This window comes from Lemur catta, chromosome 19 (assembly GCF_020740605.2).
Source record: "Lemur catta isolate mLemCat1 chromosome 19, mLemCat1.pri, whole genome shotgun sequence".
In the NCBI taxonomy this organism is placed as follows: Eukaryota; Metazoa; Chordata; class Mammalia; order Primates; family Lemuridae; genus Lemur; species Lemur catta.
In genome coordinates this window covers 24696231-24836462 of record NC_059146.1, presented here as the reverse complement: position 1 = coordinate 24836462, position 140232 = coordinate 24696231, and the positions used below count along the sequence as shown (strand labels likewise).

General features: G+C 52.2%; 3 protein-coding genes and 1 non-coding gene across 6 annotated transcripts; all 4 read left to right on the top strand.

Annotated features, from left to right (window-relative positions):
- Positions 1 to 24215: 24215 nt before the first annotated feature.
- Positions 24216 to 104473, top strand: BICRA (BRD4 interacting chromatin remodeling complex associated protein). Of its 2 annotated transcripts, none has more exons than XM_045531298.1 (15): positions 24216 to 24347; positions 77613 to 77713; positions 79699 to 79744; positions 79835 to 79877; positions 83515 to 83580; positions 85577 to 87538; positions 87987 to 88163; positions 97487 to 98122; positions 98268 to 98448; positions 98711 to 98820; positions 99693 to 99754; positions 100436 to 100584; positions 100708 to 100802; positions 101016 to 101118; positions 102494 to 104473. In XM_045531298.1, exons 3-15 carry the CDS (start codon positions 79704 to 79706, stop codon positions 103594 to 103596), a joined length of 4728 nt encoding a protein of 1575 aa, XP_045387254.1. In that variant the 5' UTR covers positions 24216 to 24347; positions 77613 to 77713; positions 79699 to 79703; the 3' UTR covers positions 103597 to 104473. The 2 variants fall into 2 exon arrangements, with proteins under 2 accessions (XP_045387254.1, XP_045387255.1); XM_045531299.1 differs by lacking the exon at positions 24216 to 24347 and adding an exon at positions 72245 to 72527.
- A 6134-nt stretch (positions 104474 to 110607) lies between these two features.
- On the top strand, positions 110608 to 127569 carry EHD2 (EH domain containing 2). Of its 2 annotated transcripts, none has more exons than XM_045531296.1 (6): positions 110608 to 110698; positions 112944 to 113404; positions 113918 to 114015; positions 118321 to 118733; positions 123690 to 123854; positions 125960 to 127569. In XM_045531296.1, the coding sequence occupies exons 2-6, from the start codon at positions 113001 to 113003 to the stop codon at positions 126509 to 126511; spliced, it is 1632 nt and encodes a 543-aa protein (XP_045387252.1). In that variant the 5' UTR covers positions 110608 to 110698; positions 112944 to 113000; the 3' UTR covers positions 126512 to 127569. The 2 variants fall into 2 exon arrangements, with proteins under 2 accessions (XP_045387252.1, XP_045387251.1); XM_045531295.1 differs by having other exon boundaries at positions 112805 to 113404.
- Positions 127570 to 129272: 1703 nt separating this feature from the next.
- Positions 129273 to 137344, top strand: NOP53 (NOP53 ribosome biogenesis factor). The gene is made up of 12 exons (XM_045531297.1): positions 129273 to 129546; positions 129916 to 129980; positions 131387 to 131495; positions 132135 to 132334; positions 132724 to 132794; positions 134062 to 134157; positions 135142 to 135246; positions 135328 to 135510; positions 135892 to 136067; positions 136289 to 136355; positions 137106 to 137182; positions 137284 to 137344. The coding sequence occupies exons 1-12, from the start codon at positions 129323 to 129325 to the stop codon at positions 137342 to 137344; spliced, it is 1434 nt and encodes a 477-aa protein (XP_045387253.1). The 5' UTR covers positions 129273 to 129322.
- Positions 136397 to 136508, top strand: LOC123624905. Its single transcript, XR_006730267.1, has one exon. It is a non-coding gene; the product is annotated as a small nucleolar RNA SNORD23 (small nucleolar RNA).
- Positions 137345 to 140232: the final 2888 nt, after the last annotated feature.

Below are 140232 nucleotides of genomic sequence, written 5' to 3'. Positions count from 1 at the left end.
TCAGATGGTGGCTGCGCTGGAGTCATCTCAAAGGCTCCTTCACTCCACATCCAGTCGTTGATGCTGGTTGTCAGCCAGGGGCTGTTGCCACAACATCAACAGGTGGCATTTCTGCGTGGCCTGGGCTCGCTCCCAGCATAGCAACCTCAGGGCACTGGGACGTCTTGCACAGGAGCTCAGGGATCCAAAGGTGAGTGTTCCAAGAGAGCTGAACAGAAACCATATTGCCTTTTTATGACCTTGCTTCAGAAGTCACATAGAGTTGTGTATTCTTTTCCTAGGGCTGGTGTAACAAAGTACAACAATTGGGTATTTTCTCACAATAAAGAAATTTATTTTCTCACAGTTTGGAGGTCAGAACTCCATGAATATGTCAGCTGGGTTTATTCCTTCTGACTGCTACGGCTACAAGGGAGAATCTAGAAGCTAGCCCTCAGGGCCGGGCGTGGCGGCTGGCGTCTGTAATCCTAGCACTCTGGGAGGCCGAGGTGGGAGGATCACTTGAGGTCAGGAGTTCGAGACCAGCCTGAGCAAGAGCGAGACTATATATGCATGGAAGCTAGGCCTGTCTCCTAGTTTCTGGTGATTTGCTAGCAATCTTTGGTTTTCCTTGACTTATAGAAACATCACCCTGATCTCATCTTCACACGGCACTCTCCCTGTGTGCATGTCTGTGTCCAAATTTCCCCTTTTTGTAAGGACACTAGTCCTATTGGACTAGGGGCCCACCCTACTCCTGTCTGTCTTCATCTTAACCTAACTAACTTAACTGCAACCACCTCATCTCCAGATCTTCAACATAGGAATGGAGAGGGGGGGACAAAATTTTCCCCATAACAAGTTGCTTCTGCTATAGTCACAAGCCTGCTGTAATTCAAGAGGAAAGAACACAGAACCCCAAATGTTAATAGATGTGTGAGCACCACATCGTACAAAGAGCATTTGAGATGGATGCTAGAGCTCTCGCTCCACTTGGAAAACGCCAATGTCAAGTACTGCAGTAGAGTCTGGGGAAGGGGGAGGCATTTCTGGACAAAGCACCTGCTCAATAACCCTGAAATTAAAGCATATCCTCAAGGATGAGTTCAGCTATGAGAAAAAAGGACATCCAGCTAACAGCGCTGGACGTGAGTGGGCTACGGCGGGTTCTGCAGTGTAGCCACGTCGTGGTGGCTTTTCTTATCCTGCTCTGCTGCTGCTGTTCCAAGGATCATGTGTTTGCTCCATTGTTCCAAGTGGGCAAACAGGAGCGCAGCAGCAAAAGGCTTTCTCTTCTTGAGAGTCTTGGTATCTTTATCTGGAAAGAAAAGTTTTCTGTGGCAGAATGCAAATGTTTCCCTTTTCTTTGGCCCTCCCTACATCCACTCAGCCTTTGCCTTATAATTGCTGTGGCCTCCCACTCTGACTCTGGGCTCAGCCACACGACCTGCCTCGGCCAATGGGATGTTAGCAGATGTGGCACCAGCAGATGCTTAGTGGGGCTTGTGCAACTGGGTTTACTCACTCCTGGGTTTCTGCCGACACCACGAGGACATGCCCAGGCTGGCCTAGAGGATGAGAGAGACACATGTAGAGCAGAGTCTAGTTGCTCTGGTCACCTAGGCCAGCCTAGGTCGCTCGACAGCCACTGACTGCCACCATGGGAGTGAGTCCCACCAAGATCAGTGGGGCAGCCTGGCCCACCCCTAGCTGACTCCAGATGCACAAGAGATAAATGCTTATTATTACACTCCCCTGGGCTCTGATGGCTGCTTGTGACACAGCATGACTGTGGTGGTAGATATCTGAGTCACTTTTTCTCAGAAATCCTCCACGCATTCCTGGCCAGAGCAAGGGGTCATATATCCAACCACAGTCGCAAGGGAGTCTGGGAAAGCGAGTAATTGGCAAGAGGAAAGGGTTGATACAATTGGCTTGGGCCAATCGTGATGAATCCCTGGGAATTGGTCATGGTACCACTGCCAGAAAACTGAGGTTCTGTAAGAAAGGACCAGGTGGGGGGTGGCTACAGGGTAGAAAGCCAGCAGTATATGTCACCTCAATGACTAAAGATACTATGTGCATAACAGATAACTCTCAGAAGACCCAGAAAAAAAGCGGGACCTTCTGGGGAGGGGACTAGGATGGGAGATGGGTCCAAGAAGACTTTAGCATTGTCAGTAAGGGATTTAACTGTGCACAGATTGAAATTTTTAGATCAAATGTATTCACTAAATGTAAGTGTATTAATTTGAATTAAATTTAAATGTATTTATTTAAAATTTTTTTATTTTAATTTTTATTTATTTATTTTTTCTTTGAGACAGAGTCTAACTCTGTCGCCCCGGCTAGAGTGCTGTGGCATCAGCCTAACTCACAGCAACCTCAAACTCCTGGGCTCAAGCGATCCTCCTGCCCCACCCTCCCTAGTAGCTGGTACTATAGGTGTGCACCACCATGCCTGGCTAATTTTTACTATTTTTAGTAGAGATGGGGTCTTGCTCTTGCTCAGGCTGGTCTCAGACTCCTGAACCCAAGCGATCCTTCTGCCTCGGCCTCCCAGAGTGCTAGGATTACAGGCGTGAGCCACAGTGCCCAGCCTAAAAGTATTTATTTTAATGGTAGAAAAAGCATCTGTCATCTTAGAGAATACATATATTATCATGAATAGAATGTTGGTAAAAAAAAATATGAATGTTTAAGAGAATTAAAAGACAAGTTGAAGACTGGGAGAAAATATTTGCAAAAAATATCGGATAAAGGACTATTATACAATATATATAAAGAAGTCTTAAAACTCAACAATAGGAAAACAGACAACCTGATTAAAAAATGGGCCAAAGACCTTAATAGACCCTCACCAAGGAAGATACACAGATGGCAAATAAGCATATAAAAGACACTCCAGGTCATATGTCATCAGGGAAATGCAAATTAAAACAACAATGAGGCCCGGCGCGGTGGCTCACGCCTGTAATCCTAGCACTCTGGGAGGTCAAGGCAGGTGGATCATTTGAGCTCAGGAGTTCAAGACCAGCCTGAGCAAGAGAGCAAGTCTCCGTCTCTACTAAAAGTAGAAAGAAATTATATGGACAACTAAAAATATATATATAGAAAAAATTAGCCGGGCATGGTGGCACATGCCTGTAGTCCCAGCTACTCGGGAGGCTGAGGCAGGAGGATCGCTTGAGCCCAGGAGTTTGAGGTTGCTGTGAGCTAGGCTGACGCCACGGCACTCTAGCCCGGGCAACAGAGTGAGACTCTGTCTCAAAAATAAAACAACAAAAAAAACGAACAAAAAAAAAATAATGAGATACCACTACCTACTTATTAGAATGGCCAAAAGCCAGAACACTGACAACAACAAATCCTGGTGAGGTGTGCAGCAACAGGAATCCTCATTCATTGCTGCTGGCAATGCAAAGTGGCACAGCCACTTTGGAAGACGGTTTGGCAGTTTCTTACGAAACTAAACATACTCCTACCATACAATCCAGCAATCTGCTCCTGGGTATTTACCCAAAGGATTGGAAAACTTCTGTCCACACAAACACCTGCACATGGATGTTTAGAGCAGCTTTATTAATAATGGCCAAAATTTGGAAGCAATCCAGATGTCCCTCAGTAGGTGAATGATAAATAAACTGTGGTACATTCAGACAATGGAATAGTATTCAGTGCTAAAAAGAGATGAGCTATCAGACCATGAAAAGACATGGAGGAACCTTAAATGCATATTACCAAGTGAAAGAAGCCAATCTGAAAAGGCTACATACTGGCTGGTGTGGTGGCTCCCACTTGTAATCCTAGCACTTTGGGAGGCCAAGGTGGGAGGATCAGTTGAGGCCATGGGTTCAAGACCAGCCTGGGCAACGTAGGTAGAACCCGTCTGTACAAAAAAAAATAATGGTGGCTTGCATTTGTAGTCCTAGCTACACAGGTGGCTGAGGCAGGAAGATTGCTGTAGCCCAGGGGTATGAGGCTGCAGTGAGCTGTAATCAGGCCGCTGCACTGCAGTCTGGGCAACAGAGCGAGACCCTGTCTCTTAAAAAAAGAATGAAAAGGTTACATACTGTGTGATTCCAACTATATGACATTCTGGAAAAGACATATCTACGGAGATAGGAAAAAGGTCAGTTGTTGCCAGAGGAGAGAGGGATGCGTAGTTGGAGCACAGGGGACTTTTAGGGCAGTGACACTACTCTCATACTATAATGGTGGATTCATGTCATTACACATTTGTCTAAACCCATAGAATGTACAACACCGAGAGTGGATCCTGATGCAAACCATGGACTTTGGGTGATAATGATGTTCATCAATTGTGACAAATGTGTCACCTTAGTACAAGATAATAACAGGGAGGCTATGCACGTGTGGGGGCAGAGGGCATAAGGGAAATCTCTGTACTTTCCTCCTAGATTTTTCTATGAACCTAAAACTGCTCTAAGAAATAAAGTCTTTCTTAAAAAGTACTGAGAGACAATTTAAAAAATGTATTCATTAAAATTAAATGAAGGCCCAGCACTTTAGGAGACTGAAGCAGGAATATCACTTGAGGTCAGGAGTTTGAGACCAGCCTGGGCAATGCAGTGAGACCCTGTCTCTACAAAAAAATAAAAATAAGAAATTAGCCAAGTGTGGTAGTGCATGCCTATAATCCTAGCTACTCTGGAGGCTGAGGCAGGAGGATCGCTGGAGCTCAGGAGTTTGAGGCTGTAGTGAGCTATGATGGCACCACTGCACTCCAGCCTGGCTAACAGAGCGAGACCCCCGTCTCTAAAAACCAAAATTTTTTTAATGAAATGAAAATGTATTCATTAAATAAAAACTTAGTGATTAAAATTAAATTAAAATGTGTTGATTATAATTAACTTAAGATATATTAATTTAAGTGTACTGATTAAAATTAATTTAAAATGTATTCATTAAATTAAATTTTTTCTGCAGATTATGTTCTACAATTATAATTCTACGATTAAAGGGACTCATGCACGTTGTATGTGAAAGTACCACACACAGTGCCTGGCATACAGGAGGTACCCGGATGGGTGAGTCACAAGGTAGGACCTGAGCTCATCAGCCTTAGAGCATGAAGGACGACCAGCCTCTTGCCAGAGCCCAGAGCTTGCCATGGAAAGAGGGGGCCTGAGATCTGAAGTCAGACATTGACCGACAGCAGCCTCAGCTCCTGAGTGCCAGGCACTGCTTTGGGAACTTTGTATTTGTTAACTCATGGAATCTTTATAAATGCCCTGTGAGGCAGATGCCACTCTTACCCCCATTTCCCAGATGAGTAGACTGAGGCATAGGGAGACTAAGCTAGTAAATGGAGGGATCAGGACCCCAAGACCTACATTTGAATCCTGGCTCCCAACTCATTAGCTGCATGGCCTCGGGTGAGTCAGTCGGTTTCTTCCAAATCTCCATTTCTACACCACAGATTGGGGACAATGACCCATCTGCCTGGGCGGCCACAAAGAAACAATGGGAAGACTTTCAAGAAAGCCCTCGCTGAAGAGTGAACTGCTGATCATATGCTAATGATTGAACAGCTGGGAGGGAGGCCAACAGTCCTGGCAGGGAGGACAGCTCGGGCAAAGGCCCTGAGGCCTCACGTGGTTGTGCTGGGAGTTACTGTGGGGGACGGGGAGAGTGTGGTGTGTTTGTGCCCTGAATCCTGGAAGCCTCCGGGAGCAGCCGTTTTCATTCGGGACAGTGGCAAATGTGCCCTGACTCGGTGGCCACATGGCAAGACACGCCTCTGGCAGTCCTGCTTGCTCCGATGAGGGCAGCAGACCCCGAGGGAGTCAGCTCCCTGGGTCAGGGCTCCCACCCTGAAGGCATGTCCCGTTGTCTCCAGCAGAGCCTCAGAAGCCCCCAAATCCCCCAGAGAAAACACCTCAATTTAGGAAAGTGGGTTGGGATGCTAGAACTGCGAAGGACCAGAGACATCACGTGATCCAACCCTTTCAACGTGTGCAGATTGGGAAATTGAGGCCCAGAGAGGTCAAGGGACTTGCTCGAATTCACACAGCACGTGAGTGGCAGAAACAGGGCCAGAGTCAACTCTCCTGACTCCCAGACCTGCGCTTTCCCTCTCCCCTGGGGTTTGCGCGTGGAGGGGTCTGTCGGGATGATTGTATGGGTTGGACAGGTTGGGGGGAAAGAGGGTTGCCAGCCAATTGCACTAAAAAGAGGATTAGGTGGTACTTACCTTGACAATGAACAACCACCACCATGCTAAATTTTTTTTTGACATTTGGCCCTTTTAATCAATAAATGCTACAAGCAAGTACGTGCTAAGTCGCCATTGTGTCTCCAGGGATGCTGTAGGCACCAAGAGAGATTACAGAAAAAGCCCCAAGAGATAGCTTCACCCTTACAGACTTTGGGATTGTTTGAGAGGCTGGAGAGATAAGAGACACATAAAATAATAAAGATCAACTGTTAAGGTTAGGAATTAGCCATCCTTAAAAACAAGGCACTGTGGGTAATTCTCCTGCCACACCTCCATTATCTTATCATAAGCTCGTGTTTGCGCTTCGGGTCCCCTTTAGACTGTCCCTTTTCATCTTGGAGTCTCTGGCAGTTAGAAGACAGGTTAACACGTGTTTATTTCACAAATACTGAGTGCTGCTCTGCGCCAGTGCCCAGAAGTGAACAAGCAGACACCTTCCCTGGTCTGGTGGGGTTTCCCTTCTCATGAGGGAGACGGACAGTAAACAGGGAAAGAAACAACAAGTTAATTTCAAAGTGAGACAAGGGCTATGAAAAAAAAGAAAGAAAGGCGGTGATGTGGTAGCGATCAGGGTGCTGTTCGAAGCTGGTTCCCCAGACGGCAGCATGGGCAGCTTGTTAGCGATGCAGCAGCTCTGGCCCCATTCCAGAACGCCTTAATCAGATCTGCATTTTAACAAGATCCCACGGGATTCTTGTGCACTGTCAGGGTTGAGAAACTATGCCTGAGATAGTGTGATCCAGGAAGCCTTCTTGGAGGAGGTGGCGTTTGGATTGAGACCTGAAGGTTGAGAGGTGCCAGTCACACAGGGGTCTGGCGTGATGATACCAGCAAAGGGAATTTCAAGTACAAAGGTCGTGATGCCAAAAAGAGGCCAGAGGAGCTCAAAGAGAGCTGGCATGGCCAGGGCAAATGAGCTGGAGGTTCTGGCTGAGGCTGGCGTGGCAGGTGAAGGCTACCCAGAGCCTGGTGGTCCCCAGGAAGGAGTCTGGATGGCATAGAAAGTGGATGAAATCCACAGAAGGGTCTTCCACAAGGAAGAGACAAGATCTGATTGACATCCACACGAAATGTCCTCTGGGCCTGTCATGGCGTTGTATTGTCACAGTGTAGGGAAGCTGGAACCACGGTTCTCAGAACCCCCTTTCCATGTGTGGGTTCCAGTTAGGTTTGGTGGGACGAGAAATCCGCATAACCTGAGGATCCATTCAGTGATGCTATCTAATATACAGTCCGGGTTCAGATTTCCCCAACTGTCCCTCAAATGTCTCACCTTAATAATATTTCAGGTGACAATTAGAGCTGTTTTGAGGTTGATTATATGAAATCGCAAAAAAAGAGACTCTGTTGGGAGGGCAGACTCACCGTCTTCCAATAGCTTCTCCCCTTGGTATGACCGAGTGTTACACAACTAGCTCCAAACATACTAGTGTAGGAAATGCACCATGCAGGGCCCGGCCAGCCCAGTCTCCAGCCCAGAGATCCTGAATTAATAGATCAGGCATGTGACCCGGACATCGTTCTGATTTAAAGCTCCCTTGGTGATGCTTGTGTGCGGTTGGGTTTGGGAATCATCGCTGTGGCCCTGGGGAAACCTGGCCCTTCAGAAGTGCAATCCCTACCTGCTCTCCCTGGGGCAGTGGTGGATGAAGCTGCCTAGGGGTCCTCTCTTCCTCCCACCCCCCTCCCCACACCTGCGTGCAGACCACCTGAGCTTCTCAACAGGTTGGGACACCACTGCTCATGCTGGGCTCACTTTCCTGGGAGCCTGGAATCTCTCTGAGCATTTTTTAACTGAGGTTTGGCAAGATCCCTGAACTGTAAAAAAGAGAATCAAAGAGGGCCCAGATTTGCACTCTGAGAAGTACAGGCATGATAGGAGAAGTCAATCAGTGAGGGCACGGAAAATGAGGAACCAGGGAACCTAGAAAGAAAACCAATAAGGAAAGCCCAAGCAAAGCTACAGGAGAAGATGTTTTTCAGAGAGGGGTCCACCCTGACCTCAGGCTTCTTTTCCTCTCCACCACCCCTTCTGGTCGTCTTCACCTATTTGCTTCGCTCAGCCCTACCTTCCATGATGTGATTCATCTTTGAATCACTTCCTTCGAGCACTCTCAAGCTCCTCACCCCTCTCATCCTCCACAGTACTCACCTGGCCAAACTCCTGCCATCTCTGTCTTCTCCGCCAGCTGAACGCAGCAGGAAGAAACCACCCAGCCAGCCCAACAGGTTTTACCTGAACTGGAGAAATCACAGACAATCTCTCCACATCTCTGGTGTGCTTGCATTTCCCCCGCCTGCCCTGCAGCCCATGAGCAGGTCCCACACTTCCCTGTGCAAACAGAAGCCATCAGACGGGAACTCCCTTGTCACCCATCCCCAGATCACAAGGCCCCCCATCTTTCTTTTCACTGTGCCCTCCCAGATGGATTCCCCAATCCCTGGGTCCTATCCCCTCTCTCACAGATTGAGGTTTTCCTTCCTTCCTTCCTTCCCTCCTTCCCTTCTATCTCCCTCCTTCTTTCCTCTTCATTGCTCCACCTCCTCCCCCTCTACCTCCTCCTTCTCCCTCTTATCTATATCATCCATCTCTTTCTCCCTCTACCACACCATGCCCATCATTATCCCCAAATGCTCTTGCACTTCCTTTTTTTTTTTTTTTTTTCTTTAAATGAATCCCTTCCTTGGAACCTGTAGATTAAAAGAAACTTTAGCAACAAGTCAACCAAATGCAACTCAAGGACTTTGGATGATGGCCGGGCGCGGTGGCTCACGCCTGTAATCCTAGCACTCTGGGAGGCTGAGGCGGGTGGATCCTCGAGGTCAGGAGTTCGAGACCAGCCTGAGCAAGAGTGAGACCCCGTCTCTACTAAAAATAGAAAGAAATTAGCTGGCCAACTAAAATATATATAGAAAAAATTACCTGGGCATGGTGGCACATGCCTGTAGTCCCAGCTACTCGGGAGGCTGAGGCAGGAGGATCGCTTAAGCCCAGGAGTTTGAGGTTGCTGTGAGCTAGGCTGACGCCACGGCACTCACTCTAGCCCGGGCAACACAGCAAGACTCTGTCCCAAAAAAAAAAAAAAAAAAAAAAAAAAAAGAAGGACTTTGGATGCTGATGCTAACAACGGAAGAGGAAGGAGGGAGGGAGAAAGGCAGAAGGAAGGAAGGAGGGAGGAGGGAAAGAAGGAAATCAATGTGTTTTTAAAAATCATGAGACATGAAGAGCAACCTGAACTCTAACTGCATATCCAAGGATGTGAAGGCATTATGGTACATTTTTTAGGTGGATCATGAGATTGTGGCTATGTTTTTAAAAACAGACTTTATCTTCAGAGATACAACATCAAGAATTTGTGAATGAAATGATAAGTCGTCCAAGACGTGTTCAAAATAACCCAGTGAGGTGAGGGTGGGTGGCAACAGGAGAGAGTAGAAACCAGGCAACATTGGCCATGAGTTGACAGTTGGTGAGGCCCAGCGACAGGTATGTAGAATTAACCTTACTCTTCTATTTTTACATATATTTGAAAATGTCCTTGTTTTAAAATGTCTTGAAAATCCCTCCCTTAACTCCACTCCACCTCCTCCTAGCTGCCATTGCATTTCCTATCCAAATTTCCAGAAAGAATTGTCTACACTCACTGTCTGTACTGCCTCACCTCTTGTTGATTCTTTTAGTTTTACCATGAAACCTGTCAAACTTACAGAGCAGTACAGAAAACAAGGACAGGCCGGGCGCGGTGGCTCACGCCTGTAATCCTAGCACTCTGGGAGGCCAAGGCGGGAGGATTGTTTGAGCTCAGGAGTTTGAGACCAGCCTGAGCAAGAGCAAGACCCCATCTCTACTAAAATTAAAAAAAAGGGAAATTAGCCAGACAACTAAAAATAGAAAAAATTAGCTGAGTGTGGTGGCCTACGCCTGTAGTCCCAGCTACTTGGGAGGCTGAGGCAGGAGGATCGCTTCAGCCCAGGAGTTTGAGGTTGCTGTGAGCTAGGCTGACGCCACGGCACTCACTCTAGCCCGGGCAACAGAGCAAGACTCTGTCTCAAAAAAAAAAAAAAAAAAGTAACTGCATTTGAAGCACTCAGGACTGTTCTGGGGCGTGGTAATTAACCAGAATAAATGGCAAGGATGGGATGGTGTTAGGAAATTGTTTCCATACGATGCTCAGGGTCTGTGCTTAGTACATCTGGCCTCACAGCAATCCTGGGGGTTAGTCTCATTTTTCTGATGAGACAACTGAGGCTGAGAGAGGTTCAGTCACCTGCCCAAGGCCACAGTTCCTGAATAATTGGGCCAAGATTTGAACTGAGATCCTTCCAACTCCTAAGTTTCTCCTTCTGATTGTGAGCACCAGCTTTCTCCCTGGTCCCCCTGCTTCCCCTCTTGTTCCCCTCCAATCTGTTCTTCCCGTGTCAGCCAAAGGGATTCCAGGAAAGCGTAAAGCCGATTAAGTTTCCCCTTCCTAAGATCCTTCGGCCATGTGACTCAATGCAATGTACCATCCTGGGTTGAATCCTGGACTGGGGAAAACATTGCTATAAAGAACTTTATTGAGACAAACAGACTTGAATTTGTGGATCAAACAATAGTATTATTGTTTCAGTGTTACATTTCCTGATTTTGGTACTTGTTCTGAGGTTTTTAAAGAGAATGTCTTTGTTCTTACTAGCGCTGAAGATTTAGCACTGAAGGATTTAGGAATCAAGGAACACTATGTCTTCGACTGCCCCTCAAATGTTCAGAAAAGAATGAGATACAGCAAGCGTGGCCAAATGTTACTGGCTGGTGAATCTAGTTCTTTTTACCCTTTTTGCTAGTTTTCTGTAAGTTTGAAATTACTGCTGGTAAAAACCAAAGCAATAATAAAACAAACCCTTCCTTCCACTCCTAGGTAGACACCTAAGAGAAATGAAAACATATGTTCACCCAAAAACCTGTAAACCACCCAAAAACCTCTAAATGCATGTTCGTAATAGTCAAAAAGTAGAAATAACCCAAATGTCCATCAGCGAATGAATGGATAAACAAAATGTGGTGTATCCATATAATAGAATATTATTCAGCCATAAAAAGGAACGAGTAGCCAGACACAGTGGGTCACACTTGTAATCCTAGCACTTTGGGAGGCTGAGGCGGGAGGATTAGCTTGAGGCCAGGAATTTGAGACCACCTTGAGCAAGAATGAGAACTTGCCTCTACAAAAAAATAGAAAAATCAGCCTCCCATGGTGGTGTGAGCCTGTAGTCCCAGCTACTCAGGAAGCTGAGATAGGAGGATCAACGGAGCCCAGGAGTTTGAGGTTGCAGTGAGCTATGATGACACCACTGCACCCTAGCCCAGGTGACAAAACAAGACCCTGTCTAAAAAAAAAAAAAAAAAGAAAGAAAGAAAGAAAGAAACCCCCAAAGAAGCAAGTAGGGATGCATACTACAGCATGGATCATGGGTGACCCTTGAAAACATTGTGGTAGGGGAAAGAAGCCAGACACAAAGAACCACATATTATATGACTCCATTTATACGAAATGTCTGAAACAGGCAAATCTGTAGAGACAGAAAGTAGTGGTTCCCTAGGGCTGGCAGGAGGCAAGATAGAAAGTGACCGCTAAAGGGTACAGGGTTTCTTGCTAGGGTGCTGAGAGTACATAGTGGTGATGGTTGCAGAGTACTGTGAATATGTGAAAAACCACTGAATTATATACTTTAAAATAGTGAGTTCTATGGTATGCAAATTATACAGAAATTAACAAACAACAATGACAATGACAACAGCAAACACTTTAATGACTGCATTGCCTTTGAGGTCAAACCCTAAATCCCTGTGAACCTGCAAAGATGGCCTGTCCCTCAGCCCGTCTCAGCCCAGCGGCCGATGTTCCAGCCACCGGGTCTTCCTTCCTTCCTTCCCTGATGCTGCCAAGCCCAGAATTTTGTACCTGCTCTGACTTCCACTCTTGCCCATTGATTCATCTTTGAAGTCTTAACTGACAATTGACTTCCTCCAGGAAGTTCCCCCACCAATCCCCAGTCTAGGCCACCAGTTCCCAAAGTTCCCAAAGTAGTAGTATTTGAGATGATTGAGGTGGCTTATTTTAATGGTTGTGCATTTATTTTAATGCATATTAGCAAAAAAAAAAAAAAAAGGAACGAGCCCATCACACCTGTGATTTCATGGCTATAGTTGATCAGGGTGAGTCTAAGGTAGCCCCGTAGGAACAAATTTAAGGAAAAAAAAATAAGTTGGTTGAAAGAACAAATTAAAGGTACAGACTGCAAAGGCAGCACTCTGCAAAAATTGTGAAATCCTAGCACTTTGGGAAGCCAAGGCTGGAGGATCCTTGGAGGCCAGGAGTCTGAGGTTGCAGTGAGCTATGATGACGCCACTGCAGTCTAGCCCAGGTGACAGAGCAAGATTCTGTCTCAAAAAAAAAAAAAAAACCAACTAAAAAAAACTGTGAAATAGTCATTTAGGAATAATAGAAGTTGGGTAGCCCTGGTGGTGGGGTTAACTCTGCCTGACCACCCGTAGCAGCCAATGGGCTTGTATCCATCACAGGGGAATGATTTGTTTTGTGTCCGTCTGCCCCACTGGGGTGTGAGCCCTGTCGGGCTAGGCCTGTCTCAGTCAGTGCCACGTCTCCATCACTGCCTTCACAGGGCGGGCTCAGAGCAGGTGCCCAGGAAGTATGTGTTGAACGAACAGATGCCAAGCTACCAAGTTTGGACTTTCCCCTGAGGGCACTGGGAGCCCTAGGAGGGTTTTAATCAGGGGAGTGTCAAGGTTCATCTGTGCTTTGGAAACTCCAGGCTCTCTCTCTATTCTGGGTCCAGAAAACCAACACCCCTCTTGTGATATTGTGAAATATATATTTGGTCTTCCCTGTTTCCTGGTATACGACTCCTAAAAGTCCCCGGCAACACCAAAGTGATAAGTGTCTTTGTATGCTAATGATTTGGCTAATGGCTGGCCACCCCTAGGTAGCTTCAAGATAGGGACTGGTCACAAGAAAGACAATGAGAGGGTTGGGACTTTCAGCCCCACCCCCTAACCTCCAGGGAGATAAGAGGGGCTGAAGGTCATAGTGGATCACCAGTCCAACGGTTTAATCAGTCATGCCTGCGTAATGAAGCCTCCATAAAAACCCAAAAGATCTCAGGAGAGTTGAACAAGTGGAGGTTCTTGGATGATGGTTCACCCAGAGAGGGCATGGATGCTCCGTGCCCCTTCCGCCATACCTGTCCTATGCATCTCTTCATCTGTATCCTTTGCAACATCCTTTATAATAAATTAGTAAACATGTATCTCTGAGTTCCTGGAGCTGCTCTAGCAAATTAATTGAACCCAAGGGGGAATTCGTGGGAAGCCCAACTAATAGTCGGTTGGTCTGAAGCACAGGTGAACCAACCTGGGGGTGGTGATGGGCATTGGAAATAGGGGACAGCCTTGTGGGACTGAGCCCTTCACCCTTGGGCTCTGACACTACCTCCAGGTATACAGTGTCCGATTGAACTGAATCAGGGGCCACGGAGCTGGTGCCCACTGCAGAATTGATTGCTGGCTTGCTGGTGTCAGAAGTGCGTTGTGAGAGTACAGTGGGAGAAACTGAGTTTGTTTATCCCTGTATTGCCAGATCTCCCCACACTACCTCTGCCTGTCAAACTCCCCTTTATATTTCTCCTCCTCCAGGAAGCTTTCCCAGACTCCAGGCTGGGTCAGGTGCTTGCTTTGGGCTCCCAGAGCCCCAGGGCTCCCCTATCCCAGCCCTGTCCGCTCTGGGGAGGGATCTGTAACCCCCACAGTCCTCCTCGAGGTAGGCCTTAGTAACCCCGACAGTGACCCTCACAGAGTAGGTGCAAACATTTATGTTGTTGACCATATTTCTTTCGACCCAGATCTCTCCATTCATGCCCTCCACCAGCCCCTTCCAGCTATTTTTGACTCCTCTCCTACCATATGTATCATTTTAAAAATCATATATAGGCCGGGCGCGGTGGCTCACGCCTGTAATCCTAGCACTCTGGGAGGCTGAGGAGGGAGGATCATTTGAGCTCAGGAGTTCGAGACCAGCCTGAGCAAGAGCAAGACCCCGTCTCTACTAAAAATAGAAAGAAATTATCTGGACTACTAAAAATATATATAGAAAAAATTAGCCGGGGATGGTGGCGCATGCCTGTAGTCCCAGCTGCTCGGGAGGCTGAGGCAGAAGGATTGCTCAAACCCAGGAGTTTGAGGTTGCTGTGAGCTAGGCTGAGGCCACAGCACTCTAGCCCAGGCAAAAGAGCGAGACTTTGTCTCAAAAAAGAAAAAAAAAATCATATATACGCAACACCTCTGCTTTCTCACCACCTTTGTAAAAATGTTTACTAAATTGTAAAATACACATAAAATTTACCATCTTAACTATTTTTATTTTTATTTTTTTATTTTTTGGAGATAGGGTCTCACTCTGTCGCCCTAAATAGAGTGCAGTGGCATCATCGTAGCTCACTGCAACCTCAAACTCTTGGGCTTGAACAATCCTCCTGCCTCAGCCTCCAGAGTAGCTAGGACTACAGGGTGAAGCCATGACGCCCGGCTAATTTTTTTATTTTTAGTAGAGATGGGGTCTTGCTCTTGCTCAGGCTGGTCTTGAACTCCTGAGCTCAAGCGATCCTCCTGCCTCAGCCTCCCAGAATGGTAGGATTACAGGTGTGAGCCACCACTTGCAGCCACCATCTTAACTATTTTTAAAGCGCACAATTCTGTGGCATTAAGTATATTCACAATGCTGTACAACCATCACCACTATCTAATTCCACAACTTTTCCATCACCCCAAAAGAAAACTGCCTATCCATGAAGCAGTCATCTCCCATTCCTCCCTCCCCACAGTGCCCGGCAACCACTCATCTGCTTTTCTGTTTCTGTGGATTTGCCTATTCTGGACATTTCATATAAATGGAATCATAAAATATGTGGCCTTTTGTGCCTGGCTTTGTTTGCTCAGCATAATGTTTTCAAGGTTCATGTATGTTTCAGCCAGTATCAATACTTCGTTCCTTTTTTTTTTTTTTTTGAGACAGAGTCTCACTCTGTTGCCCGGGCTAGAGTGCCGTGGCATCAGCCTAGCTCACAGCAACCTCAAACTCCTGGGCTCAAGCGATCCTCCTGCCTCAGCCTCCCCAGTAGCTGGGACTACAGGCATGCGCCACCATGCCCAGCTAATTTTCTTTCTATATATATTTTTAGCTGTCCATATAATTTCTTTCTGTTTTTAGTAGAGACAGGGTCTTGCTCTTGCTCAGGCTGGTCTTGAACTCCTGAGCTCAAATGATCCACCCACGTTGGCCTCCCAGAGTGATAGGATTACAGGCGTGAGCCACCGAGCCCAGCCCTTCATTCCTTTTCACGACTGAGTAATATTCCATTGTATGGATATGCCATGTTTCCTTTATTCAATAATCTGTTGATGGACATTTTGGTTGTTTTCCACCTTTTGGGTATTGTGAACAGTGTTGCTGCAAACATTTCTGTACAAGCTATTGTTTGAACACCTGATTTCAATTATCTGGGGTGTATACCTAGCAGTGGTCTTATGGTAATTTTCAGTGCAAATTATTGAGGAAACATCAAATTCTTTTCTGCTAGCATTGAATGAGGGATTCGATTTCTCCACACCCTGACCGACACTTGTTATTTTCCCCTTTTTTTGGTTATGGTCATCCTAGTGGGTGAGTAGTGGTATCTCATTGTGGTTTTGACTTGCATTTTCCTAATGACTAATGACTGGGAGCATCTTGTCTCTTGTGTAGTGGCCATTTTCTCACCACTTTCTGCAAGGTGACCTCAGCCTCTACCGCCTCACTGAACCATCATTGCCACGTTCACTAATGACATTCATTTCTCTCTCAGCAACTTAGGGCATGTGCCTCCCTCTCCCACCACTCTTGGTCTTCCTCTTCCTTTTCTGGAGAGAAATGTGGGACCTTGGGCCAGTTATTTAACTTCTCTGTGCCTCAGTTTCTTCCTCTGTGAATGAGGATGCTAACAGTTCCTGCTTCAAGGTTGCGAGGATTCACTGAGCTAACACACACAAAGGGCTTAGAAATGTGTCTGGCACACAGTAAATGTTTAGTGGGGGTAGCAGTAGGACTGCCAAGGTCAATACTTTTCCTCTATGAAGACTACTTTAAAAAATAAAAAAGTTTGCCCTGGTATAGAATTTTAGGGAAAAAAACACCAGAAATTCTTTTATTAAAAAAAAAAAAAAGAAAACCTGTTGCAGAAAGTGGATGTGAAATTGTTCACCTTCATTAAGAATCTGCCTTAAGGCCGGGCATGGTGGCTCACGCCTGTAATCCTAGCACTCTGGGAGGCCGAGGCAGGTGGATCGCTCAAGGTCAGGAGTTCGAGACCAGCCTGAGCAGGAATGAGACCCCGTCTCTACTAAAAAAATAGAAAGAAATTATCTGGCCAACTAAAATATATATAGAAAAAAATTAGCCGGGCATGGTGGCACATGCCTGTAGTCCCAGCTACCTGGGAGGCTGAGGCAGTAGGATCGCTGAAGCCCAGGAGTTTGAGGTTGCTGTGAGCTAGGCTGACGCCACGGCACTCACTCTAGCCTGGGCAACAAAGCGAGACTGTCTCAAAAAAAAAAAAGAATCTGCCTTAAGTTTCTTATCACTTAAGTTTTTATGGTGCAGTATAATGTGGTGGTTAAGAGCACGAATTTCAAGCTCACGCCTGTAATCCTAGCACTCTGGGAGGCTGAACGGGAGGATCGCTTGAGCAAGAGTGAGATCCCATCTCTAGTAGAAACAGAAAAATTAGCCAGGTGTGGTGGTGTGTGCCTGTAATCCCATCTACTCAGGAGGCTGAGGCAGGAGAATTGCCTGGGCCCAGGAGTTTGAGATTGTTGTGAGTTAGGCTGATGCCAAGGCACTCTAGCCCAGGTGACAGAGCAAGACTCCATCTCAAAAAACGAGAAAGGAGTATGAATTTCAGAGCAGGGCTGCAGGGCTGCCTGGGTTCAAATCCCTCTGGCACCTGTAATTGACAATTCTGTAACCTCTCTGTGACTCAGTTTCCACATCTGTAAACCAGAAATGGTATTGGCATCCCCCACCTGCTAGGATTGTTGGGGCATTCATGAGAGCATCCACCTATCTGGCCTGCAGCGCAAGCTCGGTTAAGCATTACTTATAACTACATCTTGTAGCCTGCCAAATGTTCACTCTAACCATAGGTGACTTTCACAGCCATCTCATGTTCACAAATCCTGTAGCCAACTCATAGGGGGTAGGGGAGAGTGGTGGAGCCTTTACAAGTGACATCTGTAACGCAAGCCTGACTTAAGTCTCATTGGCAGCAGGCAGTCTTCTCATTCTCTCCTGGAGATCTTCAGGAACAGAGTAATAAAAGTCAAAACTGGGCCAACTCTTCTCTCAGCCACTCGCGTTGAGCGGCTGAGGCCGGCTTCCCTTCTTAAAGGGGCCTCTCCTAGTTTTGACTTTCTCTTCTCTTTCCTAAGATGGCCTGGCATGTTTCTCCTCCTCACCCCCCCCAAGCATGGGAGGCAAGGAGCCCCTCCCATGCCGCTGGAATGACGCATACCGCAGTGATTACTAAATCCCTTAAAGCAACAAAATAAATAAAGCCACTCTAAGTCGGGTCAGGGTATTTATCTGGTAGTGCATAAGTAATAATACCCCGTAGATAAAGAAACTTACTCTCAGCCTGGCCCCCGACCTCCAATACCACTGTGGCGGTGTGCAGAGGGTGCAGGTCGGGGGTCCACGACCTCTATAGCAGGGTCAAGAGTGTTCCTAGGGGAAGCAGCAGCGAGGCACGTGGTTGAAAAGGGAAAGTTCTCAGAACGGAATTTTTAATTTACTTGTGTTTTTCTTTGAATAGGTGATACAAGGCTCAAACTTGACAAAGGTACAGAAAGATCTACCATCTACCCACCGATGTCTCGCTCTCCACAGGCAACTGTGTTATCAGTTTGTTTCTGCTTTTGAAAATATTCTGTGCCTTTAACAAGCAACAGCTTGTACTTTTTCCCCATCTCTTTCTACGACTGATTTTTAAAAATTTTTTATCTTTGTGGTTTTTTTTTTTTAAATTTCAGGATATTATGGGGAATAGCTTGTATTTTTTCATCCCCAACTTTTAAATTTTTATACACTCTGCTTCCTTCTTTGATTTCTCCCCCCTGCCTAAATAGATAGCTCATTCTCTGTCAGTTCATGTGTCCCTACCTTACTGGGCTACTTCCTGTCGCATTGTGGGCCAGACCACAGCTTATTTATGAGTCCCCCATCTATGGAAAACTAGGTTGTTTCCAGGCTTTTTGGTTTTCTTTACGAATTTTTATGAAAACAAACAAAAATGATGCTTGGTTAGCTTTTATCAAGAAACGGGCGAAAGCCCCAAGCTGCCTCCTCTCCCCGCGTCCGCCAAGGGTACCCCACCTCCAGGGTCGCAGAGCTCCGGGCGGTGCGTCCGCGAGAGCCCGGCCTACCCAAAGCTGTCAGGCTCCGGCCACAGCCCTCGGGAGCCCCGCCCCGCGGCCCGCCCGCAGTCGGCCCGATTCAAATTCAGCCAATGGTAGAGTGTAAACAAACCAAGGCCCCGCCCCTCAATGAATAATTCCCCGCGGGCCGGCGCAGGGCCCATTTAATCCGGCGGGGGGTTGGGGGCGGGACGCAGCTGGGGCCCCGCCCCCACGCTCGAGCCAATAGGCGGCCAGACTCCGTCCCCGCACTTGCCGCGTTGAGGACCCGAGGCCGGGCTGGGCGTGCAGCTGCCTGATTTCGTAGCTGCTCCGGGTCTTGGCGCTCCGGGCAGGCCGGCGGGTGCGGAGCTGGGGCAGAGCGCTCCGCTGTACCAGCCACATTCAGAGGGTGCGGTCAGAGGACAGAGATCGCCCCGAAATCAACGCCCTCTGATTCGCCCTTCCTTCCCCCGCCTGGCTGCTAAAACCCGGATCCCGGAAAGGTTTTGGTGGAAACTTTCTCTCCACACCCCGATTTAACGAAACCTGGAGGGAGATGCAGGAGCGTTTTAGGATTGGACAAGGCTTTTTATTTATTTCCCTTTGTTATTGAAATGTCACATGCCTATGGGAAAATGCACGCGTGATATGTGCTGCTCAACTGAAAACTAAAACTACCTGTGGTACCGGCATCCTCCCTGATGGAGAAACAAGTTGGCAAAGTTTTCAACTTTACAGCCGCCAGTGCAGGGAGGAGCCCGGGAGCCGCAGAGGACATTGTTTAGACTTTCAGAGGCACAGCCACTTATTTACAGAGAAAGGAAGAAAGGACGGAAAGAAGGAAGGAAGAAAAAAAAAAAACCCACCACTTTCAGTAGAGAGATGGCTATCGGGCCAGACATTGATCAGGGTCCTGCTGGGTAGGAGCTGGGCTGCTGGGCAGCCCGGAGATGCAGGGCTCCGGTAGGGGTGAGGGTAATCAGGACCTGGTTAGGAGAGCCTGAGCCGGAAAGGCGAGGGGACAGAAGATGCTGGGGTACTTAGCGGGAAGGGGAGCTCTCCGGGCTGGCTGGTTGGAAGGGGAAGAGGAACTTGGAGCCAGTGGGGCAGGATGTGGGAAGAGCGTTAGGCCCCTGGGAAAGGGCAGTTCTCCAATGTACTGGACCCTTCCACAAAAAGCAAGAGGGTTCCTGCCTTTCCCAAAGCACTCCATTCAACGTTGAGATGAGGGGCCCAGAAATCCAAGCTCATGTTGGGGCTGGGGCTGTGGGGTTTTCATAACCCAGGCCTAATGTGTAGGGCTACACCTAGGGTCGAGTGGCTGCATTGAAGCCATTTGCTTTACAGAAGTCCCTTTTGGACACCTTTATTCATTCAGCAAACATGTGTGAGGTGTCCTTCACCTGCCCAGCCCTGTGTTACAAGAGAGGAAATATGGTGACCCGTATGGGTTAAACCTCAAATTGGCAGGCAAGGACTCTCTGCCAGGAGCCCAGCTGAACACAGAGTGTAGCATCTTTGCTGGTGGAGAAAGGGTAGGGGTGTCTTCTCTAGTCCTAATTTTCTCACCTCTGTATGCTGCTTTGTCTCTATCTCAAAAGAGCTCCAATGTCCATTGTCCTGTTGCATCTTACCATAAAGTCTGGACTCTGGGGAGAGAGAGCTGGGTTTGAATCTCTGGCTTATGACCCTGATTTAGTTTTTTACTCTTTCTGAATGTAGGTTTCTTAGGTTTCTCCATCACAAATGGGGACAGGGATAGAATTGAGATTTAAATGAGAACCAGTGCCGGGCCCAGAGGTTTGTTATTACAGTCTTCAGAGCGTTTATCAGATTGAGGAGTTACAATTGCCTAGTTAATGATATGCACACACTGATGTGTTCAGGGGGACGTAAATGGATGTCTGCAACTTCCTTTGAAATGCATCAAAAAAATAAGATGGATTTGGTGGATGGATAGAAGCAAAGAGGTGTGACAAAGCAAATAGAGTTAACATGCTGATATTCCTTCTGCTTTTCCATGTTTGAAAATTTTCATAATAAAATTGGGGGAGCAGATTTTGGTGTCTAACAGTATATGCTTATTGAATAGATGAGAAAATGGTGGAGCTGGAGAAGTGACTTGCTCTAGGTTCATCTGGTGACTCAGCAACAGAACACCTGGGTGTACTGGATTAGTCCCCACCCTGTATGCATGGCGCTAAGACAAGTCGATGAACTTGTCTTGGTCTCACTGCCCAATTCAAGTCTTAAGCTGGGACTCACAAGTTGCATCTGATTCTCCAAGGGAAGGGGCATGTTGCCCACAAAAGACAGCAGGTCTCTTTCCATTGGGGCCCATATTGACCCCAGCACTGGCCTTTGGCCATCTCTTTTGCTGCCTCTGGCCAGAAGGCATTTCTCTGACCTTGCCCACTGATTCTAGAGCAATGGGGACAACACTCAGCATCAACTCTGAAGCTTGGACAGGACTTCCAGGGGCCAGAGGAGAGCAGGAAAGACACACTGTTTGGTCTCCCAGGGCTTTGTCAGCCATGGCTAGATTTGGGGTTGGCCTTTTTATAGTTTCCTCCACACCTAGCCAGGGCCATTTCAGTGGCAATGGCCTAGAGACCATCTCCCTGAGGTCAGGTGTGCACATGAAGGGGGTGAGTATTATTTCTGTCCAGCAAACCTTTCTTGAGCATTGACTAAGTGCCAGGCACTGTTCTAGGGGTGGGGGATATACTATAATGCACCAAAGAAACCTGGGACATGCCACAGAGGGCATGACCGAGGTGGTAAACTGAGGCTAAGTGACCTGCTTGCTTACTTGCTCATTGTCTGTATTGCCTAATAAACTGTGAGCTGTGTGGGAAGCAGGAACCACGCTGGTGTTGGTCATCACTGGATTCTTGGTGCATAGTGCATACTGGATACTTAAAAAATATTTCCTGTATAAATGAATAAAAACAAAGTCTCCAGTCAGTCCCCAGGGGCTGGCAGCTATGACAGATATACAAGTGGTAACTATCCTGGGGTCTCCCTTGTGCAGTGAAGCCTTTGGGGTTGGGGCCACTTCCTGGTCACATGACCTTGGGCAAAAACACCCTCTCAGAGCCAATTTAGTTTTCTATACTGTAGAAGTAGCTAATGGTGTCTCCCTTGTGGACAGCTCTGATTAGAAACACGGTGCTCACCATCAAGTTAATACTTTAAAAAGTGTAGCTCAGGGCCGGGCGCGGTGGCTCACGCCTGTAATCCTAGCACTCTGGGAGGCCGAGGCGGGTGGATCGCTCAAGGTCAGGAGTTCGAGACCAGCCTGAGCAAGAGTGAGACCCCGTTTCTACTAAAAATAGAAAGAAATTATCTGGCCAACTAAAATATATATAGAAAAAATTAGCCGGGCATGGTGGCGCATGCTTGTAGTCCCAGCTACTCGGGAGGCTGAGGCAGTAGGATCGCTTAAGCCTAGGAGTTTGAGGTTGCTGTGAGCTAGGCTGACGCCAGGGCACTCACTCTAGCCAGGGCAACAAAGTGACACTCTGTCTCAAAAAAAAAAAAAGTGTAGCTCAATCAGTTGTGGCAAATACAAGTGCAGAGTTGGGACGGGGCGGACTAGACAAAAATAGTCAACGTGTGTATACTGCTGTTTTTGAGAGGGGTCCACGTGCCTCCCACGGGCTGTGGATGAGCACTGTGTAAGTTTAGACATTTACTACACTCTCTCTCTCTTTTTTTTTTTTTCGGGACAGAGTCTCACTCTGTTGCCTGGGCTAGAGTGAGTGCCCTGGCGTCAGCCTAGCTCACAGCAACCTCAAACTCCTGGGCTCAAGCAATCCTCCTGCCTCACCCTCCCGGGTAGCTGGGACTACAGGCATGCGCCACCATGCCCGGCTAATTTTTCTATATATATTTTTAGCTGTCCATATAATTTCTTTCTGTTTTTAGTAAAGACGGTCTCGCTCTTGCTCAGGCTGGTCTCGAACTCCTGAGCTCAAACAATCTACCCGCCTCGGCCTCCCAGAGTCCTGGAATTATAGGCGTGAGCCACCGCCCCGGGCCCTACCGCACGCACTCTCATGTTTCAGGTAAACCATGTGTTCACTTCTGGAATTGATGTTTCCTTTTTACATAATAATCATCAATGATAGTAACAACCACCATTTATCTGGCACTTCTGGTCAGGTGCTGTCCCCAAAGCTCATTCCTCCTAATGATCCTATGCATTTTAGAGATGAGGAAACGGAAGCAGAGAGGTGAAGTAGTTTGCCCAGTCACACAGCAAGGAGGTGGCAAAGGCAGGATGTCAACCAGGGGTTGCCAAGAACAAAAATCCAAGAAGAAAAATCTACGTTGAAGTAAATATTATGGGTGGTACCGCCAAAGGAATAGGATAACTATTAAGGCTTAAAAAACAGATATGTCTCAATTGCTCATTTATTCAACACACATTTATTGGGCACCTACTGTGTGCATGAGCTTTTCTGAGCACTGGGGAGACAGAAGGGAACAAGAGACCAGAAAGTAAGTCCCCTTGGCGGGTGCGCCTCGGAGGGGCCCCCAGCCCGGCGCAGCGCACACAGTGGGCGCAAACCACATGTTCTCTGCATTAACGCCTGAATCCCAGTGTCCCGCCGGCAGGGCGTTCACGGCCTGGTGGGGCGGAAACGGAGCCAACACCACTGCGGCGTCCTGGGGCTTCTGGGAATCCCATCAGCGCGGCCGGAGAGGCCGCGAAGAGCCTCCGAGGCACGAGCGACCTGCCTAGCCAGCCGGGCCGCGGCCCGCCAGACACGGACTGGGGTGAGTGATCAACCACGCCCGGGGGCCCGGCCTGTCGCCCCAAAGTCCCCGCCGCCTTCCCCCCGGTCGGCTCCGACTCCGGGCTCCTTTGCGGTCCCACCTCCGGGGGACTTCCTCCTCTTCCATCCAGGACTCCCGCTATCTTTTCGAACCTTCGGCGCTCCCCCTGGGCGCGTCCTCCTGCTGGGCGACCGTTCCCCGCCTCGGGGGCGCGCCCAGGGCGCACGGCGCCCCCTCCTCGGGTGGGAAGGGCGCCGGGGGTCCGGGAGCGCGGCTCCCCCTGGCTTCGCCCTCCCCGACACCCGGAGCACGGCTCGAAGCCGTCGACAAACTACACCAGAGTGCGGGCGTGCGCACCCCCAAACCCCCGGGACTGGGGCTGGGGGAGGGGCGGCGCTGGAGCGGCGGGCGCCCTCCCCGACGTCCGTGGCCTCCCATTCGCTCCCGGGCCCGCCGCTCGGCCTGGCCGGGCCGGGGCTGGTTCGCTGAGACGCGGGGCGGGGCCTCCCCAAGCCCATCCCCCGGCGAGGGCGGAGGGAGGAGGAGGAGGAGGAGGAGGAAGGGGGGGCGGAACACAAAACCTGTAAGGTTTTTTTTTTTCTTTTGCATTTAATTAAAAAAAAAATTTTTTTTTTTTTTGCACACCCGAGGGGCGCTCCCCGGAGCGGGCGCGGGCCCGGGGCGCGCGGGCCGCGGCGCGGGGCGGCGGCGGGGCCCGGCGGCGGCTGCCGAGCGGCCGCCATGCGATCAGGCAGTGCGCTGACCGGCCCGGCCGGCCGGCCCCTTCTGGGTCCTCCCTTTGCAGCCCGTGCGGGGCCGTCTCGGAGACCCCGCGCCGACGGCTGCTCAAACATCAGGGTGAGTTTCTCACAATGTAGCAATTTCTCTTTAAATCTCTTAACTCTCTCTACCTGCGAGTCGGGGCTGTGACAGGGCGCAAAAGCGAGGGGGGAGTGGGGGTTGGCGGCGAGGGTGTGTGTGGGGGGAGCCGGAGCCGGGGCCGAACCCACCCCCCCGACACTCACATACTCAGCCCCCCAACCGGGGCGCAGCGCCCGCTGCCTTTTTTTTTCGCTCGGCGCCCACCACCACCGGCACCCCCCCCACCCGCGTCTCTCCCACCGTCACCGCCGCCCCGATCCTGTGGGGACCCCCCCCCCCTCGCTTCCCTGTCCAAACCCGGCTCCCGGTGCCTCCCTGGCCCTCCCGCCGGCTGCCGGGGATACAATGGAGCGGCGGAAAAACGAGACCTAACGTTCCACGGGGGGAGGGGCGGGGAGACCCCCCCCCGGCCGCTGGGCCCCCTCCCCTCGCCCTGCTCCCCGCCTTTCGGGGAAGACGAGGGCAATGGGGCAGCGGGTGGTGATTTCCCGGCTGGAGGCGGCGAGCCTTCATCTCCCCCTCTAGCGCGTCCCCTACGCCCCCTCCCCAAATCCTTCCCGTGGGTGCCGGGGAGATACGGGGCCTTGGCAAGCTGGGGAGGGATGGATGGGGAAGGAAGCCACTGGGTCTCCCCCTCCCCACCGCCCCTAAACAATGAAAGGAGTTGACTTGGCCCCCCACCCCCCAGCAGTGAAAGGAGTTGACCCCCTCCCCCACCCCCAGCTGGCTAATCCCGGAGGGGGCCGTTACGGGGGTGGGGTGGGGGGGAAGGTGAGCCACTCCTGTCACCTCCCGAGATTTGGGGCGGCCCCCCATCTCCACCCCCTCGGCCTGGGAATGGGAGGCACCAGGCCCAGCCCGGGCACCGCGCTCGGGTGGTGACCTTTAGACAAAGGCAACCCTTTCCCTGGGGTGAGCCCGGACGAGCTGGGCCGGCGGCCTCCCCGCGCCCCTGTGGAGGGCGGCCAGGCCGCGGGCACCCGGAGGGAGGGATGGAGGAGGAGGGAGGAGGGATGGAGCCATCTGGTTTTCCCATCCCTGGCTGCCCCTCGGCTGCTTCCCTGACTCCTGTCACGGGCGGCCGCGGGGAGACAAGGGACCAGGGGCTGCCCGGGCCCTGGGCCGCGGCCAGCCGGGAACCGGGCGAGGAGCCGCGGGAGGGCTCGGGCGCCAGCGGTGATTGGAAGGCACTGTGGCTCCTTCCTCTCCGCGCCCCTTTGTTTTGCTTTGTGGTTCTGAGCAGCTGAACTTCCCGGGAGGTGGGGTCAGAGGCTGCCGTGTCAGCTCTCTGGGGGAGGCCTGGGTGACAGGTCCCAGTCCTCTGGTGTCCCCAGCCTGTGGGCTGCAGTTTATTACCGTCGTGTCCAGACCATCATCCCCTTTTGTCACCCCCGCATAGTATAATAAAAATCTGGGGATGTATTGAGTGTTTGCATTTCCCTTGCACCTTCTTTCCGAGGTCACTTGTCAGGGAAACTGCAGAAACACCCAAGGCTCCAAGGCCTGAGATTTATGACAAACCCTCTGTGCTTTCAACCTCTCCCTGCACCTGGGGTGGGGGTGGGGGGCTTTGTCAGCTCTGACCTACCCTGGCTAATGGGACACAGGGGAGGCAGACAGCTCAGGAACCACCCTCTTCTCATGCACTGGTGGGACTTAGGGGGCATGTTTATCTCCCCTGCCTTCCCCCATACCCTCCCCCCCCAGGCGGAAATAACAGTATCTGCCTACCCAGGGAACATTGCTACTGCTAAGTGCATTACATACTGGCCACAATCCAAGGAGGAAGCAGAGTAGGGACAGTTATTATTCCCATTTTCCAGACAGGTTAATGGAGGCTCAGAGAGGTTAAGGGGCTTGCCCAGGATCACACAGCCCTGGGTCATACAGAGCCCCAATTTGTAACCACCTGGAGTTTCTCCAACTCAGCTCAAAATTGTTAGGCTCTTCGGTCCCCTCTTTTGGCACTTTGTCCCTTTGACTTCAGTTGACCTGGGTCTCAAATATAGATATTACCTGGAAGGAGCTGCCAGATTTTTTCTTCCCTCAGAGCTGATGTTGGGAAGGAGTGCCTGGGAACTGGGCTGAGGGCAGGATCGTTTCAGCTGTGGCTGGAACAGAGTATTGCCTGCTGGAACTGAGAGTTGGAGGCGTGTGAGTCAGGGGAGGGGTGCCCCAGGCCTGGCTGGGTGGCCCCTGGGAGCTGGCCCCACTGTCATCCTCCTCACTTCTACACCTGAGCCGGCCCCGCTTGGCCCCATTTGCTGCTGCTCTGCCCTGCCGGGAGAGAAACTGAACTGTTCAGGATTGTCCTTGTTGTTCCTCTGCCTTGTGACCTGCTGTCTCTTTGTGACCCTCTGTGGCTCTGATGCAGCTGGCAGAGAACTTTCTTGTTCCTCCCCTTGGCTGAATCCAGTCTGTAACCTTAGGCAGGTCACTTAGCTCTAATCCTCAGTTTCCTCATCTACAAATGGGGATAATTATAGTTCCTGTAAGTGACCTGGAGGTGAGTGGAAGTATTATCCAAACGGTTGTCATTCCAAACCCTTGGACAGGGTATAGAGTGAGCCCTGTAGGCACAGGGGAGGAATGTTGGGTGCTGAGCATTTCAATGTAAAGGTGAGCGGCAGCAGTTCTCTGCCCCAGAATTCCCAGTGTAGGGGGAAGGCAGACTGTAAACAAATAATTCCACTTGAGTGACACTTCCCCTTTGAGGATCCTGGGGACAGTACTGCTACCTCTTCAGCACCCACTGGTGCTGAATCAAAGTTTTGCTGTGGGGGGTGCGAGCTGAAGGAGAGGGGCTGGCGAGGGCCCAGCTCACCCTGCAAGGGAGGTGATACAGGTGATGTTGCCATTTTACACATGAGGAAACTGAGGCCAGGGGGAAGCATGTGCCAATCCAGACTGCAGGGGCCAGTGGGGCCGGGGTGGTGGTGGTGGTGGTCCAATTTGTCAACAGAGCTGGGGAGATGGTGGCTCATAGGGTCTGGTCTCAGGGGTTTTGGGGGGTCCTCTGCTCTCCTTCATGTGCAGATATCTCCTGTGGTGAGATGACAGGCACAAGGAATAGTAATTCTTGGGGGTAGAGGGAGGAGGAGAGGGGCTTCAGGGAACACACAGATCTCTCAAGGTTGAGCCTTCACTGAAAGTCAGAACTGATCTCTTTGGGGGGCAGGTGGGAGAAGCCTTAGTAAGGCCCAAGAAGGGCAGCCCTGTGCCTGCCCCCTCCCTGCTGACTTCCTCCCCCGAGGCCTCCAGGGCCTCCTCCAACCTTCCCTCAGCATGTGGGGTCTGCCCCAGGCAGTGGAAGGGCCAGGGGGTCAGCTGCCAGGAGGCCTATGATGGGGGAGGTCCTGGGGTGTGTGTGCTTCCCCCGTTCCTGTGGGCAGCCTTTTAGCCCCAGGTCCAGCCTCCAGGGTTCCCCCACCGGCTCCGCCCCCCAGGCTGCCTTGACTCCTGGTCTCAAGAATGCAGAGGGCTGCTGGTGGGGGAAGTTAATTGGAAACAGGAAAGCATGGCATTCCTTTCCAGCCGGCCTGGGCTTGGAAGGGAGCGAGGGGCTGCCATTTCCCCTCTCCCGCCCTGCAGGGGAGAGGGGTGGGGAGCATGGTTATCTTGCCCTGGTCTTTTCTGAGTCTCCCTGCCAATCTCCCAGGCACCCTCACTTAGTGGGAACAAGAACAGTCACCTGAGCTGTGTGTCCCTGGTGTAAATGGCTCCCTCCTCCCCAAGCAGAATGAATTGTGCCCCACTTGTCACCCCTTCATATCCCTCTCTTCTTTTGTCACCTCTCTTGCCCGAGTTATCTCCCTGGTAGGATGCACCTTCTGCCACACCAGAGATGCATGGGAAGTGTTTGCTTGAATGGTCCCCAGGGGTTGCCTCCGGGTTCCTTCCCCAGCACTGTCCCTGCCTGGAGTACCACCATTAGAGCTTGTCCCAGCTGACTGAAGCCTTTGTGTCTCAGTGACTTGCAAGTTCCCCCAGTGGAGAGGGAGAGTTTTCTAAGGCATTTCTAGTTTGGTGACAATTAGTTTTGTGTATGAGTGTATGTATCCATCTGGGGTGGGGGTCGAATGGCTGTTGGCAAAAGCAGAGGGTGCCTTTGTTTCTTTAATTGCTCCCAATTAAACTTCCTGAGGGCCTACTGTGTGCCCTCCTAACTGTGCCTGGGGATCAGTTAAGATATTGGGACCCGGTCCAGGAGGACGAAAGGGAGAAGTGGTGGATTAGCTGCTGTGGGATTTGATTAATTCTGTCTGGGTGGTCTGAAAAGGCCCCATGGAAGAAGCAACTTTTCTTTCTCTCTGCCTTTCCTTCTTTCTTTTTTTCTAAGTGATACATGCACATGGGACAAATTGAAAATACCCAGTATAATAAATCTGCCCCTCCAACCTCCCCAGCAACCCTGGTTCCCCAGGTCTCCTCTCCAGGGCCAAGTCCTGAGCTGTGATATTCTGTGTGCACACATTTATATACATATATACGTCTTTAAAGCTATGTATTTTACACGGATGGTAGCACGCTCTACTGTTGTTCTGCACGTCGATTTTTTCTACTTTGTCTCCCTGGAAGACCCTACACATGGGTCTTCCTCCATCTTTTTCTTAGCTGCGTAGTATTCCTCTGTGTGGGCGAATCCTCGTTCACTACAGTGGACACGGAGGTGTTTCCAGACGTTTCTACATGTAGAGCTGGAAGGCACGTGTCCACATGTCTTGCTGGGAACTGGTTATGCCTGTGGGAGGTGGGGTTGCCAGACTAAGGGCGCGTGATTTGTCTTTTGGTAGCTCGTAGGAGGCGCCTACGGTGCTGCGTCTTGAAGGAAGTTGCTCCCTCTCTCTCCCGTGCAATCTCATGCAACCTGGCCGCTGGGCTGCGTCTCCAGGCCACGTGTGTCTTTGCCTTTAGTGACCCCCTTTGCCTGTTCCTCCGCCTGTGGCCTGCATCACGTGCTTGCCACTTGGTGTGGAGGTCAGGAGCGTGAGCTCTGGAACCCGACTGTCGGTTCAAATTCTGGCTCTTGCTACTTGCTGGCTGGATGGCTGAGGATAAGGGGCTTACTGGGTCAGTGCCTCAGTTTCCCCTGCTATCAAATGGGTTCATCTCAGTACCCACTTTGTAAGCCTGGGGTGGGGGTTCAGTAACACCCATAAAGTGCATAGGTTGCCTTGTTAGTCAGTGTTAGGGTCATCTGTCGTTCTTAGGAGGTTGTTTCTTCTGGAGCCTTTTCAACCCAGCTGGGCTGCGAACCCCCTAATTGGCAGGCATCAGATGGAATGCCGCCTTTTCTGCTGAATTGCAGCGTGCTCCTGGGCAAGTGATCCCTTTTTAGGGTCTCAGTTTCCTTGTCTGTGAAATGGGCCCATGATGCTTCCCGTGTAGGGTCTGCTGTGAGGGCTGGGCAAAGCAATGCTCTCCCAAGCCGGGCAGGAGCTAGCAAACGCTGTTGCTGTTATTTTCACTATGATTACTGTTCTCCCAGGGGACCCATGCTGACTCCTCCACTCTGAAAGGTCCCCATTGTCTTCCTGAAAGGCACACGAGGAACAATGTTGGCATTCTAAACCGCATGGCAGCAGAGGGCGCGCAGCTGGCTGCTCTGGCATCGGGCACAGACGGGGCTTCCCTGTTCTGTGCCTCAGTTTCCTCAACTAGAAGAAAGATCATGAGGGAAACCCACCTTGGGCATGCTCACGGATATTCAGTGCTTGACACAAAGCCTGGTGTAGGGCAAGCACTCAAAAAATGTTAGTGGCTATGATTATAATTGTTATTGTTAATAAATAGCAGACTCTTCCATGAGATCAGATAGCCGTGTTCTTATTGCCTTCCTCTCAAACCCTGGACACTCATTGCTGGCATTTTATACAGAGGGTAACATCCAAAGCAATCGAATGCCCTTTGGGCCTCAGTTTCCTTTTTCCTCTTCTGTGACAGAACTTCCCTCCTTGGTTGGGGGTTTCTGAAGCTTCAGTGAGTGAAGGTGGGAAAGATTTTAGGACAGGACGTAGCTTGAAGGAGTGCTCAGTGAAGATTCTCTTGCTTATTAATTTTATTTTAACTTTTTAATATGGAAATTTTATTGTATTTATTTTTTATGTTTAGAGACAGAGTCTTGCTCTGTCGTCCAGGCTGGAGTGAAGTGGCGCAATCATAGCTCACTGTAACCTCGAGCTCCTGGGCTCAAGTAAGTGATCCTCTGAAGCAGCTGGGACTACAGGCATGAGCCACCATGCCCTGCTAATTTTTTAATTTTTAGTAGAGATTAGGGTCTTGCTATGTTGCCCAGGCTGGTCTCACACTCTTGGCCTCAAGCAGTCCTCCTGTCTTGGCCTCCCAGAATGCTGGGATTGTAGGCTTGAGCCACCACGCACGGCCTTATTATGGAAATTTTAAAGCACCACCAAGAGTTGAGAGGACAGCATAACCAACCCCTGTGTTAACCATCACCAACTTCTGCAACAATTTTTTTCTGCTCTTTTTTTGCCCATTATCCCCTCCGCTACGCTGCACGTATTTTTTTTTTTCTATTTTGCTGAAGTCTTTTAAAGCACATTCCAGACATCATATCGTTTCAACTTTATTATCATTGATGTTAATGGTGGTGTTATTTCTGGAATCTAGAATCTGTTTCACCATCTCCAGGGTCTGTCCTGTTCTGTGAGGGAGGTGACATTAAGCCCATTCACAGATTGGGGAAACTGAGGCAGCAGGGAGTGGGCTTTGGTCAGGTTGTTGTTTCTCTGCGTTCCCTTTTGGGACCTTGGCGAGTTCCCCTAGGCCTCGAACTCTGGGGGCTGTTTCTGATTACACAGGTTTGGGGGTCCACGCTTGGATGTCTAGAGCATGGGGCACAGGTTCTGTTCTGTGCAGAAATTGTCCCCGTGAAGAAGTCTGAGTGGGGCTGGCCGCAGGGGGATGGACCCACGGGGTGACACTAGAGGTGACAGGTAACTAGGTCGGCTGCCTGGGTTCTAGTGCCATTTCTACTCCTTCTAACCTTGTGACTTGGTGGCAAGTTGTATCCCTTCTGTAAGCCCAGGTTAGAGAGCTGGAAGTACAGGAGTAATAATGAACTCTCCTTTTGAGAACCTTAGTATGAAATGAGGTCTTGTGTAGAAAAATGTTCTGCAAGCGCCTGGCTCAGAGTAAGAGGTCGTTGTTGTTAATGTTGATTACTGCTTCTGGATGCACTCCTGAGATAGGGCACAAAAATGCTTTTTCTGGGGTTTAAGAGGGTCAGAGGAAGGGTTGATATCCCTGGAGCCCCCCAGCCAGGCTCAGCTGTCTTCGTCCCCTCCACACACTCCCTTTGAAGTGCTTCGGGGGCTGCTGACTTCCAGGTGACCCTTTTCAGCTTATGTGCCCTGTGGCCCAGCCTGGCAACCTTGGGAGCTGAGTGACCAGGAGTATCTGTCCGAGGCTGTGGGATCCTCGTTAATGACCCTTGAGGCCCTTTGAGGGAGCCCTTGGTGGCCTCCGCAGGCTGGAGGCGGAGGGTGGCCCAGTGTCCAGGGAAGTGGGTGAAGCCCCCTGGAACCACCTGTCCAGGGGACAGGACGCTGCCTCTCGTCCACTGTGTGAGGCAGGGCGGGAAGATGCCCACAGCCCCTGCATCAGGAGTGGCTGTGACAGTTCACGGCACTGTGACTTCCCTCCTGCCTGTCACCCAGCGTGCACGGCGACTCACTGTCCTCAGACACCCAGTGCCCAGCTTAGGCGAAGGAGGTCTCCCTGGGAGAGTTCTTAGCTGTCCGCGGCTTTGCAAGTCCTTGCCACAGTGGCCTTATTTCTCTCCCTAGAACGTGCCTGGTGACCTCTTGCTTTTGTGTGTAAACTTCCCTTTTCATGGAAAGTTTTATATGTATGTATTTTCCTCTCAACCCTTTCTCATCGGGGTGTGATTTATATACAGCGAAATGCACAGGGTTCAAGTGTGTCTTTCGATGAGTCGTGACCCCTATCAAGGTACAGCACGTTCACATCACTGCCAGAAAGTTCCCTTGTGTCCCTTCCCAGTCAGCACGCCCTCCCGGAAGCAGTCAGTGACCTGCTCTGTCATCGTGGGTCCGCATTGCCTCTTCTAGAAGGTCACAGACGAGGAACCCTCCTGTGTCATCTTTTGGGTGGAGCATCCTGGGCTCAGCGTCGTTCTTTTGAGGTGCAGTCACGTTGCGCGTATCAGGAGTGCCTTTAAGTTCTTCCCCGTAGCATTTCTTCAAGGCTGGCTTTCTCACGACACTGACCGCTGAAGATGAGTAACGCGGGGCACGCTCCCCCAGTTCTCAGCTCCTGGCGTGCGGCGGGAGCTCCGTAGATACTTGTTGAATGAATGAATGGATGAACGATAGACATGTCACAGGGATAGAGAAAGGGGGGCAGGGCACCTGTGTGTAGAGTCCCTTTCTGTTTCTCAAAAAGTGGGGCCGGGCGCGGTGGCTCACGCCTGTAATCCTAACACTCTGGGAGGCCGAGGCGGGAGGATCGCTCGAGGTCAGGAGTTCAAGACCAACCTGAGTAAGAGCAAGACCCCGTCTCTACTAAAAATAGAAAGAAATGATTTGGACAGCTAAAAACATATATAGAAAAAAATTAGCCGGGCATGGTGGCGCATGCCTGTAGTCCCAGCTACTCGGGAGGCTGAGGCAGTAGGATCGCTTGAGCCCAGGAGTCTGAGGTTGCTGTGAGCTAGGCTGACGCCACGGCACTCACTCTAGCCCGGGCAACAGAGTGAGACTCTGTCTCAAAAAAAAAAAAAAAAGTGACCCCCACCCCGCACCCCGCTTCCAAATGATCAGAGATGCTGGTGAAAAATGCCCATCCTGGGCCCCACCCAGACCTACCTGCTGGGAATCCCTGGGGTTGGGCCTAGGAGTCAGCTCTTTGTCAAGCCCCATCCCTGAGCAGTTCTTTCGCACAGGCAACCCTCCCCCCCCACCCCAAGTCCTGGCCTCTGCCTGCAGCAGCAAAGCGCCCCCGCAGGCCCAGCACCCTGAGAAGGCGGCTGAGGGTCTTGGAGTGGCACTTGGCCCTGTGTCTGTGGACATTGCCCGCTGTCACCCCTGCCTCCTCCCCAGTGCCTTGCTGTGAGCCTGGAGCCCAGCACCCGTTCTCTGAGTGCTGTGCAGAGAGGGAAGGAACCAGAACCCCTGAGGCGGATCAGGATTGTCGAGGCCACCACTGCTCAGCGGGGGAGCCGAGACTCACTGGGTGCAGGCGCTTGCCCTGCAGTTCAGCTGGGAGCGGAAGCCAGACAGGCTGTATTTCTTGCACTAAGCCATCAGAGATGGTAAAATGTGAAAAATGTGCATCTTGGGGTCTATACAATGCAGTAAAAGTCCTCACCCGCCCTGTGGGTTGCCACCTCAGTCTTAGGGCTGCTCTGTGCAGGGCGTTTTTTTTCATTGTCACATTTCGGTGTCCTTAGCTGAATGGACAGAATTCCTTGACATCTGCCCAGCCCTTTGTCCCTTCCCAAGCATGTCCTTTTCCGTGATCCTGTTTTTTTATTTATATTTTTAAGAAGCAAGAATCTGTGCCTCCATTTGTCACGGGAGGACACTGAGCCAACTTCTGGGACTAAAGGGCCCCTGGCCAGACTACAGCAGAATTGGGAGATTTATTGAATTCAGTTTCTAACAAAAGTCTACTTTAAAAAATTGGCCAGGCGCAGTGGCTCACGCCTGTAATCCTAGCACTTTGGGGGGCTGAGCTGGGAGGATCGCTTGAGGCCAGGAGTTTGAGACCAGCCTGAGCAAGAGTGAGATGCCATCTCTACTAAAAATAGAAAAATTAGCTGGGTATGATGGTGCGCGCCTATAGTCCCAGCTACTCAGGAGGCTGAGGCAGGAGGATCACTTGAGCCCAGGAGTTTAAGGCTGTAGTGAGTACCGCTGCACTCCAGCCTGGACAACAGAGCAAGACCCTGTCTCCAAAAAATATATGTGTGTGTGTGTGTGTGTGTGTGTGTGTAGGAATGTATATGTATATTTACTCATATAATAGTATATAATATATAATAAAACTATATATATGAAAATAGACATTTATATTTATAAAATTCCCTTTTACTCCCAGTCCCCTCCCCCTCCCCCCAACCCCAGCACCCCCCTGTCGTAGTTAGTGTGTATCTTTTTTGTCTACCTACATCCTGGCACATTGTGTGAGGGGGTTTTGCTTTATGTGAAGGGCGCTACTTTTGCCCAGTGCTGCGTTTGTAGGCACCACCCATGTTGCTATTTGTCTCTCTAGTCTGTTGCTTCTTTCTGTTTTGGTGTTTTGTGGGCTGCGGTCAGCACTGTTTACTTAAAATTCTCCCCAGGGCCAGACCCCCAGGTTGCCACCGGCTCCCTGTCATAGAGGCAGAGAAATAAAGTGACTTGCCCAAGGTCACACAGCCCGTTGCTGCGTGAACTGGGATTTGCGTCCTGCTTGTTAATGGTTAATGCAAACTCACACTGAGGCCTGCTTCGGCCTGGCCTGTGGCCTGTGCTTCCCCCTGGGGCATAAATAGCCAGCCAGAGCTCTGTCCTCGGGGACTGGGGAGAAGATAAGGCAGGAGCACACCCACCCTCCTGCAGAGTGAGATCATTGCCTTAGCATTGCCAGCTGGGCTGGTGGCCAGAGGAGGAGGCATCACTTTTGGGGTATGTTGGGGCATCAGGGCAGGCTTCTTGGAGGAGGGGGCTTCTGGGGGTGGGCTTTGGGCTCAAGGCCATTCCCAGCAGAGAGAAGTTGTGTAGAGTTTGAGATGCTTTCAAAGGCCAGTTGATGCTTCATGGGCCTGAGATGTTGGGACTGGGACAGGGATTACTGAGGTTTTGCTGATGGGGGTGATCAGGGAAAGGGAGTTGCATGATCCAAGGTCATTAGGGAGGTGCTCTTTCTTGAGACAGGGTAGAGGTGCCTGTGGTGTGGGGAACACAAACCCCAGAGAGTGAAGCTCTTACACCGCACGGACTGGCGGAGGGAGAGATGCAGAGAGGGGAGAGGACAAATGAATGGATTGTAGGGGTCCCCAGTGAGAGGACCCCTGGTGGTGCTGAGTGATAACCCAAGTCCCAGGGATGGGGACAAATCCCCAGGGAGGGATGTAGGAGGGTTAAGAATCCACCCAGGTGGCTGGCAGGAGTAAGTGGAGGAGGATCAGGGTCAGGCAAGGTCAGACTCTCAGGAGCAAAGGGGGCAGTTTCCAGAAAGATCTTAACATATATGGACTCGAGGTCAGGTTTCCTGGGCTGGATGCAGGTGTTCTGGAAGCAAAGATTACCTGGGTTTGATGGGTGGGTGGGGGTGGGAGCCAGCCTAGAGTGTGGTGAGGCGCGAGGACAAGGGATGGCTTGGGCCAGAGGTGGCCCAGGGTTTTTGAAAAACAGTCTTGTCACCCTCTGTGACTCCCTAGTGTCCTCGGTTTGATACAGCCCCAAAGTGAGCACATGCTGTTGGAAAAATGACTTGCAGCAGATAGACTTGCCGGATGCAGAGTGGACACAAACCTTCAATTTGTAAAACCCTGCAGTATCTTTGAACCCGCAAATGAGGTATGCTTGTACTTCCTGCCTCCGGGCCCCTCATCCTGCAGGTCTCTGCTTCCGTGTCCCCTCCTCCGGGAAGCCTTCCCTGACTCCCTTGCCCAGTTTCCTTCACTTCACTCCATTTAATTCTGTCTTAGGATACATCCCAGGATCTGACTCCGTATAAACCCATAGTCGATATTTAGTGAACGAATGAGGGGCCAGGTGGCCTTTACACAGGTTGTGAGGAGAGGAGCACTTCGGATTGGATTTTTAAGGATCTGAGCAGACTTCGAGGCTTAGAAGATAAAAGGAATGAGGGTGAGGGAAGGTTCTAGGAGAGACAGGAGGAGGTGGTACTGGGTCGGGCTCAGGAGTGAAATTTCCTCGCAGGTCAGGAGGTGAGGAGGAGAGGGTGTGAAGGCGGCAGAAAGGTGCTTGTGCGATCGGGAGCCCAGTGGGCGCCTGCTGGGGGCCGCGGGGGGCCTGTGGGGGCCGTGGCATTGGAGCCGGTGGACAGGGAGAGCTTTGGCGTCCTTCCCGGGCTTGGAGAGGCGCCTTGTGTCTTTTGGGTCCTGGGTCTTATGAGCAAGTGGTGGTTCTTAATTTGGGGGAAGGAAGAGCTCAGGTCCTTTTAGGAATCTGCTCAGAGGGCATAGACTTTTCCCCAGAGAAACGCATACTTGGCCCTACATCCCAGAATTCGGTGAAGAATTTCAGGAGGAGTGTGGATCCAGTTAAGAGCTTTCTGCAGACTGTGATGTGCCGGGGGCACCTGTGGTGACAGCAGCCAGCGCCTCTGTTGGCTCTCCGTGGCCCAGCCTCTGGTCCAGCCCCTTTGCAAGCATGGACCCATTCACTCACAGGAGGACTGTGGGAGGGATGCAGTGAGCATCCCCAGTTTACAGGTGAGGAAACTGAGGCACAGAGTGGTTAAGTGACTTGCCCAGAGTCCCACAGCAGCTGGGTGGCAGAGTGGGGGTTCCCCCAGGTGGTCTGGCCCCAGAGCCCGCGTTTATATTCATTAAGCCTCGCTGCCGCCTTGGTACAGGGACCAAGATGAGAAAGCCCGCAGCCCGCAGCTGGGACGCTGCCCTCCTTCCTGTCCTTGCCTCTTCCCCGGGAGCCCGCCGGGTTGCTGCTGAGCAACTGGGGGCTGAGGCTCCACTCCCTCCCCGTTCCCTTAGTACAACCGCGGCCACCCCAGCGTCCTGCAGACCAGGGATGTGTTCATGAGCTCGAGAGGGTGGGTGCCAAGCTGGGGTGAGTCAGCCAGGCCCGAGGGGTGCAGGCCCTGGACTCGGGAGGTCGATCTGCCTTGGATCAAGGACCCCACTTTGCTCAGCCTCAGTCTCCCCAGTCAGCTAGAGAAGCTTACTGCCTTCTTGGAGGTTAGATGACGTCCGTGTGCCAACGGCAGTGCTGCGTCTACCTCAGTAACCGGCCTCGCAGGCGGTTCAGAATTCAGCTGTTTCAGGCTGGAACATCCCCTGCAAGGTGGGGCGGCTTTTCATCCACAAACACACCAGCGTTTCTGCAGCAGATAACGTGTCTGTGGCTGTTGACACCGAGAGGGACAGGCATCGCTCTTCCGCTTTGCACCAGACTGAAGGATGGCTTTTTTTTATCAGAAGATTTTTGGAGGTTGGAATTACGGTTTGGGGGCCACAGACCTGAAACACCTACTTGGTAGGGATGGTTGTAGAGTTTGATTGAGATCGTGTATCGTTTAGTGACCAGCACACAGTGAGGACTTTGTAAATGGTGGGTTGCATTGCTGTCAGCTGTTTGCTGTTGTTGTCACTAACCAGCCCAGTCTGTGCTGTGTCTCGAACTTGAATGTGCACAGGAATCCCTCGGGGATGCTGTAAAATGCAGGTTCGGAGTCAGTGGGTGCCCGAGACTCCGCATTTCTAGCAAGTTCCCTGGTGAGGCTGCTGTGGTCCCGGGACCACATTTTGAGTGGCAAGGTGTGGAGTGGTTTTCCAGCAGTTTCTGAGTTCCTTCCAGGGTCCTGCATATGCGATGGGGGCATTGGATGCTGAGGCCAAAATGTGATTCCTTAGCTCTGTGCTTTGGGGGTTGGCAATTTGAGGGTAGGTCTGTATTAATGATTATACTCAGAGAGAGTCATGTAACACTGTGAACATCTTTTCACTGTCTCTCCTTCCGCCTCACTCTAAAGGTGATCTCTGTGAGGAGTTTGGGGTCTACTCCTCAGCCTCTCATTCCTATGACTACATTTTTTCCCTTTTTTTTAAATTAGGGACTGGGTCTCACTCTGTCGCAGTGGCATGGTTTTTTGATTGTAGTAAAAAATACGTAACATAAAATTTACCGTCTTAATCATTTTTAAGTGTATGATTTGGTAGTGTCAAACTCCTTCATGTAATTATGTAACAGAGCTCCAGAACTTTTTCACCTTGTAAAACTGAAACCCTATACCTATTAAACGCCCCATTCTTCTCTCCCCCTAACCTGAAGTAGCCACCGTTCTACTTTCTGTCTCTATGAATTTGACTACTTTAGATACTGCTAGTGGAATCATACAGTATTTGTCTTATTGTGACTGGTTTATTTCACTTAGCATAATAACGTCATCAAGATTCACCCATGGTGTAGTATATGATAGTATTTTTTCCTTTTTAAGGCTGCAAAATATTCCATGCATCCATTGATGAACACTTGGTTGCTTATGCTTCTTAGGTATTGTGAATAACGCTGCTGCTTTGAACATGAGTGTGCAAATATCTTTTTGAAATCGTGCTTTCAGTTCATTTGGATATATATCTAGAAGTGGGATTGCTAGATCATACGGTAATTCTATTTTTATTAAATTAAATTGTTTTTGAAATAGTGTCTTGCTGTCTTGCTGGGGCTAGAGTGCAGTGTCGTCATCATAGCTCACAGCAACCTCAAACTCTTGGGCTCAAGCAATCCTCCTGCCTCAGCCTCCCAAATAGCTGGGACCACAGGCATGAACCAACACGCCTAGCTAATTTTTCCAAAGTGGCTGTACCATTTTACATTCCCGGTAAGGCACAAGGGTTCCAGTTTCTCCACATCCTCACTGACACTTATAAATTTCTGTTTTTTTAAATTGTAGTGTATCTTTATATTTAAAGTGGACTTATACTTCAAGTGTACTTCAAGTGTGTTTCTTGTAGACAGCATATATCTTCCTGATAATTGGAATGTTGAGACCAGCACCGTCCAATAGAAATAAAATTTGAGCCACGTATATATTATTTAAATTTTTCTAGTAGCCACAGTAAAAGGAAACAGGGTAAATTAATGTTAATATATTTTATGTAACCCAGTATATCCAAAATATTGTCATTTCAACATGTAATCAATATAGAAGTCATTAATGAGATATTGTACAATCTTCTTTATTGCGTTTTCAAAAAACGTAAAACATACCATTTTAATGATTTTTAAGTGTGTAAGTCAGTGGCATTAAGTTTCTTAACAGTGTTGTTCAATCGTCACCACCATCCCTTCCCAAAACTTGTTCATCATTCCAGACAGAAATTCCATGTGTGTGAAACAGTAACTGTCTATCTTCCCTTTTCCCCTCATCCCCTGGGAGCCTCTGTTCTGCTCTCTGTGTGGATTGGTCTATTCCAGGTACCTCATATAAGTGGAATCCTGCACTCCCCTTTTGTGTCTGGCCGATTTCACTTAACATAATGTCTTCAAGGTTCATTCATGTTGTGGCCTGCATTAGAATTTCCTTCCTTTTTATGGCTAAGTAATACTTCATTGAATGGATAAACTAAGTGTGGACACTTGGGTTGTGTCTACTCTTTGGCTCTTGTGGACAGTGCTGCTCTGAACACTGGCGTTTGAGTGTCTGATTCCTTGGCCTCTGTTCATTGGGTATATGTCTCGGGTGGAATTGCTGGGTCATACGGTAATCACATGTTTAACTTTTTGAGGAACCATCATACTGTTTCCCACAGTGGCTGCCTCGTTGTATATTCCCACCTTCAGTGCACGTGGGTTCCAATTTCTCCACATCCTTGCCAACACTTGTTACATAGTCCTTCCCCCCCCCCACACTCAGTTTTCAAAATCTGGTGTGTATTTTACACCACAGCACATCTCAGTTTGGACTCTGTATTTGACGTGCTCACATGTCACGTGGGGCTGCTTGTAGTGGACAGCGTGGGTTTAGATGATTTGTGTTTACTGTAATTATTGATGTGGTTGCAGTTAAATATTCTCCCTTGCTATTTGTTTTCTGTTTATCTCCTATGTTGTTTGTTCCTTTTTTTTTTCTTCCTCTTTTCCTGCCTCCTTTACATTGAATATTTTAGTATTCCATTTTTTCTCTGCTTTTAGCTTGGTAGCACTAACACTTTATTGCTCTAGAGTTTCCCTTCTGTGCCTTTGTCTAGGAGTTCGGCTTTGATTCTGAGTGAGATGGGAGCCACAGGAGGGTTTAGAGCGGGGCAGTGACCCGACCTGACGTTTTTATATCCATATTTTGGGTCACTTATGCAAGAGTGTTTCTATCCAACAGATTCCTGAAAGAGGAATTGCTCAGGCAAAGGGAGCGTGCACTTAGGCTTGGGTAGGCCCTGCCAAGCTGCATTCCAGAAAGGCTTCGCCATTCTCACCCCTGGCACACGGCAGCCAGAGTTTTTGAGTGGCTGCTCAGTGCCAGGCCTGTGCTGGACTCCGGGGACACTGGCAAGAATCAGCTCGAGTCCAGATGCTTAATATCTCTCGGTTCTTGAGGCCTATCTCTGGTTTCAAAAAAAAGGAGAAGCAAGAGAATATTCTGGGTGGTGGCAGAGGAGGCTTGGCCCACCCTGAGTGGGGGGTGTGAGAGCTGGCTGGCTCCGATCGTGCCCCTGCAGGGAGCGTGATCAGGTGGTGGACATTATTGGTCTGGGGACCCGTGTGTGGGCCCCCATCACTGTGGGACATGCTGGGGTGCTGTTGAGTAAAATAACGTCACCTCCCTCGTCGGGCTTGTTTGAGAGGACTCTGTGAGAGGCAGAGGGCACACAGAACTTAGGGATCAGCCTTGTTGTCCGACTAACTTGTCAGGGTGGTAGGAGGGGACCACCTTCAGGATCGACCCAGCCTTAAGGGCAGCCTTGACCAAGTTTTAGACAGTGTTTGAGGCCTGTGTCAGCTAAACTGGAGCTTGGATCCCCAGCTCTCTCCTTCCTCAGGCAAGTTATCCTCTGACAGAGGAGGATAAATGCCAGCAGAATCTGCCTCCCAGCAGTGGTGTAAGGGTTCAGCTCAACGAGATGATGGCAGCACAGAGTTTAGCATCTTTCCTGGACCACAGTAAGTGCAGATAGAGGTTAGCTGCTGTTATTGTTGCTGCTGTTGCTTTTGTTGTTATTATTCATTTATAGGCAATAGCTGGGTTCTTCCTCATCCCCTAGGACTTTGCCCGAGAGGTCAGGGCCGTTGCCCCGGGTCAGGAAATAGCAGAGTAGCGATTTGAAGCCAGCGTGGCCTGACCCGGAGCTCATGGGCTTCCCCATCCCGGGTCTTTGGAGAGTATCCAGTTTAGTGAACAAAGACGGCCGGGGACAAGACACGGCATCAAAACACCAGCAGCGGCATCAATAATGATAACGACGGCTCACCCGCAGTGACTCATCGGGTAACAAGACCTGACCTGACGCCAGGCTATTTATGGTCTGTCTTTAGCCAGCACCACGTGAATATTCATATGTTTGGCTGCAGAAATATTAACGTTTGATCGCCGGGTGCCGCCTCAGAGCCTGCTGGGGGTGTTTTGTAATAGACATGAGCACACCCTGGCACCTTGCAAAGTTTGGAAAGGCTGCATCTCAGAACACATCTCACTTCAAGGGTTTTGAATAGAAGATCGCAGACCTGTACGAATATGAATTCTGTTTTCCCATCTTTGTACACCCCGGGTTGCATAGTGCACACACCCTTTGGCATCTCCCAGGCCTGTGTTTTATTTGTATTTACTACTCAGCTCTCTAGCCCTTGCCAGACAATTCAGAATGAGCAGTGGCACCAGGCCTCAGTCGGCTCTGCAGGCTGGGTGGTAGGAGGGGGCAGCGTGGCTTCTAGAAACCCATTCTCTGAAGGCTCAGAGCCTGGAGTCTGAGCCAGGCCCTGGCTGGTGATGGTGGGGGGCGGAGAGGAACATGATCGTGGGCTAGACAGGGCCTGCCCCGGACATGGGGTGCTCCTGTGGGCCCGGGAGGAAGCCCCGCTGGCCAGACCCAGTTTGGTGGGAACCAGGACAGAGGCCAGGCCTTGTCCGTGGCCCAGTGGAGGCATTCAGGAAAAGCGAGCCAGAGGGATTTTATCAGGTTCCCTTGGTCACTTGCATGTTGTCTCCAGGCTCTACTGCTTTGATGAACTCCTCAAACTTAACACGTTCAACCCTGAGCTCCCGATCTGCGCCTCCGCACCAAAAAAACTAAAAACCAAAACACAAACAAAAAACAAACAAAAAAACCCCACAAAAAACAAAAGCAAAGAAACAAACCCTGTCCCTTCCAGCTCATCTCCATCCTAGCTGCCTGGCCAGATTCTTTGGCACCATCCTCAACTCTACCTGTCTCTCTCGTTCTTTTTTTTCTTTTGAGACAGGGTCTCTGCTTTGTCACCCTGGCTAGAATGTAGTGGTGTCATCATTGTGGCTGCAACCTCAAACTCCTGGGCTCAAGCGATCCTCCTGCCTCAGCCTCCAGTCCCCTCACCCAGCTAAGTTTTGTATTTTTAGCCCAGACAGGATCTTACATGTGCTCAGGCTGGTCTCGAACTCCTGGCCTCAAGTGATCCTCCTGCCTTGGCCTCCCAGAGAGTGCTAGGATTATAGATGTGAGCCACCACCGGCCTATCTCTTACTCTTTTTAAATTTAAATTTTTTATTTTTTTTATTGTGGTAAAAAAAAACACTTAAAATGTACCATTGTAGCTATATTGAAATGTACAATTGAGTAGTGTAAAGTATGTTCATATCGTTGCATCAAAGGCCTCTTTTTCCCTTAACTAGTACAGCCAGTCATCCTGTCCGCTCTGCCTTCGGGATATTTCCGGAATCTCTCGTCTTCCCACCTCCACACCCCTGCCCTGGTCTGGTCACCGTCACCTCCTGCCTGGACAAACGCAGTGTCCTCACGGGCTCCCTTACTCTTTGCCCCCATAGTCTTCCCTTCGTGCAGCTGGAGGGACTCTGCTAGCACTGATGTCAGCTCACATCCCTCTGCTCAGAGGCCTCCCGTGGCTCCTGTCGCTCAGCGTCAAAGCCACAGACAGTCCTGATGGTGGCTAGACCTTTGCTGTCCGATGGGGTAGCCACTGGCCCCAGGTGGCGCTTGAGCCCTGGAACGTGGTGAGCCTGAATTGAGATGCACTCTGAGTGTTTCGAAGGCAGAGACTGGAAAAAAAAGCACATTATCTCATTAATAATATTTTTATGTTAATTACACATTGAAATGATGTTTTGTATCTATCAGGTAACATCAAACATATTATGAAGATTTAATCTCCCCTGTTTCGTTTCACTAGAAAAATTTAAATAACGTGTGGCTTGCATCCCATAGCAGCCCCCGCCTTAGCCACGGTTTCACTTTCTGTGGTTTCATTTACCCAAGGTCAATCACAGTCCTAAAATATTACAGGAAAAATTCCAGAAACAAACAGTTCATAAATTATAAATTGCATGCCATTCTGAGTTGCATGATGAAGTCTCATGCCATCCTGCCCAAGATGTGAATCATCCCTTTGTCCCGCGTACCCAGCTGTGCACGCTACCTGCCCCGTTAGTCACTTAGTAGCCGTCTGAGTGTGACAAGGAAAAAACATAGTGTTTATAGGATTCGGTACTATCCGTGGTTTCAGGCATCTACTGGGAGTCTTGGAAGGTACCTGCCGAGGACAGGCTGGGACTACTGTATTTCTGTCGAGCATTGAGGCTCTGGAAGATACTTCCTCGTAGGGTTGTTGGAGAAGCAAATGTGTTAACATTTGCAAAGCTTTTAGAACAATGCCTGATGCATCAAGCAGAACATAAATGTTAGCTGTTGTAAATGTATATAATGTAAAATTTAACTGTTTTTAAGTGTACAATTCAGTGGCCTTAGGTATGTTCATAATGCTGGGCAATCATCACCTCTCTCCATTTCCAGAATGTTTTCAAACAGAAACTCTATACTCATTAAACAGTGACTCCCCGTTCTCCCCTATCCCTAGCCCCTGTGTTCTACTCTATTTCTCTATGAATTTCCCTATTCTAGGCAGCTCATGTAAGTGGAAACATGCTGTTTGTTCTTTTGTGTCTGGTTTATTTTACTTAGCATACATAATGTTTTCAAGGCATATCAATGTTTTAGCACGCATCGGAATTCCTTCCTTTCTAAGGTTGAGTGATACTCCACTGTATGGATATACCACAGTTTGTTTATCCATTTTTCTGCTGATGGGCATTTGGATTGTTTCCACCTTTTTACTTTTGATTTTTGTAGAGACAGGGTCTTGCTATGTTGCCCACGCTGGTCTCAAACTCCTGGCTTCAAGCAATCCTTTCACCTTGTTCCCGGGTGTGAGCCACCATGCCCGGCCCTGTTTCCACCTTTTAGCTACAGGTTGAACATCCCTAATCCGAAAATCTGAAATCCGAAGGGCTCCAAAATCTGAATCATTTTGAGTGCTGACGTGACACCTTTTCCTTCTGATAGTTCAGTGTATAGAAACTTTGTTTCAGACACAAGATTAGTAAAAATATTGTCTAAAATTACTTTCAGGCTATGTGTATAAGTTGTGTCCGAAACATAAATGAATTTCATGTTTAGACTTGGGCTTCATCCCCAAGATATCTCATTATGTATGCAAATATTTCAAAATCTGAAATCTGAAACACCTCTGGTCCCAAGCATTTTGGATAAGGGATATTCAACCTATATTATTATTTTTAATGTACAATCTGGCTTCTGACTTTCCCTCTAACCTTACCTCCCTCTGAATCTTCTTCCCTTCCTCATCTGCTTCAGCCACACTGACCTTCCTCAAGCCAGACCCAGGTCCAACCCCAGGGCCTTTGCACTTGCTGTTTCCCTTTTCCATACTCCCTCCCTCCCTTCCTCAGCCAAGTCTGCTTCACCCTGTTTAAAACTGCAGGTCCCTTGGCCTTCTCTCTCACTGCTTATCCTTCCTAGCACTTAATAATTTCTGACATGCTATCTATTCTACATTTGTATTGATTTTACATATAACCATATTTTTAAATATTTATAAAATAATTTAACATAGCATATCGTGTGTATTTTCATATTTATAAATATAAATCACATAACATTTTTATTCAATAGATATAAATCAAATGGATGTAAATTAAATATTTGTAAATACTTAATATATATTATTATTGTTCTTTTCTGTCTCCGTCCTTAGCCTCCTCAAAAATGGAAGCTCAGAGAGAACAGGGATCTTCGTTTTGTTCACAGCTGTCCTGCCAGCTTTTAGAACAAAGTCTGGCACATAGCAGGGCCTCGGTCCTTAATTACTGAATGTATGAATATTTATTCACTGATGAACTTGGGAAGATTTGAGTGAGCCGAAGGAAGTATGTTGGGTGTGGAGGGGTGTTGGGACATCAGAAAACAGGCCCAGAGGCTTAAGAGCTGGGGCTAGTCTGCCGGCTTCGGGTGGGTGGGCTTCGGGTGGGTGTGAGGCGCTACAGGCTACAGGCAGGGCTGGCGGAGTAGGCAAGGTGAATGCTTGGGGGTCAAACTGGACTAAAACCCAGTTCTCTCACTCATTTCCTGGGTGACCTTGGGTCAGTGACTTACGCTCTCTGACCCTCATTGCCTCATCTGTAAAAAGGAAAAAAAGTGGCCGTTTGTTCATTTATTTGACAAATATTTATTGCATACCTACCATATGCAGATGCGGTGGGCATCGTTCCTGCTCTCATTGAGCTTCTAGTGTAGGCTCCCACGTCCTGGGGCTGAAGTGAATTAAGCATTTAAAAGCATGGTGGGCCTCTGGTGAACTGCAATTCTCTTTTTCAAGGCAGCTGCTATAGGCCTCAGTTGTCCTCATCTGTAAGATGGGAATAAAAGTAGGGTTGCCCTGAAAAGATTATTGAAGTGGCTGGCCCCAGTTCCTTGTTTGTGGTAATGGTGGTTCATAAATGGAGGCTGTTATTGTTGGTGCAGAATTGAGCTGGAGACACAGGTCAGGCCTTGATTATGGCACTTACATGTCTTTTCAAAACACGCATTTGATGTGGCCTAGGACATTTTGTGGACACTAAGCCTCTGGCCTTGGATGTGGCCCTGATGTTTCACCACAGGTTCCTCTGAGTTTGGCATCCTGTTGTACTTTGTACCTCGAGGTGTGCGGCAACTGTTTCCTTTCTCTTCCCGAAACTTCTGTAGAAAGTTCTCAGTACAGCCAGCTGCTGAGTCATCCAGTCTTCACGCGGGGACTCCTGTGAGCACAGGTCTTGCTAGCTGCTGTGATGAAAATGTCCTTTGTTCTCAGTGGCTTAGCACAGTGAAAGTTTTTTCTTGCACATGTCATTGATCAGTGCGGGGGCTTCTGTTTGGGTGGCTTCATGGGAGCTCGTTGAGGGAAGCAGATGGCTTCCTTTTAGTGGCTCTGCCATCCCCTAAGTCTGTGGAGTCCACTGTAGATGAGGAAAGAGCAGGGAGGAAGCAGGGGCGGAAGTCACTTCCACCTGCATTCCTTTGGCCAGAGCAGGCACGTTACCACCCCTCATTGCAAGGGATGCTGGGAATTGTAGTCCAGCTTTGTGCCTAGGACGACAAGAACATGGTCTTGGGGTAACACATAACAGTTCGCCACAGTGGGCACGCGTTAGTAAATGCTGATGTGGCCAGTGGGGTGGGTGGGAAGGACTCAGTTCTGGGAGGGGAGATCCGGATCAGCTGTTTTCCTGACTTTTTGACTTGCAGTCCCTGATAATACATACATTTTAAATAACGTGCATTTAAAATTGAATCCCCAATAATATGTACATTTTACACCATGACCCAGGCTGGATGGACACACACACACCTGAAACTAAAGTTTTGTGGGACGCTTAGCCTGATTGCCTTTGACTCATTCGGCAACACACTTTGCAAATTTTATTCTATTCTTTTTCCTTTGTTTGCTCAAATGATAGTTGAAACCCACTGCGTTGATTTCGCTGTTCCTCAAAGGTTGCGACCCGCAGTTTGCAGTTTGAAAAACACTGGGAATGGAAATGGAAATGTGAGAAAGTTTGTACTGTGTGAGCAACTTCTGGGCTCCCGAGAGTATGACCTTAATTCTTCAAGGGTCCCAGCCCCAGTTTGAGAAGCACATTGGGGTTATTGAGACAATACGGAAGGTTCAGCCACCAGGGTGGCTCACGTCTGTAATCCTAGCACTCTGGGAGGCCAAGGCGGGAGAATCACTTGAGGTCAGCAGTTTGAGACCAGCCTCAGCAAGAGCGACACTCTGTCTCTACTAAAAAAATAGAAAAAAAAATTAGCCGGGCAACTAAAAATAGAAAAAATTAGCTGGGCGTGGTCTGTAGTACCAGCTACTTGGGAGGCTGAGGCAGGAGGATCACTTGAGCCCAGGAGTTTGAGGCTGCTATGAGCTAGGCTGACACCATGGCACTCTAGCCCAGGCAAAAAAGTAAGGCCCTGTCTCAAAGATAAAAAAAAATACGGAAGGTTATAGAACAAGAAACAAAATCCATTCATCCTGCAGTGGTCTCTGCCCAGATGTGTCCCCCATCCCGCCCCAACACAGCCTCTGTGATATCACTTCCAACACTCTCTGCCCACATGGACTTCTGGTTGTAGTGATCTTCCGGTTGCTCTTAGAGCCATCAGGTACATTCCTGCCTCAGGGCCTTTGCACAGGCTGTTCCCACAGCCTGAGATTCTTTCTCCCACATATTTACGTGAGTCTCCCTCACTTCCTTCTGGTCTCTGTGTCAGTGTCACCTTTGTCGAGGGACCTTCCCTGACCACCCTATTTAAAGGACTCAGTTCTGGGTAGGGACATCTGGATCAGCCGTTTTCCTGACTTTTTGACTTGCAGTCCCTGATAATACATACATTTTAAATAACGTGCGTTTAAAATTAAAACCTCCCCTTACCTGTCATTCCCTTATCTTAGTCATGTTCTCCTAGCCACATGCCACTAGCTAGTATTAGTCGAGAGTAATTCGTTTCCTAATGTATGGTTTGCTCCTTTCAGGAGAATTTAGCTCCATGAGGGATCTCTCCTAAGGGCCTGCATCCTAGTAGGTGCCCACTAAATATTTGTTGAGTAAACGAATCAAGGTTTTTCGTTTTTTTTTTTTTCCCCTGCTCACCTGGAAAGCAGTTTCCACCAGTCAGCACCTGGGGAAGGTGAATTGTACACGAGGGGCAGGTGGGGTGGGAGGGGGAGAAACTGGAGCCGGAAAAGCCCTTCCCAGGAATTCTATGGACTCAGTAGCTTGGTTGCTTGAAAGTGAGAACGTATGTCTGTAGATTATTATTGCATAAAAGAATTGCTTAGGAACAGCATAGGTTTTTCTCTCCTCTCTGCTTAATACCAGCCCCAAATCTCACCTCACGATCCACTTAGCCTCCCGAGGGACCACAAAGCACATCCTTTCTCTCAGTCCCTCAGGGCTGAGTCTGGGTTTCTCTGTATGTGTTTACTTTTTATTAATGTGCAAAGATTTCTGGGTTTTTTTGAAGTACAAAGATACCTGTGCTTCTGAAGTCAGCACTTTACCGACTTAGGAAACTCTGCAAACCCAGCACGTTGTGTTTTCTACATCATCTTCTTGGGCCCATTTTTTGCTTGGGGTGGGGGGGGATGGAACGTGAGGCAGAAGCTTGCTACCCTCGCGTTGTTCTTAGCCAGTGGTGGGCGTGGAAGGGAGGCAACCCAGGATGAACTGGGGGACCCTCCCTGAATCATTAGGGGACACCCAGAAGGTACAGCCAGGATTGGGGGCTGGGGCCCTGGTTCTGCCTGGTGATCAGGCCTCTGTGTGTTGGGGGTGGGGGCCGTGCCCAGGGGAGATGCTCTGAGTGAACTCGCAGCCTGGGCAGTGCGGGTTGGACCTGAGAGGTGGGGGAGAGCTGGTGGAGAGGACCACGTGACACGTCCCCCCCCCCCCCGGCTTGCTTAAATTTTTTAAACAGCTTTATTGAGACATAATTCACATACCATAAAATCCACCCATCTAGAGAGTGTGCAATTCAGTGGTTTTTAGACTATCCACTGAGTTGTGCAACCATCACCTCTGTCCAGTTCTAGAACATTTCATCACCCTAAAAGGAAACCTGTACCTACTAAGCAGTCGCTCCCCCTTCTTTCCACCCCTCTAGCCCTGGCAGCCATTAGTCTGCTCTCTGTGGGTGTGCCCATTCTGGATGTTTCCCACAAATAGGATTGTACAGTATGTGACACTTTTTGTGTCTGGCGTCTTTGACGCTGCGTCGTATTTCCAGGTCTGTCCATGCTGTGTGTAGCCTGTGTCAGGGCTTCATTCCTTTTTATGGCTGAATAATATTCCACTGGACGGATGGACCAGATTGTGTTTATCCATTCATCGGTCCATGGACATCTGAGTTGTTTTCCCTGGGCCATTATGAACACAGCTGCTTGGTGGCCATGCCTTCAGCCAAGGTGGAAGAAGATGGCATTTCCGGCCTCCCCCTGCCCAGAGCTGTTCTTCCATTGTGTTCCTGCAGGCTCACCAGGCCTCCCTCTTCCCCTTCCTCCCTTCCTCCTCCTGCTCTTTCTTTGTGTATCTCCCCCTCCCCGAGCCTCAGCCAGCCCAGGGAATGTGAATCTGGAAGTTTCCAGGGAGCCCTGTGCAGGCCCATGGGATGCCTCTGCCCCACCCTACAGGGAGGCCTGAGCCTGCCCTGCCCACCCCGCCAGGGGAGGGAGAGAAGGGACAACCTGACCTTCTAATCCAGCCTCAGGGGAGGTGGGGGGATAGGGCCATGCTTAGGAAACACCTTTTCTTTGGGGCTTTTACAGTTGTATGCATCTGTTTTATTTTGGGGGAATAAGGAACACATGCCCAAGTACAAAACTCAAATGGTACCAAAGATTTATAGTGACAAGTCTTCTCCCTCCCAGAGGCAACATGGTTAGAATTTTTGGGCCTCCTTCCAAAGAGATGTTTTGTGCGTGTAGAAGCCTCTGTTCTCTCTCTCTCTCTCTCTCTCTTCCTCTCTCTCTTCCTCTCTCTCTCTCTCTCTGTCTCTCTGTCTCTCTCTCTCTCTCACACATACACACACACACACACACTCACACACTCTCACACTCTCTCTTCTTAAGGCACTGACTGAAGGATACTCTAACACTGTTTTTTCCTTTGCCTTTTCCTTTTGATAATTGAGTCTAGAAGGTTCTAATTGATCAAGCTCGGTCTCTTTCACAGTTGCATAGTATTCCATTGGGAGGCCCTAACCTATGCAACCAATCCCCCTTTGCTGGACACTTAGGTTAGCTCCAGTCTATTATAAACAAGGATGCATTATTGAGCATTTCTGCATTACACATCCAAAAATGAGAGTAACATATATCCCTTTGTCAACTTACTCAACAGTTATTTACTGAGTTCCTATTGTGGGTCAGGCCTGTTCTAGGAGTGGGGATATGTCACGAACAAGGCAAAGATCCCTGCCTTCAGGGAGCTGACCTGCTGAGGGGATCAGGATAGTGTTCATCAGATTGCTGAGTGCTGTGGAGGAAGAGGGGGAAGAGGGTGGAGAGGGCTGGCGGTGCCAGTGGTCATTTTAAGCAGCCCTTGCTAAAAAGGTGACATTTCAACAAAGACCTAAAGGAGCTAGCCCTGTCAGTATCAACAGGAAGAGTGTTTCTAGCAGAAAGGACAGCAAATGCAAAGGCCCTGAGGCAGCGTAGTGAAGACACTTGCCCAACATCACAGCCAGTAAGGAGTGGAGCCAGGATTTGAACTGGGAAGTCTGGAGTCATATTTTTTCTTAAGTGGTGAACTTTACTTAGGTATAATGTACTTAGAGCATGATGCATCCATTTAAAAAGTATTGTTGGATGCAATTTGATACATGTGTTCCATTGTGTAACCATCACCATAATCAAGATACAGAAATTTCCATCACCCAAAAGGACCCCTAATATCCTTTTGCAATCAATCTGGCCTGCCCCCTGGCTCAGGCAATAAAATCTGCTTTCTATAACTGTAGATTTAACTTGTCTTTTCTAATAAACTCAGTAAGTGTGATGCCTACAGTTTTGTTCTTTTTTCTGAAAATTGCTTCAGCTGTACATGGCCTTCTGTGGTTCCGTACGAATGTTAGGCTTTTTTTTTTTCTTATTTCTGTGAAAAATACCATTGGAATTTCGGTAGGGATTGCATTGACTCTGTGGATCACTTTGGGTGACATATACATTCTGACAGTATTAAGTATTCCAATCTGTGAACATGGGATATCTTTCCATTTATTTGTGTCTTTTACAATTTCTTTCATCAGTGTGTTATAGCTAGCTTTTGTTGTACAGATCTTTCACCTCCTTGGTTAAATTTCTTTCTTTCTTTTGGATGCTGTTGTAAATGGGATTTTTTTTTTTTTGTATACAGGATCTTGCTTTGTTACCTAGGCTAGAGTGCAGTGGTGTCATCATAGCTCACTGCAACCTCCAACTCCTGGGCTCAAGTGATCCTCCTGCCTCAGCCTCCCGAGTAGCTGGGACTACGTGGGTGTGTCATCATGCCTAGCTAAATTTTTTTTTTATTTTTTGTAGAGATGAGGTTTTGCTCATGCTCAGACTGGTCTTGGCCTCCGATGATCCTCTCGCCTTGGCCTCCCGAAGTGCTTGCATTACAGGCGTGAGCCACCACACCCGGCTGGAATTGTTTCTTAATTTCTTTTTTGTGTAGTTGATTGTTATAAGAGTTCATTTTCTATAAGTTTTATACACTTTTTAGTATATTAATTTTGTATACTGCAACTTTACTGAATTTTGATTTGTCTTTTCTAGAGTTTGTTGTAATGACACAGCATGTACTCTTTTTTGTCTAGCTTCTGTCACTCGGTATAATGATTTTAAGATTCATTCTTGTCGGGTGTACTAGTGATTCGATCCTTCTTATTGCTGAGCAATATTCCATTGTGCAGATGTGTCACAACTTGTTTATCTGTTTACCTGCTGATGGGTTTTTAGGTTATTTCCAGGGTTTGGCCGCTACAAATGGCACTGGTTGAATATTGTTGTCCACCTCTTTGTGCGGACATGTGCTGTCGTTTCTCTTGGGTAGATACCTAGGAGTAGACAGGGTTGGGTGCGAAGGGTGTGTTTAACTTTGTTAGGAACTGCCGAACTGGTTTCCAAAGTGGACGTAACATCTTGCGTTCCCTCCAGCAATGTATGATTATTCCGGCTGCTCCGCTTCCTCCCCGCCACTTGCTGTTGTCAGTCTTTTGAACTTCAGACATTCTAATGGGTATGCAGTAATATCTCATTATGATCTAATTTTGATTTCCCTGATCACTAAAGATGTCAAGCATCTCATTGGCTTAGGGGCCATTTGCATATCTTTTGTTCATTTGTAAATTGGGTTTTTTGTTGTTGTTTTATTGAGTTGTAGGATATCTTTATATATTCTGGATATATCTTTTGTCTGATATACATGTTGCAAACATTTTCTTCCAATCTGTGGTTTGCCAATAGTAGTCAATTCTCATTCTTCCCAGTACGCATGCTGGGACCTTTTTGGAGATCCTGCTGGTTTCCCCGAGTGGGACATATAAATGGCATCCAAAATATGTGGTCCTTGGCGACTGGCTTCCTTCACTTAGCATCCTGTTTCCAGCGGTCATTGATGTTGCATCATGTGTCAGTACTTCATTCCTTTCTATGGCCAAATAGTACTCCATTGTTTGGGTATACCTCATATTGTTTAAATATTCATCCATTGGTGGGCATCTGGTCACTCCCATGTTCTTGGGCTCCGATCTTATAAAGTGATATAAGACCCTTGGCCCCTTTTCTTTTTCTAAAAATAACTTTTGACTCCATACACAAGGGGTGGGGATTAGGGTTGACAGGGGCCACCTCTGCACCAGCTGCTTCCCATTGGATGGTCTGGTTTTCTCCTCACATTAACAACCACCCACACAAGGGTTCAGGTGCAACTGGCCCATTTTCCAGGGGAGAAAACTGAGGCTCTCAGACCGAAAACCACTGGCTCAAGATTCTGCAGCTGAGCAGAAAGCCGGGGCCACTGACCCAGTTGCCCCCGGGGGCCCAGACATGAATAGACCAGGCCGGGCATAGTGCGAACGCTTAGGCTCCGAGAGTGAGGGGCGCCGAGGGCAGCTGAAGAGCCCCCTCCCTGTCAAAAGGGATCAGTTGCTGCTCAATTCTAGGTAGATCAGATATTCTCGTTTTTCAAGAAAAGCGAGAAACCTGGATTCTTTTTAAAAAACATTTTTCCCTATCGCTAAACATTGGCCCACAGAAGTAACTCTGTGCAAACCCTCATACACCTGGGGCCTCTGGTTTGGGGCCGCTGGTTTGGGGCCGCTGGTTGGCTGCCTCTCACTGACAAAGTGATGGGTTTGAATGTGGCTCTTCTGCATCCTAGCTGCTCAGCCCAGGCCCTGAAGGGACATCCGTCCCCTGGGACATCTGGCCCCATCACAGTGTCCTGGCATCCAGCTATAACCCATCCGTCCGTCCTTGTGCCGGGGCCACTCACAGTGCTGTCACTGAGGTCCCTGGCATCACATGGGCTGTGATGAGGGACTGGGGAAACCGGCCTCCCACTGGGTGGCCGTGGACAGACAAGCTCAGGAGAAGCCACATTCTCTGGCTTTGAGCAGCCTGTGCATTAGCTGAGGAAACGAGGCATAAGTTTTCATGGTTTTGGTCTCTTTGCGGTGGTAATAACAGTTAACATCGATTGAGTGTGTTCCACGTCAGGCTCATGGACTCAGTAAATCCTGAAACAGCCCTGTAAGCAGGGGCGATGTTGAGGATATTTAAGTGCCCAGAGCCCGGGCAGAACTCGGGTCGACTGTGAAACACCCACAGGCGTGTTCAGCCGGAACACCTGGGGAGTTAAGTTTTATTCCGATGTCCGTTTTACAGACATGGAAACTGAGGCACAGAGAGGGAAAGTAACCCACTCAGGTTGCACAGCCAGCAGGCACAGGGCATAGTATAGAGAAACCTTTGTCGACATTCACCAACTTTTAACAGTTTGCCACATTTCCTTTTTCGTTCCATCTCTTTCTCTTTCTGCAGACAGCAGTGTGAAGGTTTGCTGTCTGCGAGTCTGCTTGTTCGTATAGAAAATGGACCAGTTACCTGAACTCTACACGTACTCTAATACTGTCCCTCAGAGCTATGTCCTCCCCCTCGCCCCAATATAGGACCCAGCTCGCGATCACACAAGTGGCCTTTAGTTGTCTTGTCTCTGTCATTCCCTTCATTCCGGAGTGTTTTCTCAGTCTCTGTGTGTTTCGTGGCATTGACATTTTAGAAGGGTCCAGGCCGGTTATTTTGTAGAACATCCCTCAATTTGGGTTTCCGCACAGTGAGATTCAGGCTCTGTGTCCCGGCTGGAATGTCCTGAGCCTGAATTCTTAACCACCCCGAGGTTCTTCCTCTAAAAGGAACATTCCGGCAGGCCGTCTTGTTCTGGTGGCCGGTGTGTTCTCTTTGACAGTCTGTCACACTGATGTGCATTTTGAGAGCATGTAATTTCAAGAAAAGGTTAAAGAAAATCGCAGTCTCTTGACATAAAATTAAAAAAAAAAAGTCACAGACGATCATTAGAAGGAATAAAAGAGGAAAGGGGGCCGGGCGCGGTGGCTCACGCCTGTAATCCTAGCCCTCTGGGAGGCCGAGGCAGGAGGATCGCTCAAGGTCAGGAGTTCGAGACCAGCCGGAGCGAGACCCTGTCTCTACTAAAAATAGAAATAAATTATCTGGACAACTAAAAATATATATAGAAAAAATTAACCGGGCATGGTGGCGCATGCCTGTAGTCCCAGGTACTCAGGAGGCTGAGGCAGTAGGATCGCTTAAGTCCAGGAGTTTGAGGTTGCTGTGAGCTAGGCTGACACCATGGCACTCTACCCAGGACAACAGAGCGAGACTCTGTCTCAAAAAAAAAAAAAAAAAAAGAGGAAAGGGGAGGGGACGAGAAAGAAACTGGAACATACAAAGTTCTGAAAATGCAGAGAACAGAAAGGCGACCTGTAATTCTATCACCCCTGGCTTCCTCCGGATTGATTTGCTCTTTCCCTCGCCCTCAGGCATTCGTTCATGCCCAGGCGACAAGAGAGACATAGTTTGAGGAGCCAGGGTTGAGGTGGGAGCTCAGGGGAGGCAGAGCCCAGCTGGGGGCGTTTGGAACTGGCCAGGCAGGTGTGTCAAGGGTGGGGAATGCTCTGCCCACTGAGGGTTTCTGCCCCTGCAGCTGGAATTTCTGTCCCACAGTGTGGGACACCAGGGTCCTCAGGGGAGCAGGGTTGGGTCCCTGCTGGAAACATCCCTTGATCTCTAGAGCACCTGTAAAAATCTCCAGAAATCACTGGCTCCTGGTGAGCTTCGGCATGGAGGCTCTCAATCAAGTCCAAGTGGGGTTGGCTCAGCCCAACACACAGACAGGTGCGAACACATGCATACACACACACACGCATGTGGGCACATGGCGGAGACAGGTCACGCTTAAGGAACTTTTTCCCCCGTGTTTTATTTTTGGAGCCTGAGGCTGGGGATTTGAATGTCACAGCCACTCCTGATGGCAGTGTGCACTTCTCTAGCACATCCCAGGAGCCCCGCGTCACGCACGTCATTTGTGTCATTCATTTAATCCTCCTGACAGTCCCGAGAAGATGAAGCGGTTACTATCAGAAGTGGAAACCGACGTGCGTCGAGGTAAAGTAACTTGAGGTTTGATAGAGAAAAGTGTAAAATAATATGCGCCATCTAGCAATTATAAAGTAATGTTCTCATACACAGTTGCTCTTTTTATAACAGCTTTATTGAGATACAATTCACATACCGTACAACCCACCCATGCAAAGTGTGCAATTCCGTGGTTTATGGCGTGTGTCCAGAGTTGTAACCATGGCCACGATCAACTTGAAAATGTTTTCCTCCCTTAGCTTGTCACCAGCCAGTCCTCCCCTCCGTGCCACCCCTGGCACCCACGAAGCTGCTTTCTGTCTCTGTAGATTTGCCTAGTTCAGACATTTCGTACAGACAGACTCGTACAGTACGTGGCCTTTGTGTCTGGCTTCATTCGCGCAGCATGACGATGCAAGCTGTGACATATGTCGGTGCTTCGTCCCTTTTTGTGGCCCAATAATATCCCATTGCCTGGTTAGACCACGTTATGTTTATCTATTCATCAGTTGATGGACATTTAGGTTGTTTTCAGTTTTGGCCGTGATGAATAACGCAGCTCGAATGTTCATGTACAGGTGTTTGTGTGGACATGTGTTTGTTTCATTCTCCTGGGTATCTGCGTGCGGTGGAATTGCTGGGTCCTAGGGTGATTGTGTTAACTTACTGCGGATCCGCCAGACTCTTTTCCATAGCGGCTGCACCAGTTTACATTCCCACCCGCAATGCACGAGGGCTCTAATTTCTCGGTCTTTTAGATGACTCTTGCATTCTCCTGTTGATAGGCATCTAGCTGGTTTCCAGTTTTGGGGTGCTATGAACATTCCAGAACATGTTTTGTGGTCTACCTCCACCCCATGATTCATAAAGTTAGAATTACACAGAGAGTAGCCCCAGGCTCTGGACAAAGCTAGGTGATAGGTAAAAATTATCCATAGGCTGCCCTCCCTTCTGGGCGTGTGTGGCCCATATTTCATGTGCTTTTAGAATTGTCCTTCTCGGATGAGGATTGGAAGCCACTTTTGCATCCCTGCTGCTGGTTTTAGCTCTTCAACGCTTGCCCTGTGGTCTCGAGAAACGTGCTCTTCCACCCCACGGTGCCTGCAGACGAGATGTCCACGTCCTTAGTCCAGACTTGGCCACGTCCTTGTCCACAGCACTTGGGGGTCTTGTCCGCCGTGGGGGGTGTCCTGTTGGGCTCGAGTGTCTAAACATGGGGACCGTGGTTCATGGGGTGAGGGGGTGTTTTCTCCTGGGGGAGTTGTATATTTGCCCCGGCATTTGAGTTATTGGTGGGGGGCTCCTGGTACTTCCTGGGCAGGAACCGCTGGTGTAGACTGACTGGATTAATTTGCTCCTGCGTTGGTGTGCAGGGTGGTGGGGGGCGCGTGAGTCCTTGCGGAGCTCCTGCTTGTTCTGTCTCTCTGAACTGCTCTTCCCTCAGCTCTGCTTTCTCTTCTGACCCACCTTCTGTGCCGATGCCCCGTTTCACGGCCGTCTCCCGTGAACTGGGCCTCTCTGAGCCCCGCAGTGGCCACCTGGGCTGTGACCCGCCCTCAAGACCTTTCACCTGGTCTCCCTCCGCCAGCTGACAGGTCCCCTCTGGGTCCCTTGGAGTGTCCCGCTCTGCATTCTGAGCCCAGCCTCCGGTCTCTGGTCAGCATGTGGATGTCCCTCCCCGGCCGCAGTCAGCCTCAGGGCAGGCGCCTGCTCTGTTCAGCACCACTTGTGGCCAGTCCGTCAATATTTACACAAAGTGAACAAAACAGACAGAAACCTGGAGCTCACCCACTCCTGGGGGAGACAGGAGCTGAGATCAGTCACATTATGCCCTGTCGGATAGTAATCAGCAATCAGGGCTTCCAAGGAGAGCAAAGCGGGAGAGAGGGATGGAAGTGCTGGGGGAAGGTTAGGATTGTAATTCTGGATGGAGTCAGGTTGAACACGCTGGTGCTCAGCTGGTGAGACCTGGTGACAGCTGAGAGAAGGAAGGAAAGGCAAAAGCAAACATGGAGAGGGAGCAGCATGTGCAAAGGTCCTGAGGCAGGTGTGTGCCCAGTACATGGGAGGAATAGCAAGGAGGCCACTGATTAGAGGTGGGTGAATGAAGGGGAGAGGGCAGGAGATGAGGACGGAGAAGGGACGGGGGCAGATCATACAGGTCCTGTGGCTGTGGTGAGGACTTGGGCTTTGATTCTGAGTAGGTGGGAGCTATGGGCGAGCTCTGAGCAGAGGAGGGACCTGAGCTGACTTAGGTTTTAATAGGATGCCTTTGGCCGCTGTGGGGGGATGAGATGCAGAACAAGGGCAGAATCAGGGAGACGGGGGCAGAACCTGGCAGGGCCCCCAGGAAGCCACGGGCCACATGGCCTTGCTTTGGAGCCGTGTGGGGCAGGCAGACCCCTGAGATGTGTCTCCTCACCAGGCAGACCCTCAGGGCCAGCTGAGCGCCTCTCAGGAAGTCAGAGCTGTGTCTCGAACACTTTTTTTTTCTTTAGGTTTATTCAAGACTGTTGAGTTCTAGTTTTTATTTTTAATTAAAACTTTTTGTTTTGGAATAATTTTTAGGTTTACAGAAAAGTTGCAAAGACAGTACAGAGTTCTCCTGTATCCCCCACCCAGTTTTCCCCACTGTACATTGCCATGGAGCCTTTGTCAACACTGGGAAACTAACATGCGTGTTACTATCTGCCAAACTCCAGAGCTTATTCGTATTTCCTGAGTTTTCCCCTAATGTCCTTTTTTTTTTTATTGTTCCAGGATCCCCTAAGATCCCACCTTACTTTCAGTTGTGTCTCCCAAGGCCCCTCTTGGCTGTGACAGTGTCTCCGACTTTCCTTATTTTTCATGACCTTGATGGTTTTGAGGAGTCAGTATTTTGCAGAACGTGCCTCAGCTGGGATTTGTCTAATGTTTTTCTTGTGATTAGACTGGGGTCATACAGGGTCTTTGGGAGAAAAACCATGACAGTAAAGTCTCATCATACCGTGTCAGAGATGCGTACTCTCAGCACGGCTTATTACTGTCGACATTGACCTTGATCGCTTGGCTGAGGAGACAGCACTATTGATTTGGCTGAAAGTGATAAGTAAGCACCTTAATGCGTGTATATTTACATGCATCAACTCATTTTCATCCTCACAACCCCATAAATCAGTCGCCACTTTTAATCCCATTTTACAGAGAAGGAAACTAAGACACAGGGAGGTGAAGTGACTTGCCCAAGGTCACACAGCAAATAAGCGGCAGAGGTGGGATTTGATCTCAGGAATCTGGCTCCAAAGCTTGAGCTCTTCACCGTCACGTGTCTATTATAAACTATGTACATACATGACTACGCTTACATATATTATAAAACAATTATACAAATGTAAATTTAAAACCAATGAAGAAGAATCAAACGTTTTAAATAGCATTCTATTTGTCAGTGATCACTGCTAGGGATAAAAGCTAAAATCTATATTTTGAATAATGTCTTTGCTCATGAAAAAGTTTTGGCCCATTCTGTTAAAAACATCACTGTTTTGACTTTGCAATGGGGTTTACAAAAAACTCTAGAAATAGAACCATCAGCTTTATTTTGTTTATATTTTTTTTCTTTTCAGAAGTAAAATTCACAGAACGTAAAATGAACCATTTTAAAGTGTACAACTTAGTGGCATTTAGTACATTGACAGTGTTCTGCAACCGTCTCTATCTTTCTATCTAGAACATTTGCATCACCCAAAAGAAAACCCAGTAGCCATTAAGCAGTCACTCCCCATTTCTCCTCCCCCAGCCCCTGGCAACCGTAAATCTGCTTTCTGTCTCTATGGATTTACTTTTTCTGGACATTTCACGTAAATGGAGTGATACAATATCTGACCTGTTGTGTCTATACATTATTAATATTTCTTTAATCTTTTGGTTTCTTTGTGAGCACTGTTAATGTGCTCTCTGTCTCTTTTGTGAGGGTTAATTTCGTTAAAGGTTGATAGTATAACGTATAAGTCAACTTAATCAGACACTCAAGCAGCAATGTACCGTCAAGCAAAGGAACATCACTGTGAGGACCTTGTGGCCTTCCTGGAGACAACCTCCCTTCCCCGTTTGCATGTCACCTTCTGCCCAGTGCCAATCCATGTATCGATTATGTGTCTGGCTGAATTTGTTTTATCTGAGGTTAGGGAATAAATAGAAATCGACATTCTCCCAGTGGCATAGAACAGAAAGCCCAGGACGAGAGGAAGGCACCTACAGGCATCTGGTATGAGTCCAAAGTGGCCACTGGTCAGATTCTTGGGGAAAGGAGAGACTGATAATAAATGAAGATGGGGACAAAAAGCAAAGAGGTCACCCAAGTGCAAGGAGATGAAATCAGATCCCTACCTCACACCATATGCCAAAGTCAACCCCAAGATCATTTGAGGATTCAAAGTCAGACATAAACCTGGGAGCTCTGTTTAGACTTTGGGGTGGGGACAGAGTCTGAAGCAAGACACAGAAAGCATTGCTCTGAGGGGAAGGCTTAGGGATCCTGCCCATTGCTGCCACTTCAGGTGTTTCTCCCTTTCTCTGATGCTCTGAGCAGCCCTCCCTGCTTTGCCCTGGGGTGGGAGTCGGGGCAGGGGCATTGACCCCTCTCTTAATAAGGTAACCAGTAGCTTTGGGGCCATCAGAATACATTAGAGGGGAATGGCCTTAACAGAAGCGGGTGGCAGATGGGAGGAGAGAGCTTGTAGGAGGGTGATGTGCACCTCGAGTCCTGACATCAGCTGCTCGGCCCTCCCCTCCCCTCCCTCTCAAATACTGGAGCAGTCTCGGCCTTGCACTTTCCTTACAGCCCTTGGCCCATCCGTCTGCAAACTCTGTTGCTCTGCCATTATATCCAGAATCCACCCGCAGCCGTCCCCTGCCATATGTCTCCCGCCTGGACCATCATGTCTCCATCCTTTCTGTGCTGTCTGCTTTCATCCTCGCCTCCTGCAGTCCATGCTCCACTCGGCACCCAGAAGGATCCCGTGAACTCCCTAGTCAGATCACCTCCCTGCTCTGCTCAGAGCCCCTGTGGAGGCTCCAGACTCACTCAGAATAAAAGCTGAAGTCCTGCCGTGGCCCACCGGGTCCTTGCTATCTATCTGACCTCGCCTCCCCGCTTGCCTCCTCCACCCCTCCTTGCCTGCTTGCCTTCCCCCCCCCCCCCGCCAGAACCCCCATGATTGTGCCTCAGGACCTTTGCATGTGCCGTTTCTCACGTTACTCCTCCCCTTACTTCCTGCACATCTCTGCTCAAACTCACCTTCTCCTTGAGGCTATCCTGACCACTTTTGTTTTGTTTTGTTAGAGACAGGGTCTTGCTCTGTCACCCAGAGCAAACTGCAGTGGTGTCATCATAGCTCCCTGCAAGCTCAAACCCCTGGGCTCCAGCGATCCTCCTGCCTCAGCTTCCCAAGTAGCTGGGACTACAGGCTTGCACCACCATTCCCGGCTCATTGTTCCTGTTTTTTTGGAGAGACGGGGCCTCGCTGTGTTACCCAGGCTGGTCTTGAACTCTGGGGCTCAAGCCGTCTTCCTTTCTTGGGAAGAGTGCTGGGATTACAGCCGTGAGCCACTGCCCCCTCCTGATCACTTTAGCTCACAGTGCACCCCCAGCCTCCCCACCTACTTCTCGCTCCGTGTCCTCTTTGCTGCTTAGCCGTCGCCTGCTCTTCAGGACGAGGCCTGTTCATTCATGGCCGGCCCCCCCGCAGAGTGTGAGCTCCAGAAGGGCAGCGATGTCTGCTTTCCTCACGGCTGTCGCCCCGGCCCCGCCTGGAAAGCATTTGGCTTTCATTAGTAGGGCAGTAGGGAGAGTAGAGAGTCCTGAGAAGGGGAACAACAGGACCTTGAATAAAGTAGATCAGTGAGCTGCCAAGTGGGAAACTGAGGAGGGACTGGGGGAAGCAGAGGCTTGTTAGGAGTCCCCGCAGCCCTCCGGGCAGCGAGCACGAGAGGGTTGGGCAGCCCGCGCTGGTTCCAAGACCTAGAGGAGGGTGAGGCAGAGTTAAGAAACAGGAGGAACGGTGGCATCTTGGAGCCAGCCAGAGTTGGCCAGTGCCTGCAGACGGCCCCGCTCCTGGCTCTGATGCAGCTGCAAGCCCATGGCTCGCCCGGGACCTGTTGTTGGACCGGAATGTGGGAGCTGCACCAGATCCGCGTCTTCAGGTATTTGCTCTGGGACTGAGGCCTGGGGCTCTGCCAGCCAGACTCCCTGCCAGCTCCTGGGGCACACGTCGGCTTGCTGTCACTCCTCCGGACTCTCAGGTTTTTCTGCCTTGCGTAGCGTGTGAGAGAAATTGGACAGTAGTTAGGAAGGCTCATGCCAAACCCAGGAAGAAAACCGTTTCTGCCACAGGAGGGTGGAGGGAAGGAAAAGTTGTCCGGAGTTTTTGCAGACATCAGAAACGAGGCAGTGGGGTGTTCTTGCGAAGCAGTGACGGCTTTGGTGTCCTCAGAACCTGGGTTCTAATCCCTGCACCACCTCTTGCCACTGAGTGGCTTTTTGGCTTGTATGCATTTGACTGCATGTCACAGTTGATCTCAATACTGTTGGCTTAAATAATCTCTTATTATTTTCAATGAATGTTTTTTTAATTTACTTTTTGGAATGGCAAATACATTGGCCTGGCTGAAAAAGCAAACGTTATTTTGAAAAATAGACGGAGCATCTGTTTTTATAGACTTCTCCCTCCCAAGTTCGTTTCCATCTGCCAGGTCCCCTCATAGTTGATCAGCATGTTTCGTGTCGTGCTGACCCCTCCTGAAGTTCTTTAGACGTGTGAAAGCATTCAGAATATGTGTTCTTTCTCCTTCACCCTCTTCTTAAGCAGATGGTAACATTTTATACACTCTGTTCTGCATTTTACTTTTCCTGGGAGATCTTTCCCTACCAGGATACAGAGAACATCATCGTTCTTTTATATTTTTTTTTATGACATCTTTATTGACATGTAATTCATATACCATAAAATTCACCCATCCAAAGTGTACCATTCAGTGGTTTTTAGTGTATTTACAGAGTTTTGCAAGCGTCGCCACAATCAATTTTAGAACATTTTCATCATCCCCAAAAGAAACTCTGTAGCCGTGAACAGCCACTTCAAATTCCTCCCTCCACAGCCCTTGGCAACCACTAATCTGCTTTCTGTCTCTATGGATTTGTCTATTCTGGACATTTCGTATAAATGGAATCGTAGAATGTGTGGCCTTTGGCGTCTGGCTTCTTTCACTTAGCATGTTTTCAAGGGTCTTCTGTGTCGCAGCTTATAGCAGGGCTTCATCCCTCCTTATGGCCAGGCGATGTCCCCTTCTGTGGGTGTCCTGTTAGTGCATATTGTTTGTCCTTTCGTCCATCGATGGGCATTTGGGCTATTTTTCCACCTTTCGGCTCTTACGAACAATGCTGCTCTGGGCACTCGTGTACCAGTTTGTATGTGGACCTATGTTTTCCTTTCTCTTGGGTCTGTATGTCGGAGTGGAATTGCTGGGACATTTGGTAACTCCATGTTTAAGTTTCTGAGGACCTGCCAGATGGGTTTCCACAATAGTTGCGTCATTTTACGTTCTCACCGACAGCGTATGAGTGTTCTGATTTCTCCACGTCCTCACGGACACGTGTTATTTTCTGTCTTTTTGATTCTAGCCATCCTCATGGGGGTGAAGCGGTATCTCGTGGTTTTGATTTGGTTTTTCTGGTGGCTAATGACGTTGAGTATCTTTTCCTGTGCTTGCTGTACCTTTTTCTCTTTCTTATAGCTGCGTAGTATTCCCCTGTTGAGATGGACCATCGTTTATTTATCTTGTTCACTACTGATGGCCAGTGAGTTGTTTCCAGTATTTTGCTATTAGAAATATGGTGGTAAAATCTCCTAAATGCATAATTTTGGACATGTTGATTGTCCCTGTTGGATATATTCCCATAAACGAAGTAGCTGGGTAAAGGGAAAATGCATTTATAGTCTTGGTGGATACTGCCATGTGCAGTGGACCCTCATCATTCGAGGTTGCCATATTTATAAATTCATGTACTCACAAAAAAGTTTTTTTTTTTTTTTTTTTTTTTTTTGAGACAGAGTCTCACTCTGTTGCCCGGGCTAGAGTGCCGTGGCATCATCCTAGCCCACAGCAACCTCAAACTCCTGGGCTCAAGCGATCCTCCTGCCTCAGCCTCCCAAGTAGCTGGGATTACAGGCATGTGCCACCATGCATGGCTAACTTTTTTCTATATATGTTTTTAGTTGTCCATATAATTTCTTTCTATTTTTAGTTGAGACGGGGTCTTGTTCTTGCTCAGGCTGGTCTCGAACTCCTGAGCTCAAGCGATCCTCCCGCCTCGGCCTCCCAGAGTGCTAGGATTACAGGCGTGAGCCACCGCGCCCGGCCCTCACTAAAATTTATTTGTAATCCCAAACCCAATACTCATAGCGCTTTCCCGGCCATTTGCACACATGCACAGAACAGCCAAAAGTTTGAGTCACTTGATGATGTACACATTCCCAGCTGAGGTCAAACGAAGCAGTGCTCTGCTTTCTTACATCTCATACTATAAACAGTGTCCTTTCCAAGGTCTGTTTAGTGCCACATTTTTTTCACATTTTTGTGCTTTACGATTTCACTGTTTAAAATGTCCCCAGCTTAGTGCTAAAGTGCTGTCTGGTGTTCGTAAGCGCAAGAAGGCTGTGATGTGCCCTATGGAGAAAACACATGTGTCAGAGAAGCGTCATTCAGGCGCGAGTTATTGTGCTGTTGGCCATGAGGTCGTCAGTGTAAATGAATCATCGATGTGTTTTAAACAAGGTGTCCTTAAACAGAAATATACAAGAGCGGTTGATGAACATGTTGACCAGAGGCTTGCAGGCGCCTAATCCTCTGTTTCCCCCAGGAGCAATGGTTCAGTGTTAGCTAATTCAGTGTTTGCGATGACTTTGTAGAACACAGCTACCTTGACTAACGGGAATTGATTGCACAGGTTTCTTATTTACATGCCAGCATGCTCTACTGGGATATAGTTTATATGCAATAAAATGCATAAATCTTAAGTGTGCAGCTTGATGAATTTGGACGGATACTGCCTGTGTAGGCATCACCCAGATCTAGACCCAGAACAGCTCCACCATCCAGAAAGTTCCCTGGTGGCCCTTCCCGGTCAGTACACCCATCCTCTCCCTAAGGGCGACCACCACCTCTGGGTTTTGTCCCTGCTATAAATTAGTTCCTCATGTTTTAGAGCTTTACATACATGGCCTCACACGGTGTGTAGTCTCTTGTATCTGTCTTCCTTTCTTACCCCGGCCCCTTTGAGACCCACGGTGTTCCGTGCAGCAGTAGTTCATTCCCTTTTAGTGCTGAGAAAATATCCCATCGTGTGGATCTAACACGGTTTGTTCATCTGTTTACAAGTTGACGGCTGTGTGAGCCGTTTCTAGTTTGGGGGTTTTATGAATAAGGCTGCTATGAAAATTTTTGTGCAAGTGGTTTTTTGTGGGCATACTTGTCATTTCTCTTGAGTAAATACGTTGGAGTGGGATTGTTGGATCATAGAGTTAGTGTATGTTTAACTTTGGTCATCCGGGCTTTTAATTCTCTTCTTGAGCAAGATGTCTGGTAAAAGGCCATTCCAGGGATGTTTGGCAGCTGAAGATGGCCAGGCCGCTGGATCCGTGTCCCTGATTCTCTTGGCCTTCCTCTTGGGAGTGCATAATGGCTGCTGTGGCACCAGTCATTGTCATCCTGCTGGCGACAGTCTTTCAAAGAAGAAGCAGGGGCAAATGGCTTTCCCAAGCCTTGCCTTTTTATCCAAATGGGAAAATCTTTCTTATGTGCACACTTAGCTGCAAAGCAGTCTGAGAAAGGAAGTTTCTGGCAAAGGGACAGGGACCTACACTCATTGTGATTCATCCTCTTGGGGGGCACCTCACTGAATGAAACCAAGTCCCAGTTCTGTTTACCCGGATGTCAGGCTTGGGAGTGGTGGTTGGGCCCTGGGCAACTTCTTTAGCCCTCCCGAGCCTCAGAGAAGACTCCGTGAGGCCACTTTGTCAGGGGCCTGGACATTCATTGTCCAGGAACTGGTGGCTTGTGTCTGATGTGAGAACAAGAGCCCCAGAAGGAAAGAACTAAAGAGACAGACGCTTCTAGAGCAGTGGTTCTCGGAGTGTGGTTTGTGTGCCAGCAATACGGCACCACCTGGGAACTTGCTAGAAGTGCAGTCTCAGGCGCCGCTCGGACCTGCTGATTCCAGAATCCAACCTGTATTTTAAAGGCCCCCACGTGATTCAGGTGCAGACTGGAGCTTAGGAACCAGTGGTCCACAAACGTGTGGGATGTCCTTGGGACTTGTGTTTCCCCTTGCTTCTCTTGCTCGATGTTTCCCTGAACTTGAAGCTTTCTCTGTTGCCTAATGACACCGGGGCCCTGTGTCCCGTGAACATAATCATTGCTTTTACGTTCCTTTCACCCACCCTGATTGCCTGTGCTTCACCATTTCTCAGGCTTTTTCCATGTCTCATAAACAGTGTTGAGAAAAATCGAAAACCTTTTGAGATACCTGGTTTTCCTGGCAAGCTCGCAGCTTTATAGCTGTATTTAGAACAGCGTCGAATGGTAAAAAGGGAACAGAGAAAACGCACGACACATTTCGAGTGTGTAACGACCTGTATAAACGAGGCTTTCAGGAGCTAAACCCCAGTCACTTTATGAGCAATCCAAGCTTTATGGGGCTCGCTTTTATGTGGCTAAACTAATTCAGTGATTTTAGAACTCTAAAGGTCACTAAAAACAAAGATGCTGTAGATTTTAATTGCTCTTCAAATTGCTCTTTCTCTGTCTTCCCCAAAAGGGGTGGGGGTGGGTGAAGAATCAACATTTCTTTCCCTGTTTTCCTCTTCTGGCTTTGAAACAGACACATCATGCCAGTGGCTACAGATCCAGGGCCCAGCTAGCTCTTACTCAGCCTTTGCATGGAATTGCGACATGGTGTAACTCTGTGGACTCTCCTCATATGAATTGGGAAAGGGTTCTCCAGGCAGATGCCACCCTTCTCACAGGTGTGAGCAGAGCCTGGACTGAATTTGAGGCTCCACTTGCCCCTTTATCTAGTTTTCTTTGTGTAGTGAACAACATGTGCAACTGGTACATGGTAGCACACATACATACGTACACATATATTCTATACCCAGTACATATTACATGCTTCTATCTTATAAACTTACGTGCTATATTATTTCCTGTTGCTGCTGTAACAAATACTATAAAAGTGATGTCTTAAAACAGGGAGTTGTTCTCTTATAGTTCTAAAAGTGTCAGCAGGACCAGCAGGGTCATTTGAGCTGTGCCCCCTCCAAAGGCTCTAGAGAAGGGTCCTTTGCCTCATCCAGCTGCTGTGCCTCAGGCGTTCCTTGGCTTGTCGGTGCCTAACGCTAATCTTGCCACTATCTTCACATAGTCTCCTTTTCAGCTAAAAGGACACTTGTCATTCGATTTAGGACCTACGCAGATAATCCAGGACAATCTCATCTCGAGATTATTAACTTAATTTTATCTTCAAAGACCCTTTTTTCCAAATTGAGACAGCCACATCCACGGGTCTGAAATGTGGACATACGTTTTGGGGGTCACCGTTCAATGCACCACAGATAACCTTGGACCTGCATCATAAGAGCTTAACTTCTTGGGCATGATGGGATGTTGAGTCCAAGTACCATGAGGTGGGGGCGCATCGCCCGATCTGCCTGTCTGACCAAGGCAGAGACAAAGTGACAGTGTAAGGGGAAGAGGGCCTGGCCGGGCTACCAGAGGAGGTGGGGACCTGTGAGGGCACTGCGGAAGCACATCCCTGTTGGGGTGGGTTGGCAGGGAGGTGGCCCGGCTGACACCATTGTGTAGTCCTCACAGGCCTGGGCATCTCAGCTTGGGTTCAAATCCTGGCTCAGCCATTCTGCTAACTGGGTGGCCTCGGGCAAGTTGCCCAAACCCTTTCCTGTCTCAGTTTCCTCATCTGTGAAATGGGCAGAGGGTAATGGCATTTGCCTCATAGGGCTGCTGCGAGAATGAAGTGAAGTAAGATGAAGCTCTTAGAATAACACCCGGCACTTAGTAAGTGCTCAGCGACCTTGGCTATGATGGTGACAGTGCTGATGAAGTGGGAGGTGGCGGCAGCCAGGGGCACATGGGACAGAGCCTGGACCACATCAAATGCCAGGGGGGGTCTTTGGAAGGTTCCCAGGCAGGGGTTGGACTGGGGTTTGGGCAGGTTAGTCTGGGGGCCAGTGAGGAAGGCGGTTGGCCTGCAGGAGCAGAGGCTGGAGGGAGCCGGGCCAGGGCAGGCAGGCTCTGCGTGCGGCTTGACTGGTGTTTCGGTTGAAGGTAGCTCTCTGCTTTTGCCCACTGCTGGATCTTAGTGCCCAGCACCAGGCAGGAATATAGACGGTACCAAGCCTGCTTGGGCCCCATTTCTTTACCAGTTGACAAGTTTTTGAGTATTTCATTTAATTTTTTTTTTATTTAGGTAGAGGTGGGGTCTTGTTATGTTATCCAGGCTGGTCTTGAACTCCTGGCCTCAAGCGATCCTCCTGCCTCAGCCTCCCAAGTAGCTCGGACTACAGGTGCATGCCACCACGTCTAGCTAATTTTAAAATTTTTTTGTAGGGAGAGGGTCTTGCTATGGCCTCAAGTGATCCTCCCACCTCGGTCTCCTAAAGTGCTGGGATTATAGGTGTTAGCCACCACACCCAGCTGTTTTTGAGTTGTTTTGTTTTGTTTTGTTTTTGATTTAGAGTCTCACTCTGTCGCCCAGGCTGAAGTGCTGTGGCATCAGCCTAGTTCACAGCAACCTCAAACTCCTGGGCTCAAGGGATCCTCCGCCTTGCCCTTCCAGAGTGCTAGGATTACAGGCATGGGCCACTGCACCCAGCCCATTTTGAGTATTTTAACAATGCATGCTGCCATTTACAAACAAGCTGAATGTTAACACAGGCTGGGTGGGTGGAGAGGTGAAAAGAGACATGGTGAGGCCTAGATTTGGGCCAGAATAGTGGTCCTAGAGAGGAGGGGACAGACTGCAGAGATTTGGGAGGGGGATGGATAAGACTTGGATGAGTCAGGTGTGAGGTCAAGGCTGGTCTCTAGTCACCAAAGAGAGCTGTATCCATTAGCTCTTGCTACGTAACAAATAGCCCCGACTCTTAGCGGCTGTTCTTGTTATTATTACCATTTAACAAATTGTCATAGCAGCTTAAAGGAACTGTTGTGTTATGCTCATGGATTTTGTGAGTCAGGAATTTGCCGTGGCACAGTGGGTCTCTGCTCCACAACGTCCGGGGTCTTGGCTGGGATGAGTCGAAGGCTGGGGGTTACTCCAGCTGGGGGCTAAAGGCTCATTGACAGACATGCTGGCCCTGGAGCTGGGACAACCTGAAGGACTGTCAACAGAGCGCCTACTTGTGGCTCCCCACATGGCTAACCTCGGCTTCCTACGGCAGGGCAGCCTCAGAGTCGTCAGACTTCTAGGATGGCAGCTCTGGGCTTCCAAGGTAAGGGTCTTGGTGGGCAAGGCAAAAGCTGATTTTAAATCTCCTTTAATGACCTAGCTCAGAAGTCACATAGTTGCACTGCGCTGATTGAAGTAGTCACATCTCTCCTCAGTTCGAGGGAAGTATAATATAGCAAGATCGCATCATAGAAGGTCACATGGGATTGGAGATATTATTGCAGCCATCTTTGGAAAATAGAGTCTGCCACAGCGGCTGAACGCAAAACCATGATCCTAATGGTTAGAATGTGGACCGGGCGTAGTCAGGTACTTTGCTGGTCTTGGCTGGGGAATCTGTGGTCAGCCGTAGGTCAGCTAGGTGGCTCTGCTTCTAGGGCTTGGCTGGCTGTTAGCTGGGATGATGGGGACGACGGGCGTGTGTCTCATCCTCCAGCAGGCTCGCCTGGGCTGCTTCATGTGGCAGCTGGGCAAAGAGTGGAAGTATGCCAGCCTCAGAGACAGACACTGTCACTTCGCCACATTCTGTCGGCCAAAGCAAGTCAAGAAGCCAGCCCAGGGTCCGGGTAGAACAGTAGACCCCATCCCTTGGTAGGAGGAGCTACAAAGAGTATGGGAGCAGGAAGAAGAATTGCTGGTCACTTTTGCAATCAACTACAGTGGTCTTTGTTTCAGATCCTCTTTTCACCAGCCCTCTCCCTTTTTGCTGGGCCTCTCTTCCCAATCAGTGTTTCACAAGGGACAGTCCTTGACCCCATGGTAGGCTGTGAGAGTCCTTGTGCTGGGTTGCAAAGATATCTAGAAATGCAAGCTCTTTTGTGTCAGGTTGTGTTTGGCTGCAGATACTGGGAAGACAAATAGTGGATTAAGCAGTAAGGATTAAGAAGTCTGGAGGCAGGCAGACCATGAGGCGCTATTAAGAAGCCAGTCTTTTTCTCTCCTCCCAACAGCCATCCTCTGCAGGTGGGTTTATCAGCCTCAGGTTTGCTGCCTTATGGTTGCAAAATGGCTGCCACAGTGCCAGTCATCTCAACTATATTCAAAGTTGGAAGCAGGAAGCAAAAAACTTTCTAGAGCAGCTCTGTTTTTGTTTTCTGGAAAAGTCTCCCAGAGTCCTTCTTGAAAGACTCATTGAGCAGAACTCAAGTCTACATACTTTGGTTTTTACTATTTGCAGAACTGTGACTACTTTAGCTACAAAGAAGGCTGGGAAAGTGAGTTTCTGATAAAGAGGATAGGAGTGCCTCTTGCTTATGTAATTATTTTAGGGCTATCTTGACCACAGCTCACAATACAAAGTATGTTTGTATGTACACACATACGGGGACACATAATTGAAACCCATTTCACAAACTAATCCTTACCCTTACTATGTGTAATACACTTTAATATTTTCTATTCTGTTCCATTCCGTTTTCCTCTGTACTAGTTAATTTTTTAAAGAAATCCCCGGTCACAGCCTGCTAATTTGATTTCACAACCTTCAAAGGCGTAACCCATAGTTTGAAAAAGACTGGCTCGGAACAGTCTTTGTTTACATCTTAGACTTGGCAAGCGTCACCCTGCCCGGCATCAGGCTTCTGCGAGCAAGGAAGGAGGAGAAGTGGGGAAATGCTTTTGGAAAGCGACAAATAGAGTTTGCCACATCATCTTCACTTCCTGTCGGCACATGGTACAGTTCTGTACACTTTCGTTTTTATTAACGTGCAAGTAACCTGAGGGTTACTCCGATTCGTACTGGGGAATTAAAATCAGCCTGTTTCTGGAGCTTAGCGGGCACTTTTAATTCTGTATCCTGCTAGGCAGTCTGGCTTCCACACAGCTCCTGATGACAGCGCAAAACTCCGATTGCATTACAAGCGGAGGAGGAATTCACACGACTTTCTGGAAGGACACTGTGTCATTGTTGCGTCATCGCTGTTCTCTCGAGCTGGTTGTGGTTTTCAGGCCCAGCCTTTCCTGCTTTTTATAGCGCGGTGGTGAAGAATGTGGTCTGCAGAATCACGAGGTCTGAGTTCGAATTCTGGCCCCACAGTGTAGTTTGGGGCAAGTGTCCTGATCCCCCGAGTCTCTGTTTCCTGTCCAGTGTGCATTGGCTCCGTTCCCGCTTCCCCGGGCATCCGGAGGAGTCAGCGGGTATGGAGTTAGCACAGGGCCTGATACCCAGGAAGCGTTCAGGCTGCACGGGCTCCTCGGGGTGCACCAGTCAGCGTCGGCTGCCTGGTGCCACAGTAACAAGTAAGCCCGGGTCACAGTGGCTCACAAAGGCTCGTTTCTTGTTTGTGGTGCACGCCCATCGTGGATTGCCTATGGCTCTGTTTGCATGTCCCTCCTGTTCTGGGACTCAGGTGACCGTGTGTGATGCCTCTTAAAGCTTCTACTCTGAAGGGGCACGATGTGTCCACTCCCATTTCATTCATGTCACATGGCTGTGCCTGCAGGAAGTAGAATTTTTCACAGCAAGGGGAGGAGCTACGAGCAGGTTGGCCAAGGAGCCGGCTGTCCACACCAAGGCTTGCTGACGGGTGCTGTTGACAATATTGGGTTGACAACTCTGCACACTAATTGCAGACTCCCCTCCCCCACCCCAATCACTTTTTCAAAAGCTTTTGCATATGCGTGGGAAGAGGGGAGGGGTCCCCAGTGCCGTCCCTGGCTGAGAACCATGGTCATGTTCTCCAAGGCCAAGGACTGGGTCTGCTTTTGCTCTTTGGGTATCCTCAGCCTCTCACCGCTCACTCCCATACACACAGTAAGTGCTTAATAAATGCCCATTTCACCAGGCTGCCCCTTGAATGAAAGAATGGATCTGTTTCATTCGTGTCACAAATAGTGGGCTCCTACTGTGTGCTACGCATTGTGCAGACTCTGGCGATCTGGCAGGGCACAAAACAGGCAAAAGTCCCTGCCCTGGTGGGGCTGACATTCTGGTAGGGGAGAGACAGACAGAGCGCAACTAAACCATCAGACAGGTGAATGATATTTGGTAGTAAAGTATTTGTTAATTAAAATTCTTTCATTGTAGAACATTTCAAGTGTACACAACGTAGAATAACAAAGCGTGCACCCCCTCATGCCCTGGCATGAGCCAGCTCCGCCAGTGTTCAGTTCTCCACCCATCGCACAGAGCCCCGCTGTGCAGTGGGGCTCCCTGTCCTGGCGGAAACGTCCCAGATCTCACTGGCCCTGTGATAGCTCCAGCCCCACGTGGCTGTGGAACACTTGGAATGTGGCTGGCATGACTGAGAACTAAAGGTTTGATTTCATTTAATTTCTTAAATTTAAAATTTTTTAAAACTTTGACATTTTTATAATAATTGCCTCTCCCCCGCCTTTTTTTTTTTTGAGACAGAGTCTTGCTCTGTTGCCCGGGCTAGAGTGAGTGCCGTGGCATCAGCTTAGCTCACAGCAACCTCAAACTCCTGGGCTCAAGCGATCCTCCTGCCTCAGCCTCCCGAGTAGCTGGGACTACAGGCATGCGCCACCATGCCCGGCTAATTTTTTCTATATATTTTTAGCTGTCCAGATAATTTCTTTCTATTTTTAGTAGAGATGGGGTCTTGTTCTTGCTCAGGCTGGTCTCGAACTCCTAAACTCAAATGATCCGCCCGCCTTGGCCTCCCAGAGTGCTAGGATTATAGGTGTGAACCACCACACCTGGCCCTGCCCCCCCGCCTTTTTTTATCTTGTTAAAATACACGGAACATAAAATTTACCAGCTTAACCATTTTTAAGTGTACAGCTCAGTGGTATTAAGTACATCCATATCGTTGAACAACCATCACCATCATCCATCTGCAGAATTCTTTTCGTCTTTCCAAACTCAAACTCTGTACCCATTAAATACTAACTCCCCCTCCCCCTCCCCCTGGCCCCTGGCAACCCCCGTTCTGCTTTCTGTTGCTGTGAATTTGACAACCCCAGGTACCTTATTATATAAGTGGGATCGTATGATAGTTGTCTTTTTGCGACTGGTTTATTCCACTTAGCATAACATCCTCAGAGTTCATCTCCGTTGTCATATGGGCCAAAACTTCCCTCCTTAATACTCCACTGTGTGTGCATGTCACATCTGTCCATCCGTATGTCAGTGGACACTTGGGTTGCTTCTACCTTTCAGCTATTGTGAATAATGCTGCTATGAATATCTCTTTGGGACTCTGCTTTCAATTCTTTGGGTCTATCCAGAAGTGAAATTCGCTGGATCATGTAGTAATTGGCCTGTTAATGTTCTGAGGCTCTGCCTCACCATTTTCCACAGTGGCTGCACCATTTTATATTCCCACCGACGGTGCACAAGGGTTCCGGTTTCTCCACATCCTTGCCAGTACTTGTCGTTTCCTGTTTTTTTGATAATAGCCTTTCTGATGAATTTGAAGTAATATCTCATCATGGTTTTGATTGCATTTTCCTAATGATTAGGGATATTAAGCATCTTTCTATGTGCTTATTGGCCTTTGTATGTCTTCTTTAGAGAGATGTCTATTCATGTCTTTTGTCCTAATGTCATTTAATTTTAATTAACTTTAATTAAATGTACATAGCCACACGTGACTAATGGCAACTATATTGGACAGCTCAGGTCTTTATGCTCCTTGAACACACACAACTGGCTTGTTTCGCAGGAAACTGCAGGCAGTCTGTAATTTCCCCTCTAAATATTTCAGGATGTATCTCTAAAAGGCAAAAACTCTTTAACGAAAAAAAAAATGATGCCGTTATTACACCTAGAACCTTAATCGTGATTTCTTAGTGTCGCTAGATGTCCAGGCAGTGTTCTCATTCTCTTCAACAGTTGGTGGGTTCATCTGTGTCTTTCGAGCTCGCTCTGCCTCCTGGTTGAAAGCTGCAGACACGGTCAGCCCTGTGCAAGCGTCGCACAGTGTTCTCTCCGTTATGGCCCCGCTCTTTTCAGCCTCATTTATCTCATCTGGAAAATGGGGGTAATGCCAGGGTGGGTGGAAGGATTCAGGGAGACTCAGTCTCAGCAGGACCCTGTCCCCAACCTGGCTGATGCAGATGATCCATTAACCCTTCCAAACCCGCAGGAGGGTGACGCGTGGCAAACAGCATCAGATGGAAAAGCCAGGACCTGGGGACTTCTGTGCAGCCTCACTGGGCTGTGGCCAGAAAGCTCTGGGAGTCGCCATGTGAGATAACATCGGCGATGACAGTCAAGATGATTACAGCTGGTGTATCTGTCACTCACAGAGTGCTGTAGGACGCGTGAGGATTAAGGGTGTTACTGTGTAACTGTTAGTGGAGGACGTACTGTTAACATGCCCATTTTCCAGATGGGGAAACTGAGGCACAGAGGGGATAAGTAACTTGTAGGGTACACAGCTGGGAAGTGCCAGTCCCAGGATGGGAACCCAGGACACCTGGCTGCAGAACTGGTCACGGTGAGCACACACAGGCAGCGGGCGCTTTGGAAATCTGGAGGATTTGTTTAAAAAGCAGCAACCCCAGTCCCTCTCCTGATTTCTGACCTTCTAGATCCAGGGCAGGTCCTGAGAATCGGGGTGAGACTGTGTGCAGACGAGGAGGGACGGGGAGAAGGAGCACTTCTGACCTTTTCTCATTAGCCAGCCATGGTTCATAATACTCACAAAATAACGTCAATACCAGTAAGCTCCATGCCTGCATCTGCTGTGTGCAAACCACGGGCCGGGGACTGTGATTGTGCCCGTTTTACAGATGAGGACACCAGGGCCTGGAGAAGCGAAGGCACTTGCCCAAGGTCACCCAGCCAGTTCATGGGGGGTGGGGATTTGAGGCCCAGATCCTGTGCACATCACTGGCACACCATGCTGGGCCTCTAGGCGTCAGCCCAGCGGGAGACGTGGGTGCCAGCCCAGGCACCGAAATGGCAGGGGCCGTCTCAGAGGTCCCCAGACCTGCCTGTCACTGGCATGTATTTTACTTTTTGTTAAGGAAACTTTCCAAAATATATCAAGTAGATAGAACAGTATAACAAAACCGCCAGGTGCCTATCTGCTGTTCTTGTTTCTTCCACTCACTACCACTCCATGATTACTATCTTTTTTTTTACAGTTTTTTAAAGTAAAATGCATACGCATTGAAATGCAAACCTGAGCCTTAAATTGTGAACACTCAAGGACCCGCACCTGGATCACAATGCAGAACGGTCCCCCTTCCCGGGAAGCTCCCCTTTCGTTTCTTTAACGTTGCCATTGGCATGGAAACACAAAAAATTCTCACAGGGAGCTCCAGAGCCTCCCTCGAAATTCACCTCGTTCAGGAAACGACGCACCCTCTCCTGTCTAAAAGTTCACAGAGGTTGGGCCACACCCAAAACTAGAGCCAGGGAGGAGGACAGAACGAATTTGGAGCCACCTTGGGAACTTGTGAACACTTCCAGGCCAGGAGCAGTGCAGCTGGACTCCAGTTGGAAAGGATCCCGTGTGCCAGGGTCTTTCTAGATCATTCTGGGGTCTGGGACCTGAGAGGAACAGGAGAAGCCGCTCTCCACTCCTGTCCCTTTCTCTTTGTTTGTTTGTTTGTTTTGGAGACAGAGTCTCACTCTGTTCCCCGGGCATGAGTACAGTGTTGTCATCGTAGCTCACAGCAGCCTGAAACTCCTGGGCTCAAGCGATCCCCCTACCTCAGCCTCCTGAATAGCTGGGACTACACAGGCGTGTGCCACCAGGCCTGGCTAATTTTTCTATTTTTTTGCAGGGATGGGACCTCGCTATGTTGGCCAGGCTAGTCTTGCAAACTCCTGACCTCAAGCGATCCTCCCACCTCGACTTCCCAAAGTGCTAGGATTATAGGCATGAGCCATTGTGCCCCACCTTTTTTTGAATTTCTTTTTTTCTTAGCTCTTCATTGTCAGCCACCATTCCTTCCTCTTTCTTCCATGCCCGTCTCATTATTGCTTTTTCAAATCTGAAGCATCCCAATCATTCATAAAATGATAACAACGACACGCACACCCCTGTCACCTGGCACCATGATATTATCTTAACATTTTTCCCATATTTGCTTTGGATCTTAAAAGAGAACTATCATGACAAGGACGGGTGCAGTGGCTCAGGCCTGTGTAATGCCAGCACTTTGGGAGGCCAAGGCAGGAGGATCACTTGAGGCCAGGACTTCGAGACCTCATCTCAAAAAAAAAAAAAAAAAAAGGAAAAAAAATATTCATCATGACCAGAGGGTCGTCTGGGGGGTGGTGGTTAAGGGCGGGGCCTCTGGAGTGAGTCTGCCAAGGCTCAAATCCCAGCCTGGCCCCTTACTAGTTGTGGGATCTTGGACGTGTTACTAACCTCTGAGCCTGTCTCCTTTCCCACCGAATAGGGATGACAGGAGTACCTGCGTCACACAGATTTAGCCAGTGCCCAGCACACAGGGGGCCTGTGACCAACGTGATTTATCCTCACGATTATGATAGTTGGTCCTCGTGCTTCATGGGTTCTGTATTTGCAAATGCACCTGTTGCTAACACTTGTCACCCCAAAATGGTGCCTTCCCGGTCAGAAGCGTGTAGAGCAGCGAAACACATTTGAGCCGCCCGACGTGCACGTTCTCAGCCAAGGTCAAACAAGGCGACGCTCTGCCTTCTCATTTCCGCTCATGTTGCAAACTCGTGTGCTTTTTACAATCTATTTAGTGCCACGTTATTCACGTCTTTGCATCTTTTATTGGTGACTTCGCACAAAACGACTGCAAGCATGGTGCCGAAGTGCAGGAAGGCTGTCGCGTGCCTTTTGGAGAATATATGTGCGTTAGAGAAGCGTCATTCGGGTGGGAGTTACAGCCCCGCTGGCTGTGGGCTCAGTGTGAATGGATCAACGTTATGTATGAAATAAGGTATCTTGAAACAGAAACACACACGAAGCAAGGTGATGCATTGATCGGTCGATGACAGTGTTGTGGCCGGAGGCTGGCAGGAACCTAGTCCTGCGTTTTCCCCAGGAGCAGCGGCTCGGGATTGGCCAATTCAGTGTGCACGGTGGCTTTATAGAACCCAACTACCACTGCAGACAGCACGGACCAGCTATGTTTTATTACATTGAAGTGCCAGTGAATGGTACAGTGTAATGGTATATGCTCTAGTATGGTGTATATACACGGTATGCACGGTAATGTTTGGTGTTGCTTTGTGTGATTTTAAACCTGTATTTGTCCCTTCCTATCTTACTTCCCCTTTAACATTGTCTTTTCAACCCTCCGTCTGTCTTCTGTCCTCCCCTCCTCCCCCCAGTCCATGCCACCTCCCTCACAACCACGCCCCCCCATACCTGTGCGTCAGTCTTGATGTCCTTTTCCTTTTCACTGACTGTCGCTCACAGCCTCTCTCTCATTCTCTCTCCACAGCTGGCCCCCGCAAGGACCCTCTCCAAGTCCCCAGCTGGGGGCCCCGCGTAGACCTGGAGCGGACACCCCCTCCTTCCCTTCATGATTCGTTTGTAGCGCAGGTAACCAGGGAAGCACCCCAGTTCCTTCCTGGAGGGGCAGTTGTCCTCATTCCGCCTTCCCCGGTTCCCCTTTGGCTCCTGGATGAGGAAGGAACATTCCTTCTTAGCAGAGCCTGGCTTAGCGACATCCCTCAGCTCTTCCCTCTCTTGCCCGGGCCCCTGGGTCACACCCCACCCTCAGGGTCTTCCTGCTCCTTTCCCCCTTCTTCAAGATTCTTTGCAGATCTTGCCTTTTTGTGCTCCTGCCCCCGTGGTTAGGGAGGGCAGGGGCTCGTAGGCCACAGACCCAGTGGCACAGGGAGGAGGAAGTGTGGCCAGGCAGGGGTATGGGGCAGGTGAGAGCCTGTGCTCACCACCTCTGATGCAGCAGAAGCCCGGAGGGTGTTTGTGGGGACAGTCCCCATGGTGTGTAGGGCTTTGGGGGTGCATGTGTTTGTGCTACAGGGAGGGGGATCTGTGGACCCCGGGGAAACGTGTAGCATTTTCACCCACGTGCGTATTTCTGGGAAGAGGGCCTTTCATCAGATTCCCCACAGCACTGGTCCTTGTCCAAGACCCTTCATTATATCACAGAGCACTTGAGGATGCGGGTATTGGGGGCGGCAATGAGGAGCTCCCTGTTAGGGGAGTTCGGGGAAGGCTGTTGGGGTTGAGGGCTGTGACCCAGCTCAGGGGGCAGGTAGGATTTTGTATGTGGGCTTTTTAGGGCAGGGGCTGGTGATCCATGACAGTCACCACATCCCCAGTGAGGTTCAGGACCTCCCACCCCAGGGCAAAAAAGAGAGTAAGAACCCTGAGCGGTAGATTTGCACGTCCAGGGACATTGTCTTTCTCATTGTGTCCTGTGTGCTGTTACTGGGAGGCCGGTGGAGGGTGCAGGAAGCAATGGAGGGGCGGGTGGGTGGAAGGATGGGTTGGTTTGGGCATTTGACAGAAGAGAAACATGGGTGGTTAGATGGAAGCTTGGAAAGATGGGTGGATGGGAGCTTGGAAGGATGGAGGAGTGGAGGGATGGGTAGGTGGGTGGATGGATGAAGGGGCATTTGGAAGGATGGAGAGATGGATGAATGGAGGTAGAGAAGGAAGGAAGTTGGGAAGGAGGGAAGGCTGGATGGCTGAAGGGTGGATGGGCAAATATAGAGAACATCAGTTTCCTTGGGTGTCGAATGGGACTGACAATATCCCTTCCCGTGGGGGTTGAACAAGCTAACGTTGGTGAAGTGCTCAGACAGTGCCTGGCACGTGGCAAGCACTCAGCAAACGTTAGCCGTCCTCATCCTCATCATTCTGACGGTGAGGCCCAGCCTCTCACGCCGGTGGCCTCTCGGTTCAGAGCACCCGTGCTTGGGTGTCTCTCCCTTGCTCCTGCCTTGGCTCCCCCGTCACCCTTCCCTCCCTTTCCTTCCTCAGGAGCCACACTGCACAGGGGGCCCAGAGCCTTGAGCCCCGGGGCCCTTCTCGTTCCCCCCCCCTCCCTCCTTCACCCCTCACACACAGGACAAGCCCCCACCACCCCCGCCCCGGGCTGGGCTCTGTGTTCAGGGGGGCAGGACAGCCTGGGGGTGAAGAGCGCAGGTCGGGAGCCGCTCCCTGGGCTCACGCCTGGCTCTGCCACCTGCTCCCTGGAGATGGAGAGTGACCCTCTGGTGCCTCCAGTTGCTCGTTCGCAAAGCAGGGGTGGCAGGATACTGTGAGGGTCCCTTCAGTTAAATGTGTATGAAGCACACGACCAGGGCTCACTTAGTCCTGGTTGATACCATTGTCGCCATCATCATCGTCATCAGGTGCTGGGGGAGTTCGGGTGGGGCAGGGCAGGGGAAGGAAGCTGTCCCCCGTCACGAGTTTCCTCACCCCTACCCATCCCCGTGGACTCAGGGAACAGAAACTCTGACCCCTCCAAGGGGCTCCCGTGAAGGGAGGGGGCTGGGCAAGCTGCAGAATCTAACCTTGTCTCCCTCCCCCTCTTCCTGACCCCACCCATCCAGTGGCGATGGATGATGAGGATGGGAGATGCTTACTAGACGTGATTTGGTGAGTAATGGGCTCCCCACCCCCACCCACCCCTGCCCGCCCCTCCCCAGCTCCTTACCTCCTCAGTGTCTCTTCCTCTCTCTCTTCCAGTGACCCGCAGGCCCTCAATGACTTCTTGCATGGATCCGAGAAGGTAAGTCCTGGGGCAGGGAGCAGCATTCCCCATTTGGGGGGCTGCATGATTGGGGGTAAGAAACAGTGAGAGACGTATCCGCTTAATTCAGTGGACATCTGCCCTGTGTCTTCTTTGAGCCAGACACTGGAGTTATGGCAGTGAGCAAAACCCATGGTAAATCCCTGCCCTCGTGCCATGTATATCTCCTTGGTAAACAAAGAAACTAGTAACTGGGGCCAGGCGAGGTGGCTGACACCTATAATCCTAGCACTCTGGGAGGCTGAGGCAGGAGGATCATTTGAGCTCAGGAGTTCAAGACCAGCCTGAGCAAGAGTGAGACCCCATCTCTACTAAAATAGAAAAAATTAGCTGGGTGTGATAGGGTGTGCCTGTAGTCTCAGCTACTCAGGAGGCTGAGGCAGGAGGATCGCTGGAGCCCAGGAGTTTGAGGTTGCTGTGAGCTGGGCTGACGCCACGGCACTCACTCTAGCCTGGGCTACAGAGTGAGACTCTGTCTCAAAAAAAAAAAAAAAGAAACTAGTAACTGGTAACAGTAATGGTGAAAAGCACCATGTAGAGTATGATAAAAAATAATAATGTCACTTGCACAAGAAAAAAGGTTTAAAAGAAAATGAGTGGGTGCAGTGTGGTCAGAGAGGAGATAACACTGAAGGTGAGACCTGCAGAATCACAGGGAGGTGGCCACAGTGTTCCTGGCAGGAGGAAGAGCAAACACAAAGATGGGAAAGAGCAAACACAAAGATGGGAAAGCGCTTTCAAGGAACAGAAAGAAAGTTGATGGGGCCAAACTGAAGAGGAAACTAGTAGGAGGTTGAGATGGTAGTAGACAAAAGTCGCCAGGTTATGCAGGTCCAGAAGGCCCTGATAGAGGAGTTTTGATTTTCATTCTGAATGTGACAGACAGTTCTGATGGGTTCTTAAGCAGGAGAATACCATATTTGACTTGCTCCCTGGAGAATGGAATGAGGAGGGGAAGAGTAGAAGTCTCTTGAACTTTGAGGAGCTTTTAGGTCATTAAATATGAAACGTCCAATTTAGAATCAAAAGTTCAGTTTATTATATCTCAAACAAGAAGCAGTACAGTTCATCAAAGTATGCGCCTAAACTCTCAACACAGTTTTGCCATCTTAAGGGTAGCTTGTTTATGCCAGCAGCGAAGAAGCCTGGAGAATGAGTGATGATGGAATCGCAAAAGGCATTTTCCACAGCTTGTTGAGAATTGAATATTTTTTCTTGCAAGAAGTGCTCCAAAGCCTGGAAGAAGTGGTAGTCAGTTGGTGCAAGGTCTGGTGAATATGGTAGATGACAAAGAGTTTCCAAGTTCAGCCTTTGTAGTTTAAGCAGCATTGTTTGTGCAACATGTGGTCTTGCAAGAGGATTGGCCTGTCTCTGTTGACCAATCTCAGCTGCTTAATTGCAAACATCCTCATCATTTTGTCTAACTGGTTGCAGCAGACATGCACTGTAATCAGTTGACCAGGTGTCATGAAGCTGTAGTGGATGATACCAGCGCTGGACCACCAAACAGACACCATTAGCTTTTTTTGATGAATATTCGGTTTGGGGCTGTGTTTCGGCACTTCATCTTTATCCAGCCATTGTGCTGAACACTTGCAATTGTCAAAAAGAATCCATTTTTCATCACATGTGACAATACAGCATCGAAATGTCTTTATGTCCTGACAGCAAAGAAAGGCAAGCTTCGAGACAATTTCTCTTCTGATGCTCATTTAATTCCTGTGGGTACCCATCCATCTACCTTCTTTACCTTGCCCATTTGTTTCAAATGGTCCAATATTGTTGGAATAATAATGTCAGACCTTGCTGCTAATTCGCGTGTATGCTGAGATGGATTCGCTTCCACTACAGCTTTCAGCTCGTCATTTTCTACCCACGTGGCTTCTTTTCAAGATTAAAATCACCAGAAGGGAACATTTCAAACCATTGACGTACTGTACGTTCATTAGCCACATCCTTCCCAAACACTTTATTGATATTTCAAGCTGTCTGTGACCATTGGTTGCATGACAGAACTCATATTCGAAAATAACACAAAATTTTGACTTATCCATGGTTGCACAAAAATTTTGAAAACTTTTTAAAAAAAAAGTTTGAAAGATTATCACAAGCCAAAACCTGCATTTGAAAGAATGAGGATGTACCCTAATAATAAAAAAACAAAACAAAACCCAAGAGTCAAAGTGAAATGTCAGAGATATCAACTGTCAAACTTAGTTAGTACTTAAGGAAATTGGACATTCCATACTTAATAACCTAACATATTAGCTATCTATGGCTGTGCAACAGATTATCCCAACATGTAGTGACTTGAACATTTGTCAGAGCTCTTGCAGTGTCTGAAGGTCAGGAATCTGGGAGCAGCTTGGCTGGGTGGTTTTGGCTCAGGGACTCTGAGGTTGCAGTCAAGGTGAGGACTGGGCTGTGGTCATCTGCAGGCTTGCCTGGAGCTGACAGATGTGCTTCCACAGTGACTCGTTCCTGTGGCTGTTGGCAGGAAGGCTCAGTGCCTCACCGTGTGGCCTCTCCATAGTGCTGCTTGAGTGTCGTCATGACATGGCAGCTGTTCTTCCCCAGAGCCAGTGATCTAAGAGAGCAAGGAGGAAGCCACAGTGTCTTTAATGCCCTACTCTCTGAAGTCACAGGCCCTCACTTTTGTTACACTGTTACTAGAGGGAGCCGCTAAGTGTGGCCACGCTCAGAGGGAGGGGAATTGAACTCCACTAGGAGAAGTATCATAATTTGTAGAGCAGAGGTGGGTGCAATAGGATGGTGGTGGCCTGGGCCACTGTGCAGGCAGTGGATGGTGTGCGAGGCTGGATTTGGGATCTATTTGGGAGGTAAAATCAACTAGACCGGCTGGTGGATTAGATGTTGAGGGAGAGAGAGTATGCAGAATGACTCCTGAATTTTGACTTGAGCAACTGTGTGGATTGTGGTGCCATTTTCTGAGGCTGGGATTTGGGGGCAGATTCCAGAAGTCCAGCGAGTGGGCAATAATATTGGAGATACAAGTTGGGGTTCTGGAGAGATGTCCAGCCGGAGAGGAAGTTAGGGAGGCCTCAGCCATGGACAGACATTCACTGGTGCTGATGTGGCTGCCAGGGCCTGTTCTGGGCACCAAAGATGCCCCTGGGAGTCAGAGCAGGTCCCTGCCCTCCCAGAGACGGGCACAGTGTGGTGCGTCAGATGCCCGGATGTGAGGTGTGCCAGGCCCTGGACTGCGTAGACAGGAGCGCTCAGTAAGGGGCGGGCAGTCACTGGAAGGAGGTGGCACGTGTGGCAGCTGCTGAAGGATGTGATGCCAAAGGGACTGAGGGGCCAAGGCAGCGGACAAAGCCTGGGCAAGGGCACAGAGGCAGGAATCTCTAGTTCAAGGCAGGCATGTCAAGAGATCTTCAGAGACCAGGCTAGGGGACATGGCGCTGGGGACACCTTGGGTTTTAAGCATGCAAACCCACTTGTTTGGTGCCTCTTTTCTGGGGGCAGGGTTTGCCAAACCCCCAGCCCCCTCCATCCTACCCCTTGTCCTGAGTAACCCTCAACTGGTTTCTGCTCTAGAGCGTAGGCCTGCCCTGCTGACTTTGACCTTGGGTGTGGGTGGGTCTTGTTGCAGCTCGACAGTGACGACCTCCTGGATAATCCCGGGGAGGCCCAAAGTGCCTTCTATGAAGGTCCTGGGGTAAGTGATCGCGGCTCCCGGTCGTTATTGCCTATGAAGGCAGCCAGTGGGAGGGAGGCCCTGGAGGCCAGAGGGGAGGCTTGGGCTCATCCTCCTGAGGGGCTTTGATGGGAGGAGGGCTGGGGACAGTCGCTGGGAGCTCATGGGGTGGAGGTGGGACCGTGGTTGCCAGAACCCTGGCTGTGCAGGAGGGAGCAGAGGTGGGAGGCCCTGGCAGGGAGGGAGAGGCTGACATGGGTAAAGATGATCAAGCCCTGCAGGTCCCTTGGAGAAGGAGGTGAGGGTCCCCAAGGCCCTGGGTCCTTGAAGGCCAGCTGGTACAGAGCAGTTCTGGGGGGCTGAGGCAGATGCCGGCTCTGGGGTCCTCTCGGGGACACTCCTCTGGGGGCTTGGGGGAGGCCTGGGGTCCTGCCCAGACTCAGCCACAGGGATATGTGAGCCCAGGGGAGGGGCCGCCTCACCCACAGACCACCGTCACCACCTGGACAGTGAAGCAAAGCCCAGAGTCGGGGAGGCAGAGGGCATTTATTAGGTGCCTACTGTATTGCTGGCTGTGCTGGGCTCCCCAACTAAGTGCCAGCCACGCCCCTCCCCCCACTTCTTTCCTCTCCCCCTCCTCTTCCCCACCCTTCCCTCTTCATCATAATGATTGATCGTCATATGCCAGGCTCTTTATGGTAATTATCATTTAGTTCTCACAACACTATAATATTTTATTCCAAACAGTTTATCTTTCATAACATAAATGATTAAATCCAGAAACGCAACAATTATATGTCACTTTAATGTTCTTACATTTATAGACCCAATAGCAATAACTATCCTATATCGTTGCTATTTTGTGATCCTTATTCTCATCATTACCATCATTTTTTCCATACCCGTAAGGTCCCCGATCGGGCTCTAAGCACTCCCCGTACGTGCTGTCGGGGAATTTTCCCAGCCATCCTAGGAGGCAGGTTGGTTAGAGCCACTTAGTTGTTAAGAAATCAGAGGGGCACAGTGGCCTGGTCCTCAGTCAGTTGGAGGCCGAGCTGGAGCCCCGTCCCGCCAGCCACCCTCCTCCACTGAGCCGGGTGACCCGGGCAGCGCCCCCCTGTGAAATGGGGACGTGAGCAGCACCCGCCTGGCTGGGCTGCTGTTAACAATGATATGCACAATAATGATGATAGATGATGTCCCCACGCGGCTGCCAGGTACCGCTGTGCACCCTCCACATGGATTAAGTCAAACTCTTTCAAACTACAGGTTTCTGTGTGTTGTCTGGTCAGATATCCGTGGAGATTCTGTGCCATAAGCTCAAGTATTGCTTGTGGCATGTTCTGCACATGCATGTGTTAATATTTGTCCATGTGTGTCCCGGTCCACGGCAGCATGAAAAACACCTAAAAAGCAGTGAACTTGCAGCACATGAACCCACAAGTGGTAGCTGCCGCCGCTGCCAGCAGGATCTTCAGCCTGACAGTACTGAGATTCTTTGTCGGAAACCTGTGGGTTTCAGACTTTAGAATTTTTCAGATCCTGGAAAGGTGATACGGTATTCGTGCCCCATGTAACATCACACGCTCACCTTTCTGTGGCCAAATTTATAAAGAGTCACGTTACATGAATAAATGTGTTCCACCGAAAGTGCCACATCAGTTCTGGTTAGGTGTTGCTGCCAAAAGAATTAGAAAAACATTCTTGTTTTTTTTTTTTTTTGGAGATTTTTGGGTTTTGGAATTACAGATAAGTGTTGTGGGCCTGGATGGCTATTTTAAAAAATTGTTTTTATTACATTCTACTGATAAGTACCGATGGGGAAACTGAGGTCAGATTAAGCAAGCTAAGCCCTGGCAGAGCTGAGACTGGATCGTGGATCCAGCCACTTGCAAGTGGAATGTTCTTTCTTGAACGTGGCTGCCCTGACACCCGAGTGTTCTTTGCTCCAGCTGTGGCCACAGCCCAGCGCCTTGCTAACATTGGCTCTTTGCTTCCCACCTTACCTGGCCTCCAGCTCCATGTGCAAGAAGCTTCTGGCAACCACCTGAACCCGGAGCCCAGCCAGCCGGCCCCCAGCGTGGACCTAGACTTTCTGGAAGATGACATCCTGGGCTCTCCTGCAACCGGGGGCGGTGGCGGGGGCGGCGGGGGCGCCGACCAGCCCTGTGACATCCTGCAGCAGAGCCTCCAAGAGGCCAACATCACCGAGCAGACGCTCGAGGCCGAGGCGGAGCTGGACCTGGGCCCCTTCCAGCTGCCCACGCTGCAGCCCGCAGATGGCGGGGCAGGCCCAACGGGCGCCGGAGGGGCGGCCGCCGTGGCCGCGGGGCCCCAGGCCCTCTTCCCGGGCAGTACCGACCTGCTGGGGCTGCAGGCCCCGCCCACTGTGCTGACCCACCAGGCCCTGGTGCCGCCCCAGGATGTGGTCAACAAGGCCCTGAGTGTCCAGCCCTTCCTGCAGCCCGTGGGCCTGGGCAACGTGACCCTGCAGCCCATCCCGGGCCTCCAAGGCCTGCCCAATGGCAGCCCAGGGGGCGCCACCGCGGCCACCCTTGGCCTGGCCCCAATCCAGGTGGTGGGCCAGCCTGTCATGGCGCTCAACACGCCCACCTCCCAGCTCCTGGCCAAGCAGGTGCCTGTCAGCGGCTATCTGGCCTCGGCAGCCGGCCCCTCGGAGCCGGTGACCCTGGCATCGGCCGGTGTCTCCCCGCAGGGGGCTGGCCTGGTCATCCAGAAGAACCTCTCAGCCGCCGTGGCCACCACGCTCAACGGGAACTCTGTGTTCGGAGGGGCGGGGGCGGCCACGGCAGCGGCCAGTGGCGCGCCCTCAGGACAGCCGCTGGCGGTGGCCCCAGGCCTCGGCACATCGCCGCTGGTCCCGGCGCCCAACGTGATCCTGCATCGCACCCCCACGCCCATCCAGCCCAAGCCCACCGGGGTGCTGCCCCCCAAGCTCTACCAGCTGACGCCCAAGCCATTTGCGCCCACGGGCGCCACGCTCACCATCCAGGGCGAGCCAGCGGGCCTCCCGCAGCAGCCCAAGGCCCCCCAGAACCTGACTTTCATGGCGGGCAAGGCGGGCCAGAACGTGGTGCTGTCGGGCTTCCCCGCGCCCACTCTGCAGGCGAATGTCTTCAAGCAGCCGCCGGCCACCACGACGGGGGCGGCTCCGCCTCAGCCCCCCGGGGCCCTGAGCAAGCCCATGAGCGTGCACCTTCTGAACCAAGGCAGCAGCATTGTCATCCCCGCCCAGCACATGCTGCCGGGCCAGAACCAGTTCCTGCTGCCCGGCACGCCCGCGGTCCAGCTCCCGCAGCCGCTCTCAGCCCTGCCGGCCAACGTGGGCGGGCAGATCCTGGCGGCCACAGCCCCCCACGCGGGTGGACAGCTCATCGCGAACCCCATCCTCACCAACCAGAACCTGGCGGGCCCGCTGAGCCTAGGCCCCGTGCTGGCCCCCCACTCCGGGGCCCACAGCGCGGCCCACATCCTCTCGGCCGCCCCCATCCAGGTGGGCCAGTCGGCGCTCTTCCAGATGCCCGTGTCGCTGGCCGCAGGCAGTCTGCCCACGCAGAGCCAGCCAGCCCCCGCCGGCCCCACTGCCACTACCGTCCTCCAAGGGGTCACTCTGCCCCCCAGCGCCGTGGCCATGCTCAACACCCCGGATGGGCTGGTGCAGCCGGCCACCCCCGCCACCGCCACTGCCGGGGAGGCCACGCCCGTCCTCACGGTGCAGCCCTCCCCGCAGGCGCCCCCAGCGGTCAGCACGCCACTGCCCCTGGGCCTCCCGCAGCCACAGGCGCCCCAGCCCGCGCAGGCCCCCACCCCGCAGGCCGCCGCCACCCCCCAGGCCACCACCCCCCAGCCCAGCCCAGGCCTGGCATCCAGCCCAGAGAAGATCGTCCTGGGGCAGCCGCCCTCTGCCGCAGCCACCACCATCCTCACTCAGGACTCCCTGCAGATGTTCCTGCCCCAGGTAACCAGGGCGGCCGCCAGGGAAGCAGGTGCCGAGGAGTGGGGCTTGGGAGGGGGCCGGGAGCTGACATCAGGTGCTGCTGAGGCAGCAGCGGGCAGGGTCCTGAGGGTTGGGGAGAGCATCTAAGCGATGGCCCAGGTGGCCCAGGGGGTGAAGGGCCTGGCAAAGCCAGCAGGGGGACAGATTGGCAGGGTGACTGACAGACAAGGAGAGGGGACCAGCTGACAGGCAAGGGGAGGGATCTCAGAGAGGGACGGGCAGGTGGGGCAAGAGGGAAAGCGAGGGGGAGCTGGCAGAGGGCCACGGAGCTCAGGGTGTGATGCACTGCCAGGTTGCGCCCAGCCCCTGGCACACCTTCCGCCGGCGACAGTGGGGGCGGGGGTCTCGGGTGGGGAGGCTGAGGGCCTGTGGGGCAGCCTTCTGACCCTGCGCGGGCGGCCTGTTGCAGGAGAGGAGCCAGCAGCCCCTCTCTGCAGAGGGCCCCCACCTCTCCGTGCCCGCCTCGGTCATAGTCAGCGCCCCGCCTCCCGCCCAAGACCCAGCCCCGGGCACCCCCGTCGCCAAAGGAGCTGGCCCGGGCCCTCAGGCCCCCGACAGCCAGGCTTCCCCGGCTCCGGCCCCCCAGGTAGATGAACCTGTCCTCAGCTCAGACCCAGCTGCGCCCTCCCGCCCGCTCTCGCCCTCCTCGCTCTCTGCCCTGCCTGCACCCCTGTCTTGCTGACTTGGAGCACGGCGCTCTCCCTCACCCCCCCAGATGTTCCCTGAGTGTCTCCTGACCACCGTGGACACTTGAGACCAGGGCCAGCCCTGGGGGAGCCCACACTCTAGGCAGGGATACAGGACACAGCAGGAAATTGATTATTTCCCAAAATTATAATTTTCACATCTGAATAAGTAATACATTCAGATGGTTCACATTTCAAAAGATACAAAAAAGTATGTAGTGAAAAGCCCACTTCTCCTGAACCTTAGCCTCCCGAGACCCCCAGAGTGGTTTCTGGCATTCCTTTTCTGTGTACAGGCAAACAAAATCACATATGGACTATTTTCCTTCCATTTTTACAAAAATGGTAGCATTCTCTGCCTACAGTTTTACATCCTGCTTTTATCAAAAAATTGATCTTGGGGACCATTCTTCATTCTTTTCTACGACTGCATGTTATTCTACTGATAGGTGTACTGTTATTTAGCCGGGCCCTGTCGCTGGGCTTTTAGGTCACTTCCAATCTTTAGCTATTATAAACAAAGTTGCAAGAATGACTTTTTACGTATGCCATTTTTTAGGATAAGTTCTTTTTTTTTTTTTTGAGACAGAGTCTTGTTGCCCTGAGTAGAGTGCTGTGGCATCAGCCTAGCTCACAGCAACCTCAGTTCCTGGGCTCAAGCAATCCTCCTGCCTCAGCCTCCCCAGTAGCTGGGCGAGTGCCAACATGCCCAGCTCATTTTTTTTTTTTTTTTTCTATTTTTTGGTAGAGATGGGGTCTCGCTCTTGCTCAGGCTGGTCTCAAACTCCTGAGCTCAAGTGATCCTCCTGCCTCAAGCCTCCCAGTGTGCTAGGATTACAGGCGGGAGCCACTGTGCCCAGCCAGGCATATGCATTTGTATTTTTGACAGGTATTGACAAATTGTTCTCTGTGGAGTATGAACCTTTATTAGCAATATATGATTTGTGCCTGTTTTTCCATACCCTTGCTAGTGTTTGAACTTGGCCAATCTGGATACGTGAAAAATAGTATCTTGTTTTGTTTTAATTTGCATTTCTTTTATTTTGAATGAGGTTGGACAGGTTTTTATAGACTAAGAGCCATTTGTACTTTCTTTTCTATTAGATTGTCTGTTCATACCTTTTGTCATTTTAAAATTTGGGTTCCTGGTCATTTTCTTGTTGATTTGTAGAAACTCTTTGCACATTAGGAGAACCAGCCTTTTGTCTCATATAAATCATAAGCATATGGGAAGTTAGGGAGGGCTACCCTTTTATTCTGGAGCAGTGGATGTTGTGCAGTACTGTTCAAAAAGGACCCATGGATAGGTAGAAAGAGGAGAGAGAGTAACATCCACGAGGGATGACAGAAACAAGGATGGGCTTTGGCCTTGAACAGCCATGATTTCACTTTCAGGCTCTGCCACTTACCACATAACGTTGAGCAACCAGTTTCTTCATTCCATCAACAAACAGATGTTCTGGGGGTGTGGGGTATTGCTTAGGTGGAGTAACGAGTTAATATATGCTTAGCACAAAGTGAGCACTTGGGAAATGTTTGCTATTATTACTATTTTTAGCTATTGTTGTTATGGGATAAAGCATGGGGCCAGTCCAGAATTGTTATCCATGGCTGGGGGGAAAGACAGGCAGGAATAAGGGGACTTGAGGGGCAGGGACCCCCCCCCACCGGCCTCTGAGACACTGTTTCTGGGATGAGCCAGACGCAGGCCTGGGTGCCCCCAGCTAGAGACTCCGTCTCTCCAAGCCTGCTGTCCTCAGCTGTCATGTGGGGATGGTTCCAGCCTCTTCCCCCAAGCGCTGTGGTTAGAGCTGGGTGAGAGTACATTTGTGCCCCTGCCATTTCAATGTTGTACATTGAATAGATATCACTGAGCACCTACTATGTGCCAGGTCTTGCTCCCCCCACTATAATGTGAACTCCATGAGGACAGGGAGTCGTCTGTTCTGTCCCTGCTGTGTCCCCAGTGGCCAGAGAGTGCCTAGCACGTGGTGGGCACCCAGTGGACATTTACTGAATACATGAATGGAGGAATGAACTCAGCTATCACACGGGCGCCCACCGTGTGCTGGCTCTGTGCTGAGTACACGACAATGAAGTCATGGGGAGGAGACATGATTCACCTGCAGGCCAACAGCGTGACAGATGGAAGCATTGACCGTGGCAGGAAGTACGGCAGAGGGTGCCCACTTTGAGGGGGTGTGGACAGAAAGGCCTCTGTGAGGTGGGATTATTTAAGCTGAGGCCTGAAGGAGAGGAGAGAACAGCCTTGGAGAAAGCAGGACGGGGCAGGAGCCTTCCGAGGGAAGGCTGAGGGCGCACACAGCATGTGCAAAGGCCCTGAGGAAGGGATGAGCTTGGGATTTTCCAGGACGGAAAGGAGGCTGGAGAGGAGAGGAAAGAGACAGGGCTGGAGACGTCAGCAGTGCCCTGGGGGCCCCGTGAGGAGTTCACACCTGGAAACCAGCAGTTTCCAGGCAGAACGTGGCATGGTCTGGTGACATGATTTTCAGTGATCCCTCTGGTTGTCATTGGAAAATGGTTTGGTAGGGGGCCAAGAGTAGAAGTCTGTGAGGTGGCTGCTGTAGACCTCTAGGGACAAGATGAGGAGTGGCTCAAAGACCAGGGTGGTGGCAGTGACGAAAGAAGTCAAAGGCTGCAGGGGACAGTTTGGCACTTGCTTAAGGACTGGAGGCATGAGGAAGAGGGGGTTATGGGAATAACGTAGTGACGTTTCTGTTATTTCTAAGTGCTATTCTAAGCACTTAACAAGCCTTCTGTCATGTAAAACGCACAAGCGCCTCCATCAGGGACGCAGTAGTGTCAGCCTCACTTTGCAGATGAGGACAGGGGCTCAGAGAGATGCTTGTCTGATCGGCTTGCCCAGGGCGCCCCAGCTGCCAAGTGGTCGGGCCTGGATTCAGACCCTGGGAGTTTGCTGCTGGAGGTACCCGAGGTCTTGAGGACACCAGCCCTGGGCGTGAATCCCAGGTCTGCCTACTCCAGCTCTCCGCGGCGTGGTTTCCTTACCTGTAAAATGGGAATAAGGCCACTGATCTCACTCGGTGGCCCTGCACAGAGCCATTGCCCGGTGAACAGACACTTACCATCGGCAGTGACAGGAACGGGTGACCTTCAAGAAGGAAGGTCAGTGTGCCGGGCAGGTGTGCACGCGATTCGTAGTCACACGCAGGCCAGCGCAGGCGAGGCTCAGGGCAGGCCCTCCCTCTGCAGCCGCTGTGCCCACAGCAGTGCCTGGCGTGACAGAAGGCGTGCATGTTTGTTGGCTGAGCAAGTGGCTGGATGGGTAGATATGTGGCTGGGTGGTCAGCCATGTGTCCCCTGCGAGCACAGAATCACCCAGGTTGAGAACCACTGTTCTGCCCATATGTGGCAATCCCTTATTGTCTGAACTCTGCACTCTTTCTTTCTTTCTTTTTTCTTTTTTTTTTTTTTTGAGACAGAGTCTCCCTCTGTTGCCCTATGATGTTAGCCTAGCTCACAGCAACCTCAAACTCCTGGGCTCAAGTGATCCTCCTGCCTCAGCCTCCCGAGTAGCTGGGACTGCAGGCATGCAGCACCATGCCCGGCTAATTTTTTCTCTCTATATATATTTTTAGCTGTCCAGATCATTTCTTTCTATTTTTAGTAGAGACGGGGTCTCACTCTTGCTCAGACTGGTCTCAAACTCCTGACCTCAAGCAATCCTTCCACCTTGGCCTCCCAGAGTGCTAGGATTACAGGCGTGAGCCACCACACCCGGCCATGAACTATGCACTCTGAACTCTGTGAAATCTGGGTGTAGTAGATTTGATAGCCTCTGTGTTTCTCAAAGTAATACCTATCATTACCTGTGTGATGCACGCCGGCATTTTCTATTCTGTTTCTTCTGTTCCCTTTAAATGCTGGTCACAGTCCCATAAAAGGACTTGAGCTAACTGGCACGGTGTGCGGTTTGCAAACCACCGTCCTGGGAGGATCGTTGTGGTGTGAGAGTTAGAGACGGGGACACTGGAATCTCGACTCTGCCACATACAGGCTCTGGGACCTTAGGCAAGTTGCTTACCCGTACTCTGTGCCTCAGTTTCCTTACCTGTGATAGTAACAGCAGCTACTTTGTAGAGTTGTGAGGGTTAAGTCAATTAATATATGTATATTGATACTAAAACATGTTAGAACAAGGTTGGGCATGTTGAAAGAGCTACAGAGGGAAAGAAGCCAGGCAGACTTTCTTTTTATGTATTTTTTATTGAATTTTTATTTATTTATTAATTTTTCCCAGACAAAGTTTTTTTTTTTTTTTTTTTTTTTTTTTTTGAGACAAAGTCTCACTCTGCCACCTTGGCTAGAGTACAGTGGTGTCATCATAGCTTACTGCAGTCTGAAACTCCTGCCTCAGCCTCCCGAGTAGCTGGGACTACAGGTGCAAGCCACAACACCTGGCTAATTTTTCTATTTTTTGTAGAGACAGGGTCTCCCTCTTGCTCGGGCTGGTCTCAAACAGGCCAACTTTCCATAAAGAGCCAATAATAAACATTTTAGGCTTTGCTGGCCATACGGGCTCTGTCATCATAGCACAAAAGCAGCTATAGGCCATAGGTAAATGAATGAGCATGGGAATGTTCCAATAAACCTTTATTTATGGACATTGAAATTTGGATTTCATATAATTTTCGTGAGTCACAAAATGTTATTCTCCTTGCAGTTTTTTTTCCCCAACCATTTAAAGATGTAAAAACTATTCTTAGCTCGTGGGCTGTAGGTTTGCCTCTTTCTTTTGATGTATTTATTGTGTTTCATAACATGGACACACCATGATGTATTTATTCAGTCCCCATTTCATGAATACTTAAAGTGGCTTTCTTGTCACTGTTAACAAACAATACCCATACAAATATCCTTGCACCAAGCTTTGCACACACGTGAAAGTTTTTGTAGGATAGATTTCTAGAAATAGGATTGCCGGATGCAGAGGGTTAACATCTAGAGGGTAAGCACTTTCCAAACACTTTATGCAAAGCACTAACCAGTGGCTCCTCCTCAAAATTTGTGCCAATGAAGGGCTTCTGCCTGTTGGTCTTCACCAACACCAGCTTGCTCTTTCCCAGGCTGGAAAGTGACACGCCCCCTGTGCTTTTCTCTAGTTGTGCATGAAGCTGGGCATCTTGCTGTGTACACATAGGGCAGTTGAAATGTCCTGGTAGCTGGGTGCTGTGGCTGTTTGGGAGGCTGAGGCAGGAAGATTGCTTGGGCCCAGGAGTTTGAGGCCAGGCTGGACAATATAGTGAGATCCTATCTCTTAAAAAAAAAATCTCTTGGTAAACAATCCATTCATTCACTCATGTGGTAGTTTTTTTTTTTTTTTTAAAAGATTATAAAAATAATTTCATGCTCATTTAGAGAATTTGGAAAACACAGAAAAGAACAAACAAGAAAAATGAATCCCCTGTAATAGCACTGTGTGGAAAGCAATTAGTAATATCTTGGTATGGCGTTTTCTTTTAGCCTTTTTCCCTCCATCCATTTAAAATGTTGTAAATTAGGGATTTTATTCACATGGTTCAATCATCAAACAGTATTTTTCAAAGTATAGTGGACGGTGTCCCCCCCCATCCTACATCCTGGCCCACTGCCTCCTCGTTGCTGCATCTCCTTCCCGGTAACGACAGGAACTTATTGTGTACACACTTCCGGTTCTGTGTGCATGTACAGCCTGTGCTCATGGGCATGTGCCTGGAAGATAGGACATTGTACACTGACTTTGGCAGCAATGGAGAGGAACCTTCCTCCTGTGCCTCTGTTACCGTCTCGAAGTATTCCTCTGTGCAGAGGGACCGTAATTCCTTCAATGCTGTATTGATGCACATCAGGTCGTGTCCACGGTTTTTTGTTTGTTTTGAGGACAAGGAAAGAGAAGTTTATTAATTTGCCAGCAAACAAGGAGGCTGGCAGACTCCCGTCTCAAAGTACCAGCGTCCTCCATGTCCAGGCTTTGGCTTTCCACACACAGCTGCAGGAAGCAACTCATTCACCTACCATTTCTCACACGTTTAGGTGTATTTGGTCTCTTCTCAGAAAGCCTGTTTGTTGGATCAAAGCAAGGGTGCGTTTGTAATTTGGATAGCTATAGCTGAATCGCATTTCTCTGGAATTACTGCAGATTGTACCAGTGTAGACCCTTAAAGGAATGTATGTGAGTGTCTTTACTGGACATATGGCTTATTCCTCATGTGATGGGTGGAAATTGGTACCCTAGGGTGCTTTTAATGTGCATTTCTCTTATTACAAGTGGGGTTGAACATCTCTTGAAATACATACGCCTTTGGTGTTTCCTTTTCTGTGCACTGTCTGATCCTTTGCCCTCCCTCTTCTTACCAGTTGTAATTCTTAGAAATTTCTAGATGTTTTTTATATGTGAGAGAGATGAGCTTTGTCTGTGATACGCATTACAGATATATCCCTCTACACGTCATTTGGCTTGTGACTTAGTTTATGGAATGTGTGTATGTGTCTGCATTTTTAACGAGAATGAGATAAAAAATTATATTTTTGTTTTTTGGTATTTTTAAACTTTTTATTTTTAAATGATTTCAAACATATAAAAACGTTTTAAGAGTAGTACAAAGAACTCATGGGAGCGCTTTACTCTTTAACCAGATGTGTTAGTTTTTCTGTTGATAGGTAATAAATTACCCCCAAAACTTAGCAGCTTAAAACAACAAGCATTAGTTTATCTCACACGGTTTCCAAGGGTCAGGAATCTGGCAGCAGCTTAGCTGGACGGCTCAGGATCTCCCACGACGTTACTGTCAGGATGTCAGCCAGGGCTGCAGCCATCTGAAGGCTCGACAAGGCTGGAGGACCTGCTCCCACGCACACTTACGTGGCTTGTGGCAGGAGGCCTCAGTTCCTCCCTACGCGGGCCTCTCCGAAGGGCAGCCCATAGCACACCGCAGCTGGCTTCCTGCAAAGCGAATGACCCGGGGAAAGAGACGGAGGGTGCTCAGGACGGGAGCCGCAGACTCTTTTATAACCTAATATTGGACGTGATGTAAGATCACTTCTGCTGAATTCTCTTGGCCACAGAGAACAGCCCTGCAATGATGTGGGAGGGGACGGGACTGAATACGAGGAGGTGGCATTGTTGGGGGCCGTCTTGGGGTGTGTGAGGCTGGCCTCACACCCCATTTACCCACTGTAAACCTTTTGCTACACATTAGCTTTATCCTCAGCTCTCAGTATGCATATCTTTTTTTCTCAATCATTTGAAAGTAAGTTGCAGACATTATATCCCTTTACCTCTTAATGTTTTGGTATAATGCTTCAGCCCTTAAGAACAAGGACATTATCTTTTTTTTTTTCTTAGAGACAGAGTCTCACTCTGTTGCCCAGGCTGGAGTACAGTGGCCAGGTTCAGTGGAACCTTGAACTCAAGGACTCAAGCAATCCTCCTGCCTCAGCCTCCTGAGTAGCTGGGAGTGCAGACACGTGCCACCATGCCTGGCTTATTTTTTATTATTATTATTATTTTTTTTGGTTGAGACAGGGTCTCTCTACTTTGCCCAGGCTGGTCTAAAACACCTGGCTTTAGGTGATCCTCCCGCCTTGGCCGCCCAAATCACTGGGCTTATAGGCATGAGCTACCTCACGGGGCCAACCTGAATATTCTTTATCACACATTCCTGGAGGGGGAATTATTAGGTCAAAGGTTGTGACCCTTTCAAAGTTCTCAGACCAAGCAGCCTTCCAGAGGTGTTGTCCAGGGGACAGTCACCCCAGCTGTGCACAAGAGCCAAGGGCCACCCCTCTGATTTCTCCCTGGAGGTGGTAAACCTTAGGGGATATCAGGATAGATGGATGGATGGATTGGTTGGGGTTTTTGGTTTTGTTTTGTTTTAATTGCCAGAACTTATTCAGGACCAAGCTTGTAAGGGACACTGGGAGGGTCCCAGGACTTGGAGGCCAAAGCTAGTGATAATTCAGAAATCGTGCAAAGAGGCTGAGCATTGGAGTGTGGCAGCATTGGGTGGCTTTGTGCACGCCGCCTGGGTCCTCCTCCATCAGCTTTGAGAAACAGCCCAGAAGTCACCTGAGCAGTGTTAAGGCGATGTGCACACACTTGGGGCTTCAGTCCCAGCTCCACTTCTCCCTATCTGGAGAGTCTGGGCTCATTTTGACTCCTTGGCCTCAGTTTCTTATCTGTGAAATGGGTGCAATGTGATCACTGCTCTTGGGGCTGCGGAGAGATCACATGGGCTGCTGTGTGTGGCTGCCCGTGTGTACCGGATCAGCTTGACCTGTGACTAGGATGCAGATTCTGTGGCAGCAAGCCACATCAAGGTGCCAGCCCAGTGTTAGGTACACAGCTGGCGCTCACTGGCTACACAGTGGCTGCCGTGGTTAGGATTCTGGGGGAGGAACGTCCAGAGGGTCCAGGCGCTCCGTGTGGTGGCTCCAGGAAGTGGCTGTGTGCATGTTACAGAACTAGCGCCCGGATCGCGTGTGCTTGCAGGCAGACCTCGCTGGGGCGCGGCATGTGCGCATGCGCACACGCCATGCCAGCCGTACCCGCTAGGCCTGCAACCTTGGCCGCACAGGCGCACGGAGGCAGCACCCTGGAGACTTAGCAGGCGGCCCCCAGAGGCCCCCCACGTGGTTGTGAACCCAGGCCTGGCCCTTCCCCCTCAGTCGCTGTCCTCCTCGGCGGCCCCTGTGCCCCCGCACACAGCCGCGGGCACCTATGCTGGCGTCTTTGCCTTGACTTAGCTGGACGGGCGGGCGGGGCCGGCAGCTGGGACGCTGTCCCGCCCGCCCCTCCTCCCCTGCCGCTGTGTCGCTGCCCCGGCCCTCCTGCCTTCGTGCTGGGCAGCTGTCGTGGTGCCCCTGCCGCCGCCCGCCACCGCTGCTGCTGCTTCCCCTGCTGCTGCCACCCACCCTGCAGGGCTCGCCCTATCCGGGGGACTGGGCGGGGGTGGGGGTGACATCTGAGGCCAGAGGAGTGTGGAGAAGGGTGTGGGGACCGGGGTGTGGGGATTAGGTTGGGACTTGGGGAAACAGGGTGGCCAGGGGCGGGTAGCTGTGGTGAGGTCCTTCCTCAGGATGGGGCTGGGCTGAGAAGGGTGTTTCTGGAGGGGGTGGCTGGGTCCCCAGTGTCTTGGGGCAGTGGGAGCCAAGGTTGGTTCTGACCCCCTCCCCTTCCCCTCTGCCTCCCTCCCCTGCCCAGATCCCGGCAGCAGCTCCACTGAAGGGCCCAGGCCCCTCCTCGTCCCCATCACTACCTCACCAGGCCCCTCTGGGAGACAGCCCCCACCTGCCCTCCCCCCACCCCGCCCGGCCCCCTTCCCGGCCCCCCTCCCGCCCCCACTCTCGCCCTCCCTCCCAGCCCCAGAGCGTGTCCCGCCCACCCTCAGAGCCGGCCCTGCACTCTTGCCCCCCGCCCCAGGCGCCCCCTACTCTGCCTGGCATCTTTGTCATCCAGAACCAGCTGGGCGTCCCCCCACCCACCAGCACCCCGGCCCCCACTGTGCCAGGCCCGCCCCAGCCCCCCCTGCGCCCCCCATCCCAGCCGCCTGAGGGGCCACTGCCCCCAGCCTCCCACCTCCCTCCGGCCTCCACCGCCTCCGCTGTGGCCTCCTCCTCCGAGACGTCCACCAGGTTGCCAGCCCCTACGCCGTCCGACTTCCAGCTGCAGTTCCCACCCGGCCAAGGGCCCCACAAGTCCCCCACCCCACCGCCGACCCTCCACCTGGTCCCCGAGCCCGCAGCGCCCCCCCCACCGCCTCCTCGGACCTTCCAGATGGTGACCACCCCCTTCCCAGCGCTGCCCCAGCCGAAGGCTCTTCTCGAGAGATTTCACCAGGTAACGGAGGCAGGAGCCACCGACTGCGCCCGCCCTCCGCCCGCTCAGTCAGATCGGAGTCCCTCCTGCTTCATGGCTGTCTGTTCATCCCCAGCCCTGGCACACCTGGCCGCCCCCACCCCTCAATCACCTGTCCCCTCCCCAGGTGCCGTCCGGAATCATTCTCCAGAACAAGGCCGGGGGAGCCCCCGCCACCCCGCAGACCTCCGCCAGCCTGGGGCCCCTCGCCAGCCCCGCTGCCTCTGTGCTGGTCAGCGGGCAGGCCCCGTCCGGGACTCCTGCCGCCCCCGGCCATGTCCCTGCCCCAGCACCCATGGCCACCGCAGGTAGGGGAAAGGTGGGTGGGCCGGGGGCTGGCAGCAGGGAGGATGGGCTGGGGCAGAGCTATGGGTCACGCGAGCTGGGGCGTCACCCGGACCTCAGGGGACTGAGGGAAGGTGCAGAAGGCAGGGCTGCCTCCCCAGCTCTGAGGGGGCCAAAGGGCAGGAGGAGAGTGGAGGGTGCAGGATCGGGGCTCACGTTTGAGGAAGGGCCTTCGTGCCAGTGACCCTGGGCCCTGTCCGCCCACCCCCGCACTCACACCCCCAGGCCTCCCTCCTCTGCTTCCTGCCGAGAACAAAGCTTTTGCCAGCAACCTCCCAACCCTGAGTATGGCCAAGGCCGCTTCGTCCGGGCCAGGGAAGTCCTCCGGGCTGCAGGTAAGAGGCCCTCAGAGCAGGGGTTAGGGCAGGACCCGGATGTCGTCAGGGAACTGGGGACCCGGGGCGGCAGGGCAGAGAGACACCAAGAAGAACGGGGAGGGGATGAAATAGGAACATCAGACAGAGGCAGCTGAGACCCCAGAACAGTCAGACAGGGACGTGGATAGAGATGGCAGAGGCACTGGGATGGTGGACAGGGACAGACGGGCACCCAGACTGCTGGGTGACAGTGTGAGAGTTGGTCACCGAGACAGGAGGAGGGGACAGGGTCGAGGCTACAAGATGATCGGCTCAGGACAGGAGAGGTGGGTACCGGACGGGACAGTCGGATGAGAGACAAGGAGGCCGCACCGAGGACAGAGGGCGAGCAGCAGGGAGACCGAGGCAGAGGCCACCTGTGGGACGCCGAGGGATGGGAAGACAAGTAAAGGGCAGAAGGCCAGAGGGCGCAGGAGAGACTCAGAGACCAGCCGTGCCCAGGCCAAGAGGGGGCACCACAGACAAGAGGGGGAGTCGTGAAGATCTTTGGGGCGAGATGAGTTGAGCCCAGGGCGGAGAGAGGAGGGAAACCACGCAGATCAGAGCTGCGGGCGCCGGAAGAGGCCACCTGACACAGCGTGAGACGCACAGAGAGCAGCCCCTGGCACGGGAGTGGAGGGGCCCCAGGTGGCGGGCGCCCAGGGCTGCGCCTGCCTGTCACCCTCTCCTCCCCTGCAGGTTTAGTTTCATGGGCATGGGATCCCGCAGCTGGGGCTAGGCCCCCACCCGGGTGAGACGTCTTTGTCCCAGGCTGGAGGGAGAGAGAGGGCCAGGGCGCCGGGGGAAGGCGTCTGTGTTGCAAGGCCGCTCACCTGCCTCTCTCCCCCCAGTATGACAGCAAGCTGAGCGGCTTGAAGAAACCCCCCACGCTCCAGCCCAGCAAGGAAGCCAAGTGAGTCGCTGCACCCCCGTGCGCCATCGTGGGGGGCGTGGGGACCACCCTTCAGAAGCGGGTCCGGCAGGTCTGAGTGCCGATCCCAGCTCCAACCCTGGGTAGCTGTGCAGTTTCCCTCGGACCCTCGGTCTCCCTCCCTCCACCATAAGTGTGAATTTCCCACAGTGCGTAGGGGCTGCTGGTCTTTAGCAGAGGGTGGAATCGGGCTTGTTTGGTGGGAGAGACTGTCACACAATAGAGAGACACAGTGGGCTGTGACAGAGCCGTAGTGGACAAAAGCAGGCCAGAGAGAGGGCAGATCTCACCAACCGGCCAACCAGCCTCTCCCGGGGAAGCTGCTCCCAGGCCAGGCAGGGGCACGCACGGGGAATGGCACAGGCTCTGGCCTCTGGCTCCCAGCTCTGCCTCTTTGTCTCTTCTGTGCTTTGGGGACGAGTGACTTCACTTCACCTCCCTGGACCTCAGTTTCCTCTTCTGTGAAATGGGGGTAATGACAGCATCTGCTTCCTTTGGTTGTGGCCAGGGATTCAGTGAGACACATGCGAGCTTCCCAAGTATTCCTTTACCCTCTGTTGTCCTATTCAGCTGTGGCCTGGGGCTGGGGGTCCAGGACACTGGGTTTTTCCTGGCCCTCATCCCTGGCTGTGTGTGTGTGGTCTCTCCCCACCCCACCCCTAGTTTCCTGGAGCATTTGCACAAACATCAGGGCTCAGTCCTGCACCCCGACTACAAGACAGCCTTCCCCTCCTTCGAGGATGCCCTGCATCGCCTCCTGCCCTACCACGTCTACCAGGGTGCCCTCCCCTCCCCCAACGACTACCACAAAGGTGAGGCCTCCCCAGGACGCTCCCGAGGTGTCCGGGGCGGGGCACTGCAAGGGGTGGAGACAGGCGCATGCGTGCGCGAGCACCCCAGCATCTCCACCCCTGTATCTCTTCTCTCGCTCGCAGTGGATGAGGAGTTTGAGACGGTCTCCACGCAGCTGCTGAAACGCACCCAGGCCATGCTCAATAAATACCGTCTCTTGCTCCTGGAGGAGTCCCGGGTAGGCTCAGAGTCGCCTTCCTCCCCTGCTGGGACCCTGCCCTTTCCCCTGCCCGCTCTTAGCCTCAGGAGGGTGGTTGGGAGAGGGGAGGCAGGTGGTCAGATCGCAGGGACAATTTGAAAGCTGCTCGCATCCCCCCCTGCCCGGGTCGCTGGCGTCCCCTTCCCCCTCCTTGTTCACTTGCCCATTTCTCTTCTCTCCCGCACCCCCCAGAGGGTGAGCCCCTCAGCGGAGATGGTAATGATCGACCGAATGTTCATTCAGGAGGAGAAGACCACCCTTGCCTTGGATAAACAGCTGGCCAAGGAGAAGCCCGGTGAGAGGGGAGGGGAGGGAGAGGTGTCCCCACCACACCGGGCAGCAGAATTAGGTTGCGGGCAGGAGTGGGTGTGTGGTCTTACCTTACCCCGCCACCAGGCGGCGCCTGAGCCCCACCTTCGTGCCATGCGGGCATCTCACCTGACCTCGCACCCCAGATCCGAGGTGCTTTCGTCTTTCTCCGTCCCTTTCGTCCCCTCCATCCTGGGAGGAGGAACATTCTGCCACCCCCAGGGGCATAGAAAAACAGGAGAGGGGCGCTTCCTTAAATTTTACACCCGAGCTGTCTCAGCTGCTGGTTTTCCAAAATACCCCTTAGCCCACACTCAATTCCAGCCAACTCCAGCGCTTCCCTTAAGAAATAAATGGTCCCTGCTCTCCGCCCGCAGACCTGTACCTTCGTTCTGTTTACCCTGGAGCTCCGGACCTTAATTTTTTTTTTTTAACGTGGTCATTGGTACTTAAAGGAGAAATTGGTGCGAAGGGGTGGCGTGGTGAAGGAGGGACGGGGCCGATTTCTTAAATCTCAGGGTGGGAGAGGCAGGACGGCTTGCTGGTTAGGGGCACAATTCTGGAGTCAGACCCTCTGGTTCCAGTCCTGGCTCTGCCACTTACTTTACTGGCTGTATGGCCTTGGGCAAGTTACTTAACCTCTCTGTGCCTCCGTGTTCTCATCTGTAAAGTGGAGGTTGTGATACCGGTTATAATCCTTTACCTCCTTACCTAAAACCCTGGGGCGCTGTATGTTCTGCATGTTTTTTTTTTTTTTTTCTAGCTTTTAGAAAGGTGATGAGCTGCCTAGACAAGTGTCTTGTGATTAAACCCCCGTGGGCGTGGGAAGCACTCTGGGATCAAATTATAAATATTTCTGCAGTGGAACAGATAGGTGCCCTGACTAACTGGGATAATTCAAGACCATAAATAACCTCATGTCATTTCACACCGGGTTTGGCGATCAAATGAGATACCGCCCCCCATTTTTTTTTAAATATATATAGAGCATGCTATCCAAGAGAACTTTCTAGGTGCTACAATGTTCCCTGTCTGTGCTGCTCAGTTCAGGAGCTACTGGCCAGCGTGGCCGCTCAGCATCTAGAATGTGGCCGGCCTGACTGAGGAATGGAACTTTTTGTTTTATGTTCTTTTAATTCGTTTAACCCTAAATGAGCCCCTCCTGGCTAGTGGCCACCGTGTCAGACAAAACAGTTTTAGAGTTGGGGGGATGTGGGGACGGCTGGCAAGGGCGGCGCCCGGCAGCGTGTCCGGAGGATCCGGGGCGTGGAGAGCTCAGCGCGGGTCCTGGCCAACGGTGGGTGCTCCCGGCACCCTCGTCCCGCTGCTGACCCCTGGGTTTTCTGTGTCCCGTTCTGCAGATGAGTACGTGTCTTCCTCGCGCTCTCTCGGCCTCCCTGTGGCCGCCTCTTCCGAGGGTCACCGGCTCCCAGGCCACGGCCCGCCGCCGTCCTCCGTGCCCGGGGCCTCTGCCCCGCCCCCGCCGCACCTGCCCACCAAGCTCGTGATCCGGCACGGCGGGGCGGGCGGCTCCCCGTCGGTCACCTGGGCCCGGGCGTCGTCCTCCCTGTCGTCCTCGTCCTCGTCCTCCTCCTCGGCCTCCTCGTCCCTGGACGCCGATGAGGACGGGCCCATGCCCTCCCGCAACCGCCCGCCCATCAAGACCTACGAGGCCCGGAGCCGCATTGGCCTCAAGCTCAAGATCAAGCAGGAAGCTGGGCTCAGCAAGGTCGTGCACAACACGGCCCTGGACCCCGTGCACCACCCGCCGCCGCCGCCCCCCGCCGCGCTCAAGGCGGCAGAGCCCCCGCCCCGGCCCCCGCCGCCGCCCCCACCCGCGGCCCAGATGAACGGCACCGTGGACCACCCGCCGCCTGTCCCCTCGGACCGCAAGCCGCCGGCCGCGGCCCCCCACTGTCCCCGCCTGCCCCTGCGCAAGACGTATCGCGAGAACGTGGAGGCCCTGGGCGCCGGGGCCGCGGAGGGCGCGGGGAGCGGCAGAGCCCGGGGCGGCAGCCCGGCGCCGCTGCCCACCAAAGTGGACGAGGCCACCAGCGGGCTCATCCGCGAGCTGGCGGCGGTGGAGGACGAGCTGTACCAGCGCATGCTGAAGGGCGCCCCGCCGGAGCCCGCGGCCAGCGCCGGCCAGGGCAGCGGGGATCCCGGCTGGGAGGCGCCCCCGCTGCCCCCGGCCAAGCGGCGCAAGTCCGAGTCGCCCGACGTGGACCAGGCCAGCTTCTCCAGCGACAGCCCCCAGGACGACACGCTCACGGAACACCTCCAGAGCGCCATCGACAGCATCCTGAACCTCCAGCAGGCCCCCAGCCGGACGCCCGCAGCCCCGTACCCCCACGGTGCCCCGGCGGCCGTCACGCCCGCCTCCCCGTCACCCCTGCACAGGCCCGAGGCCTACCCGCCCTCCAGTCACAACGGCGGCCTCGGCACCAGGACGTTGAACAGATAACACCCGGCTGGTCTTCCCTCCCCTGTCCCTCGCTCCGCGTGGACGCCAGGGGCAGCTGGGCGTGTGGCCGCAGCCTCCTGGGGACATGAGCCGGGGATCCCCTGACAGTTTTAATCGCCTAAGTTATTTGAGTCACAAAGGCCTCTTTCCCCGCCTCCTGCTTCAGCTGGGTTGTTGGGGGGTGGGGGTGGTGGCTTGGATTTAGGGGAGGAGGCTATAATGTAAAGCGTCCCCTGCCAAACGAGGGGCAGTCCCGTGTGTCAGTTCCGGTTTTTTCCCGCTTCCAGGCACACTCCGCCCCTCTGTCCCGGGGACACGCGTGTCTGTGTGCCAGGGGTAGGGGCACCTGGTTGGTCTCACTGCTCCAGGTACTGGTCTTGTCTGTGTGGCTTCATGGATCACGTGTGCAGGGCACTGGGAGCTGGGAGGTCCCTCCATACATGCCCGGCCTGTCCCCACCGTCCCACGGGCTGTAAAACCAAACCAGAGACGGGGCGGTGGGAGCCAGCCTTGCAGAGCTGTGCCTTCGGGCATCTGTGTCACATCCTTGCCCGCGCCTCCCGCCGCGTGGCCCCGTCTCTGTGTGCGAGCTCGAGTGAGTGAGAGAGAGAGATTTCAAACGCTCCTGTCCCTCGACTTTGAAATCTGAGCAAAACAAGAAACCGGGGCCTTCCTCCCCACCCCGTCCCAGCCAGTCTTCCCTGTTCCTCCCGCCTCCAGCCGCCCGGCCACATTTTGAAATCTCGGAGACAAAACTAGTACTGTAAGATAAATTTTTTTGTACTGTATTTATTGTGTATAACAATTTTTTTAAAGAAGAATTCTGTACATTTAGAACTCTTGTAAATTAAAAACCGATCCTTTTTTTAAAACTGTACTCCTGCCCCCTTGGCACCACTGCTTTTTTGGGTGTTTTAGGGGTGGTGTTTGGAGTCCGTGGGTCGGGGCTATGTCAGTTTCCTAGGGCTGCTGGGACAAGGTAATGGGGGGCTCAAAACAACAGACATTTACTCTCTCCCCTTCCCAGAGGCCTGAAGTCTGGAAACAAGGTGGCACTAGGGCCACACTCTAGGTGAGGGTCCTCCCTTGCCTCTCCCAGTTTCTGGTGGCCCCAAGTGTACCTTGGCTTGTGGCTGCATCTCTCCACTCCGGCCACTTTGCCTGTGCGTCTCTTGTAAGAACTCCAGCCGTATTGGATCACAGCCCACACCAGGCCGGTGTGACCTTGCTCTAACTTGGTTACATCTGCAGAGACCCTGTTTCCAAATAAAGTCACTGTCACAGGTACTAGGGGTTAGGACATCAGCATGTCTTTTGAGGGTGCGCAATCCATGACAATAAGGGCGTGCATAAGGCAGCTGCTAGTCCCCAAGTGTGGAACGGCGCTGCTTTCTCCCGGACCCAGAATTTGAAGCAGAGCATGAGCTGGGTTTTAGTCACCTCTCACACATTCAGTGAGTACCTTGTGCAGTGAATAACCTGCCCAACTGCACATTGAGGCCCTCAGGGTCAGGTGAGAAGGGAAGGCTTCGTTGAGAAGGTGACATTTGAGCACAGACACGCATGAACTGAGGGAGGGAGCCACAGGGGATCTCTGGGGGAAAAGCATCCAAGGAAGGGAACAGCCAGTGCAAAGGCCCTGAGACAGGAGCTCCTCGGGGAGTGTTGAGGAAGAGGGAAAAGGCCAATGTGGGCCCAGTGAGAGATGGGGAGAGGTCTGGAGGTGAGGGCAGAGAGGGAACAAAGGGAGCCTAATCGTGAAGACCTTGTGCTCCGCGGGCATGATTTTGCTCTTACCTGAGTGAGGCGGGAACCACCGAGGGTTGTGAGCTGACTTAGGTTCACCGGCGCCCTCTGGCGGCCGCGGGGGAACGAACAAGGAAGGGAACAAGGGCGGAAACCTAGCACGGTACCAAGTCCAGGTGGGTGGTGACGGCGCCTGGACCCGGGTGATGCGCCCGGTTCCTCTGCAGGCCCCTGGGCGGTGTTTGTGGGTGGGAAGCTGATACAGACGGGCCATTCCCCTTCCCAGCTCTACACCGTCCACGTGGGAAATAAAGCACTGTAGGGAAATGGCAGTTCTTAACATCCTTGGGTCACAAACTCCTGACACTCTCCCGAAAGACCCCTCATGGCTAAGCACAAAGGTGTGCCCATGCTTGCTACAAGCTCTGGGCCTGAGTTCTGGAAGGTTGACTGCATGCAGCTGGAGCAAAGGAACAGCGGTGACTAAGGTGTTTGAACACGTGACCACGTGGGTTACTTATTTGGTCCTTGACCAGCTCTGTGTGGGAACCCATAGCCCCATCTTGCAGGTGAGGAAAGTGAGGCCCGAAAGATGTAGTAAGTGGCCTCTGGCAGCGAGCCGGCGTCCACCACGTGTGCGCACCCTGCTTCCTGGGGGCCAGGCCAGAGCCAGGCCTTTCCAAGCAGACCTTGGGGCAGCCGGAGACCCCAGTCCCCTGCAGAGGACAAAACTGAGCTCAGCTGCTGCACAGTTAGGGCCCAACTTAGAGACCTGCTCGCAGCTCCCAGCAGCAGCGCAGGGGCTGTGGGGTCCCCTTGCCCACAGCTGAGCCACCCGGACATGAGAGAGCTGCTGATGGTTACCTCTTGGCCAATAAATTTTAAAAATTTATTTTTTTAAAATTGCTGTAAAATATGCATAATGTCTATTTGCCATTTTAGCCTTTTTTTTTTTTTTTTTTTTTTGAGACAGAATGTCACTCTGTTGCCCGGGCTAGAGTGCCGTGGCGTCAGCCTAGCTCACAGCAACCTCAAACTCCTGGGCTCAAGCAATCCTCCTGCCTCAGCCTCCCGAGTAGCTGGGACTACAGGCATGCGCCACCATGCCCGGCTAATTTTTTCTCTGTATATATTTTTAGCTGTTCATATAATTTCTTTTTATTTTTAGTAGAGATGGGGTCTTGCTCTTGCTCAGGCTGGTCTCGAACTCCTGAGCTCAAACAATCCGCCTGCCTCGGCCTCCCAGAGTGCTAGGATTACAGGTGTGAGCCACCACGCCCGGCCCATTTTAGCCATTTTTGAGTGTACAGTTCAGTGGCATTAAGTCTCATTGTTGGGCATTTCCAGAACTATCCATTTTTTTTTCCCTCCAGGTCCCTATACCTCTGGGACTCAGAGCGTACAAAGCCTTGGGCCAAATCCTGCCCTGCTACTTGCTTGCTAAAGAAGCCCAGGGAAGTCACTTTGCCTCTCTGCACCTCAGTTTCCCCATCTACGAAATGGGTCTTTCTCTGTGCCCCACAAGAACACTTCCCTCAGTCTTTGCTGGAATGGCACCTCTTCAGAGAGGCTTACTCCAATGTCCATTTCCAGAACTATCCATTTCCAGAACTTTCTCATGATGCCAAAGAGAAATTCTATGCTCATTTAACACTAACTCTCCATTCTCTCCTCTGCCAGACTCTGGCAACCACCATTCTACTCTCTGTCTCTGTGAATCTGACCACTCTGGGGACCTCCATGTGAGAGGGAGTCATACCGTGTCTGTCCTTTTGTGACAGGCTTATTGCACTTGGCGTGATGTCTTCTGGGTCCACCCGTGTCGTAGCATGTATCAGAATTTCTCTGTTCAGATTTGGCAGATGAGGAAGGAGGGAGCTAGGAAAAAAAAAAAAAAGACTGTACCTTGGGGAGGGGGCCCAGTGGCTGCAAGGGCATCAGGAAAGTTGGTGACAACCCAGGACAGATCTTAGGGACTCCCTGATACAGACAGCAGAGACACAGGAGACAAGACAGCAGCCTCCGTTATTTGGGGCTCAAATCCTACGTAATGATGCAGGGTAGTGTTGACAGGGGCTTTTTCACTCCCTACACCCCTTCCTAGAATGATGTCTTTAAATGCAGCATAAAATAAAACCCACAGGATTATAAAGGGAACCATTACACTGAAATACAGTTATCAGTGTATTAAAAGAAAAAACAACAAATTTGTGACCCAGCGATGGTGGCTGTTGTATCAACGCATTGCTTAGGAAGAGCTGGCTGCGGGTCCGATCGCGACGGTGTCAACTGTCACTGGAAATCGCTGCAACGACTGCCGTGTGAGGACAACATCAGTGATTCCTCTGGGTGACGGTGACGCAGGTCCCGCTGATGCTCCTGTGCTTTGTTGCTCAATTCATGGTTGAAGGAAAGAAACCCTGAATTTCAGTGAAAACTCCAGGAGTCACTTTTTTTCCCCGTCCAAGTTCATGGTAGAAGTGAAAGCAGGTAACTTGGGCTCAATTTCTCGTTCTTCTACTCCTTGGGCAAGACTCTACTTCCCTGTACCTCAACTTCCCCATCTGAGAAATGGGAATAATAATAACAGGACTTCCCCTCCTAGGGGGAAGGGAGATGATTTGGGACAAGCTTTTAGGACAGAGCCTGTCTCCTAGCAGCAATAACGTTAATGTCAGTTTCGCTAAGCTGCAGGTCTTTTTACATTATGTATACACACATAGCATATACCAGCTTCATTGAGATATACTTCGCAAGCCACACGATGCACCCATTTAAAGCGTACAATTCAATGGTTTTTAGTGTGTTTGCAGAGCTGTGCAAACATCACCACAATCAGTTTTAGAACATTCATCATCCCAATGAAGTGCATCATTGCATTTAACCAATTAAATATTTACTATGAACATATTAAGTTAGCTGAGCACGGTGGCTCATGCCTGTGATCCCAACACTCTGGGAGGCCGAGGCGGAAGGATCGCTTGAGGCCAGGAGCTCGAGCCACACACAAGTCCCTGTGGTGAGTCAGGCATCTTGCCAGGCACTGGGGGCACAACGGGGAGCCACCCAGTTGGAATAATAATAATTTCCCTACAAGAAAAAGAAATTTTTAAAAATGCTTAAATTAAATATTATTTTATTTAAAATTTTAAATATTTTTTTTAAAAGAATATTTCTTTGCCTTGTGCCAGGCACTGTGCCAGTCACAGGGGCAATGACAGTGAACCAAACAGACAGGATCCTGCCCTTGGGAAGCTCACATTCTAGTGCAGGAGATTGAAAGCAAGTAACCTATGTAGACTGGCCACTGGCGACAAGTGCTAAGAAGGAAAATAAAGTAGGGACAGGGGACAGGAATGTCAGGGCTGGGTGGGGACACCAGAGTAGGCCTCTCTGAGGAGGTGCCATTCAGGCAAAGACTGAGGGAAGTGTTCTTGTGAGGCACAGAGAAAGAGCCATTTTGTAGATGGGTAAACTGAGGTGCAGAGAGGCAAAGTCGCTTCCCTGGGCTTCTCTAGCAAACACGTAGCAGGGCAGGATTTGACCCAAGGCCTTGTACGCTCTGAGTCCCAGAGGTGCAGGGACCTGGAGGAAAAACCTAGCTCTGCACCAGGATTATCCAAAGGCTGATTTCTTTCATTCTTTCTTTTTTTTTTTTTTGGAGACAGACTCAGTCTGTCACCTGGGCTAGAGTGCTGTGCCATCAGCCTAGCTCACAGCACCCTCAGACTCCTGGGCTCAAGCCATCCTCCTGCCTCAGCCTCCTGAGTAGCTGGGACTATAGGCGCAGGCCAGCACACCCGCTAATTTTTTCTGTTTTTAGTAGAGACGGGATCTCGCTCTTGCTCAGGCTGGTCTCGAACTCCTGAGCTCAAGCGATCCTCCAGCCTCGGCCTCCCAGAGTGCTAGGATTACAGGCGTCAGCCACTGCGCCCGGCCCAAGGGCTGGTTTCCTAGGCACCTACTGTGGGCCAGGTGCAATGCCAAGCCCTGAACAATCCCTGTTAGAGATTTGTTCAATAAATATTTACTGAGCCTCTGTGGTGAGTCGGGCATCGTAGTAGGCGCTCAGGGCACAACAGGGACCCACAGTCAGAAATCCCTGCCCGAGCCCCTCACGGGGCTTGTGTTCCCATGAAGGAAACTGTCGCTTAAGCAGAGAAAGGTAGAATATGTGGCATGGTTGGCATGGTTGTAAAGACTGTGGAGAGAGAGGTTGGGTGCGGTGGCTCACGCCTGTAATCCTAGCACTCTGGGAGGCCGAGGCAGGAGGATCGCTTGAGCTCAGGAGTCGAGACCAGCCTGAGCAAGAGTGAGCCCCCGTCTCTACTAAAAATAGAAAGAAATTATATGGACAACTAAAAATATTAGCCGGGCATGGTGGCACATGCCTGTAATCCTAGCTGCTAGGGAGGCTGAGGCAGTAGGATTGCTTGAGTCCAGGAGTTGGAGGTTGTTGTGAGCTAGGCTGACGCCACGGCACTCTAGCCCAGGCAACAGAGTGAGACTCTGTCTCAAAAAACAAAAACAAAAACAAAAAAACCACACACACACACATACACACACACACACACACACACACACACACACACACAAAGACTGTGGAGAGAGAAAAAGCGGTGATAAGGGGTAGGTGGTGGGTGCTACATCAGACAGGGAGATCAGGGAGGGCTTCTTCAAGGAGGTGACATTTGAGCAGAGACCTGAAGGAGGGTAAGGAGTGAGGCATGTGGGTTCCCAGGGGAAGAGCAGAAGGAACAGCAAGTGCAAAGGTCCTGAGGTTGAAGGGTTGCTGGTGTGTTGGAGGAACAGCGAGGGGGCCAGTGAGGGGAAGAGCGAGAGGGGGCGAGATGTGGGCAGATCGTGCCGGGCCTTGTGGGCCACAATGAGGTCTTTGGCTTTTACTCTGAGAGAGACGGGAGCCAGGGAGGGCTGTGAGCAGCGGAGTTGCATGAATTCACTTACGTTTAAAATTATTATTATGGGGGGGGGGGAAATAAAAATAAAATTATCATTATTATTGCTGCTGCAGCAATTGTTGTTATTCCCACGGTAAGAAGAGAGGCCGAGATCCCCTAGTGGCCCGGTGCCCGAGGTGGAGGCGGAATTCGAACCCCGGACTGGAAGCCCGCGCTCCCGCCCTCGCGAAGGCGTCCTGCCCGCTGCCCACCAGGGGGCGCCGGAGGCCGGGCGCGCGGCTGGGAGGGGGGGCGCCTCGTCCCGCCCCCCTGCCGCTCCCTCCCCGCCTCCCGGCCCGGCCCCACCCGGCTCAGACCGCGCCGGACCCTCCGCGAGCTCAGGCCGCTCCGCGGGCGCCTCGGATCCCCGCGGGACCCCCGCCCAGCGCGCCCGGCCGGTGAGTGCCCCGGACCGCGGCGTCGTCCCCGCCCCGGACCCCGACCCGGACCCCCACCCCGCGAGCTTGCCCGGGCCCCCGACCCGCACCCCGCGAGCTTGCCGGGGCTCCAGACCCGCACCTCCCCGGGCTTCTCCCGGACCCCCGACCCCACGAGCTTGCCGGGGCTCCCGACCGCACCCCGCGAGCTTGCCCGGGCCCCCGACCCGCACCCCGCGAGCTTGCCCGGGCCCCCGACCCGCACCCCCCGGGCTTCCTCCGGACCCCCGACCCCACGAGCTTGCCCGGGCCCCCGACCCGCACCCCCCGGGCTTCCCCCGGACCCCCGACCCCACGAGCTTGCCGGGGCTCCAGACCCGCACCCCCCGGGCTTCCCCCGGACCCCCGACCCCACGAGCTTGCCGGGGCTCCCGATGTTTCCCTGCTCGCCGAAAACCCGATCCTCGCCCGTCCCCGGACTGTGACGGTTCCCCCCCCACCCCGTGTCCCCCCAGTCCCTGCCAGTCTGTGACAGGGTCCCCCAGCCCCCAATCCGCCCCCCACTCTGCCCCCCAGTCTCCTCCAGTGTCCCCCAACCCCCTCCAGACCCCTCCTTGCCTGGGACACCACCCAGGGCTCCCTCCCTCTGCCCGTGTCCCAGGTCCCCGCCCTGCCTGTGCCTCACCTCTCCTGCCTCGTATCTCCCCGCCTTTTTAAAAGTCTCTATATGATTTCATGGATATTAACATATTTGATTTGCAGTTATTTTCATGCTCAGATTATCCCATCTTTGACCAGTGGGAGCCCCTTCAGGCAGGATCCTGTGACCCTGTGACATGCCCCACTGGTCTCGGGACACTTCCCACTGTCCCACCCAGGCTCACTTACTCTTCCCTGCCCCAGCCCTGGACTCTGCCATCTCCCCAAAGAGTCCTGCATTCTTGTCGTGGGGAATGGTGCTCAGGGACCCTGGTCTGAGCAAAAGGTGGTTCTTTATAAGCATCCGCTTAGACTGATCAAGATTTTTTTTTTTTTTTTTTAAAGAGCAAAGACATATATTCCCGATAGCAGCAACGACAGAGGGGGGACATCACTACAGATCCTACAGTGAATAAGTCTGGGTGCTGGGCGTGCTCACGGCGGCCGGGTTGGCTGTCGTTTCTCTCCCTAACTCGGTGGCTTAGCCCTGGGACAGGAGCACAAGCTCTGAGCGCAGCCTGCCTGGATTTAAGTCCCAGCTCGAGCATTTTGTAGCTCAGTGATCTTGGGCACGTCATTGCTGTCTTCCTGAGCCTCCCTTTCCCGGCCAGAAAAGCGGGGCTCGTAATAGACCTGCCTGACTGGGTTATGAGATGAAATGAGTTAGACCAGCGTCTGGCATTCAGTGATCATAAATGTCGAATTATTCTCGTTAACGCCTAAGGCCCCTGGTGACTCGGTGCACCCTGCCCACCTCCTCAGCCCCATTTCTCATCCCTCCTCCTCGAGCTCCTGTGTCCAGCCACCCACCCAGACATTTCGCAGCTCCCAGCACCCAAGGCCTCTCACACCCGCAGGCCTTTCACGCGCCATCCTCTCTGCCTGAACCCCCGGGTCTGGGCTGCCCTTCGCGGCGCGGTCATAGAGCCCTGTGGACTTGAGTCAGTTTATCATGCCCTTGGGCGGGCGCGGTGGCTCACGCCTGTAATCCTAGCACTCTGGGAGGCCGAGGCGGGAGGATCGCTCGAGGTCAGGAGTTCGAGACCAGCCTGAGCAAGAGTGAGACCGTGTCTCTAAAAAAAAAAAAATATTTAAAAATAAATGATCATGCCCCCCGCCAGTCCCCACGCCTGCCACATCCAGGCATTGGTCAGTGCTTGGTGCCCAGGTCCTCACCGGGGGATCTGGGTGGGTGGGGGCTGGTCTCTGGCTCCTCTCCAAGTCCATAGCACCTGAAGCATGGAGTGAGTGATTTCGGTGAAAATGTGTCAAATGATGGAAGGAAGAAGGGAGGAAGAGAAGAATGAAGGGATGAGGAATACATTTCTTCCAGGCAGCGTCTGCTTCCTTCCCTTTGTGTAGCCCTTGGTCTTCCACCATCAATTCCCCTCCTTCACCCATACCACTGTTAATCTTTTCTTCCTGCAGCTGGCCCGCCACCATCCCCCTCTTCTTCCTGCCACCGGCCATCGGCGCTCTCCGCACCTCCTCCTTCACCTGGACATTCTACCTTCGGTCCCCCTTCCTCCGCCAGGCAGTCCACCGTCAACGCCCTCTCCTCCCACAGGCAACTCTCCACCCGCACGTCTCCCTCTGCGACCACAGCGGGCAGCACGCAGCCACCATGTTCAGCTGGCTGAAGCGGGGTGGGGCGCGGGGCCAGCAGCCCGAGGCCATCCGCACGGTCACCTCGGCCCTCAAGGAGCTGTACCGCACGAAGCTGCTGCCCCTGGAGGAGCACTACCGCTTCGGGGCCTTCCACTCGCCCGCCCTGGAGGACGCCGACTTCGACGGCAAGCCCATGGTGCTGGTGGCCGGCCAGTACAGCACGGGCAAGACCAGCTTCATCCAGTACCTGCTGGAGCAGGAGGTGCCCGGCTCCCGCGTGGGGCCAGAGCCCACCACCGACTGCTTCGTGGCGGTCATGCATGGTGACACGGAGGGCACCGTGCCTGGCAATGCCCTTGTTGTTGACCCGGACAAGCCCTTCCGCAAGCTCAACCCCTTTGGGAACACCTTCCTCAACAGGTGCGGCAGCCGCCAGCCAGGGCGCATCCTCCTGTCCCAGAGCGCCGTGTCTGTCCCGTCCCCGACTGTGTTCCTCTCCTTCTCTCTGCCCGATTCTTCTCTTTCCTGCCTCTGCCCCCCTCTCCTGTCTAGGGGAGCAGTTAAGCTAGTGAAGCCGCCTGCCTGGCTTCACATCCTGGCCCTGCCACCGGCTAGCTGGGTGGCCTCGGGCAAATGACTTAACCTCTCTGTGCCTCTCTTAGCCTCATCTGGAAAATGGGGATAACCGTAGCCTCCACTCTACAGGGTGGTTGTGAGGACTTAGAACAGCACCGACACAAAGTAGGCGCTCAGCGAACACTAGCTATTATTTTTTTATAGATATAATTCTCTGTCCTTGTCTGCCACTTCTCTTTCCAGAGCCTTCCCTCCTCCGTACCTGGTTCTCCCCTGTGCAGTCCCGATTTCCCTTCTTACGTTTCCTGGCCTTCTGCCCTTCCCTGCGTTGAGCCCTGCCCTTCCCTCTGCCCCCAGGTTCATGTGCGCCCAGCTCCCCAATCAGGTCCTGGAGAGCATCAGTATCATCGACACCCCGGGCATCCTGTCGGGGGCCAAACAGAGGGTGAGCCGCGGTGAGTGAGGCCGGGGCTGGGGGAGGACGGGTCAGGGCTCCGCTAGGACTCGGGCCCGTGACCCGGTTGGCTGGGGCAGGCGGGAGCCGGTTAGTGGAAGGCGGCAACTGCCCCCTGCTGCGCTGGTTGGGGACGGGGGCGGGCGGGGGAGCACGTGGGAGCAGCATGTCCGGGCTGGTCGGAAGGATGGGAAGGGAGAGCCGAGGAGAGACGGAGACTGGGAGGCGGCGATTCAGGGCGACGCAGGACTCAGGGACGAGGCAGAGCCAGGCCGGGAAGCCCTGGGCCGGAGTGAGCGCCTGGCTGGAGTCTGGGCCACAGATGCGGCTGAGAAGGGGCTGGGAGAGGAATCTGGGCAGGGGCCAAGGCCCGGCCTGGAATTTATAAACAGCTGTGCAGGGGCAGCGGCGGGGGGTGCGGGGTGGATTCCAGAGGGGCCCTGGGGTGAGCTGGCTCCCCCACCCCCCGCCCCCCGCCCAGCCCGGCTCAGCATCTGCGGCCCCACCCCCAGCATCTCTGTCCCCCACCCCCATGGCCTCGGAGACCAGAAATCGGGGCAAAGGCGGCCGCAGTGTGGGGCAGAGGGGACCGGGAGGCACTGGCGGGGAGGCTGGGCCTCGGGCTGGGCGGGGGCGCCCAGGGTTACGTGTCCCTGGCTGCCATCCAGCGGCCCCACGGGAGAAAGGCAGGAGGCAGCTGCAGAAGCCATCGGGAGGCCGCGCTGGCAGCCCAAGGGGGGAGGAATTCCTGGGGCTCCCACCCCAGGGGCTGGGCCTGGGGTCTCGGGAAGGAGCGGAGTCCCCAAGCCAGGACAGGGTGCCAGGAGATGGGATCCAAAGGCTGTCGGTGTTGGGGAGCAGAGAATGAGGTCTCCTTCCCTGGCCTTGAGGATAGAGGAAGAGGAGGAGAGAGCCTGCCTGTTGGCGTGGATTGGTGTGTGTGTGTGTGTGTGTGTGTGTACGACTCTGTGTATACCCTGGGAAAGTCATCGTGAGTGGCTGGGTGTGGGTGGTTCCACGTGTTTGTGTGTGACTATTTGTGTCGGTGGCCTTGTTAATTGTGGTTGTGATTCTGAGGTTGCGACCTGGTGGAATTGTGTGTTATGCCTGTGCATGTGACACCTTGTGTGTGTCTAAGTCTGTTTGTGCTTGTAATTGTAGCTGGAGGTGACTTTGTGTGACTCTAGAGGGACTGTGTAGGACCAAGAGGGACTTTGTGGGATTCTGTGCAATTGATTTCGTCTCTATCCTGTTGGATTGTGAAATGTGCGTGCGTGTGTGTGTGTGTGTGTGTGTGTGTGTGTGTGTGCATGCGTCAGTGTCTAAGGGTATCTTTTGTCTACCTGTGCGGATAATTTAGTGTGTGTCTGGCAAGGTGTGATTGTGGGTGTGAGTCTGACATTGTGTACCTGTGTGTGCGAGGCTCCGGGCACAGTGTGTACGGCTGTGTGTGTGGTTGTCACCTGTGTGTGACTTTGTGTGGCCACGTAGGACTGTATAGGACTGAGGGGACGTTGTTGGACTGTGTGTGGCTGCATGTGATTGTGTCTCGGGTTACAGGTGTGAGCGTGTGTATGTGTAGGAGTGTATCTTTTGTGTGACCGTGTGTGTGTGGTTGTGTGTGGTTGTGTGCGGATGGTGTGCAAGCGTGCCTCTGTGTTTTTGTGTGTGTGTGTGTAGGTGTCCATGTTTGTGATTGCGTGTGGCTCTCACTGTATCTTTGCGATTGTGTGACCATGAATATCTGTGCAGGTCCCAGATTGGGAACAGGGGTGCGTCTTGTAGTGCTCAGCCAGGGTTGTGTCCAGATATGTGTTACTAGGTGTGGGTGTATGTGTCTGCGTGTGTGCTCATGTGTGTGCATCGGCGTGCAGGTGTGGCTGCCTGTGTGTGTGACATCTGTGAACACACGTGTGTGTGACTAGCAGAGTGGAGCCCTCAAATCTGGCTCTGCTACTTTGAAACTGTGGGACCTTGGGCAAGCCACTTAACTACTCTTTGCCTCGATGTTCTCATCTGTAAAATGGGAATAATGATACTATCAGCTGCCTAGGTTGTTGTAAGAGTTAAATTAGTTAGGCCGGGCGCGGTGGCTCACACCTGTAATCTTAGCCTTCTGGGAGGCCAAGGCGGGTGGATCGCTCGAGCTCAGGAGTTCGAGACCAGCCTGAGCGAGACCCCGTCTCTACTAAAAAAATAGAAATAAATTATCTGGACAACTAAAAATATATATAGAAAACATTAGCCGGGCATGGTGGCGCATGCCTGTATTCCCAGCTACTCGGGAGGCTGAGGCAGGAGGATTGCTTGAGCCCAGGAGAGTAAGGTTGCTGTGAGCTAGGCTGATGCCACGGCACTCACTCTAGCCAGGGCAACAAAGTGACACTCTGTCTCAAAAAAAGAAATAAATAAAAGAGTTAAATTAGTTAAAACATGCAAAGCACTTGGAACAACGTGTGGCACACAGTAGGTGCTACGTAAGTGCTATCAGTGCTTAGTTTTCTTGTGTGCACCCAGGGTTCCTCTCTGCCACGTCTCTCATTCCCATGCTGACTCAACCTCCCTCCTTCCTTCCCTCCCTGCCCCATGAGACACACTTTCCCAATCCAGGCCAGTGTGTGTGTTTTTGTAGACATTGGGGAGGGAGGGGGGCTCCAGCTGCTGTCCCTCCGGTGACCGGGCCCTTCCTCCCCCCAAACAATGACCCCCACCCCGACCCCACCCTGTCCCCAGCAGCCCCAGCGAGGAGCCTGCTTCCTCCTGGGCAGGGTGGGTCTGAGCGCCAGGCCCTGCAGCGAAGCATCGAGCCCCGTGGGGCACCTCTTACCTGTGTGTCCTGAGGAAGTTCCTTAACTTATCTGTGCCTCAGTTTCCTCATCTGGAAGATGGGATCGTAAAAGTGCCTGCCTCCTGGGTTCTGAAGGTTAGTTCTGTCCTGGATGGTGCAGGTGACTCAGTGATGGCCCCTGTTCTGCCAGTTAACTCTGCATCCCTCTGGGCCCCACTCGGTGTTCCCTCCTCCGGGAAGTCTTCCCTGACCACTCAGGCTGGGTTAGGCACCCCCTCAGGTCTCCCACACCTCCCCAGGCTCCGCTTTCCCAGCCTGGCCACTCTGGGGACAGGTCTGTGTCCCCAGTGGACTGTGAGCCCGTAAGGACAGGGCTGGGGCTGCCTCGGGTTCCAACACAGGCCAGGCAGTGCCAGGCATGGTCCTGAATGACGGCCCCACCCCTGTGTCTGGCATTAACCGTGACTAATACTTGTTGAGCACTTACCGTGCGTCTGGGACTGTTTTTTAAAAACAAAAACACACCTAAAACCTAGCTTTGTTGAAGTACAATTTACATACCATAAAGCTCAACCATTTTGAAGTGTACAGTTCAATGCCAGGCATTGCTTTAACTTCTTAATATATTATTATATTCACTCATTTATCTTCTTTTAATATTCACAGCAGTCCTATGAGGTAGGTCCCATTATAATTTCCGCTTTACAGAAGAGGAAACAAGTTCAGAGAGGTTAAGCTGCTTGCCTAAGGCCACACAGCTGATGAGGGCAGAGGGGGGATTGAAATCCAGGTCTTCCCGGCTGCCAAGTCAGGTCTCAATGACTCCTCTTCGGTGAATGAATGAATGAACAAGCAAAGGCAAGAATGGGTGCATGAATGAGTGAATGAGGAAATGAATGGTGAAAGGAATGAATGAAGGAGCCCAGGAGCCAGCTGCTGGGATGGATGCTCCATGAGGGCAGGGTGTGTTCTCTGTGACATCCCCAGTTCCCGGGACAGGGCGTGGCACACATAAGACTCTTGGTAAATATCGTTAAATAAATTTAAAATACTTAACATCTGCTAGTGGCAAGAACATAGCCATCCAGTGTGCGCTGTAGTTGCTGGATTTTGGGGAGATCGGACAGTTCCGGGGGAGGAGCTGGGGTGGGAGAGGCACTTGGAGGTTTGGGGGAGGGGAGTGTCTTAGGAAACAGGTCAGTATTTCATGGTACCAAGGCACACCACTCATATCTACCTAATGAATGAATGAAAAAGTGGAGGGGGCTGATTGCCCCCTGTAGCCAGATGGCTTGAGTGGCTGGAGCCAGAGCGAGGGGGTAATTCTGCAGACTGCGGAGTCAGAGACTTGGGGCCTCGGCTATTTCCTCTACATAGGATTTGAATAGTTAACAGCCTGAGCATCCGTACAGTCCACTATCAGTCCAATATCAGTCCAAAGGAATGGAGGTGACAGAATGGCTGGAGGGTGGCGGTCTGACTTCTGCCCCTCTTCCCCTCTTCCCCTGGGGTCCCCAGGCTACGACTTCCCGGCGGTGCTGCGCTGGTTCGCGGAGCGCGTGGACCTCATCATCCTCCTCTTCGACGCGCACAAGCTGGAGATCTCTGACGAGTTCTCGGAGGCCATCGACGCCCTGCGGGGCCACGAGGACAAGATCCGCGTGGTGCTCAACAAGGCCGACATGGTGGAGACGCAGCAGCTGATGCGCGTCTACGGGGCGCTCATGTGGGCGCTGGGCAAGGTGGTGGGCACGCCCGAGGTCCTGCGCGTCTACATCGGCTCCTTCTGGTCCCAGCCCCTGCTGGTGCCGGACAACAGGCGCCTCTTCGAGCTGGAGGAGCAGGACCTCTTCCGCGACATCCAGGGCCTGCCCCGCCACGCCGCGCTGCGCAAGCTCAACGACCTGGTGAAGAGGGCGCGGCTGGTGCGGGTGAGCCGTCCTGGGGGCCCGGCGGGGGGCGCGGGTGTCCCCCCACTGTGCTAGTTGGGGATTTACCGCCAGGGTAGCTAGTTCCCTTCAAGGTGGGAGGGATTGCTGCCCTTCTCTGTCCACTCGGAGTCCCCCTGCCTCCTCCATCCTGGTATTCTTTCAGTCACCTCCCACCCCATCGGGTTGCATTAGCCCTGGGTGCTTCCCAACCCCGTCTCCCACGACTCCTGTGCCGCTGAACAAACGCCAAGCCCTCACGGTGGCCCACAAGTTGTCCCCTTCCCCCACTCCTTTCCCTGTCTGTGTTCATCTCCTCTTCCCTTCCCATCATTCATTGCACTTCACCGTGACCACCTCGGTCCTACCTCAGGGCCTTTGCACCTGCTCTTCCCTCCTCCTGGGAACCTCCTCCACCTCCTGGCTCCCTCCCAGCTGGCTATCCACATGGCTCACTCCCCACTTCTTTCAACCCTCTACTCAAATGTCCCCTTCTCAGGAAGGCTGTCCCTGCCCTCCTTTATATGACAGTAACTCCCCCCATGTGGGTCTTGCTTTATGCCTTACTCTGTTGTCTTCGTAGCGTCATCACTGCCTGACCTTGTGCTACCCATTCATGGGTTTCTGTGTTTAATGTCTGCCTCCTCCACTTGTATTTAAGTGCCACAGAAGCAGGGAGCTTTGAATTCTTTCACTGGTGTATCCCCAGCGCCTGCAACAGAATGGAGTGCTCAGTAAATATTTATTGAATGAGGGACATTAAACAAACACTCACATTTAACAAACTCTCCTCTGTGCCCGGCCCTGTGTTGGGTGGTGCTGGGGACATAGCAATGACCAAGGCACTTCCTGCCCTGCCCTGCTGGGGCTCCTGGGGAGGAGACAGACCCGTCCCCAGACCATGATGACCCAGCATGGTCAGGGCTGGAGCCAGGTAGCTGGGGAGAGTCATGGAGGGCTCATTGGAGGAGAGGGCATCTGAGGAAAAATGTCACCGTTGAACCCAGGATAAACACAGTGCCAGTAACTCAATTAGAGGCTGGGAGTCAGACCCCCCTGGCTGTGGGCTGTGTTGAGGAACCTGTGCTTTGTCCTGAGGGCACTGGGGAGCCATGGAAGGGTTCAGAGCAGGAGCAGGACGGGATTAGACGCAAGCCATCTTCTGGAGGGTAGATTCGCAGTGGGTGAGACTAGGTGCCTGGAGACCAGGGAGGAGGCTGGATCAGGACGGGCCTCGGGAAGGGAGAGGAGAGCAAGAGCACTGGTGTAAGAGCGATTTTGGAGGCTGAATGGAACATTCACAGGGAGGCTGCCAGGGTGGAGGTGGGGCAGGAAGCTGGGCAGGCAGGGAAGCCAGGAAGGTTCTGGGGGGTGGAGGAGCCTGAGGCATTGGTTTAAGGAGCCGTGGAGAGGGGGTGAGTCACAGCCCCCACCCCCACCCCAGGAATCCTCCGTGGGAGGGAGCTGCGCGGCGAGGGCCGGGGCTGCTGCTCCTGGAGCCTTTGGAATCCACCTTTCTCCCCTCCTTGGCCCAGGCAGGCTCGAGTGTCCGCCTCTCTCTCTCCCTCTCGTCCCCAATTTCTTTCCTTCCCTTGCTCTTACTCTTCCCCTAGCGCCCTTTCCTCGCCCCTCTCTGCCCCTCTCTGTCCTCGCGGTCTTTCTCACATCCCCCCACGGTGGATCCCTCGGTCCCTCGGGGCAGCCGCAGCCCAGCGGTGCGGGACAAAGGGGAGGGGCCGGGCCGGACACCTGGTGCCCCCGCCAGGCAGGAGGTGGCTCCGGAAACGCAGACAAACCCCGGAGTCCCGGAGCCCACCCCGCCCTCCCACCTTATCTCTTCCTGGCACCTTCTCCTGCTTCCTCTCTGGAAAAGCCATCAGCGCCCCCCCGCCCCCGCCTCCTCTCTTCGGGGTCCCCGTGGAGCCTCCCTTAGGCCACGCCCCCTCGCCCCCATTGGGCCGCTCTTGCAGGCCCCACCCACCAGACTGCCCCGCCCCTTCTCTGATTGGCCCCTCCGGCCCCTAGGCCACTCCTTCCTGTCTGCCTGCAGATTCTTCCGTGGCTCCCCAGTGCCGCTCGGGACACGGGAGCATGGCATTCAGGTCCGCCGTGAGCAAGCCTCACTGCCCCTCCCCTGCCTCGTGTCCCACCCCACCCCTCACCTGTGATTCTGCCACACTTGGTGCGGTCACCGACAACAGCCACGCTGTTTACCTCCCTTCATGCTCTGCCCCGACGGTACAAGGCCTTTCCGGACTCTCAGTAACCGCTACCCTCCTGGTCCTCAGTTTCTCCGTCTGTACCATGCAGGGGGTGGATGAGTCCTCTGGCTCTGCCCTTCGGCTCAAGCGAGAGCTGCTACAAGGGGCTTTTCCATGGTCCGATTCTAAAGAGGCCAAGATGCCCTGAACCTTCAGACCAAAATTCTCTAAGGTGGCCCAGTGACATTCATTCGACAGTCACTGAGCGCATACAACACGCTCTGGTACTTCTAGGCCCCGAGGCGGCAGCAGGGGACAAACCAGATAAGCTTCTTTACCTGTAGGATCACTTTTTAGTGGGAAAGCAGACATCAAATTAATGGTTGCGAAGAAAAATGAAGCAAAGGAAAGGAATAGTGAGGGACTATTTTACCGAGGTCTAAAGGAGAGTCATGGGTGAGCTGAGTGGAGATCTGGTGGAAGAGTGTTATGTGCAAAGGGAATAGCAAGTGCAAAGGTCCTGAGGCAGCAACATGCTTGATGTACTTGTACAAGGAGCCTAGTGGCTGGAGGAGACTGGCTTGTGGAGGGTGGGAGGAGATAAGGATTTGGAACCAGCCAGAGGCCACCAACATTCTTAACATTCTAAACCTATGACTCTTTAAAATGATTTTTTTTAACAAGTCTTTTTTAGTGAACATTTGGGACCATCTCATGGTAAAAGATTCATGCTATGTCAGACGTGCCCCATTCCACCCCTGGCCCCACCAGCCCTCAGGTTCTCTTCCCTAGAGGCAACCCCCATCAGTAGTTTCTCGTGCCTCTTTCTGGATATATTCTATTTAATCTATTTTTCTTTTTTTTTTTGAGACAGAGTCTCGCTCTGTTGCCCAGGCTAGAGTGCTGTGGCGTCAGCCTAGCTCACAGCAACCTCAAACTCCTGGGCTCAAGCGATCCTCCTGCCTCAGCCTCCCAAGTAGCTGGGACTACAGGCATGCGCCACCATGCCCAGCTAATTTTTTCTATATATTTTTAGTTGTCCAGTTAATTTCTTAGTAGAGATGGAGTCTCACTCTTGCTCAGGCTGGTCTCAAACTCCTGACCTCGAGTGATCCTCCCACCTCGGCCTCCCAGAGTGCTGGGTATTTAATCTATTTAATATAATCAAATGTATTATATATTACATATGCCTCCTACAAAAAACAGACACACCAATACTTATTATTCTGCCCTCCTTATTTATTTTTCAGTAACTTATAAGATTGTGCCTCAAAGGTTCCCAAGTTCATTGGTTTATTCCACAAATATTTCTTCACTGCTTTCTGTGCACATTTTGCTGGTGCTGGGGATAGACGAGCCAGACAAGGCCCCAGCCTTCGTGGGCCTCATAATTTTATGGAAGCAGACAGAATAAGTAAACTAGCAATAAATAAAAATCCTAGTAAGTTAGAATAATTGTGAACAAAACAATAGAAAATAATCAGATGGTGGTGGCTGGGGCATCTGGTTCCCATAGGATGGCCTCTGTGACATTCTAAAGGATGTCGAGGGAGCCAGCTGTGGGGAGACTGGGGCAGAGTTCCAGCCAGAGCAAGGGGCATGTGCAAAGGCCCTGGGGTGGGGAAAAGATTGGTTTGCTGAGGAAGCTGACACAGTGGGTGAAGGCAGAGTAAGGAGAGAGAATGTTAGATGATTCTGCATGAGCCAGATTCTGTAGGGCAGCAGTGCTCAAACCTTTTGGTCTCAATACCCCTTTATATCTTTTTAAAAAATTTTTGAGATAGGGTCTTGCTGTATTGCCCAGGCTGGTCTCAAACTCCTGGGCTCAGGTAATCCTTGCACCTTGGCCTCCCCAGTAGCTGGGACTACAGGCACTCCCTGCTCCCTTTATGCTCTTAAAAATTATCAAGGACCCTAAAGAGCTTGTATGTACATGGATTAAATTTGTCCATATTTACCATATTAAAATTTAAAAACATTTAATATTTATTTCCAATTCATAACATTAATCAACAACTAACAGTTATTTAATTATTAATATATGGTAATTTACGAGAAATGTTATTAACAAATTATCAATGTTAATTTATAATTAACTATTAATAATAATCGTACAAGATCATTTAAAAATAACAAAAATAAACCTATTACCTGTTAACCTAAATAACATTTTATCAAAATGAACAATTTCATCCTCCCCAACAGAAAGCAAGGAAAGTGGGCCCGTTTTACATTTTTGCAAAACTCTTTAATGTCTGGCTTCAGGATTCTCGTATCTGTTCCTTTGTCCGACTCAATATCACAGGTCTTGTAGCCACCTGAAAACTCCACTGTCTGCCTGGGAGTGAAAAAAGCAAATAAGTCTTACTATTGTTATGAAAATAGTTTTGACCAGGGCAGTCCCTGAAAGGGTCCCCGGGACCCCTGTGGTTCCCTGGACCAGGGCTTAGGCTGGTGCATAGATTGAAGGATGTTTAAGACCGGGAGGGGCTGAGATCTCCCAGGAGAGAAGAGGATCCCAGGTTGAGCCCCAGCGTGGGAAGAGGTGGGGCGCACAGCTTGGCCATGGCCCTACCTCTTGCAGCAGCAGGAGCAGCTGCCGTGAACTTGCTAGAAATGCACATCTCGTGCCCCACCACAGACCAAGTGGGTCAGAAACTCCGGGAGTGTGCCTGGCAACCTGGGTTTTACCCAGGCCCCACCCCCAGCCCCGCCCGGGGGACTCTGATGTGGGCTCAGGTGACAACTCCTCCCGCAGGTTCATGCGTACATCATCAGCTACCTGAAGAAGGAGATGCCCTCGGTGTTCGGGAAGGAGAACAAGAAGAAGCAGCTGATCCTCAAACTGCCTGTCATCTTTGCTAAGATCCAGTTGGAGCATCACATATCTCCTGGTGACTTTCCTGACTGCCAGAAGATGCAGGTGGGAGGTTGCCCCGGGGGGAGTGGGAGGGTGATGGGAAGGTGGGCTTCTGTGAGCTCCAGGATGGGGCCTCAAAAGCTGGAGGGATGGATGGCAGATTCCGGAAAGCACCTCCTGCACAGGGTTCTGCAGGATTGTGGTTTTACGAGTCAGGATAAGGGTTTGAAGAGAAAACTGCAAATAAGAGTGGCTTCCTTTAGGAGTTTCTCTCTCCTTCATAAAGTCTCAGAAGGTGGTCCAGCGCTAGTTTGGTGCTTTATAGAGCTGGAGACCTAGTCCCCTTCTGTCTTATTTCTCCCCCATGCCTGGCCTCCAGTCCCAAGAAACCTCATGGTACAAAATGGCTGTGGAGACTCCAGCCATTGAGTCTGCATTCCAGCCAGCAAGAAGGTGGGAGGGGAAGAGAAGGACATTTTTTTTTCTGTTTATGAGTACTGTCTACAATGCTGGAAATGTTCTATGCTGCACTGTCCAATATGGTAGTCACAAGCCACATTAAAACTGAATTTTAAGTTGTATTTAATTTTAACTAATTGAAATTTAAATAACCACACGTGGCTAGTGGCTACCATATTGAACTGGATAATTCTAGAAGTTGCACATGCAACCTCTGCTTCCATCCGGTTGACTGGCACTTAGTCACATGGTCACGCCGGGAAGTGTGGTCTTTCCTAGAGGTGGCCAGAGACGAGGTCTCACCATGTTGCCCAGGCTGGAGTGCACTGGCTGTTCACAAGCGCGACCACAGCTCACTGCAGCCTCCAACTCCTGGCCTCAAGTGATCCTCCCCCCTCTGCCTCCCAAGTTGCCGGGACTACAGGCGCGCACCACTGTGCCCAGCCCAAAGCCTGTGAACTTTTGAATCTGAGCTATTTCCAGCCCAGACTCGGAGGGATTTTGGTAGAGTGAATTTGACCCCTGCCACTCACTAGCTCTGTGGGCTCGGATGAGTCATGCCTTTGCTGAGCCTCCGTCTCAATTGGAAAATGGGCATTAATTATGTCGGTATCAACAGATTGTCGTGGGTGCTGAATCAGCAACCGTTTGCAACCGCCTTAGCATGGTGCCTGGCACCTAGTTTGAGCCAGAACAAGGTTTCTCAACCTCAGCACTGTTGACATCTGAGGTCTGGTAATTCCCGGTTGCAGGGTGCTGTCCTGTGCGTTGGGGGATGTCTAGTAGCATCCCCGGCCTCTACCCACTAGATGCCAGTAGCACCCCCTCAGTCATGACAATCAAAAATGTCCCTAGACATTGCCAAGTGTCCCGTGGGACAACATCCACCCTTGCTGAGAACGTCTGGTCTATACAAATGACAGCTGCTGACACTATGCTGACATTTATCTGAGCACTTTATGCGGATGAACGCATTGGACCCTCCCTACTCCCCAAATGAGAGGAGTGCTAATGTTATCACTCCTATTTCACCAACATGGAAACTGAGGCCCAGAGAGGTGAAGTCACTTGCTGGAGGACACACAGCTCCTAAATGGCAGAGCTGGGGTGGAACCTGGGAGCCCTGCCCCTTAGATTGTCAGGGACTCTTCTTGCTTCCTTGAGGGAAATTCATGCGAGACTGTGAAATGAAGCCATCTTTGCGGGACTCCCCCAGTGCAGGGGACTTAAGAGTTGTCCATATGAGAAGCAGTGTGGCCACCAACCCACTCTGACAGCTGCTCTAGGACAAGATAACTTCTTGGTTCGGGGGTGGGTCCCAGGATCCTCTCACGATCTGACCTTCCCAAACCTAACCTCCGAGTGTGGCCGGCACTCAGTCTGTGTGGGGTGGGGACAGCGGCAGTGGAGGGTGGCCCGGGGGGCGCTCTGGGAAAGTTGTACCCGGTGCTAAAATATTGAAATCCTTCTCCACCGGCTGGCAAAGGGCCGCTGCTCTGAGTCATCAGCGGGGCCCAACCTCCCTCCCGTCCACAAAATTCTGGGGTAGGGGAGGGCCCCGAGACCCGAGTATCTCCTGAGTGGCTGGTGCCCGGGCGGGGTAGGTTGTCCAGATACTCAAATACTTCTGCAGCTGTGGGTAACGCCACCCTGCAGCCTGAGGGCCCCAGGGACAGCGCCCCTGACTTCCCGGTGCCCCCCGACCGCAGGACATGCTGATGGCGCACGACTTCACCAAGTTTCACTCGTTGAAGCCGAAGCTGCTGGAGGCGCTGGACGAGATGCTGACGCACGACATCGCCAAGCTCATGCCCCTGCTGCGGCAGGAGGAGCTGGAGAGCACGGAGGCGGGCGTGCAGGGCGGCGCTTTCGAGGGCACCCACATGGGCCCGTTCGTGGAGCGGGGGCCTGACGAGGCCCTGGAGGACGGCGAGGAGGGCTCGGACGACGAGGCCGAGTGGGTGGTGACCAAGGACAAGTCCAAATATGACGAGATCTTCTACAACCTGGCGCCCGCCGATGGCAAGCTGAGCGGCTCCAAGGCCAAGACCTGGATGGTGGGTACCAAGCTCCCCAACTCGGTGCTGGGGCGCATCTGGAAGCTGAGCGACGTTGACCGAGACGGCATGCTGGATGACGAGGAGTTCGCCCTGGCCAGCCACCTCATCGAGGCCAAGCTCGAGGGCCACGGGCTGCCCACCAACTTGCCCCGCCGTCTTGTGCCACCCTCCAAGCGGCGCCACAAGGGCTCCGCCGAGTGAGGCAACTACCGCCCACTGGCCTTCCCTCCCACTTGCCCTGCTGTGGCTCCCCAGCTCCAGTCGGATGCACTCATGCCCCTGTCCCGGCTCACACGCACCCTGCCTGCCCACCCCACCCAGCTGTACCGACCGGCGGTCTCCCTCCCCGCTGCTGCCAGACACCCCGGTTGAAGCGTTTAGTGGGGACCATGGGAGGGACAAGGCTTCGCACCTCCACCCTCACATATACTCAGGCACATCACGCCGACACCGACACAGGCATCCACCCATTCATCGTGCATTCAAGTATTTATTGAGTAGCTACTATGTGCCTGGCCCTGTTCTGGGCACCGGAGACACACACATCTGCCCTCACGGAGCTGACACTCTCAGGATAGGGCTCCTACACAGTCACAGGAACACACGCTGATCCCGGCAGGACCCCTTGCCTCACCTCTCCTGCCCAGCCAGGCAAGGACCCCCCCCACTCCATCACGCCCTCAGGTCTTGGGACCACTGGGGGCTCGGAGGGGAGACACAACCTCCTACTTCTGCAGATGGACCCCTCCTCAGACCCCACCCTGGGGAAAGCTCCCTACTCCTGGCCACACCCATTTCTCTGCTAAGGATCCTGCAGCAGCCAGAAGAGCCCCTTCCTCCTCCCATCCTTGCTCCTTCTGTCCTCCGCCCCCACGTCTGGACTGAAGTGCCAGCCTGCCCTGGGCCCCCACGGGTGGCCGTCCTCTCCACCCACCGACAGTCCTACCAGGTAGAAAGGCTCCAGGCCTTTATGGTAGCCCCTTTCCAGGGATGTCGTGGGGGGGATGGTTCTTGGTGCTACAACCCTCCCCCCATCCGGAAAGGGACCTCCTCACCTTTTCCTGCCTTCACCACCCCTGGCAGGCGGCCTCATGGGAAAGGTGGGGAAGAGCGGAGCGGGTGGAGACGATGCCCCCTCCAGGTTGCTCGCTGGGATTCCCACGCCCACCATCGACCCCCACCCCACGCCTGGGAGGGGCCTGTGAACAGAATAGAGTCCCCACAGAGCGAATAAAGCCAAGGCTTCTTCTGTGTCGCAATCAGGCTGTTTTGGGACAGGGACCAACCACCCCCAACCACCTCCACCCCCAGGGAAGGAGAGCCCTGGGCAGGACTTGGGGTGCGGGGGGTCCCCTCCAAGCCATCAGGGGCGGGGTGGAGTCCGTGACTCAATGCAGCAGAGCCTGGTGACTCAGGCCTGGGCTGGGGGCCAGACCGGCATATTTTCCAAAGAAAAGTTACTCTGGGGCCCTCCCTCCGGGACATCCCTCCCTCCCTCCTCCCACCGCGGGGGCCTGGGAACCAAGCCCTGGGTCGCGCGCGCCTGTGTGTGTGTGCGTCCGCCCTGCCTCTCAACGTGCACTCACACAACCTGGGGACACAACTGGGACACCTGGGACACGTGACTCGGGGGACGAACAGGCGCCTAGCGGGGGAAGAGGTGATGCTGCCGTGCGCGCGCGCGCGCTCACGCCCTGGGGACTCGGCCCGGCACCCCGTCCCGCGCACACACCCAAGGCCACACCCCGGCGCCCCGGGCCACGCTGGCCGCGCACGCTTCCCGCCCACGCGCGCCCGCTTCGCGGCTCCCGGCGCCCCCTGGCGGACGCCGAGACGCCTGTCCGAGGTGGTCGGCGCCCAGGTCCCTGAGGCTTGTCACCTTGCAGGATCCCGCTGAGTTCCACTGTGTGGCCACCGTGTGGCGCCCGCCCTCTCTGTGCCTCTTTCCTTTAAGAGTCTAGAATGGCCTTTCCGAGGCCCTGGATCTCTTTGGATGGTTGCCAGGGCCCGACGGCCCCGGAGTTTCCTTCCTTATTTGTAAATAGCAAAGATGAGTGGATTCCAAGATGAAGTCTCAGGGGGCGAGGCGGTTAACAATAGCTAACGTTCAGATGCCAGGCACACGGTCTTATCACCTCGTTTAATCTTCAGAATAATCTATGAGGCAGATATATCATTATCATCCTTATTTCACAGATGAGGAAACTGAAGCACAGAGAAGCAGCTTGCCCGTGAAAGATTCTCAGTCTGCGCCTCTAGGGTCCTAATAATGTATGTTTTTAACATCCCTCAAATATAACGTTCTGTGCTTCCAGCTTCGACATTCCTAAAGTTCTTTGATTTCTAAGATTCTAGGATTGGAAGATTGAGAGGACAAACGTTCTGAGATTGGAACGTGTCTTGGGCCGAATGTGCCACTTACGGTTCTGATTTTTTCTCTTTTAAGAAAACGAACGACACTCTCTGGGAGGCCGAGGCAAGAGGATCGTTTGAGCTCAGGAGTTGAGACCAGCCTGAGCAAGAGTGAGACCCCGTCTCTACTAAAAATAGAAAAATTAGCCCGGCGTGGTGGCGCGCACCTGTAGTCCCAGCTACTTGGGAGGCTGAGGCAGGAGGATCGCTTGAGCCCAGGAGTTTGAGGTTGCAGGGAGCTATGAGGACGCCACTGCACTCTAGCCCGGGCGACAGAAGTAGACTCGTCTCAGAAAAAAAAAAAAAAAGAGAGATTTAAAAATAATCCGCTTGAGCAAAGACCCCGGGCAGCCGGGAAAAGTGTTTTGCTGAATAACCTCTGACCCGCGCCCGCCACTAGGACTCTACAGATCCCCTAGCAAAGAACGCAGGAGGGAGGAGCTAGTTCTCCTTAACCAAGATGGCGGCCTCCTCGCCCCTTCGCCACTCTACCAAGATGGAGGCACAGGAAGTACGTCACGGGAGAGGGTGGGGAGTCTGCGCGCGCACGCCCAAAAGGGGATTCTGGGGCACCGGCAGCTGAAGTCTTCCTTTGGCAAGATGGCGCCAGGAAGCAGTGGCGGTGGTGGTAGGCCTTGCTCGAAAAGCAATGCCGATTCCGGTTTCCTGGGGCTGCGGCCCACTTCGGTGGACCCGGCGCTAAGGCGGCGGCGGCGAGGCCCGAGAAATAAGAAGCGGGGCTGGCGGCGGCTCGCTGAGGAGCCACTGGGGCTGGAGGTTGATCAGTTCCTGGAGGACGTGCGGTTGCAGGAGCGCACGAGCGGGTACGTGGGGCGGGACTTCCGGGAGCTGGGCCGCGTTCTGTGCGGCCAGGTGCGAGGCAGAGGGTGCTTGGGGGGTGCTCCCGGGAGGCCGAGAGGGACCTGTCCCAGGTCCCACCGTGGGACTCGACAGGATGGGCTGCGGACTCAGGGTGGGAGGCTGGGGAACTTGATAGAGTTACTAGATTTAGCAAAGCTTGGTGTGTTTCAAGTGTTAAGTTTTGTAAACTGAGGGACGAGGCCGTAGCCTAGAAGAGTCCCATGGCGGGAAGAGGGTGCTCGAGTGAGCATAAGAGGAAGGCTGGACCCCGTGAGGTTAAACCTGTACCCTCCCCAACATCTTTGGCTGACGTCTGCGCTTCCATCTCCCAGAGGCTTGGTGTCAGAGGCCCCCAACGAAAAGCTCTTCTTCGTGGACACTGGCTCCAAGCAAAAAGGTGAGGAGGGGCTTTTGTGGCCTGCAGCCTCTGAGATCTGTATTAAAGACGTAGTTTGGAAAACAACCTGCTAAAAGGATCAGCTTTGATGTAAACAGGAAGACCTTGAGTGGGCAGAAAGCAATCTAGAGGCTAACTTTAAAAAGGCAGGTATTTTTTTTTTTTTTTTAAATCTCAGTGATTTCTATGCACAGATAAGCCTGGTAGGGGTCTACCTTGATGAGTAGATTAGAAATAAGTTAGGGGGTCTCCTGTCGGCATACAGAAAAGCAAGTCAAGGACTTGCTTGAAGGAATGAGACGTGTTTCAGTTAGTAAGAACAAGAGAGCCTCCTTTAATGAGCAGATAAGGAACTAGTCTTAACCTGCTTGCTTTAATTTGCCGAAATTCAGGGTCAGGACCTGCTGAAACAAGTGGGGGAGTGAGTTAGGGATTACTTTGATGAGTAATAGGGTTGACATCAATATATAGAAAAACAAACTAGGAACAGATGATTCGCTGTAGCGAGGGGACTGAAAACAAGCTTTCTGTTGAGCTTGTAGGAGGTCAGTCGAAGGGTCTGTTTTAGTCAAGATGGGAGGACCCGCTTTGAGGTATAGGAGACTTCGAATGAGCAGGTAAAAAGATGTAAATGAGAGAGGTCAGCTTTCACAGAAGCAAGCAGATCTAACGGAGGAACAGAAAAGAAAAGTCAGGGACCTGCCCCAGTGGACAGGTGAGGAAGTATTAATAGTTAAGGGCTTGTTTTGGCCAGTGGCAGGTCTCTTTAGGGAGCAGAGGAGAGGCAGTTTATGGGTTCAATTTTAGTAAGACAGCAGGGGCAAAGAGAATAGTGATCGTGAGCCTTCACATTCACAGGTCATCCCTGTGCTTTGTGCTTCTGAAATAATTACATCTTCACAACAGCCCAGTGAGGGAGGTATTAACATCCTCAGTTTGGAGGCACAGAAGAGCTTTCGTTCTGACTACGTTTTATTCTAGAGTTCTTGCTTTTAACCGTTTGCCTTTAGAAGTAAAAAGCAAAGCACTCAAGCGATGCTGAGAATCGGCCATCCTGGGCCTCAGTGACACCTGACCACCCGATCTCTTCCTTGTTCTGTGGCTGTTTCCCTGCTGTGTCCGGGAGTCCCTCCTGTACGGGGTGGTGGGTGTGGCGCCCTCTGTGTCCTCAGGACATGGGTGTGGTGGAGGGTCAGGGCATGAGCACCTTGGGTCCCACACTTGGGGGCCTCTGTTCTCAGTTGGGAGCCTGGGGTCAGTCTGGGGACCTCCCAGGTCTGCACTGGGATGACTTGAGATGCACATATCATGGCTCCAATGGAGCTGAAATTGGGGGGCAGGGGCGGTGGCAGTCCTTGGTAGTGGGGCAGTCCCAGGCCTTGACTCCTCCTTTCTCCCACTCCCAGAGCTGAAAAAGAAGAGGACCAAATTCCAGAAAAAGTCACTGCTTCTCAAGAAACCCCTTCGTGTCGACCTCATCCTTGAGAACACATCCAAGGTCCCTGCCCCCAAAGAGTGAGTGTCCCAACACCTCCATGCCATTCTTTTGCACCAGACCCTGGTCCTAAAGGATTTCTGGGGGAGGGGGTGATAGATGAGGGTCATTTGGAAGGGAGGGTGGGGTCAGATTTGGGCTTTGGGGACTGGAAGGACTGCCAGGATGCTGGGGCCGGGGCAGGCAAGGATGGGCCTGGACCTGGCTGGGGGCTTTGGGGACAGAGAGGAAGGGATGGTTGGGAGCCATGTTTGGGAGGCACATCAGGCAGGGCCTAGAGGTTCAATGTCATAGGGGGAGAGGGTGGATGTTGACAAGGAGAGAGCCAGGCTGCCCCTGAAATGGGCGTAGGGGAGGAGGAGTGGGTTTTGGGGTGATGCTGAGGTTGGTTTTGACGTGGTAGGTGTGAGGTGCTTGGGGGACGCCTAGGACAAGGCTATTGCTTGGTCAGTCTGGGGCTCAGGAGAGAGGCCTGTGCTGGGGACAGACCTTGGGAGAGGGGGTCTCTGAAAGGCAGGCCAGGCACAGCCTTCTGGGGAGGGGGTGCTGGGGAAGGAGCTGCCTGAACGGTGGGGGTAGCCTGACTGACTGGAAGGAAGCTCTGCTGCTTTTCGGGCTGTCACCTCACCCACCATACTGTGCCGTCTCTCCCCGGCCAGCATCCTCGCTCACCAGGCCCCCAATGCCAAGAAACTCCGGCGGAAGGAGCAGCTATGGGAGAAGCTGGCGAAGCAGGGCGAGCTGCCCCGAGAGGTGCGCAGGGCCCAGGCCCGGCTTCTCAACCCTCCTGTGGCCAAGGCCAAGCCCGGGCCCCAGGACACCGTCGAGCGGCCCTTCTACGACCTCTGGGCCCTGGACAGTGAGTGATCCTGCTGTTAACCTGTGAACAGGGACAGGCCTGCCACGTGCAGTTGTGTGTGTTGTGGACTGTACAAGAGCAAGGTGTCTAAGGGGATCCTCTGCGGGTATTGCTTTGACGATCTCCCAGCAGAGTCAAATGTCTTGAAGGGGTTCCCTTTTCCCATTTGTGCTTTCCTTTCCTGAGTTGTGGGGTCTCCTCTACTGTGTGAACCCTGTCCAGACTCAGTTTTGCCTGGTGTTCAAGGCCCCTCAGGGTCTGAGAATCAGTCCTTCCCTCCCCTGAGCTTTAGTCCCACATTTCTGAAATCTGGAGGGTGTGGAGGGAGGGGGCCACGGCCCTCTCCCACACTAGGAAAGCCTCCGGCAGTTGCCTGCCTGTCTCCACAGACCCTCTGGACAGGCCGTTGGTTGGCCAGGACGAGTTTTTCTTGGAGCAGACTAAGAAGAAAGGAGTGAAGGTGAGACTTGTGGGAGGGGCATCCTGGGTGGGGGCGGGGCGCCGAGGAGGGGCCGCAGAGCTGGGTCTCAGAGCCCGTCAGTCCCAGTGACCGAGAACCCCGTGCTGGAGCGGGGCGGCCGGGGCTCCTGTGCCCGCTCCGGTGCTGACTGATGTGGAAAGCCGGCCTCCCCTCTCTGTGGCCTGGTCCTGCTTCTGTAAGGTGCAGCTGAAATGGTGCTTAGCTCACGGGACGGTTGGGAGCATTTTAAGGAGTGATGCGTGAAAAAGCTGCCAACGTGCCTGGCACGCAGTAGAGTGTCATCTGTTTTAGTGTTTGATTTGTAGCCGCCTTCATCTTGAGCTGCTAGACCCCGAGGGTCAGAGCCCAGGTGCTTTAGAATTTCTAGGGTTCAGCTTCTTGCATGAACAGGTTCTTTCTCCTGCCAGGCACTGGGGTGCAGCAAGGAGTAAAGGGGTGGGGGGTGGTTGGTTCTTTAATGGGGGGAGGTCAGGGTGTGGTGGCAGGTCAGCGACATGCGTGAGGGGAGGCCAGGGAAGGTCCAGCTGGGAAGGATACGGTACCAGTGGGGTTGGAGACCTGGTGCGGGGGAGCAAGGGATGAAGTCATGCCTGAGATGGGAGAGCCTCCAGGTCGGGCACAGCAAGTGCAGAGGCTGCAGAGCGGGACCGAATGTTCCCAAAACCTTCAGGAGGCCGGTGTGGTCAGGGAAGGGGTGCAGGCCTGGTGGCGGGGTTTATTCTGGGTGCGGCGAGGTGGGGCTAGGGGACCACCAGAGGGTGGGAGAGCAGTGGGATCCCAGTGGCCACTCCGAGGAGGTTGGAGCAGGGCAGGCGAGCAGGGCTAGAGACCCTGGGAGCCAAGGGCATGAGGGTAGGGCCTGCGACAGCTGTGCTGGGGCTGCAGGTGACTGGGGACAAAGTCCTAGGGCAGAAGCACCAGGACTCACCAGTAGTTGGTGTGGGAGGAGCTTGGGGGGCATCCAGGTGACCCCAGGCTTATGCTGGTGACCGTGGGGGCCTTTGCTGGGTGGAGACCAGGCAGGGGGGAACGCAGACAGTCTGGCAGCGGAGGGCGCACTCAGGTCCCCTGCAGGTCGTTTAAAGGTGTTAATCCCATTCATGGGTGTAGCTCTTGAGACGTGATCACTTCCTAAACGCTCCGCCTCTTAATGTTGGCGGTTACCTTTCAACATACGACTGGGGGTGGAGGGGGCAGGCTCAGACTGTAGGGTGGTCTTACCCTGCCTCGGCCATGTCTTCCCCAGCGGCCACCACGTCTCCACACCAAGCCCTCCCAGGCTCCCGCCGTGGAGGTGATGCCTGCTGGAGCCTCCTACAACCCGTCCTTTGAAGACCACCAGGTACGCAGCCCCCAGCCCTGTCCTCACCTGAGCTCCACTGCCCAGTGGGCATTGCCCTCACCAGGAGCCAGCCTTGAGTTGGCTGGTGCTGGGGTCTCAGGTGTGACCGAGGCAGCCCTGGGCCTGTCCTGACAGGCTCACTGTCCAATGTGGGGGCCGGACCTGTTCCCATTTAACAGACATACATTGAGCACAAGTGTTGCGAACAACGGGACAAAACCCCTGCCCTGGAGGAGCACCGTTCTAAGGACGGGTTACTGGAGGGAGGTCAAGGTGATTACTGCAGAGGCAGGACGCTCATTTGAACGGTGTTCAGCGTTCAGTGTTCAGTGTTTGTGCAAAGGGCTCTCGGCCAGCCAGGAGCAGGCGGCGGGGGCCTCGCGGGCTCTCGCTGTTCCAAGGGCAAGGTTGGCCCCGAGCGGAGGACGCACCTAACTCCAGTGTGTTCAGCTTGGACCAGACAGGGGAGGGTGGGCCCTACAGGACGAGGCATCAGGATCGGTCTTTTGTGTGTTTCTGCCTCTGTGTGACTGCTTTGCGGAGCTGTGGTTTACGTACCGTGCAGTCACCCACTCACAGCGTACGATCTGACGGGTTTTAGTGAGCAGTGTGCAGCCGGCACCTCAGTTAATTTTAGAACATTCTCATCACCCCCTCAGAGAAACCGCAGGCCCATCATCCATCGCCCCCCAATTCCCCGTCTCCCCTAGTCTTAGGCAGCCACCAAGCTTCCTGTTTCTAGGGACTTGTCTGTCCCGGACAGTTCACACAAGTGAACCTGAAGCGACAGGCAGGGTGGCTGTGAGGTTAGGGGGTGGGGGGCTGGTGGTCAGAAAAGCGCCCTCTGGCGGCCGTAGCAGGGTGGGAGAGGAGGAGGGCCGAGGCCAGGGGCTGTGGGCGCTGGCTCTGGGACAGGTGGGGGCAAGAGGGTCAGGCCTGTGCAGTCCCAGGCACCGTCCTCACCCCACCCCTGCGCCCTCACAGACCCTGCTGTCAGCAGCGCATGAGGTGGAGCTGCAGCGGCAGAAGGAGGCGGAGAAGCTGGAGCGGCAGCTGGCCCTGCCCACCGGGGAGCAGGCCGCCACCCAGGTGAGCCGCGTGCCTGCCCAGCCCGCTTCCCTGCCCTCCCCACCCGCTCCCTGCCCCTGACACCGCTGCCCTGTCCCCCAGGAGTCCACGTTCCGGGAGCTCTGCGAGGGGCTGCTGGAGGAGTCCGATGGCGAGGGGGAGCCGGGCGAGGGCAAGAGCCCCAGGGTCGCAGAAGCTGAGGCCGGCCTCGCGCCCGCCCGCCTGGCCACCGCTGAGAAGAAGACGGAGCAGCAGCGGCGGCGGGAGAAGGAGGCCCGCAGGCTGGTGAGCACCGGGCCCGGGCTGCCCACGGCCTCTGGTCCCCCCAATCCCGTCCTGCCACCAGCCTGCTCTCCTGCCCCGTGCCTGCAGTTTGTGCTGCGTGGCATCCTCCCTGCTGCTTTGTCTGCCGAGACCTGTTTCCCAGCAGCCCCCAGGCTGGGCTGGGGGTACAGGGGTCCCCGGTGCGCTGTGAGGGTCAGGGAGTGGGGAGGTTCATGGAACGCAGAGAAGGAAATGGATGACTAAGGTGGTTTCAGAAAATAGCTGGTCTGACAGCACTGGAGCAGCTGGTGATGTGACCAGGGACAAGGGTCGGGAAAGGCCAGAAGGCCCCCCAGGGCTGGCTGGTGCCAGCTGGGCCCTAACCCCACCCTGTCCCCACAGCGGGCACAGCAGGCTGCGGTGCGGGCCGCCCGGCTCCGGCACCAGGAGCTGTTCAGGCTCCGCGGGATCAAGGCCCAGGTGGCCCGGCGGCTGGCGGAGCTGGCGCTGCGGCGGAGGCGGCGGCAGGCACAGCGGCTGGCCGAGGCCGACAAGCCCCGCAGGCTGGGGCGGCTCAAGTGAGACCCGGGCTGGGGTTCCCCAGGGGAGGCTGGGGGGAGGGGTCCAGAGGCCGCATCCTGACACCTTCCTGCCTTTGCTCAGGAGTCCCCCTCCTGAGAGCCCCCCAGAGCCCTGTGTTCTCAGAGGCCCACCCTTCCCCGGGACGGGGCTTTGGACTTGGTGTCCCTGAGCCCTGCCAGGGACTGAGTCCCCCGACCACCTGCCTCCTGCTGTCCAGGTATCAGGCCCCCGACATTGACGTGCAGCTCAGCTCGGAGCTGTCGGACTCGCTCAGGACCCTGAAGGTACTTGCTTGTCCGGGGCAGCGTGGTGCTGTGGGGGTCTGTGCCCAGTGATGACACCCATCCTTGCTCCCCGTGCCCCCCAGGGGCTGTGGGCGACACCATGGCTGCCCCCGGGCCAGGCTGGTTGGAGCCAATGCCCGGGGGCTGAGGGCACAGGGTCCTGGGGTGAGGGGCCGGGTGGTGTTTGGGCCTGTGGCCTTCAGAGGGCCTTTCCTCCAGCTGGGTCCCCTGTTGCAGTTCCATCTCCTGGCCCCCCTCTCACCTTCAGGACTAAAGGGACCTTCCTAAAGCTCAAAACAACGCTGTCCATCCCCAGCTGAGAACCTGCTGTGGCTCCCCAGTGCCCAGAGGAAGCCCAGCTCCTCCCCACAGCCACAAGCCTCGCATGGCCTGGCCTTGGGGCTCCAGCCAGCTGTGTCTCAGTGGGCCGTGCGCCTTCTCCCTGGGACCCGGCCTTTGCGCTGTTGTCCCTCTCCCGGGCCTTCCCTCTTGCGCTGCCTTAGCAGCGTCTGTCCTGTGGGTTCCTCCGTGCCCAGCTGAGAGGCAGCCGTGGGTCAGTGGCCATCGCCCCCCAGGACCCAGCTCCGTGAGCTCGGGGCCAGGCTGAGTGCCTGCTGATCCCGAGGCAGCGCTGGGGAGACTGAATGAAGGGCCTGAGCCCCGCCGGGACCCCCCCCCCCCCCCCAGCGTCCAAGGCCGTCGGGCTTCTGCCAGGCCCCGCTGAGGCCTCCCGCCCTCTCTGTCCCGCAGCCCGAGGGCAACATCCTCCGAGACCGGTTCAAGAGCTTCCAGAGGAGGAATATGATCGAGCCTCGTGAGAGAGCCAAGTGAGGGCCTTGGGCCTGCGGTGGGGGTGAGGGCATCTGGAACCCACCCCTGAGCTTGGCAAGGTCATGGGTCACCAATGGCTCCTTTGTCCTTTCTCCAGGTTCAAGCGCAAGTACAAAGTGAAGCTTGTGGAGAAGCGGGCGTTCCGTGAGATCCAGTGAGTGGGGCCCCTTCCCCACCAGGGCAGGCTGGTCTGGCTGTGACCTACTCAAACTGAAAGCAAGGACCCCTTCTCCCTCCCTGTGGCATCCGCTGGGGCCCTGGGCCTTTCCCAAACCCAGCAGCTGTGGCCAGTGGTTGAACAGTCCCCTCTTGGCCAGGCCCGGGTGAGGGTCACCCCACCCGGAGGCCCTAAACCCAGATTGGGGCTGGGAGTGTCCCCAAAGGGAAACTGAAGGGCAGAAGGGAGCTGTCAAGTGGGCAAGGACGTTTGACCCTCTCTGCCCTCAGCCCCTCTCTTCCGCCCCCAGGTTATAGCTGCCGCGGCTACTGGAGCCCCTACCTTCAATAAAGCACCTTGTGACCGACACCTCGGGCTGGTGTGACTTGTCTCTCTCCCTCTGGCAGCTTCTGTCTCGGTGAGGTCTTTGTGCATCCCCCTTGGTGCACAAGGATGTAGGTGCCAGAACATTCCTTTCCTCCAGGGTCTGGTGAGACCCCAGGGCTTGTGGAAGGGCTGTGAACCGACCGAGTCACGGCCCATCTGACAGCGAGGCCATTACAGGGGTGGGTAGGTCCGAAAAGGAGAGTAGGCAGGGTGGGCAGGGCGAGCAGCCTGCCTGCAAGTTGCGGGTGAGGGGAGGCAAAGCTGAGACACCCCCCCCCCCCCCCCGGATTTCTGACTTGGGGACTGGCCCACTTCCTCCTGTCCCAGGTGACTGAGAGCAGCTGACGTCTGCCAAGCACCTGTTGTATTTCTAAGCAGACGCATTAACTCGTTGAACCCTCACAACCCAGTTAAGGAGGACTGTAATTGTCCCCATTTTAAAGCCAAGGAAGGGCCGGGCGTGGTGGCGCTTATAATTCCAGCACTTGGGGAGGCCAAGGCAGGAGGATCGCTTGAGGCCAGGAGTTGGAGGCTGTAGTGAGCTGCAGTTGCACCACTGCGTCTAGTCTGGGCGACAGTGAGATCCTGTCTGTAAACCACACAAAAGATAAAAAAAAATAAGTAAGGAAACATATAAGGTTTATTTTCCTCCCTTTCCCCACACCTATTTTTAAAAGATTTTTTTTAACGTTTATGAGAAATGAAGGACCGTGTTCTCACTGTAAGTCATTCATTGCCAAGCAAATATATGACTGTCACCCGTGATCTTTGCCTTCCCTTCGCATCCACGCCCATCTTCTCTGAGCAGGGACCTGTCCCTGCAGTTTGGGGTGAATGATTACGTTTGATATGTAATCCTACTAAATTCCATGTACTTGTGAAAATAGAGTGGTTTCGATTTTTCTGTTTCTTAGGACCATACCACACGTGGTTCTACAGCTTGCTTTTTAGTGCCTCTTGGAGATCATTCTGGGTCTTGGGCACTGTTGCGTAGGGTCCCATCACGTCTGTGTGGGGTGATGGCCAGCCAGGCCTGTGCTGCCCCTCCCGAGCTGGAACGAATGTCCTTGTCCCCATGCCTTTGCAAACGTGCCTGCAGGATAAGTACTGGAAGTGCATCTCTCGGCCAAAGGGCACGAGTATTTGTAGCATGTCATTTGATGGATTCAACCAAATTGCTCTCTGTAAAGGCTCTTTATTTTAGAGCCAGGGTCTCACTTTATCACCCAGGCTGGAGTGCAGTGGCTTGATGATAGCTTACGGACAGTAACCTTGAACTCCTGGGCTCAAGCGATCCTCCTGCCCCAGCCTCCCCAGTAGTTGGGACTACAGGTGCATGCCACACCACCTGGCTAATTCTTTTATTTTTAGTAGAGACAGGGTCTCGCTCTAGCTCAGGCTGGTCTCGAGCTCCTGAGCTCTAGAGATCCTCCCACCTCAGCCTCCCAGAGTGCTAGGATTACAGGTGTGAGGCACTGCACCCGGCCTCACTATTTTTATTTTATTGTGTCTGGTTACCAGTGAGGTTGAGCATCTCTTTATATGATTACTGGCCATTACGTTGCTCTTCTGCACTGGTTCAAGCCTTTTGACCATTTTCCTCCTGGGCTCTTTGTCCTTTTTTTGTTGTTCCTTATTTGTAGTAGCTCTTTATTTATTATGGATCTGAAGTCTGTCATACATGTTACAAGCCATTTGTCCCAAGTGGTTTGGGTCTTTTGACTTTGTATGTGGTGTGTTCTGCCAGGCAGAAGTGTTCGGTGACTTTGGTTTTCTGTTAGTCTTTCTTCATTTTTTATTATGGCCTTTAGGAAGGTTTCTCCAGGACAAGATATTTATAAAAATAGAGTGAGTAATTTATAACAGAAATGGGTGAAGGGAGAGACGACATCAGTGCTTCCCCCACCGGACCCCATAGAACATCATGGTTTTAAGGGAGCTATTTCTGCTCTTCCTCCTCTCCCATCTTAAATAAAAATAAAAGGAAATATTCTACAGGTAAGAAAACAGCTCTTTATGTGTGTAGGGAGAGGGGCAGGGATGATAGGCAGCAGGCAGAGGTGAAAGCCATGTGCCAAGGAGCATTAGCCCCCGGCCTCTGACCCAGTCAATCCACGCATGTGACTGAAGGAACCTGCTGGAAATCGGGAGGAAACTTCATGGCCAGAGATGGCTGTCATGGCCTCTGCAGATACGCCGATACCTGGAGGTGAGGGTGGTCACAGCTGCTCAAGGACAAATTCTGCAGCCTGGACATTCGCAGCATCCTCAGGAAGTTCTTGGTACTTAAGTGCCTGGGGAAATGCGTCCTTTCCCACGTGTGCAAAAACGGAGTCAGCAGCACAGGCACGTCTGTGTGTCTTAGTGCACTTAGCGTTCCAGTTCACATCTGAATCTTTCATCAAAAGAAGAACTTAAAAGTCCAGAACTGTAGTTAACGATTTGCAAGCTGTAGTGCACCGATTCCTGCAACTTCCTTTACAATGTGGAAAACAATAAGGT

Bases quoted from the DNA above. Each gene is read 5' to 3' on its own strand.
- NOP53 (XM_045531297.1), top strand. From the start codon at position 129,323: ATGGCGCCAGGAAGCAGTGGCGGTGGTGGTAGGCCTTGCTCGAAAAGC. The intron at 136,068-136,288 runs GTGAGACCCGGG...CCTGCTGTCCAG, and splicing joins CGCAGGCTGGGGCGGCTCAA to GTATCAGGCCCCCGACATTG. The intron at 137,183-137,283 runs GTGAGGGCCTTG...TCCTTTCTCCAG, and splicing joins GAGCCTCGTGAGAGAGCCAA to GTTCAAGCGCAAGTACAAAG.
- BICRA (XM_045531298.1), top strand. From the start codon at position 79,704: ATGGATGATGAGGATGGGAGATGCTTACTAGACGTGATTTG. The intron at 79,745-79,834 runs GTGAGTAATGGG...TCTCTCTTCCAG, and splicing joins TGCTTACTAGACGTGATTTG to TGACCCGCAGGCCCTCAATG. The intron at 83,581-85,576 runs GTAAGTGATCGC...CCTGGCCTCCAG, and splicing joins CCTTCTATGAAGGTCCTGGG to CTCCATGTGCAAGAAGCTTC.
- EHD2 (XM_045531296.1), top strand. From the start codon at position 113,001: ATGTTCAGCTGGCTGAAGCGGGGTGGGGCGCGGGGCCAGCAGCCCGAG. The intron at 113,405-113,917 runs GTGCGGCAGCCG...CTCTGCCCCCAG, and splicing joins GGGAACACCTTCCTCAACAG to GTTCATGTGCGCCCAGCTCC. The intron at 123,855-125,959 runs GTGGGAGGTTGC...CCCCGACCGCAG, and splicing joins CTGACTGCCAGAAGATGCAG to GACATGCTGATGGCGCACGA.